The 112947-nt window shown below is 45.1% G+C and overlaps 1 protein-coding gene across 4 annotated transcripts; it reads right to left on the reverse strand.

Moving 5' to 3' along the window:
* Positions 1-21564: 21564 nt before the first annotated feature.
* LOC135204683 (gastrula zinc finger protein XlCGF57.1-like) lies at positions 21565-100691 on the reverse strand. 4 transcript variants are annotated; one of them, XM_064234841.1, is made up of 4 exons: positions 100556-100691; positions 47281-47368; positions 24176-24295; positions 21565-23961 (listed from the first exon to the last, which is right to left on the reverse strand). In XM_064234841.1, exon 4 carries the CDS (start codon positions 23935-23937, stop codon positions 22306-22308), a length of 1632 nt encoding a protein of 543 aa, XP_064090911.1. In that variant the 5' UTR covers positions 23938-23961; positions 24176-24295; positions 47281-47368; positions 100556-100691; the 3' UTR covers positions 21565-22305. The 4 variants fall into 4 exon arrangements, with proteins under 4 accessions (XP_064090911.1, XP_064090909.1, XP_064090910.1 ...); XM_064234839.1 differs by having other exon boundaries at positions 21565-24295; XM_064234840.1 differs by having other exon boundaries at positions 21565-24295; positions 47261-47368.
* Positions 100692-112947: the final 12256 nt, after the last annotated feature.

Here is a 112947-nt window from a genome sequence, read left to right on the forward strand (position 1 = left end):
ACACCGGAGATGGACACCAGTCACCAGTCATCAGTCGTGGAAGCAACACCTGAGGACCTCTTAATTTTGAAATAAATAGTTAAACATCTGTGTAAAGTTATGAATTACATAAGTTTAATACGTATTCATGATAATTAATTTGCAAATATTTGTTGTTGAAAAAGTAACTAGATTCCTGACACAAATATCAACAGTTTTACTGTGAACAGTAGCTACGGTGTTGTTCGCACTCTCCTATTTTGCAGTGTTGCCAATTGGTATGTGTTTCCTTCCAAACTGAGTATAAGACTTCCACAAAACCGTGGAGTGGAAATATGTGAAATTAGCATATCTATTTGTAGTATATATACATATTATGTAATAATCATAAAATTGCTCTAATATGTATATATACTACAAATAGACACGCTAATTTCACTTATTTAGAAGAGCGCGAACAACGCCGTAGGTACTGTTCACAGCAAAACTGTTGATATTTGAGTCAGGAATCTAGTTACTTTTTCAACAGCGAATATTTTTAAATAACCATGAATATGTAAAAAATATGATATTGTTCTGATACAATAAAGTTTGTTCATACTTACCTGGCAGATATATATATAGCTGTATTTTCTGAAGTCCGACAGAATTTTAAAAACTTCCGACACACGCAGTGGTCGGCCAGGTGGTTAGTACCCATTCCCGCCGCTGGAGGCGGGTATCAGGAACCATTCCCATTTTCTATTCATAATTTTTATTTTTTCCACTGTCCCCTGAGGGGAGGTGGGTGGTACTGATTATATATATCTGCCATGTAAAGTATGAACAAACTTTATTGTATCATAACAATATCATTTTGTTCATGAAACTTACCTGTCAGATATATATATAGCTGAATCCCACCTTTGGAGGTGGGAAGGGACAGAATAGAAGGATTTTGGGAAACAAATGCATGCAGATGATTTACATCTTGGTTCCACCTGTTAGCATAGCTGACTTCGTGATTACTGTCACCCAAGTCTGCTTCTGCTTTACTAGAGTTGCCAGCGAGGTAGAGACCTATAAAGCTGGTGCACTCCAGATGATCTGTCAACGGGGGCGTGACCACAATGTGACTAGACCATATTGACCATACCATGAGGGCTAAGAAGTAAAATAAATATATATATATATATATCACCACCTGACCAACCTAGCCAAATAAAGTTAAGTGTGTTACTAAGGCTTAAGATTAAGAAGTCGCCGTTGTCGGCGACTCAACAACTAAATTAAGAGCTCTTCCTAACCATTTTCTACAGGAAAGGATGAGTGGTACTTCTTGCCCCCAAGATTGTGTCTGCGAGCAGCAGATCTCATATGCCATCTTCACATCTCGCAGGGAGTGTGAAGTTGAACACGAGTTGCTTCGCTAAAACATGGTACTCCAGGATGTTGCTGAGTGCCATGCTCTGTTGAAATGCTTCCGAGGCCCGCGCCCTCACCCTCGTGAGCATTCAGATAAAAAGATTTCAAATCTTTGTGCAAACACAATGAAGGAGCATTTTTGAAAGAACTCCTTAACACTAAAGCCAGGGTGTTCTTCGATATGGGCAAGTCTGGTCTTTTTCGGAACACTGCAGATTGCCCGAATGACTTCGACTTTCTTGAGTTTTTATGTATATAAACTTGAGAGACCCGACAGGGCACAGGACTCTCTCTGGCTCCTGCCCACTAACTTGTGCCATCCTTGCTTCCAAGCTCCTGGCCCAAGGACAAAACAGGTTTCCATTCTTAGGCCACAACGGAAGGCTTAGAGAGCACACCGCCTTGTGTTCTCCAAAGCCAAAACTTGTGACGATGGCTTAAAATCTCACTAACCCTCTTTGTCGTATCTAGGGTGGTTAGAAGAAGGCCTTCCTGATCACATGCAAGAAGTTAACAGGTAGGAGAGGTTCGAATGCTTTGACATCAAGAACTTCAGACTACGTCTAAGTTCCATATTGAAAGCTTCGATCTGGACATGCACAGTCAGTTCCGTCTGTACTAAAGTCAGTGACCGACCAGTTGACCAGTCAGACGAATCAAGGACAGCAAGGCTGTACCCTGAAGACCATAAGGTACTATTCTTCGCTGAAGGATGAGTGTCTGGACTGCCTGGGCGATTCAATCTAAGCAAACCTTGGGGGTGTATCAACGCAACCCAACGTCGTCAGCGAATCAACTCCTGACTCGAGCTTCTGGTGCCAGGAGAAAGGAGCGAGGAGCAAACAAGGCGATTCAGTCCCGAAGGAAGAATGCCTGACAGTCCAACCTGGTCTCATGTTACACGATCATCGGGGGTGTATAAACGCAACCGACTTCGTCAACAAGAAACTCAGGGCTACTATATGTCGCCTGATCTCGCACGAGTGTCTGACTCCGAGAAAACAGGTGAGACAAAAAGTAGATGGTGAGCGAGATTCTAGATTCCACAGAACTCAAAGATCGTGAAGGGCTTTGTTGTTTGACAGACGCAAATCTCTGAGCCCAAAGGCCGTCAACAACATATTTGCGTATTCTTTAATAGTTGTGACTGCCAGCTTATCCCATTCTTCAGACGGAAATGGAAGACGGTAATCTTATTCCTGTCAACATCTCGATAGCCTGAACGTAGTCAGACTCAGAGCGGAGAGGTTATAGGTACCTTTCGAGTTAAGAGTAGACCGACTCTCTCGGAAAAGGTCCTTGGAAAGTGAACTATGAAGTATGTGACCTCTGTGAAATCCAGGATCCTGAAGGCCAACATGGGGCGATCAGCGTCATTGTCGCTCCCTGTGACGTCATAAATCCTCTTATTACATTTCCTAAACGATTGACAAGGGGAAAAAAGAGACTAAACATCCATCCCCGTTCAATATCATAGGATAGCATTTAATGGTACCGATCCCGGATCGAGAATAAGGGAGCAGAGAAGAAGAAGCCTCTTCGTCCTCAACATATCGAAGAGAAGAATGAAAGGGCGTCCCTAAAGTCTCCACAACTCTCAACTTACTTCGAAATAAATATTCCACTCGGAAGTCAATAGTTGCTGCCGTCGATCGAGACGATTCGTACAGACTTTTGCAATCCTGTAACGAACCTCTAGAGGATCGTTACATTCTACGCCTGTTGTTATAATAGGCTCTTTCTCGTAAACTCGAACAGGGACCGAGAGAAGATACTTCTTAAGATATGAGAGAGCTGTGGAATATCAGAGTTGATCTGGACCACTGGGTTCCCAAAAAACTCGTTTCGAGGACTGGAGGGACTACCGAATCGCTTTACTTCTTTCAGATTAAGATCCAGGACATTTGAAACCCTAATCCAGATGTCCGGCACCTTCTTTCTATCACCTCAGGTGATAGACGCACTGAGAGATGTTCAGAATCATTCCTAGATCTTGAATAATATTTGTTTCCTGGTAGGAAAAAACTGTGATCTTAATTGCAGTCTATTCGGGGAAAGGAAACAACTTCTTCAGGAAGGAAATGGTCCCCCAGCAAGCTCATCCATTCCCTCCCCGAGTATGCTTACTTCCCTAATAAGGCTGCGTTTTGCCATAATGCAGGAGAGCATATAAAAGTGCAATGTTTTGCGGTAGACTCGTAGTTCTATACCGTGCGGTAACGAGCACCGAAAGGATTAAGAGAATAACTCTGTTGAACATAGTAAGGCAAAAACGAATGCAACGTTTATTCATTCACGTAAGAAATCCCTTCAATCTTAGGCTAAAGTCCGTGATGTAGGACAGAGATACAGTTAGTCAGTCAATCCCGCAGGAGAGACTAACCGCCGCCAGCACAGAGATACGGTTTTAGTCAGTCAATCCGCAAGAGATAGAGACGTAACCTACCGGGCATGACAGCGCACGATCTGTTACTGGTGGCTCGGTTGGAACTGGAGGACAGACACAGCGTGACAGCAGCAGCAGCGTTACGAATGTCGTCTCTTAACTTTATGTCTGGGTTGCCAGCTACCCTATTCTACGAAGAAATAGGTCCGTTATTTTTTTGAGCAGATAGACTCTCAGCTGGTATATTTAAGCGAAACAGAAAACGCTAAATATATAGATGCGTTTGTGTCGTCAGAACACTACCCATACAACGGTAAAAGATAAATCGAACTCCTGGAAGGCTGCAGGGAGTAACGATTAAATGTCCTTAAAATAGACAATAGACCTCTCGGTTGCCATCCGAAGAGGTAACTACAGCAAGCGTATATGACTTGAACCAACCAGAAATAAAATAACGTCAGCAAAATGATATTGTTATGATACAATAAAGTTTTGTTCATACTTACCTGGCGATATATATATATATATAGCTGAATTCGGAAATACAGCTACATACATATCTGACGGGCAAGTTTCATGAACAAAACTTAAGAGAATCGAAGCAGTCAGCTCAAGCTTCTTATGTTTATTGGACATAAGCGTTCATTGACGTAGTCTACAAGTCTATTTCTTGTACGAGTCTGCGAATGACGAATGAGAGCTCTTCCGAATCTGTCAATAAGAGCTTATTCGCTTACGCAATATCAAGTTAATGAGATGTTTGTCAATGAGAACTAACCCATTTACGGGACAAAGAGATATTTTGTCAATGAGGGGATCACTTGACTTGACAAAACGTAGTATAATTGTCCAATGGGGGAAAGTCATGATTTTGCCAAAACTTATCCGGATTTTTCCGCATTTTTTTTTTTCCCGATTTCTCAAACGAGGGAAGGGGCAAGAATCCTGTTAAGAGACTAGGCTTACGGCAAGGTAGAACGACGATGTTCAATTCGGCAGCGTAGTCCCGACTAGAACTAACAAAACCTATCATCTGAAAAACCCTTTCAGATGGGCTAAAAGCTTTCAAAATTATCCTGGGAAGAGGAAGAAATTCTCCAACCAGCTTCCTCTCCCGTATCACAACTAAAGCCTGCTAAAGCTTAAAATTATTTTTGGCAGTATGGCAAAGAAGTCCTATCTTGCGCTTTCCTGAAGAGCGTCCTTTTGATGAGTACGTCCTTTTTGTTGATGAGTACCTTTGCCAGAATCCTACTGAACATTGCCGAGAGTCCTGACGTGCAGGACATCAGCCTTTACCTAACCCGTAACTGCCTTATCGCAAAGTCTTGACTGCGGTAGAGAAAACGAGATCTTCCCTAGAGCTTTCCTTAACTCCATCCACCTTTGCGAAAAGCAATATAATATTGACAGTAGACCTCTTGAATTCACGAAACCCGAGGTCTTGCTGGGTTTCGAAGACGAAGTTGTCTGTTCACTTTAAGCTTCCTCCGAAGCACTGCTTACTTCACATTCTTTGCATGTGAGGTATAAGGTATCACCGAAGGTAGAGGTAAAAATTCTTGAGGCCCAAATCGTAAACAAGTAGCTTGAAGAGTTCAATAGAAACGTTCAGCCAGGCGACACACCTGCGTGCGCTGGCTGCGCCTGCGCTCGGCGTCCACTGGCGATCAGCGAGCATGCTCGGCGTCCACTGGCGCGCGCGGAGTGCGCTCGTATCCACTGGCGTGCGCTCGGCGTCCACTGGTGCGCGCATTGGCGTGCACCCGCGCGGCGCCTGGCGTCCATCCGAACGTCCCGTCCAAGCCGAGCGTCAAAAGAAGCGTGCAGAAAAGCGTCACGCTCCTGCAGGCGTCAAAACAAGCGAGATACATCTCGGAGAGAAATCCAGCACTAGACGAAGTCTCAGGAGAATGGGTTGATCGTGTGAGAATACGAGGGGCGACTGGCGAGACGCCTTCTTATTCTCACAGTAACAAAGCTCGGACGTCCGCTCTCAAAAGCGTCCTGCTACTAGACTTCTATTTCATATTTCTCGGTGGAAAGAACGTACGTGGATCAGGCGACGTTCGCCTTCTTACTTCTCACTGGAACGCATAACGAGAGAGAGAGAGGACGTGAAGCGTCCTCTTCTATAAAGCTTCTATTTAGAGGGCGCGAGTCCTTCCGAAAGCTCCAACCCCTGCGCGGGAGGGGAGGAACGCTTCGGAGGACGAGAAGCAATCCTTCAGGATTCGTGCACGTGGCACGCACTTAGGCAGTCTGGGGATTTTCATCAGAAAACTGCCGAAGGCACGCCCAGATCGGTGGGGGGGTTCCTCGTACCCTCCTTCGCTTCTCGACATGCTCTCTCCCCGGGTCCTGGGAGTCAGCAAGATGGTCCCGCCTAGAGGCGAAATAAGGCCGATCTGACGCACCCTCCACTACACAAGGGGCACTGTCACTGCACTTAGCCACTTCGCTATTGCTCTCTAAAGCAAGCACTTTCGATTCTAAGAAGATACGAATCGAAAGAGTATTAGAGAAAGGGCAATACCTCTACAGACACTGTTTAGGGCCCGAAGGCAACATTACAGGGTTATGAGAAACATAACAGAAGTAGCACTCTTCACAACAATAAGAGAGCGATCACCTCTCGCAGACATATTCATAACCCGTAGGCCATACTACAGGGTTAGGCAAAAAAAAAAGTCTACAGGAAGGTTAGCAGGTTCACTACCCTGACTTTTATTTACTGATTAATTGCGTACATACGAATCATACGTTTTCCTTACGGAATTAGACATGTTTACTGATTAATTGCGTACATACGAATCATACGTCTTCCTTACGGAATTAGACAAAGTCTCACACTCCTTACATGACAAATCTCAACAAAGAAGCAAGACTCATACCCCTCGTGCATACCAAGTGCGGATCTACCGAAGCTTTCGGTAGCCACACCCTGATCTTTGCAGACAACACCCTCTGAAACTAGCCTAACTAGATTCAAGATCTTATGCAAAAATGAATCAAATTCAAATCAATTTAAGATAGCGTATGTCTAGCCACAAATCCAAGTAAATAAATTAAAGACAATTAGGATACTTAGCGGCAATGAAGTTTCCAAAATCTAAGACGGAGGTACTGGAAACAGGTGTTTCCAGCACCGGCGCCAGAAAAAATGTTATTGTTATAATACAATTAAGTTGTTCATACTTACCTGGCAGATATATATAGCTGTATTTCTGACGTCCGACAGAATTTCAAATTCGCGGCACACGTAGTGGGGCGGTCAGGTGGTAGTACCCATTCCCGCCGCTGGGCGGCGGATATCAGGAACCATTCCCATTTTTCTATTCATATTTATTCATGGCCCTTGTCTCCTGAGGGGAGGAGGGTGGGCACTCTAAGTATATATATCTGCCAGGTAAGTATGAACAAACTTAATTGTATTATAACAATAACATTTTGTTCATGAAACTTACCTGACGATATATATATAGCTGAATCACACCTTCGGATGGTGGGTAAGAGACTACTAGGATTTTTTAGGATTTAAAATAAAATAAAAGATTATCTTATTGGTTCCTTACCTGATAGCAAAGTAGACTATGTGATTACTGTCACCAAAAGCCTGCTTATGCTTTATCAGAGTTGCCAGCCGGTGTGACCTGTAGTGCTGGTGCTTTCTGGATGCTCTGTCAACGGGAGCGTGACCACGATGTGACAAGACCATCTAGGCAAAACATATGGCAGTAACACAGCAACCGACCACCACCTGACCAACTAACGCAAAAAACCCCTGATATTAACACTATGGAATGGGAGATTTTCACAGAAGATCTCACCATCAACCACAAACAAAAAACAAAAAACTAACCTAACTAAGCTAGGGATAGGAGAGAGCTACCTTCAGCCCCCAAAACTGTGTCTGCCGAAATGTAAGGTCCCAAAGAACTACAGTTCTCGTAAATGTCCTCACATCCCGGAGGTAATGTGAGGCGAATACGGAATTGCTCCTCCAGAAGGTGCTATCAAGAATATCTCTGATAGACATGTTCCTTTGGAAGGCAAGAGAGGTAGCTACGGCTCTGACCTCGTGAGCTTTCACTTTAAAGAGGCTCATATCAGTCTTCTGGCAAGATTGAATGAGCCTCTTTAATGACGTCCCTCAAGAAGAAAGCAACAGCATTCTTCGACAAAGGTAAATCCGGTCTCTTCACCGAGCACCAGAGATTACCTGAGGGACCTCTTATCTCTCTAGTCCTATTCACATAGAACTTGAGAGCCCTGACAGGGCACAGGGCTCTCTCTGGTTCTTGACCCACGAGACTCGCTATTCCTTTGATATCGAAGCTCTTTGGCCAAGGATTAGACGGGTTCTCGTTCTTAGCCAAGAAAGAAGGGTTCAACGAGCAGACCAGCGCGTCTCCCTTGAAACCCACTAGGCTACTGAACGCTTGGATTTCACTAACTCTCTTCGCCGTCGCCAGAGACAAGTTAGGAAAAAGCGTTTTCCTCGTTAAGTCCCTTAGAGAAGCTTCGTGGAGAGGCTCAAAGGGACTAAGCATCAGATGTTTCAATACCACATCTAAATTCCATGAGGGCGGTCTTGCTTGTGGAATTTTGGTAGTTTCAAACGACCTTAAGAGATCGTGCAGATCCTTATTGTCGGAAAGGTCCATTCCTCTGTGGCGAAAAACGGCAGACAACATACTCCTATAACCCTTGATTGTAGGAACTGCCAATTTTTGCACATTTCTTAGATGGAGAAAGAAATCTGCTATCTGATTCACAGAGGTCGTGGAAGAGGAAATTCCTTTCTTCTTGCAGCACCATGCCCTAAGGAAGACCACTTAGACTGGTAGACAGCTCTTGAAGAGGCTCTTCGAGCATTAGCGATTGCTCTCGCAGCTGCCTTTGAAAAGCCTCTCGCTCTGGGCCAGCTTTCGATAGTCTGAACGCAGTCAGGGCCAGAGCGGAGAGGTTTTGGTGAAACCTTTTGAAGTGAGGCTGTCTGAGTAGATCTCTCCTCCAGGGCAACGTTCTTGGGAAGTCCACAAGGAACGTCATGACCTCTGTGAACCCACTCTCTGCTGGCCACATTGGGAGCAATCAGAGTCAACCTTGTCCCTTCTGACGCTGCGAACTTTCTCATTACGTCCCCCATGATATTGAATGGGGGAAAGGCGTAAAGATCCAGGTCTGTCCAGTTCCAGAGCAACGCATCCACTGCAATTGCCCCCGGGTCCATAACCGGGGAGCAATACAGAGGGAGTCTCTTCGTCCTCGATGTAGCGAACAGGTCTACTTAGAGGACGTCCCCACAATTTCCATAACGTTTTGATCAGACTTCCTGGTGCAAGGTCCATTCTGTTGGCAGCAGCTGATTCCGGCGGCTGAGAAGGTCCGCCCTGACATTCTGAACCCCTGCCACGAATCTTGTCAGGATCTTGATGTGCCTTGCGTCTGCCCATAGTAGAACTTCCTTCGCCAGGAGAAAAAGGGATCTGGAGCGAGTCCCTCCCTGATTCTTTGATACGCAAGGGCTGTGGTACTGTCCGAGTTGACTTGAACAACCTTGCTTGACAGTTTCTCTTCGAAGAACTGCAGCGACAGGAATATCGCTGCCAGTTCCTTTACATTTATGTGCCAGGCTACCTTTCCCCTCTCCAGGAGCCTGACACTTCTTCCCCCCCTAGTGTTGCTCCCCCAACCGGAATGGGAAGCGTCTGAGAACAACACTAGGTCGGGGCTCAGAGATTTAAGGAGAGGCCCTCTCGTACTTCTGAGGGTCGAGCCACCATCTTAAGTGAACTCTTACATCGTTGGAGATCCTTAGGATCTCATTCAGGTCCCCTTTCGACTTCCATTCTTCCGCAAGGAAGAATTGAAGAGGCCTGAGTGCAGTCTTCCCAGCGAGACAAACTTTTCTAGTGAGGAAATGGTGCCCAGCAGACTATCCACTCCCTCACCGAACAAGCTTCTCTAGGAATGCTGCGACTTTCTCTAACCCCAGTCGCTGACGTTCCTGGGATGGAACCGCCCGAAAAGCCACTGAATCCATCTGAATCCCCAGATACACGATGGACTGTGTCGGGGTCAGATGCGACTTTTCGTTGACCAACAGACCCAGAGACTTTGCTAGGGCTAGAGTAAAATGAACGGTCCTTCAGACACTTCTGCCGACGCGACGCTCTGATCAGCCAATCGTCGAGGTAGAGGGATATCCTGATTCCTGACGAATGGAGCCACTTCGCTACAATTCCTCATAATCATTGTGAAAACCATTGGGGCCGTGCTGAGACCGAAACAAAGGGCTCTGAACTGCCAACCCCTGTTGTCCAAGACGAATCTCAGGTACTTCCTTGACAGAGGGTGGACTGGGACGTGGAAGTATGCGTCCTGCAGGTCTAGAGACACCATCCAGTCGCCATCTCAATGCTCCCAGCACCGACTGAGGCGTCTCCATTCTGAACTTTATCTTTTCTACAAAAAGATTTAGCCTGCTCACATCCAGGACCGGGCGCCAACCTGATGACTGCTTTGGCACAAGGAAAATCCTGTTGTAGAAGCCCGGTGACTCTAGGTCCAGACTTGTTCCACCGCTCTTTTTTCGACCATCTGTCTAAGAGATCGAAAAGAACCCTTTTCTTCTCTCCCTGATAGGATGGAGAGAGGTCTCTGGGAGTCGAAGTCAAAAGGAGGAGGATGAAGAAAAGGGATCTTGTACCCCCGTTCTACTATCTTGAGGGTCCAAGGGTCCGCTCCTCTCTGCCTCCAAGACTCCGCAAAGAATTCCAGTCTGGCCCAGACTGGTGTCTGAAGGACGAGATCTTCACTTGCTGGTTTTTCGGTTTGAATGAAGCTCTTCCTCTTGAAAACCTCTCCTCGGGGGAGCTGCTCTCGAGGGGGGTGCCCCGCGAAAGGGTTTGACTTTCTTCGGGGGTTTGCTGAAAGTTGATGTGGAAGGAACCGCTGGACGTCTTGAAGATTGAACCAAGAGGTCCTGGGTCGCCTTCTCTTGCAAACTCTGTGCAAGATCCTTTACCATAGCCTGGGGGAAGAGATGGTTCGAAGAGGCGCAAAGAGCAAATCCGCTTTCTGAGCCGGAGATACCGACTTAGCCGTAAAATTGCACAGCAATGCTCTTTTCTTTAGGAAAGCAGTTCCAAAATTCGAAACTAGCTCCTCCGAACCATCCCTGACGGCCTTGTCCATACATGACAACACGCTGGACAGCTCCCCCAGACTGAGAGAATCAGACTTCTAGACTGCCTGTCCAAAACTCCCAGAACACCAGTCTAGGAAATTAAAAACATTAAGGGTACGAAGAAGACCCTTTCAAGTGGTGGTCAGTCTCAACTGGAGTCCAGGTCACCTTAGCCGACGCTAAGAGAGACCTCCTCTGAGCTTTTCCAACTAAACTGGAGAAGTCCCCCAACGCGGACGAAGGGACCTTTATCCCGACATCCTCCTTGGTCTCATACCAAACTCCTCCTTTCCCTGCGAGTCTAGAGGGTGGATGGGCGAAAGTGGTCTTGCCCTGATCCTTCCTTCTGGACAAAGTCTTGGAGTTTCTTAAACGCCCTCTTGGTCGACAGAGACGTTTTCATTTCGACGAATTCAGGGGTCTTGACGGTCTTGGACGACGAAAGTTGTGAGGGAGGAGACCTAGGGGCTGTAGGCTGGAACTTGTCTCCGAATGCTGAACGCAACAGCCTACAGAACCTTGTAGTCCGAGACAGCTGAAGCTACCGGCTGTTCTTCCTCTACGGAACTCCCCGGACTACTATGCTCCCCTTCCTCCCTAAGAGGAACTGGAGAACGCCTATCAGGAGAGGGAGTAAGTCCCTTAGGCTCAATCCTGAATAAAGACTTCCGTTGGTTGGAGGTATCCCCTACAGGTACGGAAGCAGCCGTACGTTGCTCTTTAGATGCACGGACCATCTTTCCGAAAGAGAAGCATCCTTAGAAGCCAAGTTAACCGTCTTAACCGAAGCCTCCCCTTCGAAAGGAAGAGCGAGCTTCCTGAAGAGCAGCGCCAAAAGCGTCCTGCTTAGAAGAGCGAGCGTCCTGCTTTGCAGGCTCCAAAGCGTCCTGCTTCGCTCGAAAAGCGTCCAGCTTCACACGGCGAGCGTCCTGCGGAGCGTCCTCAAAAGCGTCCTGTCTATGACCAGAAGCGTCCTGCTTCGCGCGCCGAGCGTCCTGCCGAGCGTCCTTAAAAGCGTCTTGAAGAGAACTCAAAGCGTCCTGTCTAGCACGCCGAGCGTCCTGCCGAGCGTCCTCAACCGCTACTTGCCGAGAGCGTAAAGCGTCCTGTTTCGAACGCCGAGCGTCTTGACGAGCGTCCTCTCCTGAGCGAGTAAAAGATCTGCTAGGAGAGCGAGAACGTTGACGATCCGGAGGCGGAGAGAGAGACGAGCGAGCTGAGAGAGAATGAGGCCTCCGCTTCGTCCTCTTGACGGGCAGCCGAACGGGTCCTTCCTACGCCTAGACTCGACTGTCTGCTGGGCAAAGTCCCTCTGAGCCATTCAGCGACGTAATAATGGTCCTGAAGGGACACAAGGATATCCTTCGTAGGTGACGAAGGAGCAAAAGAAGGGGCAGGACTGAGACTGCGAGAAGGCGAGGGGCGAGGGGACGCCTCCTTCCTTCTAGCAGGTACAGCTATCTGCCTCTCAGGTGAACACGCCTGTGCGTGGAAACTAATGTCGTCATCGTAGAACGCCATTCCTCTCTTCTGAGGAGGAAAGGCGTCATAAGCGTCCTCTGACGAAAGAGGGGACATAGGACGTGAAGCGTCCTCAAAGCGAAAAGTCCTTTTCAACGACGCGAGTCTCTCCGAGCGCTCCACCCCTTGCGCGGGGAGGACGCTTCGGAGGACGAAAAGCAATCTTTCAGGATACGCGCTCGTGCGCGCTCCTTGGCAGCCTGGGATTTAGCAACAAGGCCTGCCGAAGGGGACGCCAGATCGGTGGGGAGCCCCCGTAACCCTCTTGCGGCTTTTCGACATAACCCACTCCCTGAGTCCTGGGAGTCCGATAGAGGTCTAGGCCTAGAGGCATTATGGGTGGGGCCGATCTGACGCCCCCTCACACTAGGGCACTGACACAACTTTCACTGGGCCGGTTTCTAGGGCCAAAACTTTAGATTCGAGAGCACGAATAGACTCTAGAATCAGAGAAAGGGTGTTACCTTCTCCAGACACAGCACTGGGGCCCGAAGGCAAACAAAACAGGATTAGGTTGGGCAAAATCTACTGGTGTTAGAGGAGGAGAAATGTTACTATCCTTACCTTTAGTAGAGCTGCCTTAGAGGAAGACCTCCTGACTCTATCGCGCTCTAATTTACGCCGATAGGTCTCATACATCTCCATTTATCATCATCCAAATCCTTACATTCATTGCACCGATCATCCGCCACGCAAACATGCCCCTGCAATCCATACAAACTGTGTGAGGATCAACTGAAGGTTTAAGAAGCCTCACCTTACATTCACTCCTCAACACACACTCTGTAACTTCCCGACTTGATACCACATACTGAATCTAGAAAGCCAATCAAAATCAAAAACCAATCCACTATTCCCGCGTGCCAATCAACAAATCCAGAAGTCGATACCAAAAGTCAATCCAGATAATATTAAGCGAGTTAATGAAAAATCCTAGACGGAGGTACTGTAAACAGATGTTTGCAGCACCGGCGACAGAAAAAATATGAATAGAAAATGGGAATGGTTCCTGATATCCGCCGCCCAGCGGCGGGAATGGGTACTACCACCTGACCGCCAAAGCCCCACTACGTGTGCCGCGAATTTTGAAATTCTGTCGGACGTCAGAAATACAGCTATATATATATCTGTCAGGTAAGTTTCATGAACAAAATTATGAATAGAAAATGGGAATGGTTCCTGATACCCGCCTCCCAGCGGCGGGAATGGGCACTAACCACCTGGCCGACCACTGCGTGTGTCGGAAGTTTTTAAAATTCTGTCGGACTTCAGAAAATACAGCTATATATATATCTGACAGGTAAGTTTCATGAACAAATATACAATTTATGACCTTATACTGCTGTTTAACTATTTATTTAAATTATCTAGTGCACACTTCTCCTTTCTACCAAAAAAATCGTAGTTTCCTTGGCTGTACCACGCAGTTGGTGTCATTGTTGACGATTGTTGTGAAGAAAGTGCCCCAGCGTCTATGGGTAAAAGTGGTGTGTGGATTTAGCATAGGAAATGGGAAGTGTGTTGACACAAGCGACTCTGCAAACATTGAGATGGCGTCAATCTTCTAAATATTCAGAGTTGTAAGTAAAATATGACCTTAATTTCTAACTGGAGAAAATACTTACTTTGAAAGGAGAGTACAGGTCTCGAGCTCTTGCTCCCACCACCAACAACTCGTGACTGGTGCCCATCTCCGGTGTCAGGACTTGTTCAAGTACTTTTTCGGAGGATGGATCCACACGCGGTGAAAACTGGATCAGCTAGTCCAGTTGGGTGTTTCCCCTATAGGCAACAAAATGTTGTTTTATTGTGCTGATTACAACTGCAATCTTGAGTAAGATCAATAAACGTTCTATTGTTCAAATGAGAGCTGGGAAGGACATGGTATCGATGCCGGAGACGAAAGGGACCGGAAGCGAACGACGCCATATTAGATTTAAAAACTGCCTTGAAAACATATTTTACGAAGACCTCACATGCTTATTTTAGTTCGTATGGCGCTTTCATATATCACATTATGTTAACGAAACTTCAATCTTTTGAATGGTATGCTTAAAGATGTAATAGTATGGTAATTCTATACAATAGCTCTGCCAGCAAGTTATCAAATTTAAGTACTTTCACTAAAAAGAGGGAAGTCTAAGGTTTTGTTTGATATATAAATCTAAGTGGCACTAGATCTAGAAGTGGTTTAAAAATCAAAAGTAAATTGGCCCCACCTGAAAAAAAAACTAAGTCCCTCGACTTCATAACTCTCTCAAATTCCTCTTGAGACTGAGCTCTCGTTTGTTTTATACGTTAAAAACATAGATTATGTCATTATTACATCATCGACTGTATTCTACGTAGCAAGACATCACCCAAACGTCATAGTCTTTAACTAATGATTATTATCCACATTTTACTTGGGACTAGCATTTTAACAAAACTAGAATCATGTGACTTGAATACCCAGTCAGGTGACAGTTTTACTAGGAAACTAACACTTTTCGACACTTTTCACACAATTTCCACTGCTAATTTTTCAGTCTTTTGAGAGCCATGAAAGCATGTAAACCTTTAACTTCTGGTGCAGTTTCTCATTTAACATATACTTTGACATCAATTTCTGTAGATTTTCTCCCAAGTTCTTGTCTCAATTGTTATTTAAATTATAAAGATTTTGTTTTGCATTATTGTGGTAACATCAAAAGAATAATAAAGTACTGCCAAGATTACAGTGTTATTAAAAGTGAAAGTGATTATATAGAGCCCGGCACTACCATCATTTCCGACTGTTGGAAGGCATACGATTGCCTAAATGAGGAGAGATTTCTTCATTTAAGAGTCAACCACTCCTTGAACTTTGTGGACCAGCACACTGGAGCTCATACTAATACTATTGAGAGGCGGTGGCGAGATTTGAAGAATCTGTTGCCTAAATACAGTCGTCGAAAGGATCAGTTTGTTGGATATTTGGCTCTTGCTTATTTTAAATATCATTGTAAAGTATTGGATCATAGGCTCCATGCATTCTTAAAGATGGCAGCTCACCTTTACCCTCCAACCTAAGTAAGTACACAAAGGGTTTTAGGCTGTCTTATATTTAATATGGCTGTGTAATGGTGGGTCCCCCCCCCCACTAGGTAAGGATACAGTTACTAGGTTAGATTAGGTGGTTTGTTTAGGTTAGCTGGTGGCCTTGTCTATTGCTAATTCTACTTGTGCCATTATTTGTATGTTGAAACGGATTCTTTAATTCATTCCCCACCCAAAAACCCTGGTTTCCCACTGGGGGTCCCCCAAGGATGGAAAGGTTAACAAATAGGGTAAAAATACTGTTCCTCCTCAAAAAAAAAGGTCAGCTTTAGATAAAGCACTAAGTAATTCATCAGAAAATAACAAATATTATCAAAATGATTAGTGGCGGAGCTATTGTATAGAATTACCAACTATATTCTTGTTTCACCAATTAAATATAGAATGAATAAGGGTGATCTGCTTGAGTAAGGTAGCTACACCTAAAACTCACTGAAGCTGACATCGTCTGACAAGCCCTTCTAGTCTCTATATATAACCAGTACACAGACAATGTAGGTCACTATACATTCTACACACAGTCTATATAAATTCTATAATCTGTAACCTGAGCTAACTCACCGCATTCACACAGGAATTGTGTTTATAGAATACTGAATCTCTGACGTTTGAATACAGGTACGGCAGTCGATGGCGTCGCTTTGTTTACAATTTGGATGTCTTCTATTTGACGGTATTAATGTTTGTAGTTCTGGTTAAGAAGTGGTTTCGCCTGTTTTCATTTATTCCATCAAGTCAATTGGTGGATGAATTGCGAGCATTCATTAGGAAAATAATTAATAATTTAGGTTTCATTAATTATTCAGGTAATTAAAAAGGTAATTAAGGCAACTGGTGGATTCGGTTGATGAAAGTTTGGTTATATGTTTAAGGCGTCGTCTACTAAACACCTTACTTTTGTGGTTCCAGTTTGAATTTAATGTTTTGATTCAAAACCTAATTGGTAAAAAGTTAAAGTTATATATACAATTAGTGGAAAATTAATTAAGAACGTAGGTGATTGTTTAACTAGGCGATAATTAGGATAGATGATGATAAGGACTTCAGCCGATGGCACTAGTTTGATTAGGTGTCGCCTACCAGACACGGTTTTCGTTTGTGGTTATGGTTTGAATTTATTTTAAAATAGAAAAAAATATAAACGAAAAGGATAACTATATAAATAGCGTAAAATGAATGAAAAATACTTTCCGGTTGTGGTTCTGGTTTGAATTTGACGTTTTAGAGATAAAATGAATGATAATAAGGAAAAATTAGTCAAGCAGTGGAAAATAGATTACCGATAGGGACACTATGGTAAATTATTGGAAAAGTAGGACCGTTGTCGTCCCCACGTAAGTTAGAAAATATTGTGATCTTCCTCAAAATCATGTTGACATAAATAATTTAATATTGTTGTGCATTTGTGATCGAAAGTTTATTTTCTACCAACAAATATTTGGTGTGGCAATGAGTAATAACCCTTTATCCCCCACTCATCTCAAACTTGTATACGGATTTTTTTTTAAAAACGATATTTACCCAATATCATTTATACTCTTGTAAAGTGGTAGCTATAGATATGTTGATAACTGGTTACGCCCATGATAAACGTGGTGGTACCTATAATCTAGTATGCCATGCAATTGCTCGGCATAGCTTCTGGAATTATCAGGAAACTCGTCAGTTGTAGCAAATTTATTGTGCTTCTTGTAAGGTTTCGCCACCGTCATGAAAATGATACTGATTGTAAAGTTAAGGTAAAAGATGCCCTTTTTTTCGGTTTAGGGAAATATAGATGATATTACCCCATGCTTATGTTTTCAAAGTGATTCCCTATTATGAACATTCGAGATTTCATATGAATCATGATATAGTCAATCATTTTGGTTTATTGCACTTCTTGGGCGTCATATATTTCCCATTAATTTTACATTATGTATTTGCCAAATATCTTTCATAGATGCACTTGTTGACAAGCTTGATACATAATTCTTCCATGATGATATTTTCTCAGATATTACAAGTTTTCGGAATCAGGCATCATTATTATATAATGGTTTGATGTAATTGATTGCTATGTTGATTACAACTATTTGTTGAGAAAGTTTGTATTGTTGGGCAATTTGTCAAGGGCTTTGAGCTGTGCCTAAAGTCTGCTAAGATTTCGACTTACAGTTGATAAGGTTGGAGTTCACCATTGGGTGGGGTGGGCAGGGGATTTTTTTTTTCTTTTTTGTCTGGCCTTGTTTTAGGTATGCTTTTATCAACAAAATTTATCATGAAACCTGTGAAAAACTCACATTTGTATTGTGGTTTTGGTTATGTGGAAATCGTGGTATAATTCTGGTATGTAGATTATAAATGTCCCACTCTGCTTTTTGGATATCATATTTTACAGGTGGCAATATTTTATAAATATTTAAATAATCAAGGACAATGGGGGAGTGGTCACTGGTATATACGAGTCATCCAGGACATTCCACTCGTCTTTCAGCTAAGTCGACTGAGAACAACGAGATCTCTACCGAAGAAAAGGTTAAGTGGGTATTGGAGAAGTAAGTTGGCACATCACTTTCATTTAAGCATCTTATGTCATGTTCTAATACGTATTTCACTATGTCTGTTCCTGGTTTAATCAGCAGGGTGACTGTTACCCCAAAGGGGACTATGAGCTTTAAAATCTCCTACTATAAGTAGGGGTTCGTGCATATTATTAATTAATGCTGGTGGATCACTGAAATTCGAATTAAAATTTGGTTGGTTGTACAAGTTACAAATTGTGATCATATTTTCATTTGGTAAATATAATTTGATAGCTGTTATCTGATGTGATTGTGATGGTATGTTTAGAAGTTCATAGGTGATACTACTATGAACATATATTACTGTGCCTAGTTTTCCACCATCCGTTGATGAATAACAAGCAATTTTGTATTGTCGAATGTTTGCGTGGTTAGATCCTATGTGTTGTAGGCGTATACATATTGGGTTGTGGTCTGGTAGGAGTCTTTGTCATCAACTCAAACATATTCGGGTTAAGAGGCCATTTATATTCCATTGAATAATTCTATATTCCATTTTTTGGAGGAATTGGCGTTAAATTCTGTAAATTGATGACCGATTTTATTTTGCCTTCAAGTTTATATGCGTTTGAACTGGTTTGTGGTTTTTTTAATTGTTGTATTTGTATGTTGGCTATTAGATTCAGCAGTCGTTTGTTTTTCATAATTAAATATTAATAAATCTATTTTTTATTTTATAACTTCCTTTTTGTATTGTAAGGATTCAGAACATAATTCAGTGTCATGTTGGTGTGTTAAAGGGCATTTTCTTAATTTAACAAAATTGTCTATGCAATTTCGTGTTGTGTCCTCTGTCTTGGTGGTTACTATACTCTGTTTTTTTCCATCTGTCCATCCGCCTGTGGTGTTTTCGCATGGTAACACTGCATCCTGGGCTTTAAATAGTTACACTATGTCAAAGTTTTTGGTAAATAAAAGGGTGTACATTTGCAACTGAAAAGTGTTTTAATAATTTACTGTATGCGAATTACACCTTTCATATTCGAAATAGGATTTTATTTAAAGCCCGGGACGCAGTGTTACCATGTGCAAACACCACAGGTGGGTGGACAGATGGAAAAAAAACAGAGTATAGTTGGTTATAAGCACCTGTGAAGCACTCATTACAACCACAAGACGAAGCATGTTTGGTGTTGTTAGTTATTGGTTCATAAGTATTTGATTTTGCAGCTTTAAAAATTTCTGATTTTGCAAGTCTATTGGTCCTTTTCTGTAGTGATAAGGGATGTTTGGTTTGAGGGGTTATTTGGTTTATTGTTTTTGTTTGTTTGTATGGTGCTTTTACGTTGCATGGAACCATAGGTTATTCAGCAACGGGACCAACAGCTTTACGTGACTTCCGAACCACGTCAGGAGTGAACTTCTATCGCCAATTTGGTTTATTGTTATTAGTGGCATATTTGAGCCTTAGGCTATCATCAGTATTGTCCTTTGGGAATTGTAAAGAGTGAGTGATTCTTTAGTGTCCAAATGTTGGTTGTATGATTGGGATTGAGGGTAACTGCGTATTTCCACTTGTGATGAGGTTAATACAATGTCTTGTTTAAAATGTTCTCCTGGTGTAGCTGAAGTTTCTTTGAATTGTTTGTGATTTTCAATATTCCATTTTTTCCATTAGGTGGGGTTCATTCCAGTATTCCCTTCTTTTTGTCAGTTCGATTATTATTTGATTCTTCTTCCATTGGAAATTCTTTTCCATTGATAACCGAATCTTGAATGTTAGTAGGTATTGGTGGATATATTATCATGCTTATTTTGGGGTTCAGAATTATTGATATGAGAATTAGCTTGTATGATTATATTATCGTTTGTTATCGACATTTTGATTTTTAGTTACATTTGCGAAAGAGTGGTTTTTAGATGGATTATTGACCCCTCTTACTTTTAGCTTGAGTCTAGTTTCCTTGACTGACATTCCTGTATTAACAACTGAAGCTCTGTCTTGTATTGGTAAAAGGAGCATTCCTTAGATATAGCGTGATGGGATGGTCCACAGTCGATAAATTTTGGGGACTTACATTTCCAATAAGTGGTATGGGTGTGTGATGTGCATACTGCTCATATTGCCTTTTTACAATATTTTTTAAATTAATGTTGCAATTCAAGAAGTCATGAATCGTCTTGACTTGAATCGACTCGACTCGCTTTGTGTGATCACAGCCTAAGGCTGTGATGAGTCGTGGGTTTGCATAATTGCAATCACAAATCACACGACATATCAAACAAAACAGTATCACAAAACAATCACACAGGAAATACCAGGATTGGTGAGACGCGCTGAGGAAAACCAGTGCATCTTGACCAATGGCCAGAAGGTAACTGCGTTGCCAGGCAGAAGGGTGGGACTACTCACACTACTGTCAGTAGTTAACTACCTAACCCCCTTGTTAATAATTGAACAGTTGGTATACTGCACTGAAGGTATTTCCATAAGAAAAGATCGAGGGTTTGGATTCGGGTAAGAACAATTTGCTATTTTTAGTCCATCCTTAACATCAGTGGTTGCCAACCTTTCGAACTTCACGGACCACCAAATGTATAATTTTAAATTTGGCGGACCACTAATATGAATTTTTTAAGAAAAGGAAAATACATTTATATAATAATAATAAAACTTTTATTTTATTAATATGAAATGCACGTATCAAATATAACAAAGTTATAGCTGAATTAACAAAAAAAAATTAAGTTTACTCAAATATTACACATTTTATTGTTGATATTTGGTCACTGCTGCCTGGTTCTTACTAAAGCAGGGATGTTGACTGTCATTCTCAGACTCAAACCCAAACGTTTTGAAAGGTATTTTGTACTTTGAAGCAATAGGAATACAGTACTTGTTCAATACGGATATGAAACAGATAGAACATGTTCAGTTTTATTTGATATGCGTTTTACGTACACTACATCAGGATAAATTCATATTTATGGTGTTTAATTTATTGTAACTAATAATGCTGTTTTTTTTCTGCTAAATGTTGGATCAAAATTTATAATGCTAAATCGCGCTAAAATACTAAATCTAGCATTAAAAATATTAAATTGGTAGCACTGGTCTCTCTTTCTTCTGTACAATTTGTATCAGGGTTGCCTGAAAAGGATTAAGACAACATAAAAATTGAAATAATGTCCCAATTTTTCTGCGGACCATCAAATTTTTTCACGGACCAACGGTTGGCGATTGTTGCTTTAGATGACAATTGTATTCCTGTGTTTTGAAAAATGTACAGTTTAATTCCTTTCTAGGAAAAGCTCTCGAAGAAGATGATTAGTTCTCCTGTCATGGGAAAATCTGTTTGTTTTTATTCACTACAAGGTTACTTTATAAGTAAACAGTAGTACACCATAAACTGATACTACTACATCAATATTTACTTGAAATGGTAAAAAAAAATTATTTTTTTTAGTTGCAAAATATGTCCAGATCAGGTGGGTTTATTGAGTGTACAAAAATACAACTGTTTTGATACAAAACATAGGAGCATGTTAGCTTATCACATCCTGTGAGGTAATCCCAATAGTATTTGATACCACACAGGAGAAACAAAAGCATTACTGTACAAGGTAACACTGAAAAGTGATCAAGTTGACAAAACAAGACTCATCATGCTGAGGAATTACATAAGGTCTCTAGTGCATACATACCAAACACACCCAACACTTATTCTCTGCACTGATCAGGTACACGAGATACACACCATCACTAGGGCTTACATACAAGATATGCATAACAGTCACTGGTTTCTTTAATTAATGGACTAAGTGAGGACTTATGAAATAAATGTCCAAGAAGACCTTATGCTGTAATGGTGTGTGGTCACTTTGATGGCAGTTTATATTTCACTTGTATCTATAGCTGGTTCACTTAACGTAGATTCTCCGATGATCCCTGTGCCTGCAAGACGTTTGTTTGGCGGCCGCTGATTGGCTGGGAGCTGCCTGCCTCCCGGTACCAGCCAATCAGCGGCTGCCAAAGCACTAGGGCTCATCTAAGAATCTACCTTAAGTGAACCACCTATAGTGAGGGCTGGCATTCTAATCTTTTCTTTTTTTTTGTTAAGAGCAAGTTCCTACTATGTTGAACTATCCTGCAAGACTCAACGACCCGCCTGGCGCAGAAATGAGTCGAGGGGATGGTTTTATCCTGGTCGGTACCTTTCCAGCATCTTTGTTCATTATCATTTGTCATTTTCTCCAGCGTGGATTTTCATATGAGCTGTAAGATGTGATTTCTTGGCAAATGCTTTCCCACAGTCGTTGCACATGAATGGCTTCCCTCCAGTATGGATTCTCGTATGAATTGCAAGATCTGACTTCTGGGAAAATGCTTTCCCACATTCCTCGCACATGAATGGTTTCTCTCCAGTGTGGATTCTCGTATGAATGATAAGACTTGCTTTACGGGAAAATGCTTTCCCACATTCTTGGCACATGAATGGCTTTTCTCCAGTGTGGATTCTCATATGAACTATAAGATTATTCTTCATGGAAAATGCTTTCCCACATTCTTGGCACATGAATGGCTTTTCTCCAGTATGTATTCTCATATGAATTGTAAGATCTGGTTTCTGGGAAAATGCTTTTCCACATTCCTTGCACTCGAATGGCTTCTCTCCAGTGTGAATTCTAATATGAACTGTAAGATTATGTCTCATGGAAAATGCTTTCCCACATTTCTTGCACATGAATGGCTTCTCTCCACTGTGGATTCTCATATGAACTATAAAATTATGTTTCAAGGAAAATGCCTTCCCGCATTCATCGCACAAGAATGTTTTCTCTCTGGTAGGATTTGTGATATCACTTGTAAGATTAATTTCATTGTAAAATACCTTCTCACAGTCAGTAGATCTGAAAGACTTCTCTCCATTGTGACAATTCCTTCTTTCTTGTTTTACTTTCTTTTTGCAAGTTAGTGAATCCTTTTCATCCACTACTGAATTCATTTCACATGAATATTCTTCCTCTTCATTAGATTTGCAGAATACCTCTGGCTCTATTTTGATGTCCATCAGTGGATCCAGAGACAAAAAGTCATCATCACTGGTTTCACTAAAGGCAGCCAAGTTGCTGTTTTCTTGATTTATGGAAGGTAATGACAATACACCTTCAGTTTCACTTTTCAAAGGTAATTCTACAGAATGTTCTGGATTCATTTTAGCCTTTTGTCCTGTCCTCTTCTGTACTGACAATGTGTTCATATGGCGTATGAGGTTTTGTTTTAGGGAAAATGCTTTCCCACACTCGTTGCACACGAACGGCTTCTCTCCAGTATGCATTCTCATATGATATGTAAGATGATGTTTCATGGAAAATGCTTTCCCACATGCCTTACATATGAATGGCTTCTCTCCAGTATGAAGTTTCATATGACGTGCAAGATTATGCTTCATGGAAAATGCTTTCCCGCATTCCTTGCATATGAAAGGGTTCTCTCTGGTAGGATTTGTGATATGACTTGTAAGATTAACTTTTTTGTAAAATGGTTTTTCACAGTCAGTGTACCTGAAATCCTTCTCCTCATCGTGACTATTCATTCGTTCTTGTACTATTTCCTTTTTGCAAGGTAGTGGATCTTTTTCGTTCACTACAGAATTCATTCCATATGAATATTCACCATCTTCATTAGACTCACAGAATACCTCTGGCTCTATTTTGATGTCCATCAATGGATCCATAGACAAAAAGTTACTATCACTGGTTTCACTAAAGGCAGTCATGTTGCTGTTTTCTTGATTTATGGAAGGTAGTGATAATGTACCTTCACTTTCACTTTTCAAAGGTAATTCTACAGAATGTTCTAGATTCATTTTAGCCTTTTGTCCTGCCCTGTTCTGTAAATGACAATGTATTTAACTGACAAGTCTTAACACAAAATTGTTTACAAAAGATTATTCAATAAATCTGTTATAAATTAAGTAAAATATCTCAAAGGACTACAACCAGATTTCACTAATGATGCATAAATCTAATATTTAGAACAGATGTTATTTGTTGTTGTTGTTGTAATGTTTAAAGTAGGAGTACAATAATTCACTGTTCTCTTACACTTTAAGAGCTGCTATTGGTAATGTTACATGTAGTACCATTAACCACACAAACATTCCCAAAATCTATCTCAATGCTGCTCAAAACTGATGAAGGAAGGAAGTTCTTCTGAGGGAGAATCTGAAATCAAGAATGCAACACAGAGTTAGGAAACATAATGCCAGAACTGAAGAAGCAAAATAATAAACAAAATTTAATTCAGTCCCTATATAAAGGTCTCAGGCCAATTACCAAGGTGTGCATTTAACAGTAGTATCCAAATATTAATTCAATCTAAACAAATGTTGTCTAGAAACAGCCCCAAATCATTCCTGGGACAACAATGCAACCATACATTAACAGTTAAAATTGACTCCCACCCTCTTACATACATAAATCTTCTTAGCTTAACATTACAGTATTACTTATGAACATATCAACAAATCAAAGGCCAAGAATAGAAAAATGCAAGAGACCAGCATTCAGAATTGTATGGGGTAAGAGCAAGAAGGTGTTACAGTAAAGGGATTTTGACGAAGGAAAATCTATTTCTTGGGGAAGACCTGTGTTGCCCGGTGACACTCTCGCGCGAGCACCCTAGGGTGTCGGGTATAAAGTACAAGGCGAGTGAAAGCCACTATTCACAGGTCTTCTGCCAATTAGAGGTTTCCTTTCCAAAATCCCTCTCATGGGATGGGCCGTTGCAACGGCCACACCTTCCCTCTCGCTACCGCTACTACTACCCGATCCGAGCGCCATCTGCAATCCTGGTTTTTAGACCCGTTTTGGCTTGGATTGGTATAGGAATGGGGAACCCAATTAGAAGGGCTGGGTTCACCGGCGACACAGGTCTTCCCCCAGAAATAGATTTTTCCTTCGTCAAAATCCCTTTTCTGGGTTCGACCTGTGTTTGCCTGTGAAAAGTTATTAGAGAATGCCTATCCAAGCCTCATAAATACTACATATTCTTGTAAGGAAGGAGCTAATGAAACCTAAGGTTCATTTCAACTTAAATTTACTTACTTAATATTTACACTAGGTCCATTTAAATTTAAATTTACTTACTACTTAGACTAAGACTTAAGCTGTGACTTAGAAACAGTAATAACATGAAGATATCATACAAATGACAAAATATTTAGTCAATATCACATTCCTAGGATATGTACAGTGCGGTCCATAACATAATTGTGGACAAAATAATCTATGTACAATCTTTGGTGGCAGGATGATGCCCAGGCCCTCCAAACCCAGAGGAGAGAGGTATAGTGGGGAGTACGAGCGAGGCACGTAGGAAGGAGAGTGTGTCAGGAAGGAGGAAGGGGTAAGGAGAAGAATGATAAGATTCATAATTCGGGGGGAGACTATGCTCCCTGCGCAATTGCTGGGAATTTAAGGCTTCTAAGTTCTTTAAATAGTGGTGCTTAAAAACTACTGGAGATTTCCAACCCGTATATCTCTTCAGGTCCACAAAATTCATATTTTGAAAGTAATTAATGGAGGTAGCCACCGCTCGGATATCATGGACATGTGGGACTGAATCCGGGTTGGCTTGTTTGATAAAGTAGAGTATTTGTTGTCTAATACCTTTAAGAGAAATAGTGCCGCCTTTTTCTCTAATGAAAAGAGGACCTGACGATGTTGCAGAGGTTCTGGCTAAGAAGGATCTAAGGGTAGTGACAGGGCATAATGATGTGTCCTGTGTCAAAGGGATGATTTTCCATGGAACCCATCTATTTTGTGGGTCCTCATTCTTAGCCAGGAAGCTTCGGTCTGGGGATAGTAGTACTTCCCCTGACGGGAGGAATTCTATGTGGTCTGGATTTCGTGAGAGAGCCGAGAGATCAGATATTCTGGAGCCTGAGGCCATAGCCATTAGGAATGAAGTTTTCCTTAGTAGGGTTATATATTAGCATGTTTCATTGTTAGTGTCTGAGGCCAGTTTGAGTACATCATTCAAGAACAAGTGACCATATGAGGGCGGTCAGTTGTCTAGGCGGGCACATGCTCTCGGAATGGAGGAGAAGTATGTATCTGACAAGTTAATATCAAAGCTGATCTGAAAAATTTTCTTCAAGGTTGACTTGATTGTTGTAATGATACTGGCGGGTAGGCCTTTCACAAACTGGGTTCTGAAGAATGAAATTGCCAGATTAGTAGTCATTTTGTGGGCCTCTTGATTCCTTCAGGAATTTGGCCAACTTTTGACAGCTGAATCATATTGCCTAAGAGTTGAATCTCTTTTATCTGATTCTACAAATACAATGTTACATGGATCGATACTCGCGCCTTTTTTGGGCTGCAAACTTCATGAAGTCCATAAAGTTAGGGCATTCAGAATTCTTGATGAAGCTGACACAGTTTGAGTTTGTACTATCTGTGTCAGTTTCGGTTTGGGTCGGAGCTTCAGTTCTAGAAGAAGCGGAAACCAGCTGCTTTTCGGCCAATTGGGTACCACTAATGCTACTTGAACTGTGAAGGATCGTAGCTTGCGCAAGACCTTCATCAGAAGATTCACCAGAGGAAATAGATAAATCTTCTGCCAGTTGTTCCAATCTATGGTCATCGCGTTTGTGGCATAGGCTAGAGGGTCCAGGTTGGGTGCCACGTAACATGGCAGCTTGTGGTTGGATTCTGTGGCGAATAAGTCCACTTGGAAGTCCAGGATTTGGTTGCAAATCCACTGGAATGAGTTCTTGTCCAGGGACCACTCTAATTCTAGTGGAGTAGTCCTGGAGAGTGCGTCCGCTATCACGTTCTTGACTCCTGCCAGCTGGGTTGCTGACAGGTGCCAATGATTTTCCGCTGCTAACGAAAATATTGCAATCAGTATGTGATTCAGTTTGCTTGACCTGGAACCTCCTCTGTTTATGCAGTGTACCACCACTAGGCTGTCCGAAACTATCCTCACATGGCTGTTCCTGGCCAGAGATAGTCGCTTTAAGGTTAGGAAAACTGCCATAGCTTCTAGCACATTGATGTGGAACTGGCGAAATGTCTCTGACCATATTCCTTGAGTCTTCTTGAACTGCGAGTATCCCCCCCAGCCACTCAGTGACGTGTCTGCATGAATTGTCAAAGACGGCGGAGGGAATTGCAGTGGTACGGCCTTGGACAAGTTCCTGTGCTTCATCCATGGGCTAAGCCTTTTTGCTAGAATGGGTGGAATCACTGAAACTTTGTCTCTGAGATTGATGTTGGCTCTCTTTCTCCAGACTCGATTGACATCCTTCAATCTGGCTCTTAGTAGAACGTCTGTTTAAGGCAAATTGCAGCAAACCGAGGATTCTCTCTTGGGTACGACGAGAGGCCCTCTTGTTCCTGAGGAACTGTTTTGTAGCTGCCGCTATCTGCTTGGCCTTCCTGGGTGGAAGGGATAGCCTGTGTTTTATTAGGTGCCCTTGGATTCCCAACCATTGAAAGTGGGAAGCCGGTTCCAGCCGTGATATCTCTCTGTTTATCTGGAAGCCCAGAAACTCCAGGAGTTCTATTACTCTGGCTGTCGACCTGCGGCATTCCTCGACGCTGGCTGCCCAGATGAGCCAGTCGTCTAGATAGGCTACCCACATGATCCCCTTGGATTATAGTCTCTCCTAGCTTGGTGAATATCCTGGGTGCAATGTTAAGCCCGAATGGCATCACCCTGAATGAGTAAGCTTTGTTCCCTAGCCTGAAGCCTAGGTACGGGGAGAAGTTCCTTGCTATCGGAACATGATAGTAAGCGTCTGTAAGATCTATAGAGGTGGTGACGGCCCCACGTGGAAGTAAGGTCCACATCTGCGAGACTGTCAGCATACGGAACTTGTCGCAAAGAAGATGTAATGATTGCATTGACAATTGCAATCTAGAATCACTCTTCTTTTGTCTGATTCCTTCTTTTTTTTGTTGGAACAGTAAACAGACGTCCTTGAAATTTTAGTCCTCCTTACTTTCTTTATGGCCTTCTTTTGTATGAAAGATCTTTGGAGTATTCCATCAGGTCCGTTGTTGGGATCTGGAAAAAGTTTATAGGTGGTGGGGGCCCTTTCTTCCATTTCTATCCCAGGCCCTTGCAGATTATACTGTGGGCCCATGGACTGAAGGTCCAGTGGTCTTGATAGAAATATAATCTCCCTCCTACCTGCGGGCTCTCACTGGTTGGCTGAAGGTTTGTACCCTCTGCCTCCTCGGAAACCTCTACCCCTTGAGCCGCTTCGTAGCCGGGAGCTACCTCTGGCTCTGCTGCTACCCGTATGCCTATGGTAGCTACGAAAAAGTTCCCTAGTTTCATAGGCGGGGTTAAAGGCGGGGGAGGTTATGATGGCTGTAGAGGTTGAGGGTTGCTGAGCAGGCGGAGTCTGTAGCAAAACAAACTGCTTCTGTGGCTGGGCCTTTGATGTTGACGGCTTCCCAACTTGTGGTATTGGGAGTGCCTGAACCATCGTCTGAGGTTGAGAGGTATTATAGGGATTGTACCTCCTCGGCCTCTTTCTTGCTCTAGCTTGCTGGCCGGGTGCTTTAAACTTCCGTTTAGAAGGACGTCCCCACCTAACCCGGAGGCTCTGGTTGGCCCTGGCGGCTTCCCGCAAGACATTATCCACCTCTGTCTGAGGGAACTAGTTCTCTTCCCAGATTGATGATTTTATCAATCTGTTCGGCTCATGCCTGATAGAAGCCTCCGCTAGGACGTATTTCCTGCAAGTTCATCTTGCTATTCCAAAGTCATATAGGTCTGACTGAAAAGTCTGTAATAGACTTTTCGTCAGGACCTGGACTACTTGCTCGTCCCTGTATGTGGTGGCTACCAACTCCATCGAAGTGACGGAGTTGATAGACCTTGCCAGTCTCGACCTTGCCTCGAATTCGGAATTAATCAGGTTCTCTGGGAGTTTGGGCAGCTTCTCGGAGAATAAGGTGGAGGCATAGTCCACGTCCAGTTTACCTGCCGTAAACGTGGCCGAGGCTTCATTCCAAAACTCCCTACTCACAGGGAGGAGAAGGGAGGTAGCCTCTGTTTCCTTCAAAGCTGGGATAGGTTTATCCTCGGCTAAGGCTTGCAAAGTTAGCTCTGCCACCTTGTCGGTGCAGGGCGACGGAACTCGCTCCGGGGTCACAAACATGGTACGTGCCCTTGTGAGGCGTCAACCTGGTGTTAACGCACTCCTACGTACTCGGGCCCATGGTGGGCGTGGCCCAGGCCGAGCTTGAAACTTGTTCCCTCGGGAAGATCACCGTTTCTTCTGCGGAACCTTGTCAACTGCTTACTAGCGCGTGCTCTGCTAGTCTGACAAACCCGGGGAAGGGGAACTGGAGGCCTTTCGGGAAAGCTCAAAGTCCTCCAGAGGCCGGGTCCCACACCCTTCAATGGTTAATTTCCCATCTACGTATGGGGCATGCATAGCAAGCCTCCATGGATTGTTCTTATTGAAGGGGGGAAGCTTGGAGGCATCCGGCACCGCCATTGCCAGCACCGGAGATCCGGGGTGGAGAAATCCGGTCATCATATCCTGGAGCGGTTTGATCTTCTCTGCCACTATGTCAGAAACTGACTGGCCAGAGATTTCAGATCCGGAGGCGCGTCGCAACGACTCAAACCTCTCGTCTACTGCGTCCCTAACCTTCGACAAGAGAAGGTTAGCGAGCAATTTGTGGTCTACGCTGGACTCCGTCGCCTTGAGCTTGGCGGACTTTGATCTCGATCCCTTTGAGGGGAGAGAGCCCTTGGCAGCAGGCGACTTGTCATATTATGTCGACGGCCGTGGGGCTGGAGATGACTCAGTCGCCGCTGACGGAGTCGGCTTTGATCCCTTTGGCAGGGATTTCGGTCTAACTGATTTTTCTTTGGGACGAACCGACCGTGAGCTGTCCCAAGTAGGGGCCTGCTTGGAGAAGCCCCGGAAAGAAGAGGAAGAAGAAGGAGTCGGAGTCAGGAGACTCCCTGCCTCACTTACCTCTCCACCTACCTCCTCCAGGGCCATAGGCTCCACATGGATGTTGATGGCCGCCACGTCTGCCATCAAATCCTCTTGGTCATCCGGCAGGAGTGCCGTCTCCGCCCGGATAGCGTTGATGATGGAGACCGCCAGATGAGGTTGTACTGATGCCGAGGGGGACCCCTTGAACAAAAGGGGCTCCCAGGCTGGCATCTAAGATGTAAGGGTGACCTGATAGCGCGTTCCTTCCATACCTGGAAACTCAGCGCCTCAGGTCCGTCCTCACGTTCTGGCAGGCTTCTTCGGCCGTCTGCTCATTCAAGAGGAGCATCACCATCTCATAACAGATGATGCATGCCTCCGGGTGCCAAACCATGTAAGGAGGCTGCCCCTCCTCAGCGAACGACACACCTCGTGCCCAACGGTCTCGCCTAGGGAGGCGGAGCACCCCGGTGACTGGCAGCGCACCTTCTATAATAGTAATTGTTAAAGAGTCTCAGCCTCAAGGAGGGCCGGAGCTCCTCCGGCGAGGGCATGCAACTTAAACTAGACAATGTTCAAGTTGTTTACTCATTAACATATTCAATTCACTAACAAATATATATTAAATTCACTGAATAGCTTCAATTCAAGTCTTTAAATTTAACTGCCTGCTCTCGATCCCGCTCCAGGGTTCGATGTAAGCCTAGTATTTGAGATCTGATACCTGCTGCACCTGGGAGGAGGATGGGCCTCAACTCCATATGGCTGGCTGGACCAGAAGGCTATGTATTAACGTAGGAGTCTACATGATCTCCAAGGATTGAGAACTGAGCTATGGCAGGTTTAATTCAACACTCCGGTGGGGGATGTGGGGGTGAGTCATTGTCCGTCGGCACCACAAGGGTCCAGAGCTGTTCAATGTGCAGTCCCTCAAAGCTTAGCTCACTTGCAGTCTCGTTTCTCCTTGCCCTTGCCAATGCCTGTGGCACGAGCCGAGGTGGCAAATCAGGGGAAAATTTATTCTATATCTGACACTGCCTACCTCTACTGAGGGTAGGAGGGTGGGAGCAAGACTCCCACCCTCTTTCCACGGATGTTGTGGGGGGCGGAGAAAGAGACAACGAAGTGGCGGAGCTACATATGTATGCCCCGAAGCTATGTCCGTCATCCGGCAGAGCCGGGGGACTATAAGCTGGGAACTCTAGTACCAATCTTCTCTCCTACACTCATCCCCCTCCTTCCACTTATATGAAACTCAAGCGACCATTCCTCACTAAGAGTACTAGTACCGCTAGTTATAACGGTTCGGAGTAGTGGGTGGGGTGCGGGGGGGGTGGGGTGTGGGAGGGTGGTCGGTTGTGATTGCCTGGCCACCTACCTGATCAGAGGTGGCCACCTATCGACAGTTGTGTAGGCTACCACTGTAGGGGTGGTAGTGTGACTGGGCCTATGGCCCGTCGTGGTTGGTACAGCAACCGGTTGATGTGGCCCTCGATCGAGAGGTGTAGCCTACTACTAAGGATAAACCGGAGGAGGCTAGGCCAAGACGAATGTTCACTAGACCTTTTACGACACAGTGATACAGATTGCACAATGACCATAATGAAAATATATATATATATACATTTTGACAATGAGGCACTATGGATGAGTTGCCAGGGGTTCTATATATACTTTGGGAAATCACCTGATATGGATCTAGCTGACTAACAGATATCGCTAGCGACTCGGAAAGTTAGGCTAAATCTCCTCTACGATATCGTTATGTGGACAGTATCTTCAACTAAACCTACTAAACTCGAATTTATTCGATTCAGACTGGCCAGGAGGATAGATCCCATAATGTGAAAAGAGAGAGAGGGGCTCTCTTATCATTGATATCCCCCCCTGAAGAGCCTTAATTCTATCAAGGGAAGAGGCATAAGGGTAATGGTTAAGGGCAGTTAGCCTACCTTATTAGTTTACTGGTTAAACTGATGGGTGGCAACTCATCCACCTCTTCAGTGAATTAACTGAGAATATTTAAATATATTTATTTTGAAAGAATAATTCATGTTAATTTACGTTGGGAAGAGAGAAAGAGTTTTTAAAACTCTCTCTCTCTCTCTCTCCCACTATACAACAGGCTGTTGATAGCGTATCGTAACATGATATTCTAATATTATGTCGAGATGAGCTTGAATGCACTCTTGAGCTTGGGGGGGGGGTGGAGAAAATTACTTTACGCGCCCCTGCCTAGCCCCCAGATTTACCCCAGGGTATGTCATGAGCGTGATTGGTACTTCTACAACAAAATAATCTTAATAGTAACAAGTGAACTCATGAATTAGATACATTTAATGCAAAATTATGCTTTTGATTCATTTTTAATTCGACTAAAAATGCGTACCTAATTCACACGCGTTCTTGCTCATGATTATAAAATGGCGTGGGTACGCCGCCTTCCCCGCAATGCTTTCTAGGGGGCAACGGCTAATTTTGGAAGTCCCGCAACCATATAACTTACGAAAAACGTAAATTGGGGTACTCAGCTTTGATGCAGGAGTAACATCTGCAGCGGCCATCCCGAATTAACCCTTAAACGCCGAAGCGGTAAAAAAAAAATGTCTCCCGTGTGCCGGAGGGGTTTCAGAGTGAGCGCGGAAATATTTTTTTCAAAAAATCACAGCACTTAATCTTCAAGATTAAGAGTTCATTTTTGGCTCTTTTTTTTGTCATTGGCTGAAGTTTAGTATGCAACCATCAAAAATGAAAAAAATTATCATTATCATATATAAATAATGTGATATATGATAGCGCAAAAACGAAATTTCATATATAATTGTATTCAAATCGCGCTGTGCGCAAAACGGTTAAAGGTAACCAGTTACTTTTTTTTTCGTTGTAATGTACACTAAATTGCGATCATTTTGTATATATCACATTGTAAAACGATAAAAGCAACACAGAGAAAATATTATCACAAAATAATGCATGAATTTGTAACACGCGGACATAAACAAATATTTTTTTCAAAAATTCACCATAAATCTAAATATTGTCCTAGAGACTTCCAATTTCTTTCAAAATGAAGACAAATGATTGAATATTACTATACTGTAAGAGTATTAGCTTACAAATGCAGTTTTCGACCATATCTGATGAGTTAAAGTTGACCAAATGTCAAATTTTTTTATATATATATTTTTTTATATGCAATTATTTCGGAAATCAGAAAAGCTACAACCTTCAAATTATTTTTCGCTTTATTCTACATGAAATTGCGCATTTTCATATATAAAACTCTATGAAATGCCTAATATGAAAACGGAGCAAATATTCCGAGAATGGGACGTACGCATTTCGGAGATTTGTGGCGGAGAATCCGCGCGCGGAGGGAAGGAAAGTTTTTTTTTTAAATTCACCATAAATCTAAATATTGTGCTAGAGACTTCTAATTTGTTTCAAGATGAAGATAAATGACTGAATATTACTAGACTGTTAAGAGTTTTAGCTTACAATTGCGTTTTTCCCGACCATTTCGGTAGAGGTCCAAAGTTGACTGAACGTGGTTTTTTTTCTATTTATTGTGATTTATATGCAAATATTTCAAAATGAGAAAAGCTACAACCTTCAACTATTTTTTTGTTGTATTTCTACATGAAATTTCGCACATTTTCATATATAAAACTTTATGTAACGGCTAATTTAAAATGGTGCAAACATTACCACAATCGACATGTATCATTTTTTTGGAAGAGTTACTGCGCGGACGTAAAGAACGAAAATGTTATTTTTTTTCATAAATTCACATAAATCGAATATTGTGCTAGAGACTTCCAATTTGTTGCAAAAGGAAGGTAAATGCTTGAATATTACTAGAATATAAGCGTTTTAGCTTACAATTGCGTTTTTCCACGACCATTTCGGTAGAGTCAAAGTTGACCAAAGGTTGAAAATTTGTCACTTATCATTTTTTATATGAAAATATTTCAAAATTGATAAAAGCTACAACTATGGGTTGTTTTAGTTGTATTATGCATGAAATTGCGCACATTTCCATATATAAAACTTTATATAACGGCTAATTTTAAAATGGTGCAAACATTACCACAATCGCATGTATGATTTTTTTCGGAAGAGTTACCGCGCGGACGTAAGGAAAAAGTTTTTTCATAAATTCACCATAATAAATCGAAATATTGTGCTAGAGACTTTCAATTAGTTGCAAAATTAAGGTAAATGATTGAATATTACTAAAATATAAGAGTTTTAGCTTACAATTGCGTTTTTCGACCATTTCGGTAGAGTCAAAGTTGACCGAAGGTTGAAATTTTGGCACTTATCGTTATTTATATAAAAATATCTCAAAACTGATAAAAGCTACAATCATGAGTATTTTTGTTGTTGTATTCTACATAAAATGCACACCATTTTCATATATAATACTGCCATGTAACGGCTAATTTAAAATGGTACAAAAATTATGTCAAAGTGACGAAATAATTTCCGAGATGTGTCACAGATACTTTTGGGTGCGGCAAGAAAGAAATTCGCGCTTGCGCGCCTGCATAACGATTGTAAACAAAATAACACCTCGATCCGTAAACTCCCAGCATCCCCCAAGGCGCATGATTCAAAAGTTTTCGGCTGGTAGGCCTATAAGTATTTTTCCGCGAATTTAAAAAAAAAAAAATTTGAGTCGACGTATGGTACGTCCATTCGGCATACGGGAGACATTTTGACTCGACGTTTAATACGTCCATTCGGCGTTTAAGGGTTAGTCACAAAATCACCAAATAAATTGGATAAAGAAAAAGCGTGTCACTAGTTCCCAAGTTCTAAAACAGGATTGCAGATGCTCTCGGGTCGGGTAGTAGTAGTGGTAGCGAGAGGGAAGGTGTGGCGGTTGCAACGGCCCATCCCATGAGAGGGATTTTGGAAAGGAAACCTCTAATTGCCAGAACACCTGTGAATAGTGGCTTTCACTCGCCTTGTACTTTATAACCAACACCCTTAGGGTGCTCGAGCGAGGGTAGTAACCTCAGCATACCATGCTAACTTTTTTCTCTGGTATATTTAGAACCTATTTATACTAGAAAAGTGAGCAGCAGGATCCTTTTCACCGGCAAACACAGGTTGAACCCAGAAAATGCTTAATTATATGTGATCCAGTTATACATAACACTATAATATCTTCAGATAACAGGGTAAATTTGAGTAGTAATTTAAAGAGAGATGAATGTTTTCACATTCGTTTCACTTTGTTACACTAAATACAATACATGAGTCACTATTCAGACCAGCACCACTGATGACAGTCTTGGAAGGTATGTGCTGTTACATTTCCTCAAATGTGACAAATTTTCATTTATATATATATATATATATATATGTGTGTGTGTGTGTGTGTGTATATATACATATATATGTGTGTGTATATATATATATATATTATATATATATATATATATATATATATATATATATATATATATATATATATATATATATATATATATATATATATATATATATATATACAGTGGTCCCCCCGTATTCGCGGGATGCGTACCAGACCCCCCTGTGAATAGTTAGAATCCGCGAATGTTTGGAACCCCTATAAAAAATGCTAAAAAACAGCCTATTTTGTTAGTTACATCTCAAGAAAACAAAAACCCACTAAAAATTTTCCTACATTTTTTTGGTTTTTTTAATAGTTTTTACCACAAAAGTGCATTTTATGATGAAATCGCTAAAAAAAACCAGGAATTTGTGGATATTTATCATAGAAAAATACCGCGAATGCGTGAATTTTCCGCGAATAATGCAGGGAAACGTTCCCGAGAGAAATCCGCGAATGTGTGAGTCCGCGAATATGGAGAACGGGAATACGGGGGGTGGGCCATGTATATATATATATATATATATATATACATATATATATATATATATATATATATATATATATATATATATATATATATATATATATATATATATATATATGAAAGGCCTAGGGTTTTTGATTAATAATATATTGCCAATATGTTCGCTGTGACCTATTGGAATGTGGAGAAGCAACGACCCGAGAAAGCTGACGAATAGTTTCTGTGGGTGGCGTGAGATAAAACTGCATAGTTAGACAAGTCAATGTACTCAGTTCATGAACTCTTCTCAAAGTGCCTTTGTGAAAACTGGATGCGGCTAGAGTGTGAGGCACTAACGAAGTGTGCGCCTCTTCTATTAAAAAGTATCATACGCAAGTCTATGGGGGGATTTTGATAGAGGCGTCTTTGGAAGAAAGGCAAGATGCCGTGGTGCTCACCGGGAGTTTTTTTTTTATAATATAGTGCTTTAAATAGTCCGGCTGCATGGGTGAGTTAAATTACTTTAGCCAAAGAGTGGCTTGTTGTCTGTTTGACATTTTTATAAGAATATCTAATCTTTGATTTTGTTGCTAAACTTATGGGTACTTACGAGTGTGTTTCTCGTGTCTTTGAAACAGACGGTTCTGGCAAAGGGGGACCGAGAGTCTTAGGGGGACAGAGAGTCCCCGATGGATAATAGACATTTTGGTGTGACTATATTTACTGTTTAGACATTTTGACAGTGGGGTAACTTGAAGTAAGTTAGTCTGTAAGACTTGATTAATTCATTATTTATTCATTGTTAATAAATGTATTTTCTTATGATGCAACTCTCTCATTTTCATTACCTGTTAGAGAGGAGAGAGAGAGAGAGAGAGAGAGAGAGAGAGAGAGAGAGAGGTATCGCTTAGAGAGAGGTTTGGTTGTTTGCCTTGACACTCGAGTTACACGTTTACCAAATGAATAATGAGGAAATAACTTCATTACAGGTTTTGGTGGCAGACGGTGAAAAAGGGGTATAAAAGTTTTTTTTTTATGCCTGTGAACGCCAATGAAGAGATAGGTGACCAGTTAGAAAATAAAGGGGTTATGGCTTAGCGATAGTTTTCGAACGACAAAGCCTTTGTGGGATTGTGGAAAATTGTTAAACTTAGTTTTCAGTTACTTAGTGAGAAAAAATGAGAAATATCTATCTGTTAACTGTGCTAAGGGGAGTGGGAAGGATTTTCTTAGACTCAGCATTTTTCCCAGGGAGTCAGCCTAGGAGCAGTTGCAAGCACTCAGTATGACTTCTGTGTGTAATGTCGAGTGCATCCCGAGACGCCCGCGGGGGTGTTGTTATTAGTGCATTACGTGAATTCCGAGTTCTTTTTGTTCCCATTATGGAATGGTGAGTGTTAAAGAGTGTTGAGTATGTTTTTTTTTTAAATATTCCTGGGTTATGGGATTGGTTCAAGAGGTCAAAAAATATTTTTTTCTTTCCCCATAGTAGCAGAAGTGACGTGTTTTCTTTATTGGCGCGTGTTTATAATAGACGTATTCGTCTTTGTTTAAAACATAAGGGTGTGTAAATATGTTTTTTTTCATGCATGTGAACTGTGCTTAGATAGCATATCTAGCTTGGAGACAGAGCGGCCACACAATTTTACGGGCTCAGCACATTTCTGCTAACCTGCGCAGAGAGGCGCGTTGCATGGCAGGTACTGCTTGCCTAAGGGATAGTGCATGCGAGGGGACTAATGGCCTGCCTCGAGAGGGGATTGCAAGGAGATGGGGACTACTGGTCTGCTTCGGGGGAGTGTTCTATCGCTTGACGGGGGAGTGTCAACGCCCAGGGGGGGAGAAACTTTTTTTTTCTCATTGGGGGTGAACTCCTTTTTTTTTCTTTGTGTCGGGGTGTTGGGGGATGAGTTTGCCCTTGACAATGAATTTCCAATGCCAAGATATCAGCTGATTGATTAGTTGATGAAGTGAAATGCCCGTAGAGATTTTCTTTCTAGTGAATGAAGAGAAAAGAGAATTGAAATGCATTGTATGGGTGTACGTTTTCCTTGTGCCTTGGAAGACACAAATATAAGGGGGAGACAGATTAGTTATTATTATTATTTTATTTTATTGTGTTGGAGGGATTACTTTGAAAATGGTGCTGAGTGGTGATGCCCGGCGCCGTGAATGGTGTTGTGTCTGTGTTGTGTGTCAGAAGGTTCAGCATTACTGTGTATGCAATTTGAATTTCACCCTTACTTGAGATCTTTGCAAGAGAATTATTGCTATGGAGAATTAGTATTATTATTAATAATTATCATACTTGAGATGTGTCCCGGGAGGTTGTTTAAGTATAATTTATCATTCGGAGACTTTGTTTTTTACGAGAGATTGAGATATTTCATGGGAGATTATTTTATAATTATTACAGATAATTATTCATGGAGAATTATTACAATGAATTAATGGGAGATATCTTGTGTTAATTATTTGTTGAGTTTTTGTAACTTTGGAGAATATTTCAGTCATTCATAAGGGATGAGTTTTGCTGAATCTTGATGAATCTGGCTGAATCTTGGTGAATTGTGTTGAGTCTTGCTGAACATTTGCTGAATTTTGTGCTGAATTCCTTGGAGAATGGACAAGCATTAACATTGGTGATATTTTTTTTGTACTGATACTGGTGATTTTAATGATAGCAATTTTTTTAGTGATTTTGCTGATAGTGATGCTTCTGATACTGATTTTTGTTATACTAGTACGTGGGTGTTGTAATGCTATCAAGGGTGGTGAAATCTTTTTTGAATATGGGAGGAACTAACAACACATTATTTTAGTTTTTTTTTCTTTTTTTATGAGTTCAGCAGATAATTGCTTGACATCTAGTGAGTCACGAGAGATATTTAATAATGCCGTAGATTTTTCTTTTCTCCTTTTTTGGAAGTTAGCCATCGCTGACACAAGTTTTCTTTACCAAGGGTGAATTTGAATTTGTTTATTTCTCTCCAGTTGGTGTGAATATATTTTAATGTCTCAGTTCGTGACTTAGAGTCACTGTTCAGGAACGTGTTTGTGTTTCAGCTATTTGATGCTGTAGAGAAATACACGGGAGAAATTCTTGCTCTGTTTTGAATGCATACGTAATGGCACTACATTTTTTCTCTGGATATTTGTGTTCCAGAAATAGTGAGTTTTCTTGCACAAAACATTAGTTGTATTTGAGACAACTTTGTGAGAGATAGGAAACTTGGTTAAGTTTTCTAATGGCCTATGTCGTAGTGCATATGGAGAAGTCTTCGCTAAGACACTGTGTATTTGGAGTTCTGTTATAATAGTTGTGGCACATTGGTGATTTTTCTAGAATTTTCTAGACAGATTTTATTTGCCGAGTTTTTGCCCTTTTTTAGCAGTTAGGCTAAATGGAGAGTGTTTTATAGTTTTTGACTATAACATTGAGTTATTCCCTGGAGAATTGAGATATATCATTTGGAGTTATAATTGGAGGTATATATTATCTGGGAGTTATAATTTGAGATATAATATATTGGAGATATATTTTTGGCCATTTTTGATATTTGCCAATGGTGATGAGAGCTATGTTTAGTTCAATTGTTTTGCAGCCATCTTTGTTGCAAATGGAGACACATATTTGGAGATTATGGGGCAGTATTTGTGAGTGTGTGAGCTAGATGCCTTGAGTGCACATTTTTTTGGAGATAGGATTTCATTTTTTTGATATTCCTCTTTGGAGATATATTTTTTGGAGCCTTGTTTTAATCCACATGGAGTATTGGGGAAATAGAGGTAAATATTTTTTATTTGCCGAAATAGAGGTGATTATTCTTTATTCCTGGAGTGGTGGTTTTTTTATTAACATATGGCTATCGGAGAAATAAGAGTGAATAATATGGGGTTGGTTACTAACCAAATGGAGGAAATATTTTTATCCGGAGTGGCGTTCTTATTAATGTGGTGTCACATATTTATATAAGGAGATGGAATTAATCATTGGCGGGTGACCCTTTTTTTGTGGTTATGGAGTTTGTCTTTTTGAGCAAAGAGAAGATTTTTGTGGTTCTTTCTTTTTGGTTTCGTGACTATTTAGAGGCGAGTGGCATTACTGCATTACGAGTCCTATGGAGATGTGTGCATTTTTTATGTTCACAAGTGTGTTATTTTTGGAGGCATATAATTGGGCAAAGTCATGTTGAGAGAATAGACAAATGTTTGAACACATTAGTCATATCCTGGAGTTAATTTTGTGAAATGCGCTTACTTCGTGCCAGTACAGACGATTTTTTCTATAGAATCATGAGTTTTCCAAACTTGTGTCTCTGACTGGACATTTTTTGTACCGCAGTTTAAGCACACGTCCGCAGGTGGATTTTTCTGCTGACAAGCGCTGTGCTGTTCCTTTTCCTCTAATGGTGATTGATCAGAATTTTAGCAATATCTGGAAATGTTGACAATAGCATTTCACGTAAGCGCATGGGTAAGAGTTTGCTTTCTGGACATGTCCAGTCGATGAAAAGTTGCGGTGTCGAGAAATTCCGTAACTTTACATGGAGCATTTCATGGGAAAAAACGCGGGGGTGTTATGCATATTATACATGTACTATGTATTTTGGGATTGGGGGAAACCTACTTGTGGTTATCTTTATTTTTTTTTCTTCCTTTTCCTATGGGAGATGTAATTGGGGATTGAGCTTAAATAGCATTTCTTTTTGGACGGGAGATGTAATTTTTAGGGAGTTGTTATTTACATAAATGGGAGTTGACCATTAAGTTTCATTGTGATTAATTGTATGAGCAGTAAAGGGGTTTTTGCTGTTAAACATTGGAGATTTTTACTGATTTTGTGGGTTGTTCAAATATCAGAGCTTGAGAGAACATTTTTTGGGTCTGGGTGTGTTATGTGATTATTTTTTTTTTTCCTTGGGCTCATTACGATTTTTTTTCTTTTTTTTTTTTTTCTTATGATAACATTCGAGTTTGAAATGTGAGTGCAGAAGTCCGTGGAGTTGCTGTGATTTCTGAGTTGTGTGTGTGCTGATGTGTGAGTTTGGAGAATTGAGTTGGAGAACTTGATGTTTTTTTTCTTTGAGAGTTTTGATAATGACTTATGATTTAGTGGTCATATTAAAGGGAGTTAATTGGGAGACGTTCAGTTAGTATTTCTGACTTTTTGAGATCATTGTTTGATAGAAGTAGTATGTCTGGGTTAATTCTTTTTAGATTGACCAATGACTTGACTGACATACTAACACACAAAAAAGTCGTTTCCCAACGCTAGCAAGACGTCCACCAGCCGTGCAGAGAGGTTGCTGTCGTTTTGTCCGTGGTGATTACGAGAGTCTACAGAATTCTACAGCGTGTCTTTTGGGGATCTGTAGAAGCCATGAGAAGTCTTCTACAATGAGGGAGGCATTCCGTCTTCCTACAGTTAGCTACAGTCTGCTACAGGAGCAGCTAGTTGCAGACAAAGAGGGATATTCAAGAATCCGAAGAGAGAAAATTCTAGTGTTATTTGGAGATAAAAGCATAACAGACTTTATTTTATAATGCCAAAGACGTGCAGTTATTACTTGTATTTTATTTAAGCCGGCCAATGTGTTTTATATTACATAAGCTATTTTATTTCACAATTTTGCTAGGCGGGGGCTAGCATTGGTTAGTGGCCGAGCCGTGACAGGCCTAGGGTTTTTGATTAATAATATATTGCCAATATGTTCGCTGTGACCTATTGGAATGTGGAGAAGCAACAACCCGAGAAAGCTGACGAATAGTTTCTGTGGGTGGCGTGAGATAAAACTGCATAGTTAGACAAGTCAATGTACTCAGTTCATGAACTCTTCTCAAAGTGCCTTTGTGAAACTGGATGCAGCTAGAATTGTGAGGCACTAACGAAGTGTGCGTTCGTAAGTGCGTGTGCGCCTCTTCTATTAAAAAGTATCATACGCAAGTCTATGGGGGGATTTTGATAGAGGCGTCTTTGGAAGAAAGGCAAGATGCCGTGGTGCTCACCGGGAGTTTTTTTATAATATAGTGCTTTAAATAGTCCGGCTGCATGGGTGAGTTAAATTACTTTAGCCAAAGAGTGGCTTGTTGTCTGTTTGACATTTTTATAAGAATATCTAATCTTTGATTTTGTTGCTAAACTTATGGGTACTTATGAGTGTGTTTCTCGTGTCTTTGAAACAGACTTGGTTCTGGCAAAGGGGGACAGAGAGTCTTAGGGGGACAGAAGAGTCCCCGGTGGATAATAGACATTTGGTGTGACTATATTTACTGTTTAGAACATTTTGATAGTGGGGTAACTTGAAGTAAGTTAGTCTGTAAGACTTGATTAATTCATTATTTATTAATTGTTAATAAATGTATTTTCTTATGATGCAACTCTCTCATTTTCATTACCTGTTACACGTTTACCAAATGAATAATGAGGAAATAACCTCATTATATATATATATATATATATATATATATATATATATATATATATATATATATATATATATATATATATATATATATATATACATGAACCAGAGCTTTTTATGAAGGAGTATCATTTAGTGCAAGTTGGGCATGGGTTAACTTGTGGTTAAGAAGAGTGAGTCATAGTCCCACATTAAGGGGCTTTTTTTTCCAGAACCAATAAGTCTATAAACAACATGGTTAGGTTTCTGTTGTTTTTCAGGCATGAGGAAACTTCTTGGTAGCAGCCTTTAAGGCTAAAGGGCCATGTTGGCTTTGCTATAGGATCGTCTGAAGACATACATCTAGATGTTTTTCAAGGTGTTAAAATGGAGTTTCCCAGATCTCTGCTGTGTACTTTAGGGCTTCCCATATTATGAGCTTGTGCCAGACTGTAGTTGTCATCAGGAGCTCTAATCAGAAGAGACTAGCTCTTGCTAAAACAATGTGGATCCTGGACACCCTTCAACCATCACAATTTTTAAGAGTAAATTGTATTTTTCCTAACTATACAAACCTGAGGTGCTTTACAATAGGAACCGCTTACGGCGAAGCTAGAACATGGCCGTTAAAACTCTTGAACAATATACAATATACGAACCCTTGGTCTTTTACAATAGAAAGACTCACTTACTGGAGGGACGAGATCTGAGCAAGTCTCTTAATTGACTGGAGTTCAGCACACCTGGGCGGTATCCTCCTGGGTGAAAGAGTAAAGAGGAGTGTCCCACCTCTGACAGTTTGATTGGAGTTTAAGAACAGCAGGATCAAGAGTCAGAATTCTGGGCCTTTTCGAATGAGCGAGGAATTGTAACTCCTACAAAAAAGGCTGGGAACAATATTAAGAGTAGGAGGCCTCAAGGCAAAGATCCCAGAAGGGTTGCTTTATTCCCAGTCTCCTACCTCCCCTTGCTACAGGAAGAAGCGGGAAGGCCTCTATGAATCTAACAAGAAAATAGAGAGGAAACTTGATGTGAAGACTTACTGCATCAGACACCTGTACAGCAAGAGTAAGTTCAAGTCCTATTCTCAACCCAAAGGAAGAGAAGTAGAAGAATGGGGAAGGAGGAAGGGGAGAGGCCAGTCACTCTTGAATCCTTCTCATCTCTAGACCCGCACCCCTTAGACGAGATGCAACTTGTCATCTTAAAGGGGCTGGGTAAGAAAACACAACTTGTTGAGCAATCACCACAGGTCCAAGGAAAAAAAGGACCAAAGGACTTGTGGGCAAAGATCCAAAGGAAGAAAGACAAAAATGTGGTCCTGATACCTTGTCTATCTTTCAGTCTGACATACTCTTCGGAATGTGAAAAAGTGACAAACTCATTGAAATTCTCTGTGTCCACCTTACACCTCTCAGAACAACCGAGGGAACCAAGAGAACAGGTAAGGAGAAAGTGCATTCCTACCTGTCCTGTTAAAAGAACCAGCAAGAGGGGAAGACCTTGTGTTGGCTGCTGCACTGGGAAGGAAGGTGCTCATGCCATGGAAAAGCACCAACTTGAATATAGTGAAACCCACATATTTACTGGGGAAGCTTACCAGACTGCCCTGTGAATAGCTCAAATCCTCGAATACTTAAAACTCCTCTAAATACACATTTGATAGTTCCAAAAATAAAACTTGTATTTGAGTATTTCAATAGTTTTGTCACAAAAAGTGCATTTAGTCATGAAAATATAAAAATACAGTAATTAGTGAACATTTCTCGATGAAAAATGCTGCGACTAAAAAATTTTCCATTAATAATGCTTATATGTTCCAATGAGAACCCCATGAATAGGTAAGTCTGCAAATTGTGAGAACGCAAATGCAGTGGACCCCCGTATTCGCATTATCCGATTTCGCAGATTTCTCTCGGGAACGTTTCCCCGCATTATTCACGGAAAATTAGCACATTCACAGTATTTTTCTATGAGAAATATCCACGAATTCCTGGGTTTTTGTTATCAATTTCATCATAAAATTCACCTTTTGTGATAAAACTATTAAAAAAAATCAAGTAAAATTTTTAGTGGGTTTTTCTTGATTTTTAACTAACAAAATAGGCTGTTTTTTAGCGTTTTTATAGGGTCTCCAAACATTCGCTGGTTTTAACTATTTGTGGAGGGGTCTGGTACGCATCCCCCACGAGTACGGGGGGACCACTGTACGGGGGTTTTACTGTAGAACAAAAGTTCTCCCAGACAGGGACGAGTGCTCGATTCGGCTGAACTCCGAGTTGAGCCAAAGTACAGGTCACGTAAAGCGACTATGAGGCGGGTACTTGTTTGCTATGAAATATCGCTTTCCGAAAGTTTGCACTAATCTCCTTCGAGGCCGAAGCCCTTACAGAAGATCCTTACAGATCCTAAGGTTCATGACACGACGACGGACTCTGACCGAGCACTTGCACTTGCAGGCAGTGACAAAACACAAAAGTGTCCTGGCACTTCTCTTATTGTGTTCCTAAACTGGACTGGAGAGCAAACTCCCCTACACTGGTTGAGAAAAGCCCAAGATTCCGTATAAACCCAGGTAGTCTATATAACACCAGCCAAGCACTCACAATCTAAAAAATCCTAGCGCACAGTGAGCTCTCAAAGTTCCAAGGAATTTGAGTGCTCAGCTAGACTCCCAAATCTTGTAAAAATAGTCGAGAATGATCTTCTATCAACTTCCGAGCGCTCGCAATTCCAAGGAATCCAAGAGCTCAGAAAGTGACCGAAATTCCAAGGAATTCAAGCGGTTGATGAGACTCCCTAATGTCGTAAGAACAATCTTCAGGAGTGTCTTCTCTCACTTGAGTGCTTGCAATTCCAAGAATCAGATAACTCAGTGAGTGCCCAAGAAATTCTAAGGATTCAAGGGCTTCGGTGAGGCTCCCGCATCTTGTAAAACAAACATCGGGAGTGGTCTACTCTTGCAATCCAAAAGTTCGCAATTCCAAAGAATCCCAGCATCACAAATTCTAATTAATTCAAGCGCTCGGTGAGACTACTAAAAATTTTAAGAATAATTATGGGGAGACTCTTTCTTGCATTCTGAGTGCTTGCGATTCCAAAGAATTCGAGGGCTCTGCGAGCGTCAGAAATTCTAAAGAATTGAAACACCTGGCGAGACTCCCAAATCGCGTAAGAACAATTGTTGGGAGTGGTGTTCTCTCATCTTTTGAGCGCTCATGATTCCAAAGAATCTGAGCACTTGGCAGACTCCCAAATTTCGTAAGAACGATCATCGGGAGCCCTCTCTCCACTTGCGAAGAAATCAAAGAAGAGCAGGCACAGAACCAGTGTTAGATGCGAGCATATAAGAACTGGATCAAGAGTGTGACTCGCTCACTTGAGGCTCCCACAAATGCAGGACCCCATGCAGAACCCCAAAGGGGAATGCGAATTGGATCCCACCCCAATGGTGGGAAGAGCCAAAGAGAGAAACGCTGCCTCCTTGGAGAGAGGCACTCCCTTAGAAGTTCCGTAGGACTTTCAAAGGAAATCTCCTCCCTGCTTCTTCGGGTGTTCAAATCCTCGGAATCAAGAAACCAGGTGGGAACCTGCCAAGCACTGGCGAGCACTCAGGTAGTGGTAGTGGTAGTGCTGGCAGGAAGAGACAAAACACATGAATGTTTTGCCCTGTGCCTGAATTGGGAGAGTAAGACTTCTCTTCGTCAGCAGTTTGGGATGCTTGCAATTCGTTAAGAATTCTACACGAGCATTTGGAGTGACTCATGAATGAGGCCCAACATGGCACCTGTCTAGAGGTGACCCCGAGACTGGTGATGGGATGCAAACTGAAATTTGTGCTCCCACAGCACATGAAACACAAAAGCCAGGGCATGCACATTGTTTCCCAACCCCAATGGTTGGGAAGATCCGCAAGAGATCCCACTGCCTCCCATGGAGGAGGCCGCCCCTTAGAAATCCTGCAGGAGGAATTGCAAAAGGGGTTTTTGTGGGGGAGAAGCAGCCTTCTTCTTTCCCCGAAGGGTATCCGGTTTCTGGGACTCCTTGAGCTGGGTCCAGAGGCACAGTAGAAGCTGCCCAATGACTGGTCATCAGGGCAACAGTAGCAATCTAACAGAGGGCACAGCAGGGGGACTACACACATACAGAGGCAGTGCCACAGCATAGTAGAATGTCACATGTGCAGTCACTAAGGTTAGGATAACCAACACAGTGAGATATCCAACCATCTACTGCTGTGTCCTACGACCGCACACAGTCAATCTGAAGAAATAGAAAATAAAAGATAATTTAATAAAATGAAATTCCTCTGACTCTGGAAGGCACTGCCCTCCAACACAGAGGAGACCCCTGAAAATAAGTCACTCATCACCAACACACTCCCTCCTCCTCCTTACCTGACAAGCAAGCAAAGAGGGTGACAGAATTATCTCTCCGGAAGGGGAAAACAACATAAGGAAAGAATGCCAGGAAAGACAAATAAGAGCAAATGCTCCATAGTTTTCTTCCCGCATCTGACAGTACAAGTGAAAGAGGACAACAAAAAATAATCATCAAATAAATATTTCCAAGCCCTTATAATTAAAGGGCGTGTGAATGTGATGAGGGTGAATGTTACAACCCTTGGCCACCGACCCCGAGACACACACGCTGGGGGAATGGGACTGCAAGGCTATCACAAATCATGGGTTTTTATATTAATAAATATCAAATACAATTATTCAAAATATATAAAAAGAAGAAAAGAAAGATCTCACCATGAAAAATACATTTAACTCGACAGCCAGGCAAGAGCTGACAAAAACATGTCTGCATCACATAGCGGCCAAAAGCCAAGTGGATGTTTACTTCCAGACTGGGTTTTGAATAATGCATTCAAGTCATTAAGTAACTAAAGATTTAATATAGCTTTTACAATACTACATATAATTTAGGGAAATTCTCTTTTATCGAACTTACTTCTCTTTTATATCATTTACCTAGAGTATGTTATTGAGGAAAACTAGTACGAAGCCGAACATGTTCCTCCACAGATTACCAGTGATCATCCCAAACAATACAGGTTATCTGTGGGAAGGAGATGCGATATCCATTAGCACATAAAAGATTTCTATACACAATACAATACCAATGAGATTTTACTAAAAGGAAAATGTTAGACTAATGCAGTGCAAAATGTGTGAAAATTACATTTTCATAATAAAATAATGTTTTGTATATACTTACTAAGTAATTATTGGCTATGGATCCCTAGTCTATGGCAGCTTAAAAATTCAAAATGTGCACCGCAGCACTTCTTTTGTTTGTGCGTAGGTGAATAGGACCCACCCGCTATTTGGGACTTATGGAAACAAACTAGCAAAGACCTTCATTCATTTCTTGCTCTAATATACATGTGTGGGCTCCGATCATGTAATCAATTGGTAATAATATCCATGTGTGGGGAGGCATGTGGGCTCCAATTATGTAATTATTTGGTATCCATGTGTGGGGAGGAGTGTAGGCTACGATCATGTAATCAATTGGTAAGTATAAACAAAACATTATCCTGAGGAGGTTGAAAGGACAGGTGAGGCAGATCTGATGCTCCTGCTCTGTCTACCAGCAGAACCGGTAGACAGAGAGGGCTGCAGGCGATCACCAACCCGTGGTGATGACCGGTCTGCAGGTCAAGACCAGCGGTCCTCCCGTAGGAGCGCTGGCTGAGGATGGTAGCTCATATCGCGTCAGGGAGCCACTCCACTGCTGGCCATCGATCCAATGCCCGTGTGATTGACGCGTCGGTGACAGTAGCGTCCACCAACGCGGTGAGACCGATCACCGTCCTCGATGATGCGTCAGCTGTCCCAGAATCAGCTTCGGTTGGGGACCTCCTACCCAGTCTCACTCTCATGAACAGTCAAATGGGACTACGTCACGTCGAATCCACATTCACCGGCAGTGAACACCGCACACTCGGAGATGCTCACTGGCGAGCGACAGCCCGAGATGGTTCCCTCTCCAGAGATGGAATCTCTAGAACTGTAGAGCAGAGTTACCGGCAGTAGATAGTACCTCTATGGTCCCCGCCTTTCTCTTCCCTGAGGCAGGAGAGATGGTTCTCGTTCCCGAAGGAATGGGAGGACCAGCGGAAGGCCCACCTGTCTCACCAGGACAACGAGACAGACACTTAGAAGTCTCTGTGCAAGACTTCTTGGTGGGGAGGTGGGGGAGCAAGACCACCTTCTTCTTCCTCAGCTGCGGAGCCTTGGAAGGATGAATACAAGTCTCGTCCTAACGTTAAAGGGCGAAAATATGTACTAATAAAGATGTTGGCATACCTTTGCCGCTGACCCTTAACACAAAGTAGAAAGGCGGCTATCAAGGCTATCACAAGAAGTTGGTTTGCATATGAATATAACAATTTGTTGAAAAATGAAGTTTTTATGATAAAACAAAGTTTAATGTATACTTACCTGGCAGGTATATATATAGCTATATTCTCTGTTCCACCTGGCAGAAATTTTCAAAACTCGCGGCAATCGCTAGTAACCTATTAGTAGTTCAGGCCACCACCACCCCGTTACCGTGGCGCTAGCACTAGGAACCGTTTCCCAATTGGGCCAGATTTTCTCTGACCCTGTCCCCTGAGGAGGCGGGTGGGAATTAAATTATATATACCTGCCGGAGGTAAGTATACATTAAACTTTGTTTTATCATAAAAACTTCATTTTAATGTATGACACTTACCTGGCAGGTATATATATACTGATTGACACATTTGGAGGTGGGTCAGGACAGCAACATTCTTAGATCTAAAAATATTATTAACATATTATTTAAAACTCCAGGTTCCTTACCTGCTAAGGTAGCTGACTTCATAGGTCCTGCCTCTAAGCCTGCTTAAACCTTAGTAGCTCTCAACAAGGAAGTGTCCTGTATGTTGAAGAAGCTAAGACTGGAACTGACAACTGGACGTGACCAATGTGTTGACAGATCCTTACAGCCCTCTTATGCCACGGCATTCAAGCTAGTAACAGATCATTTACCTGAACTACACACACACCATCACCAGATAATACTAACACAACTGAGAAAAGTACCGCACCCTTTTCTCAGACGACCAAGAAACACAAACACCATCACCTAATAAAAACAACTAGCTTACAAAAAGGTTATGGGGTAGTAACTCCTTTGCCCAATACTGTACCCGGGGACACGTATGGACCTAGCGTCTGACAATTATTGAAGGTTGTCTGAACGTCCCTAAGATAATGAGACGCAAATATTGAATTAGTTCTCCAATATGTTGATTCAATAATTTCCTTGAGGGCTAAATTCTTTTTAAACGCTAATGAGTCGCCACTGCCCTGACTTCATGAGCCTTCACTTTCAAAATACCAAAGCTCTGCTCTTCACACAACATATGAGCCTCTTTAATTAACTCTCTCATGAAGAAGGCTAGAGCGTTCTTCGTCATGGGTCTAGTGGGGTCTTTAACTGAACACCACAGAGCATCAGACCTCCCTCTGATAACTCTTGTTCTTTCTATATAACATCTCACGCTCTCACTGGGCAGAGAACTCTTTCTTGCTCGTTAACCTGACCATTCAGCTAGAACCAAAACTTCAAAGGATCTTGGCCAAGGATTAGCTGGATCCTCATTCTTGGCCAAGAAACCTCTTGGAATGAACACACTGCATGCCGTGTCTCCATCCCACCTTCTTCGATATGGCCTGAAGCTCACTAACTCTTTTAGCATGTTGCCAATGCTACTAAAAAGATAGTCTTCTTAGCAAGATCTCTCATAGAGGATTCCTCTACGGTTCGAATTTGCTAGAAGTTAAATACTTCAATACCACATCCAGGTTCCACGCAGGTGGCCTGCCTCTGATTGTTTCTTCGTCCCAAACGACTAATCAGATCTCTCAGATCTAAGTTATTCGAGATGTCTAGATCCCTGTGTCTAAACCTGAGGTTAGCATACTCTTATAACCTTTAATTGTCGAAACTGACAAGTGTAAATCCTTCCTCAAGTAAAGAAGGAAATCTGCGATTGGGTCACAGAGGTACTGGATGAAGACACTTTCCTGTTTTTACACCCCTTCCGGAAATTGTCCCACTTCGACTGATACACCGTGATTGTGGAGGTTCTTCTGGCTCTAGCCACTGCACTGGCCACCTCTCTAGAAATATCCCCTCGCTCTGACCAGACGTTCGATAGTCTGAACGCAGTCGACCCAGAGCGAGGCGGGGTATTCTTGTGAAACCTGTCGAAGTGGGGTTGTTTGAGTAAATCTACTCTTAGAGGAAGAGTCCTTGGCGTATCTACTGTCCATTCCAGTACCTCTGTGAACCAACTTTGGGCCGCCAAAAACGGGGCTACTAAGGTCATCCTCGTTCCTTTGCTCTCCCTGAACTTCTCATCATTTCTTTCCCCAGCGCCTTGAACGGGGAGGAAAGCGTACAGATCTAGTTTGACCAATCCATCAAGAACGCATCTACCGCCACTGCTTCCTGTCTGGAATCGGAGAGCAATATGTTGGTAACCTCTTTTGTTCTGGCTGTCGCAAACAGATCCACTACCGGACGGCCCCACAACTTCCACAGGCTCTGGCAAACCTCCATGTTGCAACGTCCACTCCGTCGAGAGAAGTTGCTCTCTCCTGCTCAACAAGGTCCGCACCCACCCCGTTCTTTCTCTCCTTGTATAAACCTGGTGAGTATCACGACCTTTTCCTCTTCTGCCCAAAGCAGAATTTCTTTTGCCAGATTGTAAAGGGGAAAAGAATGAGTTCCCCCTTGCTTCCGAATATATGCCAGAGCCGTGGTGTTGTCCGAGTTGACCTGCACTGTCTTGTTTTCGAATCAACTCTCTGAAGTGCTTTCAAAGCCAAGAAAATTGCCAACAGTTCCTTCCTGTTTATGTGCCACTTTGTTTCGTCCTTGTTCCAAAGTCCCGACACCTCTTGAGGGACCTAATGTCGCTCCCCAACCCGCGTCCGACGCGTCGGAAAACAAGACGAGGTCTGGTTCTTCTGCTGAAGCGACATCCCTCTTGCTAACCTGCCTGAGTTAGCCACCACTTTAATTCCTCCTTTACTTCGGTCGGAATTAGAAACTGGAAGGAATCCGGTTGCGATTTTCTTGGCCATGAATCCTTCAGGAAAAACTGAAGAGGTCTCATGTGCAGTCTTCCTAAAGAAATGAACCTCTCTAGTGAAGAGAGTGTGCCCAGTAGACTCATCCACTCTCTTGCAGAGCATCGGTCTTTCTTTAGAAAATCCTGCACCTTCTGACTGCATTGGGTCTTGCCTTTCGGGGGACGGAAAAGCCCGAAAAGTCACTGCCGATATCTGAATCCCAAATAAACTATCTGTTGTTGGGGCTCCAAATGGGACTTTCCCATATTCACTACCAGACCTAGGTCTTTTGCTAAGTCCAATGTTTGACTTACGTCCTCCAGACATTGACTTCTCGACTGGGCATCTTATCAACCAGTCGTCCAGATACAAAGACACTCTGATCCCTCTTAAATGTAGCCATCTCGCCACATTGGACATCATCCTCGTGAATACTTGAGGGGCTGTGCAAAGGCCGAAGCATAGGGCCTTGAACTGAAAGACCCTGTCCTGAATCACAAACCTTAGATACTTCCTGCTTCCTGGATGAATCGGAATATGAAAGTATGCGTCTTGTAAGTCCAGAGTCGCCATCCAGTCCCCTGGACGTACCGCTGCCAGTACTGAATCGTTCGTCTCCATAGTGAACTTGGTCTTTTCTACGAAAAGATTCAGTTGACTTACGTCCAGCACTGGCCTCCAACCTCCCGAGGACTTCGCAACCAGGAACAGACGGTTGTAAAATCCCGGAGATTCGTGATCCAGAACAGGTTCTATTGCTCCTTTCTCTAGCATGGAAGCTACCTGCTCCCACAGAGCCGCTTTCTTCTCTAAATCGTTGTAATTTTCCCGAGGGCTCTCGGAGATGTTGCGAGAGGGGGTCTAGTCTCCTTTGGCGTCTTCTTCACCAACTTGGTTGGTAAGAACTTCTTAACCGAAGAAGAAAGAAGATCTTGAGTGGCTTTCTGCGAAAGGGATAGAGCTATATCCCTAATCACCTCTGAAGGAAACAGCTGTTTCGAAAGGGGAGAGAACAGTAACTCCGATTTCTGAGAGTTAGAAACTCCTTTTGAGGCGAACGAACACAAGAGCGATCTCTTCTTAAGCACACTCCTGCTGTGAATAACGAAGCCAGCTCATTCGTTCCGTCTCTAAGAGCCTTATCCATGCAGGACATAATGCTCTTAGCTGTTTCTAAGTCCTGCGAATCCTCTTCTCCTATGGAATTCGCTAGCGCTCCCAAAGACCAGTCCAAGAAATTAAAGACTTCGAAAGTCCTAAAAATCCCTTTAAATAGATGGTCAAATTCCGAGGACGTCCACCAGACCTTGGCCGACTGTAACGCCTGTCTGCGTGAGCTGTCCACTATACTGAGAAGTCCCCCTGGGAGGAGGCAGGTACTCCAGGCCTAGACTTTCTCCAGTAGCGTACCATATCTCCTGATTTAGAAGCTAACTTAGCTGGAGGAAAAACAAACGAGTATTTTCCCGCCTTCTTTCTTGTCCTTCATCCAGTCATTCACACCGTTGAAGGGCCTTCTTTGCCGAAATTGACATCGTCATTTTCAGGAAGGAGGACTTCTTTGGAGTCCTAGTCTTGGAAAAACTGTGATAATGGGGGATAACGGAGCTGTCGGTTTAAATTCCCCCTCAAAAACAGCAAATAAGACGTGAAGTCAGAACCTTATAATCTGAAGAAGGTTCTGTATTCTTTTCTTCAATTACCTTCCAACATCTTCTTCTGCTGAAGAAATATCTTGCAAGTCGTCGTCGTATTGACGCTTCGTTGACGGACTAGCGTCCTGCCGCCTGCGTCCTGCGGCTAGCGAGGCATCGGCGTCCTGCCGCCTCTCGATGTCTTGCGCCGCCCTGCGTCCTGCTGCGGCTACCGATGCGTCTGCGTCCTGCGCCAGCCTCTTGATGTCCTGCCGCCTTGCGTCCTGCGTCCATACGTAGACAACGCCATGCTTCCTGTCGCCTGCGTCCTGCGTCCACCATTGTCCCGCGTCCTGACGTTTGCGTCCTGCTTCTTCCGACACTATTTTCCTCCTAGCGCCAGTGCGCCCTGCGTCCTCGGCGAACGCGTCCTTGTCTTCTTTTCCCTTTTCGAAGACTTAATGGGAAGGAAATCGTCCTTACGCCTCGAAGATGCTTGTTCAGGAGCATCCCAAGACTTCACCAACACTGCCAACTTGGACTGCATTTCCCGTAAGAAATGCTTCGTACCATCCTCCTGAATGGTATGACGACGAAGGATGAGGATTACGAGCTGGACTGCGACCTAAAGGAGAGCGATCTTGTACTCTACCCGACGGAGAAATACGAGGGGAGGATCCATAAGAAGATGGAGGCGATTCTCCCAAGGCAATACCATGCCGAGACGGACGTATATCGCCAGTGCGATTTGCGTCCTCTCTAGTACGAAAAATCCTTTTCTTCTTGATCGGTACTGCTCTCCCGTCTTCCGAGATGACAACACCTCAGGACTACTCCAAGCCCTCACTATCTTGCACCTGTCTCTCGAGAGCAGTTGATGTCCTGAACGTCCTCTTGAGTGGGCGAGACACCACTGCATACCGACGTTCTCGCTCGGAAGTCGAACCTTCCGAGGACGCACACTTCCCAGTTACGCCTTTTCTGCGGCGAACTGCAACAGCCTGGGAACTTGCAACAGGACTGTTCGAAGGGACGCCTGACCGTGTCAAAACCTCTCTCGCCTCCCTTCGACTGTCGACATGCTTCTCCCTTGGGTCTGGGAGCTTGACAGAGGTCTAGGTCTAGGAGCACGAGAGAGACGATCAGAGCCCCCCTCCACTACACTTTCACTGACATCGAAAGCACTAACTTTGTCTGTAAGTCGCTGTATCTGGTCGCCCATGGACGCAAGGGCAGCGAACACTTTCACAATATTTGTATCGTTCGTCTCCTCCGATACAGCAGCGGGCGCAGGAGATACCTGGGGAGAAGGAACTACCAATTCTACATTAGAAGGAGCTGGAGAGGAAATACAATCACTCCTTTTACTCGAAGAATTTGACTTCTCACTACGAGAAACAGATCTCCTTACACGATCTTTCTCCAGTCTCTCAACGTATTTCATAAAGACCTTCCATTCCTTCTCTGATAAATTCTCACATTCAATGCATCTATTCTCCCAAGTACACACATTCTCCCTACATTTTTTCTTACAAACAGGTATGAGGTCGACCGAGAAGCTTTCGGCAGTCTTACTTACACCCCGCCTTTACACACACTCTAAACATACTTTCCAGAGTCAAGACATCTTAAAGAACAATCCAAGCGAATGCCAAGCTAACGTTTCCGAGTACAATACCAAAAATCCAAGATCAGTCAGCAACGAGAATGAAATTCTAGCAGGGAACCACCAACAATGTTGCCGGTTCGGCTGGCAGAGAAAATCTGGCCCAATTGGGAACGGTTCCTAGCGCTAGCGCCACGGTAACGGGTGGTGGTTGCCTGAACTACTAATAGGTTACTAGCGATTGCCGCGAGTTTTGAAAATTTCTGCCAGGTGGAACAGAGAATATAGCTATATATATACCTGCCAGGTAAGTGTCATACATTAAATTGTATTTTTCCTAACTATACAACCTGAGGTCCTTTAACAATAGGAATTAAACTTACGCGTAGCTGGAATTACAGCCGTTGAATCTTGAACAAGGTGGTTAGGCAGTAACTACCGTGGGGCAGCTAGCCTGCCCCGGATGTAAGCACTCCACTTTGCCTTTCGGCCCAGGTTCAGATTGAGGGGTGGCATGAGGTGGGCATATTGTTAAAGGACCTCAGGTTTTTTATAGTTAGAAAAAAATACAATTTTCGCAAAATGTTTATTTGTTCCTATACGTAAAACAACCTTTGGTCCTTTAACAATAGGAATACTCACTGATCGCTGGAGGAATCTGAGTGAGCCTCTAGAACTGACTGGAGTTTCTGCGCCACCCTAGGCTACTCCTCCTGGTCGTAAGAGCGAGGAGGAGTGCCCTTCTGCCTCTGACAACTTGATCGGAATAATAGGAGCTGCGTGATCAAGAGTCACGACTTCTGGGCCTTTTTCGAAATGAGTGAGGGATCGTGACTCATCCGAAAAAGGGCTGTGAAGAATATTGGCATCAGAAGACATTAATGCAAAGTTCTGGGAAGAGTTTGCATTATTGCCAGTCTCCTTCCTCCCCTTGCTAGAGGAAGGAGCGGGACTGCTTCTATGATTCTGATAAGAAACATAAAAAGGATGCTTATGTATAGGCTTAACGCATTAATCGTCCGACCAGCCAGTGTGAGCTGGAGTCCTATCCTCAACCCGCCAAGGGCGATGGAATGGACGAGGCGGGGAAGGGGGAGAGCCAGTCACTCTAGCATCCTTCTTACCTCTACAACTCCACACCATGGACGAGATGCAACTTGTCATGTCGAGGAGCTGGGTAAGCAAACACATCTTTGCAAGCATCCACACTGGTCCAGGGAAATGAGGTTCCAACAAGGACCTGTGGGCAGTCCCGGAGGGAAAGAAGGATATGGTCGTAATGACCTATCCATCTTCCTGTCCGACATATTCTTTGGAGTGATGTCCAGTACCCATACTGGTCTATCCGTCTGCAGCGAAGTGTCTTGTATCCCACTGCAGCGAAGTCTCTTGCGGTCTCGTACCCCACTGCGGCGAAGTCTCTTCGTCTCCGCGGTGTACAGTAGGGCCTTGATAATCGCGGGGGATAGGGCCCAGAACCCCCCGTGATAAGTAAATACCCATGTTATCCTGGTACCCCCCATCTTAACCCCCTCAAAAATTGCTTTAAACTGTCTACTTTAATAAGTAACCCACCCAAGACCATTATTTCAATGTTTATAACTGCCTACTTTAGTTCAAGCACCAAATATGTCTTTCCAACTATCACTTAAACTAATTCAAGACAGTTTCAAAGTTATTCTTTCCTAACTTCAATTTCCCCTTCAAATCAGATCAGCAAACAAAAGTACATTACCTAACAATTCCTTTCTATTGTTTTCATGATTTGGCTGCTGCACCAAACTAAACAGTACATAGTATATCTATTTCGTGAATGAACATATTTATGATAAAAAAAAACATGATTTACTGTAATGATTACAGCACCCAACTATAATATCATTGTATAAACAGCAAAATACAGCAATAAAAATCTATTTTTGTCTTTTGTTTACGTTTAGAATCAGCTGATGGACGTTTATTATTGAAAGAATTATTTTGGAAACAATTGTTGCTAAAAGAAACTAATTTATTAATGGAATTATTTATTATTCTTACTTTGAACATAATAGTTTATGATATTATGATACAGTAATTCATATTTTCCATTTCATTGAGAGAGAGAGAGAGAGAGAGAGAGAGAGAGAGAGAGAGAGAGAGAGAAGAGAGTAGAGAGCAGCTTAGGAGGAGAGTAATTGTTGAATAGCTTGAGAGAGCAGCTTGGGTACGAGAGTAAACTTGACTAGTCTTTAGCTCGAGAATAACAATGAAATTTGTATTTTAAACATTTTAAGATGATAAGAAATGAAACATCAATAGTGATAAGAAATATTCTCTTGTATACTTTTATAATATGTGTAATCATTGAGTCAACTATAAAAGTTGTATTGACGCACAGAGTTTCGTAATTCAAAGAAAAGAATAAAGAATATGGCAACACATACCTACAAATGTCGGGACCATCTTGTTCTTTTATTACGACATAATAGATCGTATTATAGTTTTTTTTCTGTAAGTGATGAGAAAGAGAGAGAGAGAGAGAGAGAGAGAGAGAGAGAGAGAGAGAGAGAGAGAGAGAGAGATTTTGCTATTTACATTCATAGAAATTTGAAAATGTGTAATGAGTTTATCCTAAAATACATGAAAAGAAGAAGAAAACATGTTATTGTTATAAATACAATTAAGTTTGTTCATACTTACCTTGGCAGATATATATATAGCTGTATTTCTGACGTCCGACAGAATTTTAAAACTCGCGGACACACGTAGTGGGGCGGCCAGGTGGTAGTACCCATTCCCGGCCGCTGGGAGGCGGATATCAGGAACCATTCCCATTTTTCTGTTCATATTTATTCATGACCCTTGTCTCCTGAGGGTGGGGAGGAGGGTGGGCACTCTATGTAATTATATATATCTGCCAGGTAAGTATGAACAAACTTAATTGTATTATAACAATAACATTTTGTTCATGAAACTTACCTGTCAGATATATTATATAGCTGAATCCCACCTTCGGATGGTGGGTAGAGACAGACTAGGATTTTTAGGAACTTAAATTAAATAAAAGATTAACTTATTGGTTCCTTACCTGATAGCAAAGTAGAACTATGTGATTACTGTCACTTAAGCCTGCTTATGCTTTTATCAGAGTTTGCCAGCCAGGTTTTGGACCTGTAGTGGCTGGTGCACTCTGGATGCTCTGTCAACGGGGACGTGACCACAATGTGACCAAGACCATCTAAGCCAAACATATGGCAGTAACACAGCAACCGACCACACCTGACCAACTAACCAAAAACCCCTGACATTAACACTAAGGAATGGGAGATTTCCACAGAAGATCTCACTCAACCAAAACACGAAAAACTAACCTAACTAAGCTAAGGGTATAGGGAGAGAGTCCACCTTCAGCCCCCAAAAATGACAATTTGTCGAAAATTGCATTTTTCCTAACTATACAAACCTGATCCTTTTAACAATAGGAAGTAGCTAGCGGCAGCTGGAACGGTCGTAAGCTTCGAACAAGGGGAGAACGGTAGTTTAACTGCTTGTCCGATCGTAACGCGCGCCGCCGCGACTGGGAGGTAAACAATCACATTTTGCTTTTGGCCCATGGCAAAATACGCAGAGTGAGGGGTGGCATGAGGAGGGACTATATGTTTAAAGGACCTCAGGTTTGTATAGTTAGGAAAAAGTGCAATTTTCGACAAATTGTCATTTGTTCCGATACGTAATACAAACCCCTCGGTCCTTTAACAATAGGAAGACTCACTATTCTTGGTGGGAGGAATCTGAGTCTTTTTGATGAACAGACTGGTGTTCGTCCATCCCTGGAATGCCTCCCTGGTCGTAGAGCGAGGGAGGGATCCAAGCCTCTGTCCGATTGATCGGGGTGTGCACCGCAGGATCAATGGTCAGACCTCTGGGCCGAGTACTAAGAGAGAGGCAAGCGTATCTCTTTGTACCAGCATTGTAAGAACCTTTTTCCTTTACATGAGCAAATGTAAAGTAATGGGTTTGTCTCATGTCGGCATCCACTTTCTCCCCCTTGTTGGAGAAAGTGGTGGATATTTACTCCTATCTCTAGTTAAGAGGTAGGATGGAGCTCTGTTGATAGCTTACCTGCATCTGACTCCCTTCCAGCAAGGTAACGACTGTATCCCTCTGCCCACAGGTAGAGGTAGAAAAGATGGTGAAGAGAAGCCGTCACTCTCTCATTCACGCATTCATTCTCCCAGTCATACCAGGAATCGATGCTGTTCTGCCTGCTCGGGTGCTGGGTAAGCTTACACAACGTGTTGAGCAGCCACCACAGGTCCCAAGGAAAAAGTATCCAAGGACTTGTGGGCAATATCCCGAAGGTAGAAGGACGTGAAGGTGGTCTGGTTGGCCCAGAACACCTGCCTTCAGGACCTGCTGCCACGGAGAAGTTCTTACGGAACGCTAAGGAGGGTCCGATACCTCTGACTTTGTGGGCTCTCGGACGGAGCGTACGGGATGTCGTCGCTACCATCAGCTTCGTACGCTCTCCTGATCACCTCACGCAGCCAGAAAAAAGAAAGCGTGTTTTCCTTTTTTCTTGGAGACTTCTTTCTTGGTAACCCCAGTGCTAACGAAGAGCGGTCGACACTCAGGGCCTGAGATGTCGAGTTCTCTTCAGATAGCGCCGTAGCGCCCTCACAGGACAAAGCAGCATCTCATCCGCATCGTTATCGGTGAAGTCCGGAGGAGGAGGGGATCGTGAAAGACTCGAACCTGTCGTCAGGGATCGACGGATTCTGAGTCTTAGCTACGAAGTTCGGGACGAAATCGAGCGTCACAGATCCCCAGCCTCTGGTATGTTTAACATCATAAGAAAGGCCATGTAGTTCCCCTACTCTCTTCGCCGATGCCAGGGCCAGCAAGAAGAGGGTCTTGAGGGTCAGATCCCTGTCTGACGACTCTCGGAGTGGCTCGAAGGGTCTTCGAGTCAAACTCCTAAGTACGAGAGTCACATCCCACGCAGGGGGCCTGAGTTCCCTGGGTGGGCAAGACCTTTCGAAGCTCCTCATTAGCAAGGATATCTCGAACGAATTCGAGATGTCCAGTCCCCTCAGTTTAGGACGAGAGCCAGGGCGGCTCTATATCCCTTAACTGTGGGGTACTGAGAGGAGCTTCTCTCGGCGAAGAAACACGAGGAAATCCGCTACCTGCTGAAGAGTGGCTCTGAGAGGAGACAGACCCTGTCTACGACACAAACCACAGAAGACGGCCCACTTCCCCTGGTACACAGCTGCAGAGGACTGTCGGACGTGTCCAGCCATCTCTGTTGCTGCGCTACGAGAGAAAAGCCTCTCGTTCGCAAGAGATGGTGGAATAACAGCCAGCCGTGAAGTTTGAAGGGACTGGACTGCTTTGGTGGTACCGTTTCTAAACGTGTGGCTGGGCTAGAAGGTTGTGCCAAGTGGGTAGCTCTCTCGGTGCGTCCGCAAGAAGAGCCAGCAGGTCCGGATACCAAACGGCTTGTGGCCGTTTGGGAGCCACCAGGATCATTCTGAGATTGGGAGTGACCAGCGCTCGACTGATCACTTTCCGAATCAGACAGAATGGAGGAAAGGCGTACGCGAAGAGGTTGTCCACAGGGGTGTTGGAGAGCGTCCTCTGCAGCTGCCCATGGGTCCGGCACAGCTGAAAAGAAAACCTGAAGTTTTCTGTTGTGCCGGGTGGCGAACAGGTCTACGACCGGTCGCCCCCACAGGTTGAGAGTTCCTCCGTCCGCCACGTCTTGGTGTAGAGACCATTCTCGGTCCCTATCACCTGATCCCGACGCTGAGCTTGTCTGCTACTACATTCCTCTTGCCTGGAATGTAGCGTGCTGACAGCTCTATCGAGTGAGCCGTGGCCCACTCGTGCACTGCACCGTCAACTGATGGAGCGGAAGAGACACTAGCCCCCCCTGCTTGTTGACATATGCCACTACTGTGGTGTTGTCGCACATCAACACCACTGAGTGTCCCACCAAGCGGTCCTGAAACTCTTGGAGAGCGTTGAACGCCGCCTTGAGTTCCAGACATTGATGTGAAGGTGCTTCTCGTGATGGTCCCACACACCTGCAGTCAGCAACTCCTCCAGGTGTGCGCCCCATCCCTCTCGTCGATGCGTCTGAGAGAAGCATCTCCGGGGGGGGAGTGCGTATGGGCACTCCTCTTAAGAGGTTTCTTGTCGTCGAGCCACCAGGCTAGGTCCTGCCTCACCTTGTCCGTGATAGCCACGGGAAAGTAAGGAGGATCCTTGGCCTGAGACCAACTCTCCCTTAGTCTCCACTGGAGAGACCGCAGGTGAAGACGCCCGTGAGGGACTAACTTCTCGAGTGACGACAGATGGCCGATCACGACTTGCCATTGCTGTGCTGCCTGTTCCTGCCGAGACAGGAACCGCCGGCTGCCTCCCTGAATTTGCTGATACGCAAGTCTGCGGGAAAGACTTGCCCTGCTACCGTGTCTATCAGCATACCCAGGTACTTCATCTTCTGCTTGGGTTCGAGGTCGGACTTCTCGTAGTTTATCACGATCCCCAGATCGCGACAAAACTTGAGGAGTCGATCTCTGTCCTGTAGCAACTGCGAGCGGGAGCTCGCCAGGACTAGCCAATCGTCGAGATACCTCAGAAGACGTATCCCGTTCGAATGGGCCCAAGCCGACACCAGAGTGAACACTCGCGTGAACACCTGTGTGGGGCGGTTGAGAGACCGAAACAAAGTGCCCTGAATTGGTACACCGTCCCCGTCGAAGATGAAGCGGAGGTACTTTCTGGAGGACTGATGGATGGGTATTTGAAAATACGCGTCCTTCAGGTCCACTGAAAGCATGAAATCGTTCCCCCTGATCGAGTCGAAGCACTGAGCGTGCCGACTCCATCGTGAACCGCGTCGTGCGAACGAAGCGGTTCAGGGGAGAGAGGTCTATCACCGGACGCCAGCCCCCCCGATGCCTTCTCCACTAGGAAGAGGCGGCTGTAAAAGCCCGGTGACTGGTCCTCCACGATCTCTACAGCTCGTTTCGCCAGCATGGTCTTGATCTCCTGTCGAAGAGCGTTGTCCTTTGCTGATCCCCGGACATAGGTCTGTAGATGGACCGGTTTGGAGATGAGGGGGGCCGAGACTCGAAGGGTAGTAGATTATCCCTCCCGAAGGAAGTCTAACTATCCAGTTCTCGGCGCCGTAGCGCTGCCAAGTCGCCCAATGGCTCGCTAGGCCCCCACCCCCCCACTTCCGGCAGCAGGTGAGGGGGAACGCCGTCCCTAGCGTTTCCCCTCCTCGTTTCGACTTCTTTCCAGCACCTCCTTCGGGGAAAGGAGGGCTGGGAGGAGGGCTGGTTGCGGCCTCCTCTAGCAGAAGTTGAAACAACTGGAGTCTTCACACGGGGTTTGGACGGTGCAACCGTCTTCGCCGCCGTGGAAGCGCTAGCCAAGCTCTTTGGTTTGGCCGCAGTTACTCGAGGTTGCCCAGAAACCTTCGAGACTGCCTGGTGGACTAAGCGGTCACTCTCGTCAGTGCGCCGCCATTCCACCGCAGCGTCCACCATCTCTCCAGGAAAGAGAGCTGGGGAACTCCTAAGAGGTCCATTTCGTAGCCCGAGTGCCGCCTCACGCCCGGCCCCCTTGGTCACTCGGGTAAGGACTGCGTCCCTACGTCGAAGAACCAAGTTTGGCCCACAGGTTAGCAGTCTGATGGGCGAGGTAAGAGATTGCTCTTCCTCCAGACTGGCACAGTCTCCTGAAAGAAGCGTCGTCTTCGAGAGCAGAACTCCCAGAGCCGGCCGCTACTATTTGGATATTGTGAGGGACCACAAATCCAACCAGGAAACTGCCTGGAATGCTGCCATAGCGGTAGATTCCAGGGCAAGTGCCTCTGCTGCGAGAACCATAGGTTCTCCGACAGGAGCTGCTGCAGGGACACACCTGGAGTCAGCCTCGCTAACTCCGGGTTAACCTTTTTACGGCAGTATCGGGTTCTTCGATGGCACGTAAAATCGCCTCTGCCTGCTGTAGAGGAGGAGGAAGCAGCTTAGAGGACCGTCCGGATTTTTAGCGAGTCCTCCCGTCCTGAGACGAGATTCTCCACCTGATCCAGGACCGAGTCCGCAAGCTCCGATCGTGGCAACCCATCATCATTTTGGGTCCCTCTGGAAAAACTTGGGACCCCAAAAATGATTCGACGCCGGGACGTGGGCTCTGCTGGTGGGTAGCGGCGATCCTTCGCAAGGTCAATTATGCAGACGCATCAGCTTAATGACCTCTGCGAAGTTCCTCTGTATCTCAGCGTTACAGCATCTTGTGGAGTAGGACCGTCCAGTCCCTCCAGCAAGAGCATATCCCTCGATACTACTCCTTCAGAAGGAGGAACAGCGACAGACCCCCCCTTGACGGTCGCCTCCAACTACTTGCGCGTAACGTTCTTGCTGTCGGTCCGAAGACCGTGCCTGAGCCGTACGGCGTCATAGCTGGGTCACGAGCGGCGCACCTCTCGTGATCGCTCCTCGGTACCGTCGCTCCTCCCGGTATAGCCCGAGGAGGTTGAAGGTACGGGAGAGGCAGACCTGACGCTCCCCCCTCGCTCGCTGGCAGGACCAGCGTGCGTGGAGGGCTGCTGCTGATCGTCAACCCGCGTGACGGTTCGAGCAGCAGCCTAGCCTTGCCGCTCGCCTGGGGCGATTGGCTCGGCTGAGAACGTCGAGACCGATCTCTAGCGTCAGGCGAGCTGCCGCTGGTCACCGTCTCCTCCGCGGTCCATCGGGAGCGGCGGACGGGTGACCTGCTAGGCTCTCTGTCGCGTCGAGACCGCCAGCGTCCTCTCGGCGCGTCAAACCGCTGGTACCAGCCGTGGCTGGTACCGGCGGCCGTGGGACTCCTTCCTCGCCTCAACCCGTGGCCGGTCAGCGACCGTCACGTCAGCCCGAGCAGCCAGTTGATCGCTGCGAGAGCGTCCACTGGCCTGGCGAGAGTCGTGTGCACGACTCTCGCCAGTCTTCTGCTCCGCCGCGCCGCTGTCTTGACGGCGAGCGAGCTCGGGCGTCAAAACTTTGGCTGGACGGTCCTCTTTGGAAGAGCGTCCACTCGGTGCTTCTCGCGAACGAGAAGCGGCACGGACGGGGAACCTGGTTTAGCGGCAAGAACCCGCTAGCACCAGTGTGAGGACGCACCAGCCGAGGCTGGTGCACACCTCTGGTCCCGTCGACTTCTTCTTTGCAGAAGAAGCGACGGGCCCCGTTCCCCAAGGAACAGGAGGACCAGCAGAAGAGCTCCCAGCTCGCCTGAGCTAGGCCGGGCCCTTATAGGAAGATCCCGAAGGCAGTCTTCTTAGGGGGGGATGAGGCACCGTCTTCTTCTTTTCGGCTGTTTAGCCTTAAGTCGAAGGGGAAGGAGAGGCAGCAGACGACGAAGGAAGACGATGAAGAAGCGACGACACCTTCTTCCTCTTTCCTCTTCTTGCTTCGCCATGCTCCGCAGAACGAGACGTCAGGTCTTCCATCCAGGAGGGAGCCGGGGCAGTTTTGCCGAAGCACCAGGCCCGACTGCACCTGTCTGGAAAGACCTGAGACTGTGACAAGCACACCAGCAGCAGGAACAAACAGGAACATCCTGGATACGCAGGAAAGGCAGGAAGCATCTGAAGGGGAGATGTGCGGCCGATCTTGAAAGGGAAAGAGTCGCTGGAACGGCAACAGGTACTGCAGGCACGGCAGGTACCACCACGGGAGAGCCAGGCTCCGTCGGCAGTCACCGTCAATCCGTGGCCTGTCGCAGGTTCCAGGGGATACTCTTTGGGCAGCGGAAGTCCGGGGTCGGCAAAGGAAAAAATCGCAGGTGGTGGTGGCACCGTCCTCTTTGGCACGGCACACTGGTTTTTTGTATAGGTCCACCGTGGGTGTCACCGACATTAATGGGGCGTATATACCAATGTGGTGGCATTCTCATACGCTGGTGTCGTTATTGTGGTAGTAGTGGTGTCACCGTACCACCATGATACCAACCGCCGCCCCGCCAACCGCTGAAGCAACCCTGGATGCTGGGCCTCCCTGCAGTCCCAGCGACTCCCAACTGTCCCAAGTCTCCTTCGCCTGATGGCAACACCTGCGGAAGCAATAGTCGGGTTAGTTGGAGGCTTCCTCGGGGGCGCCTGGGTGAAGACACACACACCCCCCCCAAGCGTACAGGAAGACCCCGAGTACAGCTGTACGTCCGGGTAGCGGCGGACCTCATCCACACTCGACGATCGAGAGAGGAAAAGGACTCCGCTACCCCCCCCGCAGGGGAAAGGCCGAAACGTGGGGGCTGGCCCCGGGGGCAGAAAGAGGGGACGAAGTGTCCGTCACCAAAGGAGTCACTACTGACTGTCCGATGACTTCTTTGGCCGGCCTAAGTCTCTTCCTGCCCTCGTACAGGCACCCATGCGCTCGGACCATTCATACATGTGACACAAGGTTCGTGTGCGGAGCACTCTCGCCCCCGGCAACGAGTACAAACCTCGTGGGGGTCGCGACGGCAACGAATGACCTGAAACCTCCACATCTAACCCCCTCCACCCGGGACACACTCTACGGGCGACTGAGGGCGCGGTGATATCTCCATTTCTCCAATTCACTCATTGCAAGATCAATAGAATGTAAAAGTACTTGACAGTCACTCCTGATTTATACAGAAGCGAGGCAAATACTCAAAACTCAAAGCAACGACAAAGCGGGCGAGCGATGGCGAACACGTCCTTCCCACACACGTCCGAAAGCCAAAGTGATTTTGTTTACCTCCCAGTCGTGCGCGCGCGACGATCGACAAGCATTTACACCGTTCTCCCCCCTTGTTCGAAGCTTACGACGTTCCACTGCCGCTATCTACTTCCTATTGTTAAAGTAACGAGGGTTTGTATTACGTAATCGGAACAGCTGTGTCTGCCGAAGGTAAGGTCCCAAAGAACTACAGTTCTCGTAAATCGTTCTCACATCCCGGAGGTAATGTGCGGCGATCCGTGATTTGCCTCCTCCAAAGGTGTATCAGAATATCTCTGATAACATATTTCCTTTGGAAGGCAGAGAAGTAGCTACGGCTCTGGACCATCGTGAGCTTTCACTTTAAAGAGGCTCATATCAGTCCTTCTGGCAGATGAATGAGCCTCTTTAATGACGTCCTCAAGAATAAAGCAACAGCGTTCTTCGCAAGGGCAGGTCAAATCTGGTCTCTCACCGGCACCAGAGAATACCTGAGGGACCTTCTTATCTATTTAGTCCTATTCACCTAGAACTTGAGAGCCCTGACAGGCACAGGGCTCGCTCTGGTTCTTGAACCCACGAGACTCGATATTCTTTGATTTCAAAGCTGCTTGGCCAAGATTAGACGGGTTCTCCGCTCTTAGCCCATAAAAGATGGGTTCAACGAGCATACAGCGTTGTCTGCCTTTGAACCCACTAGTCTCCTGAACGCTTGGATTTCACTAACTCTCTTCGCCGTCGACCAGAAAAGCTAGAAAAAGCGTTTTACCCTCCCCTCGTTAAGTCCCTTAGGAGCTTCAATGGAGAGGCTCAAAGGGACTTGCTCAGATGTTTAACACCCCATCTAATTCCATGATGACGTTCTTGCCTGTGGAATCTTGGTTGTTTCGGAACGACCTTAAGAGATCGTGCAGATCCTTTATTGTCGGAGAGTCCAGTCCTCTGTGGCGAAAAACGCAGACAACATACTCCTATAACCCTTGAATTGTAGGAACTGCCAATTTCTGCACATTTCTTAATAGTGTAAGATCTTCTCTCCTGATTCACAGAGGTCGTGGAAGAGTAAATTCCTTCCTTTTCCACCATGCCCTGAAGGGAGGCCCACTTAGACCTGGTAGACAGGTCCTTGAAGAGCTCTTCGAGTGCATTAGCGATTTGCTCTCGCAGCTGCCTTGAAAAGCCTCTCGCTCTGGCCAACTTTTCTAGTCTGAACGCAGTCAGGCAGAGCGGAGAGGTTTTGGTGAAACCTTTTGAAGTGAGGGCTGTCTGAGTAAATATCTCCTCCGGCACGTTCTCTGGGAAGTCCACAAGGATGTCATGACCTCTGTGAACCACTCTCTTGCTGCCAATTGGGGCAATCAGAGTCACCTTGTCCCTTCCGAAGCTGTCGAACTTCCCATTACGTCCCCCATGATCTTGAATGGGGGAAAGGCGTAAAGACCAGGTCTGTCCGTTCCAGAGCAACGCGTCCACTGCCTTGCCCCTGGATCCAGAACCGGGAGCAATAAGAGGAAGGCCCTTCGTGTCCTTGATGTAGCGAACAGGTCTACTAGATGACGTCCCCACAATCTCCCTAATTTGTTGACTAACTTCCTGGTGCAAGGTTCCATTCTGTTGGTAGAATCTGATTTCGGCGACTGAGAAGGTCCGCCCTGACTTCTGAACCCCTGGCCACGATCTTGTCAGGTATCTTGATGCGCCTTGCGTCTGCCCATAGCAGACTTCCCTTCGCCAGAGAAAAGGGATCTGGAGCGAGTTCCTCCTGATTCTTTTAGATACGCAAGTGCTGTGGTTACTGTCTGAGTTGACTTGAACAACCTTGCTTGACAGTTTGTCCTTCGAAGAACTGCAGCGACAGGAATATCGCTGCAGTTCCTTTCCATTGATGTGCCAGCTACTGTTCCCCTCTCCAAGGGAGCCTGACAACTTCCTCCCCCCTATGTGTTTGCTTCCCCACCGGAAATGGAAGCCGCCTGAGAACAACACTAGGTCGCGGCTCAGAAGTATTTAAGGAGAAGCCCTCTCCGTACTTCTGAGGTCAGCCACCATCCTTAAGTGGACTTTTTACCTGTTGGAGATCCTTAGGATCGCATTCGGTCCTCTTTCCGATGTCCATTCTTCCGCAGGAAATTGAAGAGCCTGAGGTGCAGTCTTCCAGCGAGACAAACCTTGCTCTAGCGAGGAAAATGGTGCCCAGCATACTCATCCACTCCTCACTCTACCGAACAAGTTTCTCTCTCTAGGAAAGGCTGCGACTTTCTCTAACCCCAGTCCCGTTGCTGACGTTCGCTGGATGGAAACGCCGAAAAGGGCACTTGAATCCATCTGAATCCCCCTATACACGATGGACTGTGTCGGGGTCAGAATGCGACTTTTCGAGTTGACCAAAAGACCCGAGACTTTGCTAGGGCTAACTAAACTGAAAGTCCTTCGACACTCTGCCTCGACGACGCTCCTGAGACAGCCATCGTCGAGGTATAAGGGATATCCTGATCCCTGACGGAATGGATCCACTTCGCTACATTCCTCATTATCATTGTGAAAACCATCGGGGCCGTGCTGAGGACCGAAAGCAAAGGCTCTGAATTGCCAACCTGTTGTCCTAAGACGAATCTCAGGTACTTCCGTGACAAGAGGGTGACGGGGACGTGGAAGTAACGGTCCTGCAGGTCCGAGACACATCCAGTCGCCAGTTCCTCAAGGCTCCCCAGCACCGACTGAGGCGTCCTCCATTGTGAACTTGTGATCTTGTTCTACAAAAAGAGTCAGACTGCTCACCGATCCAGGACCGTCGGGCGCCAACCTGACGACTGCTTCGCACTAGTAAAATCCTGTTTGTAGAAGCCAAACGCGTGACTCTAGGTCCAAGACTGTTCACCGCTCTTTTTTTCGACCATGATCTGGTCTAACAGATTGAAAAGAAATTACTTTTCTTCTCATCCCTGATAAGATGGAGAGAGGTCCTCTGGTAAGTTGATGTTTAAAGGAGGAGGAGTAAAGGGGATCTTGTACCCCCGGCTCTACTATCTTGAGAGTCAAGGATCCGCCCCTCTCTGCCTCCAAGCCTTCCCCGCAAAGAATCCAGTACTGGCCTCCGACTGGCGTCTGAAGGACGAGATCTTCTTTGCTGGTTTTGGGGTTGAATGAAGCTCTTCCTCTCGAAAACCTCTTCCTCTGGTAGCTGCTCTCGAGGGGGGTGCCCCGCGAAAGGTTTGACTTTCTTCTTTTCGGGGTTTGCTGAATGGTTGAAGTGGAAGGACTGCTGGACGTCTTGAGACTTACCAAGAGGTCCTGGGTCGCCTTTTCTTGCAAACTCTTTTCCAAGATCCCTTTTACCATAGCCTGGGGAAGAAGATGGTCCGAAAGGGCGCAAAGAGCAATTCCGCTTTCTGAGCCGGGAGAATACCGACTTAGCGTAAAATTGCAAAGAAGTGCTCTTTTCTTCAGGCAGCATTTTCCAAAAATTAGAAACTAGCTCCTTCCGAACCATCCCTGACGTCCTGTCCAACATGACAACACGCTGGACAGCTTCCCCCAAACTGAGAAATCAGGACCTTCTAACTGAAGGTCTAAAACTCCCAACACCAGTCTAGGAATTAAAAACATTTTAGGGTGCGAAGCAGGCCCTTCAGTGGTGTCAGTCTCCACATGGTCCAGGCACCTTTGCAGAACGATAATAGAGACCTCCATCTGAGCGTCCCTAAACTGGAGAAGTCACCCAGAGCGGACGAAGGAACCTTTACGTCCCACGTTGCCCTCCTTGGTCTCATACCAAATTCCTCCTTCCCGCGGAGTCTAGAGGGAGGATGGGCCTAAAGTGGTCCTTGCCCTGATCCTTCCTTCTAGAACATAAGTCTTGGAAGCTTCTTAAACTCCCTCTGGTCGACAGCATGTCTTCACTCTCTACGAATTCAGGGGTCTTAATTAACGGTCTTGGAAGACGAAAGTTGAGAGGGAGGAGACCTTAGGTGCTGCGGCCTGGAACTTCTTCCCGAAGGATGAACGTACAGCTACAAGAACCTTGTAGTCCGAGACGCTGACGCTTACTAAAAACCACCGCTGTTCTTCTTCGACGGAACTCAAACTCCTGTACTATACTAAGTTCCCCTCCTCCCTAAAGGAACTGGAGAACCCCATCAGGAGAGGGAGTAACGTCCAGGCATCTCAATCCGAACATGACTTCCGTTGTATGGAAGTAACCCGCATACAGGGTCAAACGCCCTTACGTGATCCTTTAGAAGGACGGGACATCTTGTGAAAGAGGAGCGTACTAGAAGCACGGGACTGTCTTAACAGACACGTCCCGACGAGAGGAAGCGAGATCTTCCTGACGAGAGCGCCAAAAGCGTCCTGCTTTAGCCAAGCAAGCGTCCTGTTGATCGTCCTCACAAGCGTCTGCCTCGCTCAGAAACGTCCTGCTTGGAACGGCGAGCGTCTGCGGAGCTCCTCAAAGGCGTCCTGTCGATAACTCAAAGCGCCTGCTTCGAACTGCCGAGCGTCCCTCACACAGCGTCTTGTAGGAGCGCAAAGCGCCGCTTAGAACGCCGAGCGTCCTGCCGAGCGTCGTCAACAGCTCGCCTGGCCGAGAGCGCAAAGCGTCCTGCTTCGACGCCGAGCGTCCTGGCGAGCGTCCTCTGTCCTGAGCGAGCGAAAGATCTACTCGGAGAACGAGAACTGTGAACGATCCGGAGGAAGCGAAGAGACGAGGCGAGGCGAGAGAGACGAGCGAGACGAGGAGAATAGGCTGCTTCGTCCTCTTGACGGGCAGCCGAAACTTCCTTTTCTACGCTTTAGGCTCTCGACTGCTGCTGGCGAGTCCTCTGAGCCATCGCGACGTAAATCTGGTCTGAAGGGACACTAGGATATCCGTTTCCGGAGGTGAATGAAGGGCATAACGAAGGGGCAGGACTGATCTGCGAAAGAGCAGGGGCGAGGGACGCCTCCTCCTTCTAGCAGGTACAGCTATCTGCCTCTCAGTGAACACGCCTGTGCGTGGACACCAACGTCCTCGTCGGTAAAAGCCTTCCTCTCTTCTGATGAGGAAAGGCGTCATAAGCGTCCTCTGACTAAATTGGAGACATAGGACGTGAAGCTCCTCAAAGTGAAAGGTCCTTTTCAACGGACGCGAGTCTCTCCGAGCGCTCCACCCCTTGCTGCGGAGGGAACGCTTCGGAGACGAAAAGCAATCTTTCAGACACGCTTCGTGCGCGCGTCCTTGGCAGCCTGGATTTAGCAACATAGCCTGCCGAAGGGAACGCCAGATCGTGGGGGCCCCACCGTAACCCTCTGCTCTTTTCCGACATACCCACTCCTGAGTCCTGGGAGTCCGATAGAGTCTAGGCTAGAGGCATTATGGGGCCCGATCGTGACGCCCCCCTCCCAAACACTAGGGCACTTACACAAACTTCACAGGCCAGTTTCTAGGGCACAAACCTTAGATTCGAGAGCACGAATAGACCTAGAATCGAGCAAGGGTGTTACCTTCTCTCAGACACAGCACTGGGCCCGAAGGCAACAAAACAGGATTAGGATTGAGGCAAAATCTACTGGTGTTAGATGGAGGCAAGAAATGTTTTACTGATCCTTACTTTAGGAGAACTGCCCCTTGGAGAAGAAAACCTCCTACTCTATCGGCGCCCAATTTACGTCGATAGGTGTCTCATACATCTTCCATTTATCATCATCCAAAAATCCTTACATCATTGCACCGATCATCACCATGCAAGGACATGCCCCTGCAATACCTACGAAACGTGTGAGGATCACTGAAGGTTTAAGAAGCCGCACCTTACATTCAATCCTCACAACACACTCTGGAAAACTTCAGTACTATGATCCCGACATCATGTACACCGAAAGCCAATCCAAAATCAAAAATCAATCCACTATTACGCGTGGCCAATCCAACAATCAGAAGTCGATACCAAAAGTCAATCCAGATAATATTAAGCGGAGATAATCAAAATCCTAGACGGAGGTACTGTAACCAGTTGTTTGCACACCGGCGACAGAAAAAATATGATCAGAAAATGGAATGGTTCTGACATCCGCCTCCCCAGCGGCGGGAATGGGTACTACCACTGGCCGCCCCTTCGTGTGCCGCGAGTTTTGAAATTCCTGTCGGACGTCAGAAATACAGCTAGATATATATCGTGACAGGTAAGTTCATGAACAAAACATGATAGTGAATCCTTGCTCTATGATAAAATTCGTGACTTTGTTAATTTTCCGGGAATATGAGTGAGTGTGTGGTCTCAAAAAAAAGTACGTAAAGTGATTTATGAATAAAGTTTAGAGGTCCTTTGTAAAATACAATGTAGTTTGTAGAACGGTTGTAACTCACTATCCACATTATGTAAAAATAGTATTACGAATGAGACTTGTGGGTTTTGGTGACGTCAAGGTGAATTCATACTTTATTTTTTTCATGATGAATAGACATTTATGATAAAAAATAGTTTTACTGTACTGCTTAGAGTACCATACTGGTAATTATGTAATCACATAAACATAAAGTAATCAGTGCCGTCTGGACAGCGGTCTTCTTGCGAGAAATTCTGGACTCAAGACGGAGCGTCAGTCTCTTCTTCAAGAGAGCTGTCTTCATGATTGTGGCTGCGCTGGTCGCGCGGCTAGACCGAGAGCAGCAGCGACGTCCCGAACGTCAGAAGAGCTGCTGCTGGTTCCCCTCTCCGTCCGGTCCCGGTGGGAGCGGCGGTCAGGGGACCGCAGAGTCCACTGTAGCCCGATGAAGTTGAAGGGATAGGAGAGGTAGGCCTGACGCTACCCGCTGTTACAGCCCTGAGAGAGGTCCGCTTCAGGTTTGCTATGAATTAAAAAAAAAAAAAATTTCAACACCAACAGTTGAAACTGGGGATACGAAAATAGAAAGAAACACTAACACAACATGGTTTTATTTACAACTTACTAACAAAAAGTAATGCAGAAAGGTATCTCTATTTAACCATAAAAAAACAGAAAGCTTACACTGCATGAACTGGGTAACAGCGAGGTAATTCAAATTACGTGCTGGCTGGTTTTAGTGACTCGCAGCGATTACTTCACAAAAGGAGAATGGAGATTACAGACGTCTTCTTGACTCCATAGTGCAGAAAAGAATGTCTACCTCTTGATACTTGAAAGGCAGGACTCCCAAACACTTCTAACAGACATTTTCTTCTTTGAAGTCTGTTCCAGACGGTCGAGATAACTCGGTCGTCCACTCCTGAAGATGCTATACCAGAATCCACCCAACTCTCAGCAAACTTTTCCTCTGATTCATCATCGGTCCCATTTTTCTCCTTATCTCTCCTCGACATGATCTCTGCTGCTGCTGATCTCTCATTGATAATCTGATCTGTGGCTCTTAACTGAGGATATCTCACTTCTGTGACTAACTGATGACTCCCTCTTGACATCTCCTGCTTTCTCCTACTTCGACCGTCGGTTTTAACGGCACTCTGGGGGCGGAGCCTACGGCGAACGTCACAGGCTCCCAAGTTACTAGAACTTCTTAAGACTCTCGAACGGAGTATTGCATCATATTTTTGCTGCATTTCTCCCTACAATTAGCGGCATGGTTGCCTCCACACACGCCCAGAACCCGATCGATTTTCCGAACAACCGCTAGAACAGTGCCGCCCAAAACGGGCATGAAGCCTCCTTATTGCGAAATTTCTCGAAAATGACAATTTGTCCAAAATTGATTTTTCCTAACTATACAAAACTGAGGTCCTTTTACAATAGTTACTAGCGGCAGCTGGACAGGTCGTAACTTTCGAACCAAGGTTCGGTATTTAACTGCTTTCGACAGCGCGCGCGCGCGACTGGGAGGTAAAACAATCACTTTTGCTTTTGGGGGGCCCAAGCAAAAACGGCGGGGGGTGCATGAGGTGGGACTATGTGTAAAAGGACCTCAGGTTTGTATAGTTTAGAAATGCAATTTTGGACAAATGTCATTTGTTCGCACGGCATACAATACCTTCGGATCCTTTTCAATAGTAAGACTCACTTCTTTGTGGGGAGGAATCTGAGTCGTTTGTGAACAGACTGGTGTTCGACCAACCTTGGAATGCCTCCCTGGTCGTAAGAGCGAGGGAGGGATCCAAGCCTCTGGACCAAGTACTAAGAGAGAGCAAGTGTATCTCTTCGTACCAGGCAAGCAAGAACAAGTTCCTATTTGCATGAGGCAACATAAAGTTATGTTTGTCGCTTGTTGGCATCCCTTCCAACCCCCTTGTAGGATGAAGTGGTGGATATTCTCTCCCACTCCCTAGTGAAAGGGATAGGATGGGGCTCGGCCGAGTACTTCACCTGCATCTCGTCCTGATCCAGCAAGTGATGACGCGTATCCCTCTACCCACATTAGAGTGGGAGAAAAAGATGGAGAGAAGCCAGTCACTCTCTCATTCACTTATCTATTCTTACAGTCCCCAGGACTCATGCTGTTCAGCCTGCTGGGTCTGGTTTAGCTACACAAACGTGTTGAGCATGCCACACCACGGTCCCAAGGAAAAGCATCCGCAAGGACCTGTGGCAATATCCAAAAGGTAGAAGGAGTGAGGTGCCATGGTCTGGTTGTACCAACCCTTGTACCAGACCCCTGCCTTCAGTACCTGCGCCACAGAGAGTTCTTGCGTAACTCGAGGGAGTGTACTTCTAGGTCACTTGGTGGCTGACGAAGAGGCTTCACCACTCAGCCTGGGATGTCGAGTTTCTTCATAAAGCGCCGTCGCGCTTTCACAGGACAAGCCATCATCTCCTTCGCATCGAAGGCAGTGAAGTCATTAGGGATGGGATTGTGAAGGCCTCTAACCGATCGTCAGGGACCGAAGGGTTCTGAGTCTTCGCTACGAAGTTCGGTACGCAATCGAGCGCTCACGGATCCCCATCCCCTGGATGCTTGACTTCGCAGGAAAAGTCATGCAATTACCTCAGATGAAAGAAGGAATGGTCGCATGACCTATCCCTCTTCTCGACTTCGGTGTGTCCGGTACCCATACTGGTCTATCCGTCTGCAGGCGAAGTTCTCATCATTCTCCTATCCCCATGCAGTGATTCTTCTTTCTCAGTATGATGGACACCGACACGCAAATGGTGGTGTCGATGGTATGGGTACTGGGACACGCCGTTAGGATGAAGAAAGACTGTTATGGAACACCGAACTAAGTCCACAGCGAAGTTCGTAACTGACTTGGGCGCTCTTACAGCTGCCGACTGACCTTCGTTTGGGTAGGAGGCAAGTTGTCCAAGCACCCGAGCAAGTCCATGACTTCGTCTTAAAAGGGTTATTCCAAAACTAAACAAATATTTGGTTCCGTCACCGATGCCAGACTGCGAGTGATGATTCTCTTACAGTATGTGCCCAACCAGGCGAAGTTCATTGCCTTCTAGGACCGAGGTCCCTGAATGGCAAGATATCTCATAGTAAGGTTACTCTTCAGCTAAGGAGAAACAACACTATGGGGTCGTATGAATGACGAAGGTGTACAGCCTTTACGTCTTCACAAGCTTAATCGAGAGAAGGATTACTTCCAAGATTCTGACCTGTGCTACAAGACTGAGAACGCTCAACCGCTATTCCATTGCTGTTCCAATGAGGATCGTAGTGCAACGAAAGCGGAGCGCTTTTCAGTAATGAAGACACAGGGAAATACTGCCTGAAGAACTGCTTATCATGGGACTGAACCATTTGGAAGTAGAGCTGTCAGGTCGAGAGTGAGGCATGTCTTCTCACACATCTGTTTTTAATTAGGTGCGAACAATGCACAATTGCCACCTGCGAATACGAGATATTTTGAAGACAAACTCAGATGTCTGCAAAAAATCATTCGAAAAAAAATTTTTTTTAAAAAAAAAAAAAAATCCGCCCCCACCCGGTTGGCGATGCAGCGGGAGACTAGTAAAGAGCTTCTGTACGTGCGTAACAGAAAGATTAAAGAGTCCAAGTGATATCTCTGTTGACAATTCTCGTGCAATGTTGAAGGTCATGAAATCGAGCGTCACAGCAGTAGATGGTCCTTCATTATTGCGGAATTCCCCGTTAATCAGAGACCCTTAAGTCCATGATTGTTGGGTAGAATACGGTTCGTAGTCAATCAAACCAGGGGGAGAAGAGAGACGTAACAGACAGTGCATCTCGAGACCTCGCTGAGTACTGAGCTGCTATCAGGCAGTTCATACGCAGTAGCTCTCGGTGACGTCCGTCATCCTGAGTTGTGCCAGGTAATCCCTTCCACGAAGGAATTCGTTCGGCAGAACCCATGCCGGCATAAAGAAGACGCTCGAGCAATTATATTTAACGAAACGGATTTCGTAAAATACAAAAGCGATTTGGTGTTGTCGTGACAATACCGCAGTATCTAAAATCGAAACTGATAACTGCTGGGAGTGTTTTGCAGGCAACCCCGAGTTGCAGTTCAATTAAGTACAATTCGTCTGGTCACAAACCGTGAGTTACTTCGGTATGCGCCTACCCCCCCCGGAAATTCAACCTGTTAAAAGAATCATGTCGCGAGGGTAATATACGTAGTATATTTGTAGGTCTTTACAACGACCATCCATCCTAAATTCTTTTCCCCTCGGAATGAGATAGGTTGGAGATCGACCGCCTTCGTTCTCTAGTGCAAGAGAGTGAAGGAGACGTTCTTTTCCCAAAGTAAATCTTCAAATGGTTACAGAATACCGAAGACGATAGTTCAGAGCCAAACTGGATGGTCCCGTCCGTTCTTCTCTATTCCAGGTTTAGTCGCCTACTGTGAGATACTCTTCTTTCAGCAGCAGTCTTCTTCCAAATGCTAGAACTTACAGGAATTCGAGGCATGGCGAGGTTCCCATTAATCGTGTAACACTTATCGGGGATTCTCGCCATCGCTTTGGACCGTGGTCTCGCCTAGTGTTTGGAGATATCGTAAAAACTCGAACCACGCTGAGGTGCGCTAGAAATTCCGAAGAAATTCTAAGCACTCTGCGAAACCCCCACCGAAGTCGTCAAACGATATCGCTGGTGGTCTTCGATTCCCGTAGAAATCGAGAAAGGGGGCCAGGAATCCTTCCTCAACGACCGGTGCTTTATTTAGCGTCAGTTAGGACCCGAATGCCCCCCGGTAGCGCAGGTCCCCTAACGTGGGCATCTTGACAGAGAAATCTCTTAGGATCCCTCCCCTTTCCCTCGTAGCCGTAGGAGAGAGGGATGGGGTGAGGAATTGGATACTGGCATCGCTTCCGCCACGGAACTAGCAGTTTGGAGAAGAAAAGGCGCAGCCATCGCCGCCGCTCAGAGTGAATCGACACCTGACAGAGAGAGCCGATATACCGTCCTCCGACTACATTCCAGTCCTCGTCGGAGGGTCGAAACCTCTCAGGAGTACTCGCAGGGGTATTGAAATAACGGTGTACAAAGACACGTGAAACGCCTCTGTCGCAGTAGAGTAAGGTGGACGTAGCTTGTTCGAGCCCGGAACCGAACTGAGAGAGCCTTCTGCCGGAGACCGAGAGACGACCTGGTTCAACAAGTCCGGCAAAGCTCCATCGCAGGCAGACCCACCATCGATTGGGTGCCCTCTCGGGCCCCAAAACGACTCGATCCAAGAAGACGTTTCTCTGCTGGTGGGAGTGGCGATCCTTCCCGCGAGGTCATTGTGCGGACGAATCGCGCCATAACCTCGCAAAGTTTCCTCTGGTCTCGGAAGTCACGCATCTTGCAGAGTAAGGACTGTTAACCCTTTCGAACAAGAGCATCTTCTGAAGAACCTCCCCCCTAAGGAGGGGGAACAGCGACAGCCCGTCTCGGTCTCTCCTGCCAACTTGGCGCGTATTCCTGGTCGTCCGAAGATCGTGCACTGGTACATTACGGCGGTCGTGACGGATCGTGCGGGGCGCGCACCCTCACGTCACTGCGCTGTCATCGCTCTTTCCCGTGTAAAACCGAGGAAGTTTGAAAGCACGGAAGGACGACCTGACGCTCGCCCCTTCGCTCGCTGGCCGAACCAGCGGGCTTTTGGAGGGCTGCAGGCGATCGCCAAACCCCGAGGTGGGGATCAGCTGCAGGCCTAGTCGAGTCATTTCCCCTGGTGAAACGGCTGGAACCGAGAACAGGACACCGATCTCGTGTGTAAGGGGAACTGGCTGCTGTTTTTCGTACCCGCACGTTCCCTGTGGAGCGACGGTCGGGCTACCTGCAAAGACGCACTGTCAATGTGAGACCGTGCCAGTCCTCACGGGCAGGTCACCGGCGATCAGGAGGAACCTCTTCCCACCCTCGGCACGTGGCCAGTCAGAGACCGTCACGTTATCTCCGGGTAGCCATCTAATCGCCGTGAGAGCAAGAGCTGCCTGGGGGAGGCGCCTGAGCGGCTCTACCAGCTCCACTCTGTCCGTGAACCTGCGCCAAGCGAGCTCTGGCGCCTGATTCGTGTCTGCACGGTCACTGGTAGGTGACGGTACACTCGGTATCTCTCGCGACGAGAGGCCGAGACGGAACTGGTGGTAGTGGCAGAGCCCCTGACAACCGGCGAGGAAGTACCAGGTGTTAGCCGGTACCCCTCTGTCCCCGCATCTCTTCCTTGCGGAAGCAAGAGACAGTCCCCGCTCCCAAGGAGCAGTAGATAGATAGATAGATTATAAAATTTTATGGCACATAGCGAAGCGCCCGGAGCCAAGAAGGGTGCCATTCAAGCGCATATATATCTTTAAAGAATAAAATCAACTGTCGTAAAAACAAACATACACACACCGATTAACATACAAATCACTTCATTCATAAATAACCAAACAAGAAACCTAAAAACTATTTAAAGGAAATTTACAATTCATAAAAAAGACCAATATTTTTTCAAAAATGTCATAATTTGCGCTGCCTTAGCACCTTCACCTAAAATATCGGCAAGAGTCTTATTTGCCAGCAAACAAGCTCTACGGGTTGGTTTCAAATGAGGCACTCCCCAAAATATGCACCACATCAAAATCCCGTGGCAAGTGAACACGATGACCTGCCTATCCGCTCCACTCATCATTAGATACCCTGAGTATATTTAGTGGTGGCCAATGCGTAATCTACTAAAAACTATCTCAGACCTTCTACCATCCGGCTATGAGGCCAAGGATGAACATAAGGCCTAATCGACTTTAATTTAAGATTATTATCTAGTATACTAGTGGGCCTGCCACTGTCTCTACAATAAAATCGAATGGTACTTTTAAAATCAGATACATAGGGACCCCATGTTGGAATGTGCCTAGCCTAGTTGCAAGCCTTAAGCAGCAGTTTCGCTGCGCCGATCTTCCCAACAATTCCAACATGGGACGGAGCCCAACAAAACCTAACAGAAAATCCATCTTCTATTAATTAAAAGATAAAACCAATCTTGTACTTCTTCACTAAAGGGTGGCAAGAGACTAGCTTTTGAGAGAAGATAAAACACTCAAAGAGTCGTAAAAATGGTAAAAACCTGTTATTGTTATATATCACTAAGGTTTTTGTACATACTTACCTGCATTATATACTTTGCTATCGTCTCTGACGTCACGACAGAATTCAAACCTCGCGTGGCGACACGCGACAGGTGGTCGGTGATCTACCTTACCCGCCGCTGGGGTGGCGGATGTAAAGAACAATCTCCCTTTCCAGCCAGAATTTTTCCTTCCACCAGTCTCCCTGAGGGGAGGCTGGGCGGGGCCATCAATCGATATATCTGCCAGGTATATGTACAAAACCTTTTTTATACTAACAATACCATTTTTGTACATGAGCTTTCCTGTCAGATATATACTTAGCTGATTGACACCCTTGGTGGAGGGAATATATACGCAATATAATATGAAAAAGGGGAAAACCAACCCTAGTTGTAGGATGTACAAACAACGCTTGGGTTCTTACCTGTTGTATGCAGAAGCCTTCGTTAGTTTACTTTCTATAGTCCTGCGTTGCCTTAAGAGCCTTCACGAGGGCGTGACCTACATCTGACAGACTCTTTCCTTTGGGTCTATCAATGATTTGGTTTCCGCTTACTTGATATAATCCGACAGGATCTGTCAACGGGGAGTGCGGCCCACGTATATGGACAGAACCTAACCACTATCTGCAAGGAGCTCAAACATAACCGATGCACCTAACCAATCTAATCATTGTTAGCACTAGAAATGAAAAAACATGCCTACCCACATTGTTCTTTCAAACAACCAAAAACTTAAAAACCTAACAGGGGGAAAAAATTATATACTATTAAGGATATGTCTCAGCTCCCCTGCCCAGCACCGAATCCGCCGATACGTACTGGCCTAACTCAAGGACTAACAAAGATCGGTGTAACCAGAACTCGCTATGCCGAAGCACTTTTCATACGTATTTTGACGTCCTCAGATATGGTTTGCAAAGACTGTTTGGCAACGCCAGAATGTGTGCATTCATAAGATTACTCAGGGATCTTGTTTTTGTTAAAAGTCAATGAACGTGGCAATAGCTCTTACCTCATGATCTTTTACTTAGACTTTGTATTGGACTTTCCTCACATATCGCCTGCGAACTTCTTTCACCAGCTTCTGATAAAGAAAGAAAGCGCTTCTTCGAAAGTGTCCTCCTTGGATCTCTTAACAGAGCACCAAAGGTTGAACAATCATTGCCCTTAGAAGTTTTTTCTTTCTATGTAGATAGAATTTCAAACTTCTTAACTCGGCAAAGAGACCTCTCTGCTTCCTCGACCTAACTAATGCAGACAATCCCTTGTACTTCAAAGCTCCTAGGCCTAAGGATTTGAGGGGTTCTCGTTCTTGGCTAAGAACGAAGGAATTAATGGACCAGATAGCCTGCATCTCCTCTTAAGCCCACATTTCCTTCTATTGCATGGAGTTTCACTAACCCTTTTTGCGGAAGCCAATGCCATGAGGAAAATTGTCTTCTTCGTGAGGTTCTGAACTAAATCGATGCATACTGAGGCGGTTCGACTTATTGACCCATGTACGTAGACACTACATCCAGATTCAACTCGGACCCCTGGAGAACCTTCTTGGATGTTTCAAACGATCTTATTAGATCATGAGGTCCTTATCCTTCCTGAAATGTTTAGTTTCTGGTGCTAAACACTGCAGATAGCATGCTACTATAGCCTTTAATGTTGATGACCGCCAATCCACTTTCTTCTTTCCCTAAGGAAAAGTAGAAGTCTGCTATGTGTGTCACAGAGTACTGAAGAGGAAAGTTGATGTTCCTACACCATGCCGAAGACGTCCCACTTCGATTGTTATACTCTAAGGGTAGAAGGCCTTCTTGCTGCTGCGATAGCCGTTGCAACTCTTGCCGAAAGCCTCTCGTCTGACCAAACCTTTTGACAGTCTGAAGCATTCAGATCTAGAGCGGGGATGTTTTTGTGATACCTTCGAAGTTTGGGTTGTCTGAGCAGATCATCCTCTGTGAATGTTTCTCGAAGATCGACTAACCATTTCCAGTTACGTCTTGACCATACTTGTGCGGGCCAGAACGGCTACCAGCGTCATCCTTGTTGACCTCCGCTTTCCTGCAAATTTCTTTAGAGTCTCTCCCAGTATCTTGATGGCGGAAAGCATACGTGTCTAGACCTTCCAACTGTAGGACACGCGTCTATCGACAACTGCCCTCGGTCCGATATCGGAGAGCAGTAGTTGGCTATCCTCATTTCTTGGCTGTGTCGAGAGGTCTATAGAAGGTTTGCCCCAAGCTTCCCCAGATCCCTGGCAAACATCTTCGTGCGATCCACTCTGCCGGCAGGACTTGATCTTTCCTGCTTAGAAGGTCCTTCTCTGAATTCTTTTCTCCTGTAACGAACCTGGTAAGGAGACAATCTTCCTTTTTTCTGCCCAAAGCAGAAGTTCTTTTGTTTGCTGTCTCGTACAGGGAGAAAGAGTGAGTCCCCCCTTGCTTCCTGATGTAAGCCAGGGCCGTGGTGTTGTCCGAGTTTGATCTGAACTGTTTGAAGCTAGGACGTGGGGCTCGAAAGCTTTCAAAGCTAGCCAAACCGCCATCAGCTCCTTCTTGTTGATGTGCCAGGTCACCTGTTCCTTGTTCCAGGTGCTGACACTTCTCTTGAGCCGAGCGTCGCTCCCCAACCTGTTTCCGAGGCGTCCGGAATACAACACTTGGTTGGGGTTCGGAAATGTGAAGGGACATCCTTCTGCAAACTTGAGAGGGTTGCCCACCAAGAGAGGTCCTTCTTGATTTCCTTTGAATCTCGAAGGAGAACTCTAGGTTTTGTGAACGACACTCCAGTTTCGATGGAGAAAGAACTGGAGAGGTCTGAGGTGCAACCTTCCCTAGAGAAAGGAATTGCTCCAACGAGGAGAGTGTCCCCCAACAAACTCATCCACTCCCTCGCTGTGCATACTTCTTTCTCTAGGAAGGCTTTGACTTTTCTCTGACCCTCGGGGCTATCCGTTCTGGAGACGGAAAAGCCCGAAAATCCAGAGAAGCCATCCGAATCCCCAGATAGATACGATCTTGACTGGGATCAACTGAGACTTTTGAAAGTTCAACACCAAAAGTCCCAGCGAACTTGCCATGAAAAGGGTCTTTTGTAGGTCCTCCAAACATCTTTCTAGACTTGGCTCTGATCAGCCAGTCGTCCAAGTAAAGGGACACTCTGACTCCCTCCAAATGTAGCCATCTTGCTACATTTTTCATTAGGCCTGTAAAGACCTGAGGGGCTGTTGAAAGGCCGAAGCACAAGGCCCTGAACTGGAATATCCTTCCTCCCATCATGAACCTGAGGTATTTCCTTGACGAAGGATGGATAGGCACATGGAAGTAAGCGTCCTGAAGATCTAGGGACACCATCCAGTCCCCTGGCCGAAGGGCCGCCAACACTGAGGATGTCGTCTCCATGGCGAACTTCCTCTTTTCTACAAAGAAATTCAGGGCGCTTACATCCAGAACCGGTCTCCATCCTCCTGAGGCTTTTGGAACTAGAAAAAGGCGGTTGTAAAAGCCCGCTGAGCAAGGGTCGCTCACTAGCTCTATAGCCTCTTTCTTGAACATTAGTTCCACTGCTTGTGTTAAAGCAAGGCTCATGATGGGATCCCTGTACCTGGCCACCAACTCCCTCGGAGTCGTTGTCAACGGTGGTCTTTCCGTAAAAGGAATCAGATATCCTTTCCTTATATAGAGAGGGACCAGATTGTCCGCTCCTCTCTTTGTCCAGGCTTCGAGAATCTTAGAAGTCTGGCACCTACTGGTGTTTGGAGGACTACTTCCCTACTTCTTAGCTCTGACAGAGCGTGAGAAGGATCTACCTCTCTTGAAAGTTCTATTACCTCTCGAGGTAGAGGCTCTAGAAAAAGGGGGGCCCCCTCGAAAGGGCTCCTGTCTAGCTGGAGTCTCCTCTTAGTCTTCGTCTGGAAGGAGGTCTTAGGGCTTCCGTGCCGACTGTGCGAGCATGTCCTGAGTCGCCTTCGCAGAGATAGATCCTGAGATGTCCTGGATTATCTTCTTTGGAAAAAGCAGAGGCGAGAGCTGCGAATACAGGAGAGAGGCTCTTTGGGCATGCGAAACAGACTTCGTGAGAAAAGAGCAGAAGACTGATCTCTTCTTAAGGATCCCTGCTCCAAAGAGGGAGGCTATTTCGCTCGATCCATCTCTAACTGCTTTGTCAATGCACGTTAGAACACTGTTTAGATCTTCTGGCGAAATAGCATCCGGGTTCTGAGTCTTCTTAGCCAAGACCCCCCAGAGACCCTCAAGGAAGTTGAAGACTTCCAAGACTCTAACATTCCCTTCAGCAGGTGGTCAAGCTCGTTCATAGCCCAGGTCGTTTGGCCGACAAAAGAGCCGAGCGTCGTGCTGCATCCACCAGAGAAGAGAAGTCCGCATCCGCCGATGAAGGAAGACCCAGACCTAAGGGTTCTCCAGACTCGTACCAAAATCCGAGTCTGCCCGTAAGCTTGGAAGGAGGGAAAGAAAACACAGTGTTTCCCTTTCTCTTCCTTAGAAAAGCAGCCAATCACCAACACCTCTCAAAGCCTTCTTCATTGAGATGGTTGGCTTCATCCTCACACAAGAGGAAACTTCGTCTTCTTCGAAGTCGAGAATAAAGAGAGAGGAGACGGAGGAGCGACGGGAGTAAGGGAGTCTCCCAAACTCTTGAAGAAGTAGATCTGTAAGGATCTTGTAGGGACGTAAACGACGAGTCCTTCACCAAATCCTCTTCTGAAGGTTCAAACTTCATCCACTGAAGAACCCTCCGCTTCTTTACGAGTGCAGTTAGCCTTCTCTAAAGAAATGCGCCTGTCCAGAGAGTGTCTAGTAGTAGACTGGTGGCGCCTATCAGGGGAAGCCGAAAGTTTCTGGAGAGCTCCTCCTCGAATGAGTCCTTCCTACTCTGATGAGTGCGTGCTCTTTGCTCCTTAATCCTACTCCTAGAATTCGGGCTTCCAAGGGGAGCGCCTGCTAGGAGAGGAGAGCCCTACTATGCTCAAGGCGCTTCTCCAGGATCCATGCGCCTGTACAAAGGAGAGCGGCTGCCAGGCGAGCTGCGCCTACCATGAGGCGAACGCCTACTAGGCTCTTGCGCCTACTTACAGAGAGCGAAGGTCTGGAGAAGGTCGCTTACTAGGAGACCGGCCGTCGTACCATGCTCCACAACTTCGCTCCCGACTTGTGTGCCTCTTCAAAAGGTAGTCTCCCAGAAGAGACATATCTTTCAGGCTCTACGCGCCTGTCCTGAATCGAGCGGCTAAAAGTAGAGCCGCGCTTATAGAGAAAAAGCCATCAGGAGAAAAGCGCCTATCGGAGAAAAGCGCCTATCCGCACCACGCTTGGGAGCGGGAGAGCGTCTACTTGGGGAGTAGCGCCTACTAGGCTCAAGGCGCCTAACATAAGGCGAGATCCTGTCTCTTGATGAATCCATCAAAGAGTAGGCTCTCTTATCAGGAGAATGAAGGATCTTCGTAAAAGAGCGCGAGGACGAGGCTGTACGCCTATCTTTAGAACGAACGCCTACTAGTCGCTAGATCCCTTCCTACTGGAGAGATGTAGTCACCAGGAGAAAGCTTCTTGGGCGATTGATGCCTGGAAGACGACAAGCGCCTGCTGAGGGAAGAGCGCCTCCTTCCATCCGCTGATAAAGGCGAGAGAACCGACTCTGACTGAGACGGTAAAACAGGTGAAGGAATCCTAGACTTCTTGACAGGGAGAGAGACGTCTTTCCGACGCGTTCCTCCTGCCAAGGAGCCCGCCAGTGCCGAAATCTGCGCTTGCAGTCCCGCAAGAATTCGAGCTGGAGATCTTGTAAAATCCTCCACCGGAGAAGAGGCTCGAAGCCTACTATGAGGCGAGAACTCCTGCTCCCTCCTGGTTTCTTGATCTCTACTTCCGGCTCTTCTGGAAAAACTTCCGGGCTGGAAGGAAAGGAGCCAGGCGCCTTCCAGGCTCTCTTCAGCGGTCGTGAAGAATCCGAGGCGCTCCATCCTCTTCTAGGTGAAGGTGAGGAAGACGAAGAGAAGCATTGGCGCAATACCTCCTTCTTCGCGCGAACAAGGGCAGCCTGGGTACGAGCATCAGGATCTACCGAGGGGACGCCTGATCGGTGGGAGTTCTCCCTAACCTTCCTGCGGCTTTTGACTTTCCTCCTCCACTGGGACTGGGAGTCTGGAAGAGGTCTAGGCCTGGAAGCATTAAGGAGCCGATCAGACGCACCCTCCACTGCACTGGGGTCACTGCACAATTCACCTTCACTACTCTTACCTTGCAACGAACGGATCTTCTTTTCATGCTAAAGGATCGTGGCTCTCATGGTTGACCACTTCCGTAGTCGTATCCTTAGGTTCGATGCAGGGCGCAGGAGCTGAAACTGGAGAAGGTTCTAATGCTACAACAGGATTTTCTTCTACCTCGCTAATACGAGACTTACTAGAACTTCTAGAAGAAGCCTTTCTCACCCTGTCTTTCTCTAACTTCCTCAAGTAGGAAGAAAGAGCCTTCCATTCACCCTCATCCAACTTCTCACACTCATTACACGGGTTATCAAAAGAACATTCTTTACCTCTACATTTAAGCAAACTGTGTGAGGATCTACCGTATCTTTCGGTAGTCTCACCTTGCATTCATCCATAGCGCACACTCTAAACATAGAAAGATTTTCTTAACCCTCTAACTCAGACATCTCGAAATCAAAGAAAAATCCAAATCAATATCCAAAAACAATCCACAAATGCGTAAAGCCAACAAGATCAGGTACTTCACCGAAAGTCAGTCCAAATAAATCCACGGCAACGAGAAATGAATAAAGCTGTCAGGAGGTAACAACCACAGGTGTAGTCGTCACCGGCGACAGAAAATTCTGGCTGGAAAGGGAGATTGGTTCTTACATCCGCCACCCAGCGGCGGGTAAGGTAGATCACCTGACCTACCTGTCGCGTGTGCCGCGAGTTTTGAATTCTGTCGTGAAGTCAGAGACGTATAGCTAAGTATATATCTGACAGGAAAGTTCATGTACAAAACTTGTTAGTACAAGAACTATAAAAAACATATTTAAGAGCAGTCAAAACTGCCAGCAGTTCAGCTGTAAAAACAGAGGAATTAGATGGAAGCTTCTTTTTAATTATATTATCACTAGTCACTACAGAGCAACCAACACCATCAGAACCCTTCGAGCCATCAGTATATATATGATGAGAATCACCTCGGGCTCGATGGTCACCCTTACAGTTCACACAAATTACCGGTTCAGAACATTCCTCGTGCTCAGGCTTGCCACACGATTCACAAAGTTTATTTCTGGTGCAAATATTTGAGGAGTGTCCAAAGCCAAAACATTTAAAGCACTGGAGCACTCTCGGTCTATATGGACGAACTTTCATAATTTCATTGTCAAGAACAATTTCAGATGGCAAAATAGACTTACAAATGTTAAAATAATCATAGACGAGGGCGGGGCACCTTGAAAACCTCCAAACCACGTCTGGACACATCTCCAAAATTTCCTCTGTTCGTCCATTTCATGTTAAATCTTCATTGAAGATGACACCCTTTGCATAACTAAAATTATAGTGAGGTTTTACCTCTTTTATCATATCTTCGGGATGAAGCTTTAAATTTAGGAGCATTACTGATTGAACATTGGTCTTGGCATGAACTAAAAAAAAACTATTACGCCCAAAGCGAGTTACTTCTGGGCTCCCAACATTGCCGATCTTCTGGCTTACCAATCTTTTCACCTTGAAGAGGTTGCCTCTCTCACCATGTGTTGTAATGATCAACCACTTAGCTGGGTCTGGTGATCTGGAGGTTTTACTTATTTTACTTGAATCTTTAGTTTCAGTTGGTGGTTTATATATCTCAAGATGCCTAGGGACCTCTTCCGCCTCTACAAGTCCAACACTCATAGAGTCTGACCTAAACTCTCTGTAGGCTCTGTGAGCTTCCAATTCGTTGTTGAAAAACTATCCAAATTCAAAAACACCATAATTTTTGCCAAGTCTATTTCCGTAATTCTTTTACGTTCCCAAATTTACAAAATTTATTAAATAAGGTATCATAATTCCAGTCTAAAGGGACTGGTTTTACATACAAAAATGTTTGTAACAAGGAGCTCATTAGAAAAAAGGCTCCAAAGTCACAATGGAAGAATACAACCAAAATTTCCCTTGTCCTTATCCTTGCCCAAGTCGTCAACAGAAGGTTTAGTGTGTCCCATAAGAACGTAGAATTGATGATTCGTCCAGGTAGTCCCCCACCCACCATGGAGCCACATTTAGAGGACAATGTTATCCCATACAGGGCTGCCCTAGGGGTATACCACCCAGATATACACCCCACCCTCAGTGCTTAAGGCGTCATGATGTCCGTCGAGATCAGACCCAGCACTAAGAGAAGGGTTTGACATCTAAACTTTCCCCTCGCTCGACCACGTTAGGTACTCGAGTTCTACGGGTGAGGTGGCATGCAACCGTCCTCACCTCCATCAAATCCAATGAACAAGTCCAAATCATGTCCAAAACCAATCCAAGTCATCAACATAAAAACCGTGCCTTATAGAGGGAGGAAGCATAAGGAAGAAAAGTTTTAGTAAAAGGAAAAGGGCTGACTTATTTAGTTGGATCAACAGCTGGGCACCAAGGCCCAGCGAGAAAGTAGTTCCCACCAGGCATCAGGGCCCAGCTGCTGAACCCTAAGCCCCCCATCCTCGGCAAGGCTTCAGCATCTGGGGGGCCAAAGGAGCAGGAGGACCAGCGGAAGGAACCCTCTCGTCCCACCGAGGTGAGACGGGTCCCGAGAAGCTCCCGAGGGAGACTTCTTAGGAGGGAGGAGGCAACCTTCTTCTTCCTCGGCTGTGAAGCCTTAGAAGTCGAACTGAAGAGGCGGCAGCCGACGACGATGAAGAAGATGAAGACGACGACACCTTCCTCCTCTTCTTCGTCATCTTCCTCAGGACAGACGTAAGATCTGCCATCCAGGGGCTGCTGTAGCCGAAGCCACAGGGCCCGGACGCACCTGTACAGACAGACCAAAGTCTGGGGTAGTACCATCACGAACAGGGACGACGTCAGCAGGTATGGGCATCTCAGAAACAGCAGGCACAGCCAGCACAGCATCGGCAGGGACAGCCAGCACAGCATTGGCAGGGACAGCCAGCGCAGCAACGGCAGGGACAGCTAACACAGCAACTGCATGGACAGTCAGCACAGAATCGGCAGTACTGCAGGCAGCACCGGAAACACAGGAGGTGGAGCAGCAGCCAGCAACATCCTGGTACCAGTGGCAGGACCAGGGACGAGCTCTAGGGCAGCGGAAGTGTGGTCGCGGCAGCGCGGCAACCACGAGCGGCGGCGGCACGCCCCCCTCTCGGTACGGGAACGGCACTTCACAGCGGCTGTAGGCAAGACTGTTACCACTGTAGGCGAGTACTCCAGGTGAGGAGGGACGTCGTCACCTGGAATCGATATCGTTGTCGTGGTCACCGCTCCATGTGTGACCGCAGCAGGCCCAGACATAGAACCGCAGCCCCTGGACACTAGGCACGCCCTGCAATCGAAGGGCGCCCATACCTACCAAGGTCCACCTCGTGGCAGTAGCACCTGCGGAAATAACAGTAGTGATTACTAGTGGGGGGGGAAGTCCCCTCGCGCGGGGGGGGGGGGGGGGGGGGGCGAGCCCCACACCGAACAAGCGGAAGACCCCGAATACAATTGTACATTGGGCACCGAGCGCCCTCCCCCCCGCTCGACGGATCGGGCGAGGAGAAGAACCCAGATAACCTCCCCCCCCCGAAGGGGAAGGGCCATCTGTGGGAGCTGAGCGGGGGGGGGGGGGGGGATTCTCGTTCCCCACACGACAGCACATGTACCCAACAATATAATAAAGAGCCTGAGAGCAATCGTGCCCTCGGCACCGAATGCAAGGGCATAAGGATCAATTCCCCTGACTGAGCGGAACTTGAACCAAACTAAATATTGATGCAATCAATAATAAAAGGAATAAAATGAAAAAGAATCTTGCATTACGATTCACTTCACAATGAATAAGGGCTCGGATTGAGCGCATTAGCGCCCTCGGTACCGAGCGCAAGGGTAAAAGGATCCATTCCCGATTATGAACGGAAACCTTGATCCAAAATGAATTGATGCAATCAAAATATATATGAATATGAAAAAGAATACTGCGCTTGCCATTTCACTTCATACAAAATAAAAAGGGGAAGGATCAATTCCCGGGTAAGAGCGGAAACATTGATCCAAGTAAATAATGCAATCTCAATAAAATATGAAAATGAAAAAGAATACTGCACTTGCGATTTCACTTCATTCAAATAAAAAGGGGAAAGGATCAATTTCCGGGTAAGAGCGGAAACTGATCCAAAATGAGTATTGATACAATCAAAATAAATATATGAAAATGAAAAAGAATACTGTACTTGCGATTCCACTTCCATACAGAATAAGTTTTCGTGTTGAGCGCATTCGCTCGGCAACGAGCTTACAGGTCAAAAAAATATAAATGAAAAGGGTACTTACTTACGATTTTCATCTACACATTTCCAACCAAAAAATAAGCTCGGAGCGAGCGCTCTCCCGCCCTCGGCACCGAGCATACACAATACGAGGATCATTTCTGGGAAAAATGAATTCCCGCACTTACGCCCTTCAGTCCCGGCACTCGTAATCGGAGGGCGTGAAGAAACCAAGATCCTTTAATTCACAATTGAATTCAATGGAAATAAAGATGAAATGATTGTACTTACAATTCAGTTTCACTAGAAAAATAGAAGAAGAAAAACACAACCATGCGAAAGCAACGATGATGAAGCGGGCAGAGAGCAATGATACACACGTCTACACGCCAGCAGGCCGAAAGCAAAAGTGGTTGTTTACCTCCCAGTCGCGCGCACGCGCCTGTCGGACAAGCAGTTAACTACCGAACCCCTTGTTCGAAAGCTTACGACCTATCCAGCTGCCGCTAGTAACCTTCCTATTGTAAAAGGACCGAAGGTTTGTATGCCGTGTCGGAACAAATGCGTTTTCCTTTCCTTTATTTTTCTTTACTATGAAGCAATTACCATCACACCCCCCCGCCCACCGGCAGAACCGGCGTGCTGGGGGGAGGCTGCAGACGCTTGCCAACCCGCGGTGGCAATCGATCTGCAGGCCTGGTTGAGCGGCTGGACCGAGAACCGCGGCGACGGTCCCGAGCGTCAGAAGAGCTGCTGCTGGTCCCCCTCTCCGCCCGGTCCCGGTGGGAGCGGCGGTCAGAGTCCGCTGTCGCGGTGGGAGCGAGGCCTGTCCTCACGGTGCGTCACACCGCTTGGACCAGCCGAGGCTGGTCCAGGCGACCGAGGGGACCACTTCCTTGCCTCAGCCCGTGGCTGGTCTGGGACCGTCCCTCAAACCCTGGGTACCGGGCGACTCGCCACGAGAGCAATCGCTGCCTGGGTGGGAGTCACCTGGGGAGACTCCACCAGTCTTAACCGCTCCATGCCTGGATCCTGGCGCCGAGTAACTCTGTTGCCTGGGTCTTGGCTGCACGGTCACCCGCAGGTGACCATACACTCGGTACCTCTCGCAAACAAGAGGCCGAGACGGTACCTGGCATCGAGGCGAACCTCTGGTGCCAGGAGAGGAGGTACAGTGTTAGCCGGTACCCCTCCGGTCCCCGTCATCTTCTCCTTGTGGAAGGAGAGACGGGCCACGTTCCCGAAGGAACAGGACCGGCGGAAGCCCCAACACAGACCCTTAAGAGGTCTCTGAGCGAGACTTCTTAGGGGGGGAAGGAGCCTACGTTCTTCTTCTTCTGCCGGGGGGGGGCCTCAGAAGTCAAAGGGGAAGAGGCGGCAGAAGACGACAGCGACACCTTCCTCTTCTTCCTAGACTTCCTCTTCGTCAGTTCTTCAGGACAACCAACAGGTCCTCCATTCAGGACGGAGTTGGGGCAGTTGCCAAAGCAACACGGCCCAACTGCACCTGTCCGGAGGGAGCTGCAGGAGTAGCAGTGGAGAGAACGCTTCCTCGAGGAGGGCTACGAACTCCTACCTGGCAGGTGAAGCGTCTGCCACCCCCGAGACGGTTCGCGCGACCGTCGTCTGGGTGGGGCTGTCTCTGAAAGAAAAGGATTACTTAAAAGAGGGCTGGATGGCCCGCCTCCACCGGCCTCTGCGGGCATGGACCCGCAGGTACGTCACGTTAACCCTGGGCAACGGACGATCGCTGCGAGAGCGATCGGCGGTCTGGCGTCCCCAGCGAGTTGGCACCCGAGCGACTCCTCCATCTCCGCTCTGTGCCTGGGTCCTGACGGGGAGCGAAAACTCCGCAGTCTGGACCCTGTCTGCACGGTCACCCGCAGGTGACTGTGCACTCAGTAACGCTCGCAAGTGGGCGGCCAAGAAGGTTCCTGGTCCGGAGGTGGAACCTTCGGAACTGGGAGAGGAGATACCGGCGGTGGCCGGTACCTCCATGGTCCCCGTCTGCTTCCTCCCCGAGGTAGGAGAGACGGGCCCCGTTCCCGAAGGAACGGGAGGACCAGCGGAAGACCCACCTGTCTCACCGGAGCGAGACAGACCCTTAGAAGTCCCGTGACAAGACTTCTTAGGGGGGGAGACCACCTTCTATTACGACAAAGCCTAAAAGTTGAAGGGGGGGAGGCAAAAGATATGAAGATCTCGAAGAGGAGGATGACAACACTTGACGAGCTCTCTTCCTCTTCGGTTTCTCCTTCTGCCAGACTTCTACCATCAGGAGTAGATAACCTCACAGGGCAGCGCGACAGCTTCGTCCAGTGACATAACTCCCGGGTAAAAGTGGTAATGAAAATGATTATCAGCAGGGGATCAGTACACACACTCAAGGATCGGTACACAACATGCTACGAGTCATAGGTACAATTCTAAGGTTAGGATGACCAACATGAAGAGCATCCAACCAATACTGCTGAAAATGCAATCAACACTAGTCTGTAAAATAAGAAAACGCCGCACTCCGAAGTGAGAGGAGATCCTCCAACATCAGCACTGCACGCCCATCCTTCTACCTTCTTCCGATAGTAAGTGAAAGGAAGGAGAAGAGAAATTACCATAACAACAAAACACGGACAAACCTTTGAAGTTCCCTTGGTAATTCCCAAGCGTAAGCGTAATTTCCGGATGAATACATGTCTCATCCTCACGATAAATACATATCTCGTCCTCATGCAGGTCTGAGCCAGTGTTAAAGGGCAAAAGAATGTAAATATGTTGACATACCTTAGCCGCCGGCTCTTAACACAAGTAGAGGGGCGGTTACAAAGGCTATCACAAAAAGTGGGTTTGTATATTAATTGAAAAACCAAGGACAAACCTTTGTTTAGTATTAATATCAAACACGTATATGCATAATTATTTAAATACAAAAAATAATCCAAAAGGATCCCACCGGGAAAAAAGATTAACAACCAGCCAGCCGGAGCTCACAAACATACGTCTTCATCGGAAGACAGCCTGCCCCACGGTAGTTACTGCCTAACCACCTTGTTCAAGATTCAACGACCGTAATTCCAGCTACGCCGTAAGTTAATTCCTATTGTTAAAGGACCGAAGGTTTGTATTACGTATCGGAACAATATCAAATTCAATCTATTATTAATATCAAACACAGTATATAAATATTTATTAAAAAAAATGAAATTTTCATTATTAAAATGAAGTTTTATTGTATACTTACCGAACAATTATAGAGCCGTGATTTCCACGAGCGGCAGGATACTAATTCAAATTTAGCGCGTCGGCGTCGCCAACACTGGTGGTGATGACCGTCATCTCCCTCCACTCGCGGGGGAGAACCAGGTACAACTGCCCACCCAGGTGAATCCCAATTCTTTCTGCCCGTCCGTCCACCTAAGGGGAGGAGGGTGGGTATAATCATATTGTTCGGTAAGTATACAATAAAACTCATTTTAATAATGAAAATTTCATTTTTATTGTATGTCTTACCGAACAATTATAGAGCTGATTACACATTTATGGAAGGTGGGATTCAGTGGACCACTAGTATTTTTAAATGGTTACATTTATTGCAATACCAGTAAACACTCAAGGTGTCTGTTGTACCTTACCTTGTAAGAGAGCTACAGCAGACTGTTACTGCCTCTGGTCGGTGCTCTTCTTACTATTGTAGAGGAATTGGAATTTGCCCAAAGTTAGCCTCTACAGGAGTGGAATCCTTCCGTAGTTCAAGCGAGTCAAGGCTGACTGACGGAGGATAGTAACAACAAAGATTGCCCTTGCCCTGGGCTAAGACCAGAAATTCAAACATACAAAACATTTGTCACCAACACCAGATTTAAAAACATATATACCCAACCATTGTAAAATCTGACCTAACAGACTGGTGAGTATCCCAGGTACTCAGTACCCCCAGCTTCCCTTGAACTCGACAACCTATTCAAGGTGAAAAGTTAGCATAGAGGTGACGCCCACCCCTGTGCCGTTTTCTCCCAACACCATGCCAAAACCGCCACCGGACCTAACGTTTTACAATTCTCGAAAACCGTTTCTATCTCTTTGAGATAATGACTCGCAAAAACCGAATTCGATCTCCAGAACGTCCTCTGAAGAATCGAAGCTAAAGATAAATTCTTTCTGAATGCTAAAGAAGTTGCACTGCTCTAACCTCGTGAGCTTTAACTCTCAGAACGGAAAGATTGTCGTTCTCGGACTGCGAGTGAGCTTCCCTGATAAGCTCTCTAATAAAGACGATATAGCATTCTTAGAAAGAGGACGAGAGGATTTTGAACCGAGGTCCAGAGCTTAGAAGATTGTCCTCTGATACCCTTAGTGGCAAACAGATACTGCTTAATAGCCCTGACTGGACATAAGAGCCTTTCTTCCTCCTCATGTCCAACCAAATCAGATAAGTTCCTTACCACAAAACTCCTCGGCCAAGGATTAGAAGGATTCTCATTTTTGGCTAGAAAGGTCAAAGATACCGAAAATACAGCATTGCCTTGAGAGAAACCGACTCTTTTGTCTATAGCGTGCAATTCGCTGACACGCTTAGCAGAAGCTAGTGCAATAAGAAAGGAGTGCCTTCTTAGTCAAGTTCCTGAGTGAAGCCGACTTCAAAGGCTCAAACGGTGGCCCCATGAGGAACTTAAGCACCACATCTAAGTTCCAAGCCACTGTATCTTGCGGGAGCTTAGGTGGTTTCGAAAGACCTAATGAGGTCCGACAGATCTGAATTGGAGGTAAATATCCAAACCTCGATGTCGAAAAACCGAAGGAGGAGCATGGCTCTATATCCTCTGATCGTCGAAGGAGCCAGTTTCTTAGAGTTCCTAAGAAATAGAAGAAAATCTGCATAGTTTCTGTTAAAGAGGTCGCAGAAGTAGAGACTTTAGCACTTCTACACCACTCTCTGAGATTCTCCACTTCCCTTGATAGAGTTTGTTAGAAGACTCTCTCCTACAACGAGCGATAGCTTTTTCTGCAGCTCTTCTTGAAAATCCTTTCGCTCTGACAAGATTCCGGACAGTCTGAACCCTGTCAGAGCTAGAGCGGACAAGTTTTGGTGGAACCTCTTGAAGTGAGGTTGTTTGAGAAGCCACTTCTCTGGAGGAAGAAGTCTGGGGAAGTCTACTAACAACTGGAGAAGGTCCGGGAACCACTCTTTCCTGGGCCAAAAGGGAGCGATTAACGTTAGCGTTACATTGCTGTGCGACCATGAACCTTGTTGTTTGCGAGCACCTCTCCTTATCCTCTTCCTTAGACCGACCGAACGGAGGGAATGCATAAGCTTCCAGACCCGACCAATCCAACAGCATTGCGTCCACCGACCAAGCTAGAGGATCTGGGACTGGAGAACAAAAGAGAGGAAGACGGTTGTTCCTCGATGTCGCGAACAGGTCTATTGACGGTCGTCCCCAAAGGCGCCGAAAGTTTCTGACAAATCTTGTTGTCCAAAGTCCACTCCAGAGGTAACACTTGCTGTTGACGACTTAACTCGTCCGCCAGGACGTTCATCTTTCCCGGAACAAATCTCGGGACTAGCTGAACCTTCGCTTCGTTTGACCACAGGAGGAGATCCTTGGCTACTTCGTACAGAGAGAAAGACTGAGTCCCCCCCTGTTTCCGCACGTACGAGAGAGCCGTGGAGTTGTCGGAATGCACTGCCACTACTCGGCCTTCTACTAAGCTCCGCAACTGTCTGAGCCCTAAGAAAATTGCTACAGTTCCTTTACATTTATGTGGAAACTTCTTCTCCTTCTCCGACCAAGCTCCTGAAGTCCGTTGATTTTCCAGTAGGGCTCCCCAACCTGTGTCCGATGCGTCGGAAAAGAACTGTAGGTTCGGGAGGATGGGTCGTAGATCTAACCCTTCTTCCAAAACCTTGCTCGAGAGAGCCACCACCTTAGGTCCTCTTTTATTTGATCTGTGACAGGAAAGGTAATCGAGTCTGGTTGTGTCTTCCTGCACCAAGAGGCTCTCAGGAAAAACTGCAGAGGTCTCATGTGCAGTCTTCCCAACGTCACAAATTTCTCCACTGACGTCAATTTGCCCAGGAGCCTCATCCAACTGATTGGCAGAACTTACCTTTGTGTCCAGAACTCCTGAACTTGTCTCCAGACAGCCTTGAACCCTCTTCGGGGACAGAAAAGCCCGAAAAACTGAGCATTCAGAATCATCCCCAAATAAAGGATGCTCTGAGATGGAACCAACTGGGACTTCTGTTTGTTGACCAGAATTCCTAACTTTCTGGCAAGATCCGAGTTGTTCCAAGGTCCTTCATGCACCGACTCTCTGATTCCGACCGGAGAAGCCAATCGTCCAGATAGAGGGAGATTCTTACTCCTAATATGTGTAGCCAGCTTCCTATCGGGGATAGAACCCTGGTGAAAACTTGAGGAGCGGTCGCTAGTCCGAAGCAAAGCGCCCGAAACTGAAACACCTTGCCTTCGAACATGAACCTCAGGTACTTCCGAGATTCGCGATGTATCGGAATGTGAAAATAAGCGTCTTGCATGTCCAGAGAGACCATCCAATCCCCTTGTCTGATGGACTCCAGAAACCGACCGAGTGGTCTCCATATGAAATTTTGTTTTCTGGACATGCAGGGGTTCAGGGCGCTCACATCCAAAACCGGCCTGCCAGCCCCCTGATGGACTGGGAACTACAAAAAGGCGATTGTAAAAGCCTGGAGGAAATCCCGCCCTTCTATCTGTTCTATCGCTTCTTTGAGAAACAAGCGCTTCCACTTCTGCGGCTAGCGCCAGAAATTTGTCTGAGCCCGGAGAGTATGCCTGGAATGGGAATTGGCACAGGTGAGAGCGAGGGAGGTGAAACGAGAGGAATACGATAGCCGAACTTGAGTACTTGCACTACCCAGGCTTCTGCTCCTCTGTTTTCCCATTCCTCCCAAAACAGAGCCAGCCTGGCTCCCTTCACTGGTGCATGAAGAACCGAGCTTTCATTTGGAAGGTTTGTTAACCTTGGCCGAGGCCTTAGACTGAGGTCGCAAATTCGATTTTCGGCCGAAAGAAGCGCTTGGGTTGGGTCTTTTCTCCCTCGAAAAGGCGCTTGGGCCAGAGGAGAAACCGAAGGAACAGTCTCCACAGGAGCTTTAGGTCTCTTAGTAGACTGTGCCAGTAAATCCGAAGTAGATTTTCTTATCTAGCGCAGACGAAATTGACAACACTACAATCGTCTGGAAAGAGGTTATCTTTCACAAAAGGAGCAAACAGAGAGCAGACTTCTGTTGGGACGTAACCCTTTTAGAAGCAAAGGAGCACCAAAGTTGCCTTTTCTTAAGGGTACCAAAGGCGATGAGCGAAGCTAACTCATCACTCCATCCCTAATGGATTTGTCCGCACAGGACAGAACACCAATCCAATCCTCCGCTAACTCCTGAAAGAGAAGGACAGTCTTCGATCTTGGCCGCTAAAGCGCCAATAGTCCAATCAAGGAAGCTAAAGACTTCCAAAAGTTTAAATTGATTCTTTACAACGTGGTCCAACTCAGGCGCTGTAAAGAAAACTTTCGCTGCGGCGAAAGCAGATCTTCTAGAGGAGTCGATTAAAACTGGAGAAGTCTCCCTGGGAGGAGGCAGAAACTCCCAGAGAAGGAGCTTCCCCAGTTACATAAAACCTATACCTCTTACGAAGCAACTTAGAGGGAGGGTAAGCAAAAAGAGCCTTCCCTAAGTCTCTTTTCATAGACATCCATTTCTCCGTCTCTTTCAACGAATGTCTAACCGCTTTAGATAGAACAAGTTTTTGGGAGGAGAGGGTCTGAAGTTTTTCCTCCTCATCAAAAAAGTCGAAGTTGGGGAGCGCGGAGCCGCTTTCTCAAAATAATCTGGATAAGATACCAGAAGAAATCTAAGGAGACGTGAATAACACGAGAGGTGATGTGAATCCTCCTCCTCTACTTCTTCTTCATTCTCCGATACCGTCCGAAGAAGTAGACGGAACTACAACCGGATATTGAATGGTTTCGAACCACCCTTGGACTCATTCATCCAGTTGGTTAACATCTCTAACTGCTTGCGCAAAGGCGCCAGAGACGAATCAAAAACAGTTAACGTAGGCTTGGAAGAGCCTAAATGTTCAGCAGGAGGCGGAAAAAAACTACTTGCGCCTCGCTCGGAGCCGCCGAAATTCGAGGCGAAACAGGCGCATCAGGCGTAACAGACGAAAAAGCGCCTAAAGAAACACCCTTAGAACTGCTAGCTACAGCGCTAAAACCACAATCTCTACTAGTAGATGGAGCCGAAAAAGGCACAGATTGAGGCGACGAACGAGCCGCTAACGGCCGCGGCGCAACCCTACTCTCAGGCTCCTTATACCGCTTGACTGGAGGAGGCGAAGAATCGGCGCCTGAACGCCTCTTAAAAAAAAAAAAAAAAAAAAAAAAAAGGAACGCGAACGGGGGCGAATCTCGCCAAGAGCGCCGCGCGACCGGAGACGAATCGCTTGAATCATTCGAAAGGCGTCTGACCGCAACACCTTTCCAACGCTTAACCGAGCCCTGTTGAGGCGCAACAGGCTCAACAAGAGAGGCGCCTGTCTGTGGGCAACATCCCGATCGACTCCCTTGGACTTCCGGTATGTCTTCTCCCCGGTGCGGGGGAGCTGGACAGTGACCTTTGTCTAGGAGACGTGTCAGGACAGACAGACGCACCCTCAACTACACTCTTACCTGAGGTCGCTTTCTCAAAAACGTCTTAACTGAATTACCAAGTTGCAAAACCGTATTCGCTAGTACCGAAAAATTTCTGATCTAACTCGATCCAGACTGGCAATGGGTGTCGGAAGAAACTACACGGGAAGCCGGAGAAGTGGGATTAGTAGGAGGAATAGGAGGTGTAGTTAAAGGAGACATAACAATTTGAGGAGAAACAGAAGGAAACAGATGCATCGCAAGACGAAGCAGAGCTAAGTCTACTTTCCCTAAAGAAGCGCTGCTTTTCTAATTCTGTCTTTAGCTAATTTCTCCGAGTATGAACTAAAAAACTTCCATTGAGAATCAGTCCAATCACTACATCGTTACATGTTCGATCTGCTGAAACAAACCTGTCCCCTACACTTAAACACATTTAGTGTGAGAATCATATTCTAACTTGGATAATCTAGTTTTACATCCTGAGATGCAAAACCTAACCTAACTCCCGACGGACTAGAATCCGACATGGCAACGCCTAAATAAAAAGCAAAATAACAACAACGCCAAAAAAGAGTACTTCACCAATTCCGAAGATCAATTCCACCAGAAAAAAAGCGAAGCAAAGTCATCCAACCGCACCGACCACCGATGTTCACCGGACGCCGGCAGGAAAAGAATTGGATTCACCTGGGCAGTTGTACCTGGTTCTCCCGCGAGTGGAGGGAGATGACGTCATCACCACCAGTGTTGGCGACGCCGACGCGCTAAATTTGAATTTAGTATCCTGCCGCTCGTGGAAATCACGGCTCTATAATTGTTCGGTAAGACACCTACAATAAAAATAAAAAATGAAAGATCCCACCAGGAAAATGTTCAACTGCCAGTCAGCAAGTGCTCATGAAAATATGTCATCAGAAGACGGCCAAAAGAAAGTGGAGTGTTTACATCTGGGCAGGCGAGCCTACCTGGCTGCCACACGGTAGTTACTGCCTCACCACCTTGTTCAAGAATTTAACGGCCGTAATTCTAGCTACGCTGAAAGTAATTCCTCATGTAAAGGACTGAGGGCTTGTATATCGTGTAGGAACAAATACATTTTTACCTTGTCATCAGTGGTTTTACCCTTACTGCCATCACAAATGAAACTCCACAGTGTTTATTTGATTGTAATTTTATACATTTCATTTTTAATTCACTCCAAATTCAACTTAAAATACTTAAGAGTTTGTTCACGGTGGGAATAGATTTTGTACGCCTGGCAGCCAGAATCCACGAGTCGAGCAGACAACAGGTTAGAGAATTGTTTATGAAAAAAAATGGACTTTTTTGCTGGCACTTTTCACTTATTTAAGTCTAAATTACTATTTTGACTTCAAATTTTTTTTTTCTTTTACAATCGCATGGCTGAAATAATTTGTTTTAAAATTTTAATAATTGTACGGCTGAAACAAATGTAATCTTTAATGCAGCTCAGGATGCCAGTCATCATTGCCAATGACTGTGCCTTTACAAACTGTTTCTGGGAATTCTAGATGTCATAGTAATGCAATAATGATAAAATTGCTCTAATATTTATGTATATATATTACGCATATATATGCTAAATTCAATTATTTCCACTGTGTTTTGTAAGGCTTATCCCAAATTTGGAGGGTAAACACAAAAAAACTATTGGCAACACCGTAACGATATCAGTAAAACTGATGAAATTTGTGTCAGGAATCTGGTTACTTTTACAACAACGAATATTTTCACATGAATTAGTAGCATGAATACGTAATAAATATATCCAATCCATAACCTTTTTCTGGTTTTTAAATAATTATATAAATGTTATCTACCTTGCTCTTCTTCGTTTTCTTCTGCTTCCCGAACAAATGACATGTTTTCCTGGCCAGACCCTATACACCTCATCGTTTAAGATCGTTGTGAAGAAAGTGTCCCAGTGTCTATGGGTACAAGTGGTGTGCGGATTTAGCACATGGAATGGAGAGTTTATTGACACAAGTGACTCCGCAAACATCGAAATGGCGTCAATCTTCTACATTTTTGGTGTTTTAAGTAAAAATTTCGAAAGCCTCGTGGAGGTAGCCTATGTTTGCACTGTGCATGGCTAGACCTTCATTAACCTCTGTTTAATCTTAAAATATGACCTTAATTTCTAACTTTGGAGAAAATACTTACTTCGAAAGGAGAGTAGAGGTCTCGAGGTGTTGCTCTCACCACCAATGACTCGTGAAAGGTGCCCATCTCCGGTGTCAGGACGTGTTAAAGTAGTTTTTCGGAGGGCGGATCCACACGCGGCCAAGACTGGATCAGCTAGTCCACTCGGTTGTTTCCTCTAGGCTAGGTATACCTAGTACTACTATTTACTAACGTGAAATCTTCACATCAACTTCAATCGCTGATTGACCTCGGTCGACCTTCAGAGTTGTTTAAATACGATTCAAATCGCGGAAATGACGGTTTAACTCGATCAAACACTTGCTTAAACAAATAGGACTGACCCAACAAGGGGCGGGAAAATGCTCAACTTAATTTAACCATATTTAACTCAAAAACTCAAATTCAACCAAACTTATAACTCACAAATTCAGCCTCAATCATCGATTTACTTCGGTTGACCTTCAATTCGATCATTCAGTCAATATTTCCCGTTGGAAATTAACGATTTATAGATTTTTTTTCTCGAAAACGCCACCCTACTAAGAGTGACAGATGACAATTGTTTGACAAACTAAAAACAGTTTTGTTTACATTCGGACATTTTCCACCCAAGACGATTAGGTCCTTAATTTTTATTTTGGGGTATAAAATAACATGTTTTACATTTAAAATGTGTAAAAATATAAAATGCACAATTATCGTATATTACACTACTATAAAATTGAGGCGTTTATTCATAAATATACGTTATATATAGTATTTATTTATTTTCTACCGTAGTCAATAAATTTGTAGCGTTACATGTGTATCGCAAAAGTATGGTAGCTTATTGTACTTAGTTATGGATTAATGATAGTGTATTTTAAAATGTTACAGTGAAAAAAATGTAATAAATATAATTCAACCATATTATTTTAATTGAAAATCAAGAAATTTTACTGATAAATATAAATTTTACGCCGTTCTTGGGGCGACAACATGGATTAAATTTACATCCTTTAGCATGGTTAAGTAATAATAATGTATAATATTTGAGTAAACTTCAAATTTTGTTTTTTTATTAATTTAACATAACTTTGCTATATTCAATAAGTGCATTCCATATTATTAATAAAATAAAAGTTCTCTGGTTAGTATTATATAAATTTATTTTCCTTTCTTTTAAAAAATTCGTATTAGTGGTATGGCAAATTAAAAGTTAATGCATATTAGTGATCTACGAAGTTCATAATATTGAATAAGCCTTGGTCAACAACTAATCATAGTGGTCGGTGGACCCTTTTTAAATATCTTTAGCAGGTTTTATTACGTTGGTAATCCTTGATTAACATCTAACCATAAGGTAGGTGGGCCCCTATAGTCTATATTTACAGAAGAGGGAGTTATTATTACTTACCGATTGTGTAGAAAAGGAATGGGATTCCGTACCGGAAATAAGTAAAGGGAAATCTACAATTAACAATCAGTCAGCAAAGTAGGAAGGGAAGGAACACAATAATTTAACATTAATATATATCTAATGGAGCGTAGCAACATGCTCTTATACCCTCCTACAATATTCAAAAGATTCTAGGCAAAAGCATAATAAAATAAAATTAAACATATGCATAAAAAAACAGTAATGAAATGCAAATATTTTACATGAGAAGAATTTTAACCCAATTTAAACAAAACCAAATCCAAAGCTATAATGCAAATTTTATACAAATCCAATGTTCATAATATACTATAGAAAAATTACAATAGGCTAAAGTCATACAAAACAAAAAATATAACATTAAATCGTTATACGAAAAGAAAAATGTTAAGAAAAGGTACAAAATGTAAAGTTATCCATAAGGAGAGATCTCACCGTTATATTAAAAGAACTATATAGAGAGAAAGTACAAAACACATTTTCTTTATTCAATAAGACTCATCATGTTTAAGATATTTTCTTGTTTCAGCGTAGTGCTTACAAAAATGTTATAGGAACACTATTAGGGATGTTTGCGAGTCAATACCGAGACTGAAAACGATTAGATACCTCACCCATAATTTTTATTATAACAAAGTATACTAATTATTTACACAATTAAAATTTTTCCCGTGATAAACTTGCCCTTTTTTAAAACTAATATATAAGTAGTTTATAAATGATTTTCATCAAAATTTTAACATTTTATTTTTTCGTGAATATTATATTTTTGTTCGACGTCACTCCAGATGTATTTTCTTTCCCGATGTAAAAGTGATGTTCCAATGAGGAGCTATTTTAACTTGTTAACAGAATTTAGGTATTCAGCAACACATATAGGGCAATAAAGCTGGGAAGAAAATATATTATAATTAATTACATAGAACACTGAAAAGACCAGCAAACTGAATAGAAAAGCTAATCTTTAGTCAATTAATTCACATTACAGGGAAATTAAATAATTGTTTGGTCAAGTCGTCCAATTCGTCTTCCCAAGAAACAATAATAATTTCCCTCTCTCTGATATGGCTGCTGCACAAATCCCTGCTAATATATATTATATATATTATATAATATTATATATATATACTATATTATATTATATTAATTATATATATATATATTATATATATATATATAATATATATATATATACATGCTGGGCACCAGAGGCAAGATATACTCTAAGTTTTTCAGCTTTTGTCTCGTCATTCATTTGTCTCTGCCACGTTTTTTTTTTTTTGACCCGGTTATTTATTATTTCTTTTAGCTACTTACTACCTTTAATCGATTCTATTTTACTTAAAACTTATGTTTAGTGCTTTCAGATGCACTTTTCTTTGCAGAATCTAAGGGGTTTTCTTATTTCATAATGATCTATGGTTATCTTTTTTATAGGAGCCTCTTTCCACCGATCTTGAGTGGATGCTTCAGATAGAACAGTTTATATATTCTTCATATCCCTTGAGTGGCAGGAAGGAATGGATGAAGGCCCCTATTTCGTGTCTTGAAGCACAACTGCAATTTTAAGTACAAACAAACTCGCATCAGAGTACAAAGTGTGTCATCGTTAAAGTATACAAAAAAAACTTAGAAATATTTCGAAGATGGTGATTATATATACATTCATATCTCGGATATAGAGCATTTCCCCCAAAAATGTTCTGAGACCAAGTTTAATTATTTTTTTTAATGCCAAATGCATCTATAATACTAGTGTAAGGACAACGCCTTATCGCAAATTCCTCTGTATATAATTCTACAATCGTTGTTCTCACTTTCCTCCTAGAGAGTGTTCAGCGGGTTTTCCGCCAATGTATATATATTGTAAGATCATGTTTTGTGTACTTTTATATTCTGAGTTATATGTCTCGCAAGAAGCACAAATCAGCTATTGCCGACCCACTTTTACTCTCTCGCGGGTCGGATACCACATTTCCGCCCGCATGCTGTATATTTGAATTTCCTTACCTGTAATAAAGAGACATTACGGGCTGCTCTGTGAGCAAGAGCCCGTGCTGGCACAAGGCCAGCTTAATCTTAAACAACAACATAATAAAGATCAGTACACTTCTACCTGCCTTTTTGTTCACACCTCACAACTGGTGACCTCCCGGTTTGGACGGTAACCCAAGCGGTTTTGGCTAAGCCATTAAGGGACTAACTACCGCCGCTCACCTTCAGAAATCTTTAGCGGACTCACACGGCACCTCAGTTTAGATCTCTGAAAGCTCCTACTGTGGAAAAAAACAATGCCTCTAACGGACTAAATACAGCATACCTTCCCCAGGTGTGTTCAGGCGTTCCTCAAACGGTTTGGCCCGCCATTTACGACTCCTGTTGACCGTTCTGCGAGAGTGGACAATGGACACAGACAGTTCCGCGTGAGAAACCCAGGCCTCCTCTGCCTCAATGGCAGCCTCATACACAGCTGCCGCTCAAGCTGTCAAGCTGGCCCCCTTCACAACAGCGAACCCAACTGCCTGGTTCATCCAAGCTGAAGGGCAATTCCGGGTCGCGGGACTCTCGGACAAGGTACTGCAGGCTGACCTCGTCATGTTAGTCCTCCCGACAGAGGTATTCAACCAAATAACCCCCTGGCTGACCGGTCGGGCACAGACCGAACCTGTCACACTCGACAAACTAAAGAAAAGACTCGTGACAGCCTACTCCACTCCCATTGCGGAGAAAGCTGCCCGCGCCCTCGACCTAGTTACAAACCCGATGCGAGGCGCCGACCCACAGGATGCCTGGGACACGGTGATGGACCTCCTCCACCTGCCCGAAGTAGGTCCCGATGGGAAGAAGATTGAGATTTGCCTGGGCCGCAAAATATTTCTGCGGCAACTCGAGCCAGCAGTCCGAGGACAGCTAACAGACACATACACCCTCCCCGACGATGAACTCGTGGAGAAAGCTAAAAAGCTGACGCTGTCGAACAAGGTTGCAAGGCTCGCCGCTCCCCAATCTTCCATGTGCCTAGCTGCAGAGAAGGGAGAAGAAGAAGAAGATGACCCAACGCAGGAGATCGGCGCCGTGACCCAGAGGAAGTCCTCCCACCCGCAGAGGGGCGAAAACTCCTGGTGCCACTACCACTGGAAGTTCGGAAGGTACTCCAGGAGATGGGAAAGCCCCTGCACATTCCAGCAGCCAAAAAACGGCGACGGCAGACAAAATCAAAGTCGCCCATGGCAGCGGCCTCGTCGGAACCACACGCAGTAGGATTTTATGTCCGCGACTTGATCTCCAGCTGGAGGATGCTGGTGGACACCGGGGCGATGCACTCGATATTCCCGCCATCAGGAAAGGACCACAACCACGGGCCTGACAACCCAACCGCCCTCGTCGCCACAAACGGGACCCCCATCCACTCCTACAGCACGAAGTCCCTCGAAATATCCATCTTGGGGCGCAACTACGTCTGGCGTTTCACCATTGCAGACGTCAGGATTCCACTACTGGGGGCGGATTTCCTGGCGCATAACGGCCTCCTGGTTGACGTGAGTCACAAACGCCTCCTCAACACAGGGACATGCTGTTCCCTACCACTCGCAGCGGGCCCAGGCGCCCCCACAATTTGCACCATCGCCCCCCACAAGTATGGCAACCTCCTGCAGGAATTCCCCGAAGTTTTCAAACTGGAACTTCGTCAGGTAGCTGGGATGCCGCCCAAGCACCGAATATTCCACCACATCACCACCACGGGGCCTCCGACGCACGCAAAGTTCCGACGACTCCCTCTGGGCCGCCTTCAGGATGCAAAAAGGGCGTTCTTGGAAATGGAACGAATGGGTATCTGCCAGAAAGCATCAAGCCCTTGGGCTTCGCCCCTCCACATGGTACGGAAACCTGACGACACCTGGAGGCCCTGCGGAGACTACAGGAGACTCAACCTCGCTACGATCCCCAATCACTACCCCTTGCCAAACATGCAGGACTTGACTGGGGCCCTCCATGGAGCAAAAATCTTCACAAAAATGGACCTTTTAAAATTTTATTTTCAGGTTCTGGTGCATCCCGAGGACGTTCCCAAGACCACCATCATCACGCCCTTCGGCTCCTAAATCTTCCATTACTCCACCTTCAGCCTGAGAAACGCAGGGGCCACCTTCCAGCGCCTGATGGACAGCATCCTGGGGACCCTGCCCTTCTGCGTCTGCTACGTCGATGATATTTTGATCTTTTCCAGGTTCCCAGAGGAGCACCTACACCATGTCTGAGCGGTTCTGAAACGCCTGCAGGAAAACAGGCTGGTCGTCCGATTCGACAAGTGCACCTTCGCCACCGAGAGGGTGGACTTCCTTGGACACGAGATCTCTGCAGCAGGCATGCACCCCATGGCCTCGAAGGTGGGCGCGGTGCAGAAGTTTCCGACCGCAACTACGGTCAAGGCCCTGCAAGAATTCATTGGAATGGTGAATTACTACCACCGGTTCATCCCCGATGTTGCCCGCACCATTTCCCCTCTAACACAGGTCCTGAAGGGCAAACCAAAGAACCTGATGTGGGAAGCAGAACAAAACGCAGGCCTTCCACGACACGAAGATGGCCCTCGCCAGAGCCACAACCTTGTCCCACCAGGACCCCACTGCGCCCTACGCCTCACCACTGACGACAGCAACGTCCGCCTGAAGGGCCATCCTCCCGAGCAGCACTGGTCCAAAGGTGGTTCTCAGCTGCTCGCCTTCTACAGTAAAAAAACGTTGCCCACCAAGACGAGATACAGCACATTCAACCATGAGCTCCTGGCGGTGTACCAAGCAGTGCGCCACTTCCACTACCTTCTCGAGGCGCCCCCTTCACTATCAGGACAGACCACCGCCCTTGGTGCAAGCCTTCACCAAGGCGGTGACGCCTGGTCAGCGAGACAACAGAGGCACCTGGCAGCCATCTCTGAGTTTGGCTGCACCATCCATTATGTCCCCGGGAGGAAGAACCTCGTGGCTGACGCCCTCTCGAGGATAGAGATCAACGCGGTGCACCTCGTGATCAATTACGAAGACCTCGCCGGGAACAGGCCGCCGACCCGGAGACTGCCACATATCGCACAGCCATCACCTCCCTCAAGTGGGAGGACGTGCCCTTCGGACCCGCCGGAACGACGCTCTTCTGTGACATCAGCACAGGTCGCCCGCACCCGCTGATTCCAGCCTCCCGCAGGAGAGCCATTTTCAACGTCATACACAGACTCTCGCACCCCTCGGGCTGGACAACGATGCGCCTCCTGACGGAGAAGTTCGTCTGGCCCGGAATTCGGAAGGACTCCCTCGAGTGGGCCAGGACCTGTGTTCCGTGCCAGTCAAGTAAAGTAAGTCGGCACACAGAATCGGGCGTGGGGGAGTTCCTGCAGCCGAAACGAAGATTCGGCCACATTCACGTTGACGTCGTGGGTCCCCTGCCCCCGTCTGAAGGCGCCAGATACCTCCTGACGATAATTGACCGCTCCACCAGATGGCCTGAGACGACGCCGATGTCGGAGGCAACCACCAAAGCATGCGCTGAAGCCCTTCTTGCCAGCTGGATCAGTCGATTTGGAGTGCCGGATGATATCACGACGGACTGCGGACCTGTTTTCCTGTCGGAGTTGTGGACTGCCCTGGCCTGCCTGATGGGGACATCACTACACGCCACCACCGCCTACAACCCGGTGGCTAACGGCATGGTGGACAGGGTCCACCGATCTCTCAAGGCTTCCCTAATGGGACGCTGCACCGATGAGGACTGGAAGAGCCAACTACCGTAGGTCCTCCTTGGCCTCTGGACCACCCCTTGGGCGAACGGCGAAGCATCACCTGCAAAGAAGGTAATACGGGACCATTGGCAGTCCAAGCAAGTTCTTCCCGACCAACGCCGATGACACAGATGTCTCCATTACCAGACTTCGGGAATCTGCCGCGGAAAATTCACCACCTCCCCTTGCATCCAAGACCTTCTCCGACAGAACCAAACACTTCCTCCTGAAGGCTATATCGTCCTGCAAACACGTCTTCATCAGGGACGATGCCCGCCGCTGACGAGACCCTACCGAGGCCCCTTCCATGTCCTCCGATGCACCAACAAGGCGTACTTCATATCCATAAATGGTCGTGAGGACTGGGTCACAATCGACCAACTGAAACCAGCTTTCCTGATGGACGAAGAGTACGCCGATGCAGATCCTATAGGATGCCTCACTCCTCCTCCTTGGCGAGTAGCGACACCATTGATCACCAAACCACCCAGTCGTAGCCGCAGCCGCCCTTGGAAGACGGTCCGAACCCCCTGAGGATCACCTCAGGGGAGGCATCCCGTCCCCAAAAAACCTGAGGACTCCGAGGCTGAGGATCTACCACAGCAGCTGGTCTCGCGCACCCGAGGCCGCCTCCGCCAGCCCACTCGCTTCAGCGAATAGTGATCAGAAGCACTAAATCATCCAACAAATTACGCCCTAATTATTGTCTTAGGGGGGAGTACATGTAAGGAAAACGCCTTATTGCAAATTCCTCTGTATATAATTCTACAATCGCGTTGTTCTACTTCCTTCCTTGAGAGGGTTCAGCGGGTTTTCCGCCAATGTATATATTTTGTAAGACCATGTTTTTGTGTACTTTTATATTCTAAGTTATATGTCTCGCAAGAAACACAAATCAGCTATCGCTGACCCACTTTTACTCTCTCGCGGGTCGGATACCAAATTTTCGCCTGCATGCTGTATATTTGAATTTCCTTACACTTCTACATGCCTCTTTGTTCACAACTCACACTAGAATCATTATAGAATAAATTGGAAGTGTTGTAAAATAATGCCATATATATATATATATATATATATATATATATATATATATATATATATATATATATATATATATATATATATATATATATATATATATATATATATTATAGTTTGGGTAAAAATGATTGACGAGTCCTATAGATTCTACTGCATGCACGCATTACCTCGGAATACTTACTCACTACGATGCTGTGATGGCTTGATTGATGTTTTTAAGGGTTCTAATACTTGGTGTGACCCCCACGCTTCTTTTTAACTGCTTAAAGTCGTCCTGGAACACTCTTGGCTAAGTTTTCAAGGATGGTTTTGGGAAAGTTCTCCCAAATGTCTCTGACCTCTCTCTCTAGTTTCTCGAGACTGGAGGTGTCACGTCCCCATCCCGAAACCTTAAATGCCGAAGCGGTAAAAAAAAAATTGTCTCCCGTATGCAAGAGGTGTTTCAGAGTGAGCGCGGAAGCGGAAAAATGTTTTTTTTCAAAAAATCACAGCGCGCTTAGTTTTCAAGATTAAGAATTCCTTTTTGGCTCCTTTTTTTTGTCATTGCCTGAAGTTTAGTATGCAACCATCAGAAATGAAAAAAATTATCATTATCATATATAAATAATGCGATATATGATAGCGCAAAAACGAAATTTCATATATAATTGTATTCAAATCGCGCTGTGCGCAAATCGGTTAAAGGTAACGAGTTACTTTTTTTTCGTTGTAATGTACACTAAATTGCAATCATTTTGGTATATAACACATTGTAAAACGATAAAAGCAACACAGAGAAAATATTATCACAAAATAATGCATGAATTCGTAACACGCGGACGTAAACAATATTTTTTTTCAAAAAATTCACCATAAATCTAAATATTGTTACTAGAGACTTCCAATTTCTTTAAAAATTAAGACAAATGATTGAATATTGCTATACTGTAAGAGTATTAGCTTACAATTGCAGTTTTCGACCATATCTGACGAGTTAAAGTTGACCGAATGTCGAATTTTTTTATATATTTTTTTATATGCAATTATTTCGGAAATAAGAAAAGCTACAGCCTTCAAATATTTATCGTTTTATTCTACATGAAATTTCACACATTTTCATATGTAAAACTCTATGAAATGGCCTAATATGAAAACGGAGCAAACATCCGAGAATGGGACATACGCATTTCGGAGATTGTGGCGGAGAATACGCGTGCGGGAGGGAAGGAAAGTTTTTTTTTTTAATTCACCATAAATCTAAATATTGTGCTAGAGACTTCGAATTTGTTTCAAGATGAAGATAAATGACTGAATATTACTAGACTGTAAGAGTTTTAACTTACAATTGCGTTTTTCGACCATTTCGGTAGTCAAAGTTGACCAAACGTGGTTTTTTTTCTATTTATCGTGATTTATATGCAAATATTTCAAAAATGAGAAAAGCTACAACCTTCAATTATTTGTTGTTGTATTCTACATGAAATTGCGCACATTTTCATACATAAAACTTTATGTAACGGCTAATTTAAAAGGGTGCAAACATTACCACAATCGCACGTATGATTTTTTCGGAAGAGTTACCGCGCGGACGTAAAGAAAATGTTATTCTTTTCATAAATTCACCATAAATCGAAATATTGTGCTAGAGACTTCCAATTTGTTGCAAAATGAAGGTAAATGCTTGAATATTACTAGAATATAAGATTTTTAGCTTACAATTACGTTTTTCGACCATTTCGGTAGAGTCAAAGTTGACCGAAGGTTGAAAATTTGTCACTTATCATTTTTTATATGAAAATATTTCAAAATTGATAAAAGCTACAACCATGGGTTGTTTTTAGTTGTATTGTGCATGAAATTGCGCACATTTCCATATATAAAACTTTATATAATGGCTAATTTTAAAATGGTGCAAACATTACCACAATCGCATATATGATTTTCTTCGGAAGAGTTACCGCGCGGACGTAAGGAAAAAGTTTTTTCATAAATTCACCATAAATCGAAATATTGTGCTAGAGACTTCTAGTTAGTTGCAAAATTAAGGTAAATGATTGAATATTACTAAAATATAAGAGTTTTAGCTTACAATTGCGTTTTTCGACCATTTCGGTAGAGTCAAAGTTGACCGAAGGTTGAAACTTTGGCACTTATCGTTATTTATATGAAAATATCTCAAAACTGATAAAAGCTACAATCATGAGTATTTTTTTTGTTGTATTCTACATAAAAATGCGAAACTTTTTTCATATATAATACCTACCATGTAACGGCTTAAATTTTTAAAATGGTAACAACAAAAAAATTTATGTCCAAAGTGACGAAATAATTTCCGAGATGTGTCACAGATAATTTTTAGTGCGGCAAGAAAGAAATTCGCGCTTGCACGCCTGCGTAACGATTGTAAACAAAACAACACCTTGATCCGTGAACTCCCAGCATCCCCCAAGGCGCGTGATTCAAAAGTTTTCAGCTGGTAGGCCTATAAGTATTTTTCCACGAATTAAAAAAAAAAACTTTTTGAGTCGACGTATGGTACGTCCATTCGGCATATGGGAGACATTTTGACTTGACGTTTAATACGTCCATTTCGGCGTTTAAGGGATAATTGTGCTTTGATGATGCCCCACAAATTCTCAATGGGATTGAGATCGGGGCTATTGCCAGGCCAGTCACTAAGAAAAGGAATTTTACAGAATTTAAGATCTGTGACTGTTTTTGCCCTATGACAAGGGGTACCGTCCTGCATGAACACCTTTGCATTACATTTGACCATTGACGGTACCAAATATTCCATTAACAGCTCAGAGGAATTGTACTGGTTCATAGTAACATTCTTGGGCAGTGTTGCCAACGTCCCTTTGCCGTGGTATGAAAAGCAACCCAGAACATCAAAGAATCAGGGTGCTTCGTGGTCATATTCTCATACTTCTCCTGGTAAGGGTCACTACTGCGGGATCGGTAAACCTTCCCCGAAGGGCCTGAGGACACTCTGAATGTGACTTCGTCTCTATAAAGGATCCCTGAAAAAGTGCTGGGGGGTTAAATTCTTCAAACATACCCCTAGCATATGAAAGGCGATTCCTAATGTGAACCGCCTCGTCAAGGAGCAGGTTTTTTCTTGGCAGCAAAGACAAACTGGTAAGGCACCTAAGCCATCCTTTATGTAATTTCTTAGGGTTCTAAGCACAGAATATGACCGGAAGATTCTCCATGTTTTGCTCCTTAACAGCTGTTAAGAGGAAAGCCCTTGGGTTCGTTCTCAATAGCAATTCGAGAAATCTGAGGTCTCTGTTGGTTAGTGTTTCCTCTTTCTCCCTGTCAATGTTCCAACCTGGGGTTGGGCCCTCGCGCCCCCATCCTTGAACTTTTTAATCCAACGCTGGACAGTTCTGACTGTCACACCGACACCAGCAGCAATTTCGGAAGTTGACACTTGTTGCTTGTATAAAGCAACTACCTGAGCAACCTGTGTTTCAGTAATGTGCATAATCCAGCACTACATCACAAAAACCGCAGGTAACCATGCGTTACCAGGCAACAGAGGTCTCTCACCCAGCACTTCATGTGTAGGGGGGACGGGTTTTTTATGAGCGGGAAAAACCGAAGGGTACGTGATTGCCTGACGTATGTTGACGACATTTTAATTCGGCCAGTACTGGAGTCGGGAACCTTGCTGTCCGTTTTGGCAAAAATAAAAAAATTGACAGGGTCAATCATTTTACCCAAACTGTATATATATATATATAATATAAATTTATATATATTGGCATTATTTTACAACAGTTCCAATTTTATTCTATAATGATTCTAATGTGATGTGAACAAAGAGGCATTTAGAAGTGTAAGAAAATTCAAATATATATATATATATATCATATATATATAGATATAATATATATATATATATATATGCAGAAGCCAGGGTACTATGTCGTACCTCTACGTAAATGGGGATACAATCCACAATGAAGTAAAATCCTCTTGTAGTTTAAAATATATATCTCTAGTACAGGATTAAAGCTTTCGACCATCAAACTGTGGTTTAGTGAACAAGACCACAGTTGATGGTCGAAAGCTTTAATCCTTGTACTAGAGATATATATTTTAAACTACAAGAGGATTTACTTATTGAGGATTGTATCCCCCATATATATATATATATATATATATATATATATATATTTCAGTTGTATTCCACATAGGAAAATGAAAAAAGGTATATCCTCAGAAAATGCCACCCACAATGCCCCCAAGAAGAGGTCCATTGGAGGACGAAACTGTTGGGCATTTTCTGAGATATACCTTTTTTCATTTTCCTATGTGGAATACAACTGATTTACTTATATCTTCGTGCCTAAGAAGATTACCAGTAAAATAATATATATATTATATATATATATATATATATATATTATATATATATATATATAATATATATATATATATATATATATATATATATATATATAAGAGCCTACGATAAAAAATCCCGTTTTCTTCTGTTCCGTTTTCTTTTAGGTGCAGGAAATTAAACACAAAGACACTTTTGTTAAGATATTAATAACATTAACGTGTATTTCCTATCTTTCTCTCTCTTGCTTT

The sequence above is a fragment of the Macrobrachium nipponense genome, chromosome 47, assembly GCF_015104395.2.
Source record: "Macrobrachium nipponense isolate FS-2020 chromosome 47, ASM1510439v2, whole genome shotgun sequence".
Lineage (NCBI taxonomy): Eukaryota > Metazoa > Arthropoda > Malacostraca > Decapoda > Palaemonidae > Macrobrachium > Macrobrachium nipponense.

What these genes read in the sequence shown, in the direction of transcription:
- LOC135204683 (XM_064234841.1), bottom strand. Translation starts at nt 23,937, where the DNA reads ATGAATCTAGAACATTCTGTAGAATTACCTTTGAAAAGTGAAAGTGAA.